The sequence below is a fragment of the Meles meles genome, chromosome 4 (assembly GCF_922984935.1).
Source record: "Meles meles chromosome 4, mMelMel3.1 paternal haplotype, whole genome shotgun sequence".
NCBI lineage: Eukaryota > Metazoa > Chordata > Mammalia > Carnivora > Mustelidae > Meles > Meles meles.
Window position 1 is genome coordinate 90,199,119 of NC_060069.1, and position 137,709 is coordinate 90,336,827.

Consider the following 137,709-nt stretch of genomic DNA (forward strand, 5'->3'; position numbering starts at 1 on the left):
CCACCCACACACAAACCTCCACCACCACCACCACCACCACCATTTTCTTTATCCATTCATCAGTCAATGGACATTTGGGCTTTTTGCATTATTTGGCTATTGTTGATAATGATGCTGTAACCATCAGAGTGCATGTATCCCTTCAAATCAGTATTTTTGTATTCTTAGGGTAAATACTTAGTGGTGCAATTGCTGGGTCATAGGGTGTTCTATTTTTAACTTTTTGAGGACCTCCATACTGTTTTTCGGAGTGGTTGTACCAGTTTGCATTCCCACCAATAGCATAAAAGTGTTCCCCTTTCTCTGCATCCTCACCAACATCTTTTGTTTCCTGTGTTAATTTTAGTCATTCTTATAGGTGTGAGGTGATATCTCATTGTAGTTTTGGTTTGTATTTCCCTGATGACCAGTAATGTTGAGCATCTTTTCATGTCTGTCAGCCATCTGGATGTCTTTTTGGGGAAAATGTCTATTTATGTGTTCTGCCCATTTCTTAACTGGATTATTTGTTTTTGGGTGCTGAGTTTGGTAAGTTCTTTATAAATTTTGAATACTAAGATATGTCATTTGCAAATGTCTTCTGCCATTCCAAAGGTTGCCTTTTAGTTTCATTGATTGCTTCCTTTGCTGTTCAGAAGCTTTTTATCTTTTTTTTTTTTAAGATTTTATTTATTTATTTGACAGACAGAGATCACAAATAGGCAGAGAGGCAGGCAGAGAGAGAGGAGGAAGCAGGCTCCCCGCTGAGCAGAGAGCCCGATGCGGGGCTCGATCCCAGGACCCCAGGATCATGACCTGAGCCGAAGGCAGAGGCTTTAACCCACTGAGCCACCCAGGCGCCCCAGAAGCTTTTTATCTTGATGAAGTCCTGGTAGTTCATTTTTGCTTTTATTTTCCTTGCTTCAGAAGATGTATCTAGTAAGAAGTTGCTGCAGCCAATGTCGAAAAGGTTACTGCTTCTTGATGTTTTCCTAACTCACACTTGGGTCTTTCATGTATTTTGAATTTATTTTTGTGTATGATGTAAAGAAGTGGGTCAGTTTCATTCTTTTGCATGTGGCTGTCCTCCTTTCCCAACATTGTTTCTTGAAGAGGCATTCTTTTTCCCACTGGATATTCTTTCCTGCTTTGTTGGAGATTAGTTGACCATAGAGTTGAGGGTTCATTTGTGGGTTCTCTATTCTGTTTCATTGGTCTATGTGTCTCTTTTTGTTCCAGTACCATACTGTCTTGATCCATACAGCTTTGTAATAGAATTTGAAGTCTGGAATTGTGATGTCTCCAGCTTTGCTTTTCTTTTTCAAGACTGCTTTGGCTATACAGAGTCTTCTCTGGCTCCAAACAAATTTTAGGATTTTATGTTCCAGCTCTGTGAAAAATACTGTTGGTATTTTAATAGGAATTACATTAAGTGTGTAGATTGTTTTGGGTAGTATAGACATTTTAACAATATTTATTCTAATCTATGAGCATGGGACTTTTTCCATTTCTTTATGTCATCTTCAATTGCTTTCATAAGTATTCTTTAGTTTTCAGAGTGCAGCTTTTTTATCTGTGTGGTTAGGTTTATTCCTAGGTATCTTGTGGGTTTTGGTGCAATTGTAAATGGGATTGATTCCTTGATTTTTCTTTCTACTGCTTCATTATTGTTGTTTAGAAATGTAAGAAATTTCTTTATGTTGATTTTGTATCCTGTGACTTTACTGATTTTGTGGGTTGCCTCTAGCAATTTTTTGTTAGAGTCTTTTGGGTTTTCTACATAGAATATCATGTCATCTGTGAAGAGTGGAAGTTTGAGTTCTTCCTTGCTGATTCGGATGCCTTTTATTTCTTTTTGTTGTTTGATTGCTGAGGCTAGGACTTCCCCTACTATGTTAAATAACAGTGGTGAGTGTGGACTTCCCTGTTTTGTTCCTGACCGTAGAGTACAAGCTCTCAATTTTTCCCCATTGAGGATGATATTAGCTGTGGGTCTTTCATATCTGGCCTTTATGATGTTGAGGTATATTCCCTCTATACCTACTTTGTTGAGGGTTGTTCCCTCTATACCTGCTTTGTTGGTTTTAACAAATTGATGCCATACTTTGTCAAGTGCTTTTTCTGCATCTATTAAGAGGATCATATAGTTCTTATCCTTTCTTTTATTAATGTGATTGCTGTTGATTGATTTATAAATATTGAACCATCCTTGCAACCCAGGAATAAATCCTAGTTGATCATGGTGAGTGATTTTTTTAATGTACTCTTGGATTTATTTGCTAGTATTTTGTTGAGAATTTTTGCATCCATGTTCATCAGGGGTTTTGGTCCATAATTCTTTTTTTGGGAGGGGAGGGGTTGTTTGGTTTTGGAATCAAGGTAATGCTGATCTCATGGAATGAATTTAGAAGCTCTCCTTCCATTTCTATTTTTTGGAACTGTTTCAGAAGAATAGATATTAACTAATCTTTAACTGTTTGGTAGAATTCTGCTGAGAAACCATCTGGCCCTGGACAGTTTTAATTACTGATTCAATTTCTTTGCTGATTCAAGTTTTCTATTTCTTCTTATTTCAATTTTGGTAGTTTTATATGTTTCTAGGAATTTATCCATTTCTTTCAGACTGCCTAGATCATTGTGAAACCATCTTCCTGATTGTTGGCATGTAGTTTTTCATAATATTCCCTTATAATTGTTTGTATTTCTATGGTGTTGGTTGTGATCTCCCCTTTGCCATGATTTTATTTATTTGGGTCATTTCTCTTTTCTTTTGGATAAGTCTGGCTAAGGGCTTATCAATTTTATTAATTTTTTCAAAGAACTAGCTCCTGGTTTCATTGATCTGTTCTACTGGGTTGTTTGTTTTTATATAATTTATTTCTGCCCTAATGTTTATTATTTCCCTTTGGCTGGCTTTAGGCTTCATTTGTTATTCTTTTTTTTTTACTCCTTTAGGTGTAAGATTAGGTTGCATATTTGAAAATTTTGTTGCTTTTTAAGGTAGGCCTGTATTGCTATATACTTCCCTCTTTTGACTGCTTTTGCTGCATCCCAAAGGTTTTGGACTGCCATGTTTTCATTTTCATTTATTTCCATGTATTTTTTTTTTATTTCTTCTTTAATTTCCTGGGTGATCCATTCATTCTTTACTAGGATGTATGGTGCTTTTTATTTCTTCTTTAATATCCTGGGTGATCCATTCATTCTTTACTAAGATGTTTGGTGCTACCTAGTCCCTGGAGACTGGAAAGGAGAGTTCCCACCTGCTACTGTCTGGCAAGCCCTCCCAGAAAAGTGAACAATCTCCCCCTCATGTTTCTAGGGGACTCTCAAATCACTACATTCACCATGTCAGTGTCTGGGCTGTGTACCCACCCAACAGTGTAGTGCACCTATGTTCTATCCCAAGCAGGCTGGCTGAGTTTTAAAACTCCAAACTTTGGGGACCTGTGTTGGTTCTCTGAGACAGGGTCTCCCCATGTTGGGACTGATGCATGTTGTCCCAGAAGGGCAATCACACCAAAGGACAGTAAAGAGTAGTTTGGAGTAAAGCACAGTAAAGAGCAGGTGTCCACATTATCCACCCTCGGCAAGGTTCTCTGTGCCAATGCTGAGGTGTGGGAGAGGGATATGGTGCCTGGCAGCAATTTTGTTCCAGGAGAGGCAATACCATCTTTCTCAGATGCCCTCCAAGGAGGAGGACCATCTTGTCTCTCCCAGTGCATTCCCAGGAGTTATTTGTCTCTGGGCTATCTGCCCTCCTTCTCCATAGAAGCACTATAGTGCCCTCAGGGATCCATACCAGCAGACCTCTAAAAATCCAGTCTTTGAACCCTTCTGGTTGCAAATCCTTGTAAAAGTCAGCCCCTCTCAGTTTCCCAGTCACTGGCTTTAGGATTCCCTGTGCACTTCTCTCTCTGTCTCTCTCTCTCTCTCTCTCTCTGATCAAGGCTCCCTCCCATCCACTGCACACACAATCTTTTCTTTCCCCCAGACCATGTCTCTGTGCCTCCTCCCTTCCACAGTGTGACCTCTTCTCTCCCTCTAGTTGGCAGTTTGTTCTGTTAGTCCTCATATTGATTTCTTGGGTATTCAGAGTGATTTGTTATTTATCTAGCTGTGCTTGAGGGATGAGGCAGGCCTAAGGTCCTTCTGCTACTCCACCATCTTAGCTCCTCCACCTCTTTTCAACCTATGGTACTTTTTATGCTTGCTAAATAACAGGGAAATCAGAAAACAATCCACTGAATGTTAAGGAACAATTATGTTAACAATATCCGTACTTATACCAACTGGAAATTATTCTGCCTCATAATGCTTGCTAACTAAGCAGAGACATGTTGTTATAATTAGAGAAATTTGCAAACTCCTAGATTGTAAAGGAAAATAATATTGTAAAGAAAGAATGGAGGATAACTAGGTGGTAGGGAAAAAATGAGCATCTCAAAGGAGAGGGAAGTTAAACAAACTAAGAACATTTGCAGCATATGAGGCAGTGTGCAGGTGTATTTTACTTGGTTTAAATTCATTGATACTAACTGCTTTTTAAAACATCTTTATAGATTGATTTTTCATTTGAATCAGATTTAAATTCTAATTTCTGACTGATAGAATTGAGAACTGTTAATTTATGAGAACTAATTTTCTTTATCACTCTCAAACATGCCTGATTATAAGATTCACATGGGTTGCTTATTAAAAACACACATTTCTGGGCTTTTCCCTAGAGATGCTACTTAAGCGTTAGAGACCAAAATTCTGCATTTTTTCTTAATATTTATTTTGAGAAAATTTCAAATATGTACTTTTATCTAGATTCACCAGTCATTAAAATAATGGTGAGTTACTGGATGTATGGATGGATAGATAGATAGAAATAGGCCCTAATAAATTGTTCTAATAAATTTCATTGAGTCCTTAACAGTTTGAGATTCCTAGACTTAATCTAGAAAGTAACAACAAACCTTTAGTCAGTAAAACATAACTCTCAGCATGTAGCTGTCAAAAGGTCTTGTTCAATGTAAAGTAATGTCATACATCTGAAAACATGAGTTTAAACATATACATATCATTTAAAGAATAAAAACCCATCTTCCCTATCCTTAGTTATTAGAATGTTAGCAGGAAATTAGAGTCCCTTTTTCCTCATCACTCCTCCACATGTAACCACTGACTAGATATTGTGTTATTAATTCCCTAGTTTTTCTTTAGAGTTTTATTTTCATGTATATATCTGAGAGAAAGTATTTAGTTTTCCTGCCTTTGAACATAAAAATAAAATCATACCATATTCTCCAATGACTCTTTTTTAAAATTTACATATTTATTTTAGAGAAAGCATGCAAGCATGAGTGGGGGAAAGGGGAGAAGGAGAGAATCTTTAAGCAGAAGAGTCACTGCTGAGTGAGGAGCCCAACATGGGGCTCGACCTCAGGACCTATGAGATCATGACATGAGCTGAAACCAAGAGTCAGATGCTCAACCGACTGAACTACCCAGGTGCCCCCAGTGACTTACTTTTTTTGCTCAAATTGTATTTTTGAGATTCATCTCTGGTGATGGATGTGGTTCTGATTTGTTTCCACTACAGTATACTGTTATATGATTATACCAAGATTTATTTTATCTACCACTGATGGATAATAAAAAATGTTTTCAGTTTCTCGTCATATGAACAGTGGTGTCAAGAACATTCTTGTGTATGTCCTCTGTGTACATGTACAAGAGGTGCTCAAAAGATGTACCTATGGTTGTCCAGGATTGAAGGTTCTAGAAAGGTACCCGTGTTTTTCTAAATACCAGGGATTTTTATTCTTGGAGGGTAGGACCAGTTTTCTGAACTCCTTTGGCTGGCCAACAGTTGCACATACCAGTTTTTTGTTGGGCTCTAGAATATTTTTATACCTCTTGAGACATTGTACTAGTAACTCAGGCTTAAGGAACATCGTGGAGATGATCCGAGCCTAGAACTGTAGTTTGTCTCTTTGCCCCATACTTACTAGGCAAACATTTGGGCTGGGAATCTGTGTACTGGCTTATCTTATGACAATATTCTTGGGTCAGCTCAATATTCATAATGGTCACTCACATTCTCTGCTAATGCTCCCTTCACCTACTCTGCATGAGTACTTTCTACTCCACTTGAACAACACAAAATGACCACACTCTAGATTCTGATCAATGGGATGGCATAGTGGGAAGAACATGGGCTTTGGATTTTGAAGTGAAAGACTTTTATGGGCTTGATCATTTAATAAGCATATAGTTAAGTTGCTTTATTTCTCTAAGCCTGTTTTCTCATCTATAAAGTTAGGATGATAGTTTATATCTTAGAGACATGTTATTATAATTAGTGATAATATGCAAATTTCTTGGCCCTTTACCTGATCCTTGATGTCCATTCATTAAATTATAGTCTTGGTTGATACTATCCTCATTATTTGTCGTCACCCTCAGAAATCTGGAAATAATATAATTCCTTTTTTTAATTGATAACCTCATTTTTCCCTACTTAATTGTATCAATTAAATCCAAAGACCTTAAAAATTTCATCTCTCAACTTCTAGTTTCCTACCCTGAGTTATTCTCATAATGTTCACATATAAATATGTTTTGTGCTTTGGTCTTAAATTTTTTTTTGAAGAACAGGATCGTATATAGACATACTTCATTTTATTGTGCTTTACAGATACTGCTTTTTTTTTTTTGATAAATTGAAGATTTTTGGCAGTCCTATGTTGAGCAAGTTACTTTTGCTGTTTTTCAGTATTTGCTCACTTTATATCTCTGTGCCATATTTTAGTAATTCTCATAATATTTAAACTTTTTTATTATTATATTTGAATTGCTGCAATCTCATGATAAAATTTTAACAAACGAGGAGTTCCTTCTTACCGATAAGCAAAGAAACTTGTTCATTAAGATAAAATCTCCTCCTGGTAAAGATACTATGAAGACTGCTGAAATGACAAAGGATTTAAAATATCATATAGGGTACCTGACTGGCTCAGTTGGTAGAACATACAACTCTTGATCTCAGGGTCATGAGTTCAAGCCCCACGTTGGGTGTAGAGATTACTAAAAATAAATGAACTTAAAAATATATATATATATAACTTAGTTAATAAAGCAGTGGCAGGATTTGAGAGAATTGACTCTAATTTTGAAAGAAATTCTACTGTGTGTAAAATGCTACCAAACAGCATCATATGATATAGAGAAATCATTTGTGAAAAGAAGAGTCAATCGATGCGTCAAACTTCATTATCTTAAGAAATTGCCACAGCCACTCCAACCTTCAGCAATAGGCACCCTAATCAGTCAGCAGCAATCAACAGCAAGGCAGGACCCTCCACCAGCAAAAGGTTGATGCCAGTCTTAATTTATAAAGATGACTGACAACATGGAAAGATTAATTCCTTTGAAAGGAAAGCAGTGATGCAGTTCCTCTAGAAATGAGAGGTATGGCACACAACACAGGGCCACTGGAGGAATACCACATTTTGATCTGGAAGAAACAGAAGTTAAAAGAGTTCTTAGATCATGGCCTTTATTGAGGTTTGGGACGGGCATGGTGGAGGGATGAAGGCAGGGCAGGGCAAACCACTGAGGATTGGCTGGTTTGAACATAGGAATAGCTCCTGGTTACCTGGTACCTGGCCAGGGGAAGATTAAGGCAAAGAAAATTATCTCCTGGGGTGTAGAGCCCAGACAAAGGAAGAAGTAGGGCTCCGGAGCAGCTAGTTTGCATATCAAAGGCATGCTCCTGTCAGAGCTCTCTGCTATTTCTAAGAATTAGCTAGGCCTGAGAGGTAGTCTTTCCCAGCCAGAAAAGTTTATGTTTGGTTTTTTTTTTTTTGGTTTTTTTTTTTAAAGATTGTATTTATTTGACAGAGAGAGAGAGAGAGATCACAAGTAGGCAGAGAGGCAGGCAGAAAGAGAGAGAGAGAGAGAAGCAGGCTCCCTGCTGAGCAGAGAGCCTGATGCGGGGCTCGATCCCAGGACACTGAGATCTTGACCTGAGCCAGCCAGGTGCCCCAAAGTCTATGTTTTTAAGATGAAAAACATCTTTCATAATAGAAAATTAATAAATACACACAAAAACAATACATTCTCTGTTCCTTCTTTTGGTCTCTTCTTGAACAAAACACGCCAGTTTTGAGCTTTTGAATCCCACCCTCCCCAGTCGCTACCATTTCCCCAGCATCTTCCTCTCTAGCACTGTCATCGGCTCCAGTACACTGGCCTGAAAACCCACATTCATCCTTGACTCCTCTTTCCCTTCGTCCATCCCCCGCTCCTGTAGCTTCTGCTCCTGACCACACCCGGACCCCTCCAGGGTGACCTCCCCGGTCTGAGCCAGCTTGGGTCTCACCTGGATTACAGCTGCCATCCCATCCTCACTGTGTACTTCCACTTGTGCCCCCTCAAGAGAAAGTGTAACTCAGCTCTCACCGCCCAACTGATTCAAGTCCTCCAAAGACTGCCCACCTGCAGTTACAGCAAATCCCACACCTTTTGCCTCCGTCTTCAGGTATGATCAACTTGTCTCCATCTCTTCCCTCTCTTCTCTTCGGTCCTTGGGTCCCAGTCACATCTGACCTCTTCCTCACCCTTGAGTACCCCAAGCTCAGTGCCATCTCAGCGCCTTTGCACATATTGCCTGTTTGCCTAGAACTCCCTTCCTACTTCTGTAGTATAGTGCCTCTGCTCCTGGTTCAAAGAGCTCAAAGTTTATGCCCGAGAGAGGCTTTCCCTGAACCTCCTGGGACCCCATCCATGTCTTTCCTCAACTTTTTACTTTGTTTTCTTTATAACTGTAGAATGTAGATATAATCTTAAATATTTGTTAATGTGTTTTTAATCTCATGCCTCTAAAATAAAATCTCCAGCTTGATGGGCACCTGATTTTCTGGTTTATTACTATATTTTCAACATCCATGTTAGTGCCTGATATATAAAAAATGCTCAGTAAGTATTTGTTGACTTAATAAAAATATGAATGAAATGTAACTGGAGACCAAAAAATCATAAAACTTATTACATATATCACTATTAATAATATGTATTACATATATAAATATGTATAAATATATTAGAGCATTAAAACATTGTATTTTTTAGTATTCATTAGAATTCTTCAAAAAAGTTAGCAGTCTTTTATGAACAAATTTTATTATGCTTCATTTTAAATGTGAATTATATGACTGTTTTCCTTAATAATAGTTTGAGTTTATTTCACTTGAAAATTGTTTTTGTTGTTGTTTACCATTTGGCATAGAAAGGACTAAAGGAGACTTACATTGGTTGCATCTAGACAAAAATACTTAAAATACATAAGAAAAATGAAGTAAAGAAAGGTAAGAGTAGGAAAATTAAGTCTACAAAAGAGGTGATAGCAATGAAAAGCTTTCCTTGATAGAGGAGGTCTGAAAAGTGGGTCCTGAGTTTTCCTGCAACTGATTCAAGGAGAGAAATATCACATTTAAGGGACTTGTGTTTTCTATGAGATAAAAGCAACCAGTTTTTTCTGGAGCATTGAACTGTTCCTCATAGTGAGGTCAGGGAAAATGTCTCCAATCTCAGTGAAGGGGCAGGGTATAACATGAAACGTGATCTCAACACCTTCCTTTCAGTAATTGTAGTGACCTGGGTTGTTTTAGGAAGAATAAGTCAACACAGGAGTCACTGGTCAGCACACTAAACCACCTCTAAGTGAGTCATGTATGGCACACTGCTTTTTAAACCATTAAGTATTTATGTTGTTTTGAATATACTTTGACACAACCACTTTTCAAAAAAGTATGTGGGGGGGAAATCAGAGTCACTCCATATATGCCAGTTTCTCCATATTACATCGTGGGACAAAGAATTTCTACTATCTTGAAAGGAACTTATCTATGTAAATAAGAGTCAGTATCAGGTCCACTGAACCACCAGCCTGGGGGCTCATTGCTTTAATCCCAAGCACAGTTTAATTAGTCAGCTTTAGTTTTTTACTCTATGTTCAGCCTAACAATTTATCATATGCATGAATTAATGTCTAATATATACGTGTATTATGGGTGTCATAAGAAATACAGTAGTGTATTTCATAATGATTACACACACTGATGTTGCAGCAAACTAATAAGGAAAAAATTAGTGTCTTCAGTAATAAATCATTCCATTTCTCAGTTGTGCGCCTCCGTTTCCTCCACGGCTCGTCCCCGCAAGTGCCAGTCCACCTGTGGATGACATTGAAAATAAAACAAAGTCCTTGGATCCAATACCTGATGCTCCTCCTGACTACACTGCCGTTTAAGTTCAGCACATCCGAAACCTGATGACCCTCCAGAGCATAATCCCCATTTTATATCCGGTAAATTAAATCTGCAGAATCTTTTCACCACTGCAGAAAATGACACTAAGGGTTAAGTTGCTAGTTTAACTAATTACTTTATTTTTCAGTAAGTAAATATTGAGTACCTACTGGATGCCAAGTGGTTTACTGAATGTCAAGTAGAACACTCCTATCCTCAAAGAATTTACTGTCTCCTGGAGTAGGAAGTTCTATGGAAATATGAAAAGAATGTGGTAGGGACACAGAGGGCAGAGTTACTGACTGTGGGATTAAAGGGAAGGCCTGAGGAAGTCAGGTTTTGTGGGCATGATAAGGAGTTTCTCAATCAAACAATGGGTGGGGAAGGGAGAATGTCTGGGGGAAAGAAAACAGGTCCAAAAACAGGAGGTCATGAAGGCCTGGTGGTGTAACTGGGACTTGATAAAGTCCTGCTTGGATCAAAAGACAGAAGGGCAGAGCATGGGAGAGAACAACTGAGTCTTCTGCTGATGAAGGAGTTTGCATCTTATCCTGGAGCCTGTGTGGGCTGTAGAAGCTTTTTGACAGGACATCAACACTTCAAAGCAGATACTTGAATTTGTCTTTCATCACTTTCTTCCCAGCTTCGGGCACAGGGTCTGGTACCTAACAGGTGCTCAGTAAATGTCCAGTGAGTAACTGATTGGATGTCTAAAAGATAGCTCTTGTGAGGAGAGGAGGTAGCACCTGGGTGGCTCAGTCCGCTGAGCATCTGCCTTCAGCTCAGGTTATGATCTTGGGGTCCTGGGATTAAGTCCTGCATTGTGCTCCCTGCTAAGCAAGGAGTCTGCTTCTCCCATTCCCTCTGCCCCTCCTCCTGCTCATGCTTGTGCTCTCTCTCTTTCTCAAACGAATAAATAAAATCTTAAAAAAAAAAAGGAAAGATAGCTCTTGGAGCCAGTGTGAAGGACTCACTGGAACAGAGAGAAAGCTAGTTAAGAAGTTACTGCAGTCGTCCCATCTGGATGATGCTTAGTAAGAGTGAGTGTAAAGAAGAGGCAAAAAGTTCACAGTTTGGAAAAAAATCATCAATGAGATGATTACAGAGATGTTATTTCATTCTAGAAATAAGATCAGTGGAGCTCAGGTAGTCTCTGCCCCTGCAGTGTTTTCTGAAAACAGTAGAGTTTCCTTTTCCTTTTTCCTTTGTGTATATATTGTATGGCTGTAATCCAGTATAACCACTCAGTACTGGCTCAGTGCCTGCTAAATCCAGGATCTTGACAATCCTGTATTATGGCCAAGTTCCATCTGGCCCTTTCTCAGTATTTTACTTCATTCTGTGTCTTATTTCTATGTCTTTCAGGTGATTTATCTTCCTTTTTTTTAAATGGAGGTATAACTCACATACATAAAATTCACCACTTGAAAGTGTATAATTCAGTGGTTTTTAGTATATCCACAGGGTTGCCATCATACTATTTCCCCCCACCCCAGGACCACTTTATTTTTCAATTAAAAAATTATAATACAGATATTTCAAAACCAAATGGTACAAAAGGACCTTAGAAATTCTCCAGTCCTTGTGAGCAATGTTACTAGATGACAATCTTGTGTATCCTTTGGGGCAATATTAAACTTAATTCCTGATCTGAGATTCTTCAGAAAAATCCTAATTTTTTTTTTTTTTTTAGATTTTTTATTTATTCATTTGCGAGAGACACAGAGACAGAGATTTCACAAGCAGGGGGAGAGGCAGAGGGAAATGGAGAGGGACAAGTATACTCCCTCCCTGAGCTGGGAGCCCAACGTGGGGCTGGATCCCAGGAGCTGGAGGTCATGACCCTTGCCAAAGGCAGATAGATGCTCAACCATCTGAGCCACCCAGGCACTCCAGAAAATCCCAATTTAAAGTTTGCTGCAAACCCATATCATCACTACTATTTAATCCGGATTATTTTCATCATGTCCTAGATAAGTCATATCCATTATCACTCACTCCACATTTTGTTTTTTCCCTAGCCCTGGCAACCACTAATCTATTTATAGCTGTATAGTTTTGCCTATTCTGATATTTCATATAAGTGGAATCATAACATGTATAGCCTTTTACATCTGGCTTTTTTCACTCAGAATATTGTCAAGATTTATCCATGTTGTAGCAGGTGTGCTGAATTGTATTTCATTGTATAAACACCTTGTTTATGCATTTATCACTTCATGGATATTTGAATTCTTTCTACTTTTTGACCGTTATGAGTAATGTTGCTACATACATTGACTTTTGATGGCAGATTATATCTTAAGTTTTAGAAAAAATTCTAACCTGTTGTTTCTTAAAGTGTAGCTTAATATACTGGGTCCATCAAAATAATGTGAATTTCTTTTGCTAATATAAAAATGCAGGTCCTGGCCATCTATTGAATCAGAATCTCCAAGACAGATCCTGAAAAAGAAAAATATCCTATTTGGTTGGTTGGTTGGTTCTTATCAACAGCTAAGTTTGAGAAACACTTTTAATAATGTATTTTCCAAACTGCAGATCCATCAGTAGGCTATAAAATTAAGCTAGTGATTCACAATAAGTTCCTGAAACAAAAATGATAAGAATATTCAAAATAAGAAGACACAAATATAATCAAGGCTTCAGCCAGTTTACATCAGGTCTCAGCTGAACTCTTCTGCTAACATAGAGTTGGTTTTATTTCATTTTAGCTAAAATCAATCTGTAATGAAATCTGAAAAATAAATTATTGGCCTTATCTCATTTATTTAGTTTTTCAACCACAGTACTTTTTTTAAAAAAACTCTCTTTTTTCTGGGATCAGGAAGAGAGCATCTTTTTTGCTGTAGGCTTGGCTTTTCTTTACTTTTTGTTCTGGCCTTTCCTAGAAGTTCATAGAAAGGCAACTGGGGTTCTCTCCCTCAAATGGTTTCAGTAAAGGCTTTCCAATGCTAGGGATAACTTAGGAAATTATTAGGTACCCAGTTGTAATCAACCAGAGCCCAGTTACTTATGTAAATAAAATAATTAATTACTTTAAATCCAAGAAAGTAAAACAAAACACACCAAATCTGGTGGTAAAAGTATCCAGATTTTACTTTTTTAACACTATAGCTACATCTCAGCAGTATGGACACTCTCATATCTAAATGCTGTTAATTCTCCACATTGTTAGCAATCCATGTAAAATCCTTGTGAAATCCCTGCTTCCCCAGTGGATGGCAGGAGACCAGGCTTCCTTTCACAGAAAAGGGGATGAAGTGCTCCTTGTTACTGCTGGGCAGGAGTTCAAGCTCCTTACTAAGCCTGCTCTGATCCATCCTGGCTGATTCTAAGCATGCTTCTTTTGAGACATTTGACATTTGATAAAAGAAGCAAAATCTGAAGTCATACATTAGTGGTACCCTCATACTAATTCATGATTTGAGTGCTTCTCTTCTTAAATATTGTGATTCTTAAAAGAAATCTGATTTTCTTGACTGTGGTCTTATTTACATTGACCAAGCTGAAATTAAACTGACCCCTGGTTGAAAGAGAACAGTGTGGAAACAGATGAGGATGAAGAAGTGATGGGGCTAGCAACAATATAGCAGTCTTCAAGTCACCATTTTGAAGGTGAGATGTGAATTCGAATTCCAGTGTTACCACTTGCCATCTATATAAACTTAACAATAGTATAAAGAATATAAAAATAGAAATTTGCATACCTGAAACTAACGTAATATTGTATGTTAATTATATTTCAATAAAAAATTTTTTTTAAGATTTTATTTATTTATTTGACAGACAGAGATCACAAGTAGGCAGAGAGGCAGGCAGAGTGGTGGGGTGTGGGGAAGCAGGCTCCCTACTGAGCAGAGAGCCCGATGCAGGGCTCGATCCCAGGAGCCTGGGATCATGACCTGAGCCGAAGGCAGAGGCTTTAACCCACTGAGCCACCCAGGCGCCCCCTTCAATAAAAATATTTTTAATGTGAAAAAAAAAAATAGAAATTTACAAAGTGCTTTATTTATTTCAGTCCCTGGGCTAACCCTGCAGCAACCTTATGAGATTGGCATAGAGAGGCTCTCAAATTACACTTCATCTCTTCAACCTTAGTTTTTGCATTTGTGAGGTGAGCATAACTATTTCACAAGGTTTAAGAGGATTAAATGAGTTAATAATCTGGAAGACCCTCTACTACATTTTTGGTACCTGGCATGTCCTTCCCTCAGAAAATGAAATCTCTTACCATTTTCAAGAAGCTGTCATGTGACCCATGTAATTTCCATGTAAAAATTTGTGCTAAGTTTCAATACAATGTAGTTTCAACCATGTGTAATTTTTGCATTTGATTTTGGACACAGAGTCCCCAGTAGCTACTGCCCCTTCACTTGCATACTACCCAGGAAGCTTGCTTATGGGATACTACAGTCCACATCAGCTCAGTACCTTCCCCTCATACCAGCCCTCATGGTGGCCCTCATCTTATATAGTACTGGCCTGGCAGATGTCCATTGTTCAATCAATCTGCTCCAACAGCATGGATGCCAGAGTCAATTCCTGTGCCAAACTGCCCTCATGGTCTGGAATACTTATTAGCTCAGGTACTCTATACAACTGCAAAGTATTTTCTTAAGAAATATGACCTTGGGGACCCAACAAAAAGAGACGCAGGCTGGATACAGTGGGTAAAGGTGGTAGGTCAGTGATGACAGAGGTCCACTTGTGAGACTATAGTAGCAGTGATACTGATTTCAGATATGTGAAGGGGGAGCAAAAGTATAAGAATATTTTTAGTAGGAAGAGTATGACTTTCATAAAGGATTCAGACTGAGTTGTAAGATATTCAAGATGTCCTCCTGAAGGAAATTAGAAAAATAGGGTTAGGAAAAAAAGCTATCATAGATGCCAACTGGAGTGTCATTTACTTGGAAGTAAGTGTAAACATCAAGAAAGACAACATAAGGTGCCTGGGTGGCTCAGTCTGTCAGGCTTTGGTCATGATCTCAGGGTCATGAGATGAAGCCTTGCATGGGGCTCTGCACTCAGCGTGGAGTTTGCTTGCCTCTGTCCTTCTGCTGCTCCTCCTGCTCTCTCCCTCCCTCATGAATAAATAAAACCGTTTTTAAAAAAGGCAACATGAAGGAACAGAACACTCAGTGACAAACTCATCAGGTGACTTGGCCCCTTGCTTTCCCCTGCCATAATTTCACCAGCTACTCTAGCCTATATAAAAACCTATTATCAGGTAAACATAAGGTGCCTACCAAGCACACATAGCTTCAAGCCAAGTCTGTGAGGCCTCTTCCCACAAAGTGGTGGTCCCTTAAATCCCTTCTGTATAAAAATTATGCAATTACTCTGAAACCTAGGTCATACAGTTGAGGGATAAGCAGATTTGGTTGTAAATTCAAATGGTGTAAACTCAAAAAATTTACCTAGTGAAACTGAGATATAGCTAGCATTAGATTCTTCTGTCTTGGAAGACCCTCTTTGTCTTGGAAACAGGAGGTATTTAAGTTCATTATAAACAAGGGACTCTGATTCAATACTTCACTCCCCACATAATCAATAAAATATTCCTTGAAGTTGACAAATTCCTTTTGCAATTCAATATATTAACCTTGTACATTGAAAACTATCAATACACCACTGTCAAAACGATGTGTGAAAGGCAGTACAATTGGATGAAGAAACTGGAATTTGTAGCCAAAAATTTTACTAAACTGTCCCTTTGTAAAATAACTATAAAATACACATGAAGTCATTGAAGTGCTAGAGTAAGCCCCTTTGTTATTTTAGAAGCTTACAGGATGCTTATAGTTAATAAATTTTAGGAAATCTTTTTATACTTGCACAATAATAATAATTTCTCCTTGTAAGTCTGGAGTCTCCTAGACCATTTCCCCATCTTTTTAAAACTGTACAGCTTTAAAATTGTTTATTAAAATAAAAAATAAAATTGCTCCACTTCTTCCATTATCCTGACAGAGGTTAAATGATAGATATGAGGGATTCAGTTTTCCCTTTTGAAAATGGATGAATTAAGAAACAAAACCAGAAACAGGTAAAAAACAAAACCGGGTTTAGAGCTAGATAATGTAGTTTTTAATTCTGTCTTTATTCCCTACTAGTTCTGTAACCTTGAACAAATTTCTTAAATATTCGATGTTTCAATTTCTTCATCTATAAAATAGTATTAACTATCTCTATCCTACTGGGCAGTTCTGAGAATTATCAATGTCTGATACAATTGCTGGCACCCAGGACCCACTGCATGGATGAGATACTGTAATGAGGCTATTTAGTTGAAATGCCTGCTTAGGTGTGAGTGGAAGGCACATACCCAGTCGCTTTCCTCTAGCTTCTCCAGACTTTTGAGATCCCATTTGAAGGATATCACGACTCCTCAGAGGAGTTCTGTCCAACACAGCAGGATTTCATGGTTTCTGAACTTTGACTTTGCCAGCAACTTCACTAGCTTCTTAAAGAATTGCTCCTCAGTGGCCACTGTGTCTTATTAGGTAAACTTCTCCCATTTTTTTAAAGATTTTATTTATTTATTTGACAAAGATCACAAGTGGGCAGAGAGGCAGCAGGGAGAGAGAGGGGGAATCAGACTCCCTGCTGAGCAGAGAGCCCAATGTGGGGCTTGATCCCAGGACCCCGCAATCATGACCCGACAATGGCAGAGGCTTTAACCCACTGAGCCACCCAGGCACCCCAAACTTCTCCCATGTTTAAGGGCTTCATTTCTTTGGGCTGTTTTGCCTAGCGGTGGACACTTTATGAAACAGTGAATTTTTTTGTCTTCTAGTCCTAGAGTTTAAAATCCTGGAATTTTTTAAATAGGACTGTAAGCCATTTTGGGGGGCACTTTTGAAAAGTTATAAGAGATGTGTAGACCCCTTCACCTGGCTGTGTTTTCATACAAGAAAAAGTCTTGAATTAAACATGGACTGTGTTCTCCACTCTCTCATTGTGGGAATTCACAGTACCTGGACAGACAAAATCTGACTTGTATCTGCCTCCCTGGATGGGACTAATAGAAAAGTAAAGGAGGATGCCCCGAACGTTGGGCCTTTTTGGAAGTTTCTTGGCTGAAAGCAGCTAGATTCTTACTGCTGCTCGAGGTTCTCATCTAGGGAGAAATTTTGAAGAAAAACAGGCACCTTTGGTGATCACGAACTTCACAAACTCCTTGCCTCCTCGCCCTTATCATATGCTGCCCCATATATTATTATCCTGACCCTTAAAGTTAGTTACACTTTCCTCCTAGCTTTGCACTTACACCTGGTGCATTGATAAGACCCCAATAAAAGTGTAGACAAAGCTTGGCTTGAGGCCTTTTGCAACTAGAGCGTCAGGCCCCAGGCCTCTCCTTTCTCCTACTAAGGTGTCTGGAGTAATCTTTTCATTCACCATCTCGGGGTTTGCTGGCCAAACCTGACATCTTATAATTAAGCACATGATTAAACATTCATGTCCAGTTAAGTCACTTTCAATTTTATTCATTTCAAAATCTATTCATTAACTTATTCAACAAATATTTAAGGAAATATGACATTTCAGCCAATGTTCCAAGCTCAGAAATTAGGAATGACAGGAAATTGTGTAAGACAGGATCAGTCTGTCCTGGAGGAGTTTTTTTCCTCCACTAGAAAGATTCAAGCATCTTGGGAGTAATCCCAAAATAAAACTAAGATAAAAATCATATCTAATGGTACTTCCAATTTCCCTTTTCAAGGGGTCATATCCCAGAATGTTTCCTGTCCTTTGCCCTAATCCTGTTTATGAGCTTCCTGCCCTCTTGGACCCTCCTTTAATTAAAAGTGAACACCTAGGGGCGCCTGGGTGGCTCAGTGGGTTAAGCCGCTGCCTTGGGCTCAGGTTATGGTCTCAGGGTCCTGGGATCAAGCCCCACATCGGGCTTTCTGCTCAGCAGGGAGCCTGCTTCCCTCTCTCTCTCTGCCTGCCTCTCTGCCTGCCTCTCTGCCTACTTGTGATCTCTCTCTCTGTCAAATAAATAAATAAAATCTTAAAAAAAAAAAAGTGAACACCTAGGGAAGAGCATGGTGCTTAGTAAACCAAGTGAATGGAATCAGTATATTAATCTGTCAGAGGTACCCGTGAAATAATATAAAATTGGACACTTCTGTGCGAGGGTCACCCTGGCTGACTCCCTCTCCCTAAGCCACTGAGATGATTGTCTTCTCTGTGGCTGGTCCATGTTAAACCATCCTGAACTCCTGAGCAACACCAGTCTGTAGGTCATTGAGGCCAGTTAATAGGGACTAAGCTAGAAACAATCTATGTCAACACAGCTTCTTCTATATTCTGTTACTATAGCTGAAGGTGATTTTCTGATAGTTTATCAAAAACATTATTTAATTTTTTAGTCTTCTAGAGTATAACTGGAGGAAAGTGTTTTTCCTAATTAGACAGTTCTCCTTATATATGATCAGGTACAGACAGGTTAATTTCACTTGATAAAATGTATTTGTAATTAATTAATTTACATTAAAGATATTTTTAGGGGCACCTGGGTGGCTCAGTGGGTTGGGCCGCTGCCTTCGGCTCGGGTCATGATCTCGGGGTCCTGGGATCGAGTCCCGCATTGGGCTCTCTGCTCGGCGGGGAGCCTGCTTCCCTCTCTCTCTCTCTCTGCCTGCCTCTCTGTCTACTTGTGATCTCTCTCTATCAAATAAATAAATAATCTTAAAAAAAAAAAAAAAAAAAAAAAGATATTTTTAAAATCAATTGATACATGGCAATAAGTTCTGTCAATTTCTTTTCTAGTGCGAACTTGTTTTAATTCTGTTATTCTATCTTCCCTAATTACTTCTTTCTATCCCAGGAGTTGGACAACATACACATTCTTCAGCATTTTGAACCCCTGGAAAATATGTGTACTTCAGTGGTGATCAGCAATTTTAGAATCAATATTATTTGATACCCAGTTCTTTATTCATACTGATCATTTTTAGTGGTTCAAAGAGGAAAAACTGTCCTAGAAACTTAAAGAGGGGATTTTTTGTACAATTTTATTAATTTATAAATCATAAAATATTGGATCTTAGATTGAAAAAGATCTTCTCTATTATCTGGTCAACACCATTACACTTATTCCCTCTTTCTACCCCCATTATTCACATTTTATAAATGAGGGGGAAAAAAGAGCAGAGAAAATAAAAGACTTAGTGAGGGACCAGCAGGATCTAGATTTGCTGGAAGGAGGAAGAAATGAGCACAGTAAACACGAAGCTTGTCCTCTGTTCATAGGAAATTATTCCTGACCCGTAAAGCAACAATTTTACACATTCCTTTGGCTGTATGTAAGGCCTCCAGCTCTTCTTGGTTCCTTTTTCTGTTTGCAGTTTGTAATGACCTTGGTCATCTTACCATATTTCATGAGCTGACTCACTTGTGATGCAATGTGTAATTTCATTAAAATATTTTTTAAAACTAAAGTTCTCTGAATACAGGTGTTATATAAGACATGATCATCTTAGATGTTTTCAATCTTTCCTGTTACATGAATAAACATTTTAAAATCATCTTGCTCTGAGCTTAAAATAAATGTTTTAAATCCCAATGCTTATAAGGATTATAAAATATTTTCATGTTCCAAGCAATTGCATATGCTTCAGTGAAATTTTGAAATAGCTTTTTTTCTTTACATACTAAGAAATGCTATACAAATACTCGAGGCCCATTTTAACTGCTTCTAATTTGAAGTGTCTTTCTCATTTTATTTTTTTAGTGATGACATCTTTTGAAACTAATAATAGATATGATATTATCTATCTGGACCTAATGGTTTACTTTGTAACTGAAGACACAGACGACTTTACCAGAAATGCTTATCGGACTCTAAGGCCCTTCGTCCTCCGGGTCACCGACTGTATGGGCCGAGAAATCATGACAATGCAGAGACCTTTCAGATGCACCTGCTGTTGCCTCTGTTGTCCCTCCGCCAGGCAAGAGGTCAGAGAATGCAGGTCTTATCTCTGGTTTCTTCCTGATCCAAGTCTTCCCAGCACGCTTGTGCTCCTTCCAGAATGACACAGGAGGGGATTTTCACTGGCTCTGATGATCAGAATGAAAGAAGAGAGTGGGGGGTGGGGGGGAGGCCACATTGTCTCACGCAAGGAAAAGCGCAGAGGGCTTTTTCTTGTGGATTCTTGCCTTCCAGTGCTAGTCGGGGGGTCAGGCACAAATTCGGGTTATTTATTCAGCGACCATAATTCTGTCAGTTGTGTCTAGTGAATTGGAAATGTATTGATGACCTAAAACAGAAGTCCCACACATTTGTCTAAATGTAGCTACGTATCCCCAGATAAGATGTCGCTGGACATCATCGAATACTTTTAGAATTGGAAGAGACCTTGGATGACTTTACGCTCCCCATCCCAGTCCACACTTGCCACAGATAAAGAAGGGGTGGCTCAGAAAGATGAAGTGCCTGGTGAGGTTACAGTCCCCTGAGGGCGGGACCTACAGAGCAGGCGTTCTGAGTTACAGTTGGGTTCCTTGTCTACAACCCATGTGGCTCTAGGAAGGCTGTTTGCTGCAGGGAAAGAAGCAGCTTTAGTGAGAGGTCCACGAGAATTTCGAATCCCGGATATGTCACCTACTTAAATGGTGCAATTTACTTAACTTCTTTGGGCCTCAGTGTGCTGGTGCATAAATATGCACAACAATACCCCATAGGATTCCTGGGATATTTAAAAGACATAGTAAGTGCCAGCACACATTATATGTTAATTTATTTACAACCATCACTGTGTTTTGATTTCCTATAAGATGGAAATAATAATAGTATCTGTACACAGGATTGCTTTGAAGATTAAGTAGTAAATAAATGTTAACTGTTCATTACAGTACCTGGCAGATAGTACAGTGCTCAGAGAACGTTGTTCCCAGGTATCTTCCTCCATCATTACTGTTTCTGTAATTATGGCCTGATATTTGAGATGAATCTTCACCTTTAATCCTTAATCCTTTTAGATTCATACTCATGAGTTGGGTTTTCTTCTCAAATTGTATAAATTTAGCCTTCCATGATTAAAGTAAGCCATGATGTAGTAAAGCTAATCAAAATTTTAAATGTACTCAATTTATAGAACATTTATTTCATGATAGATTTTTTTCTCATTTTTCCAGTTTTACTTGTATTCTTGTGTGTGTGTGTGTGTGTGTGTGTGTATTCAGTTCTCTGAGGTTTGATCACCTGTGTTGATTCCTGTGTGCACCACACAATGCAGATACCTGACAATTTCATCACCACAAAAATCCCTTTCATAACCATGCCCACCACAGACTTAGAGAAGGAACTGGCTGTTCCAGAGCAAGTGACAATCAAGTCTCCCTTGTGTCCTGAAGAAAAATGTGACTTCATCCCTCAAGGTTGCTCCCTCCAATGACAACCCCAAGAAATGGCCAAGGGAAAGAGCAGTCAGGGCCTTGCTTTGCTTCCACACACAGCGAGAACTTTAGAAGTATGAGTGGCCTGTGGAAGACTCTCTCTCTCTCAACAATTTCCTTAGTCCTTAAAAGTTTTCAGAGCACATCTAGGTGGTGTGTCCACGTATACATCGTGCCCAGCTTCCTCCCCTCTCTCACTTCCTCATTTGCAGCTGGAGGTACAGTGTCCTCCCGGTGACACCATTGGTTTTGTGGCAGAACACTGGAACCTGTGCAGGGCAGTTTACAGCATCCAGAATGAGAAGAAAGAAAATGTGATGAGAGTGCGTGGGCCATGTTCAACCTACGGCTGTGGTTCAGATTCAGTTTTTGAGGTAAACTAATGGTAAAATAATGTTTTTAGAGCTTTTTTTCTCCATGAACTGACCAACTGCAGAATGATCCTGTTACAGTGTACTTTTCCATGTAATTGAAATGAGGTTTACAACATCACTTATAAAATAAATAGAGCAAGTATGATGAAATAATTGTAAGCTACTGTGCTAGGTATTAAGGAAATGCAAAGATGTGCAGAATAGTCCTCTGTCCCTCAGCAAGTGTAAAACAAGTCAGTATATAACTATAGTATGAAGCTCAACAAGATTTCTTGGTGTAAAATGAATGCAGTTTGTCAGTTTGCACGTACGTATCACATGGTTCTCACTACCACACCATGAGCTAAGTGTCAGTCTTATTGTTCAGAGACAAAGCTGAAATTCATCAGGAGTTAATAGTAAGGAGACAGGGTGCTGAGGAACTTCTTCCCTCTGGTGTAATTGTAATGAAAGGAGCTGGAAAGAAAGGGAGAGACATGAGAGCTCCTGGAGGAGGGGAAGCAGAACAGGTGGAATTAGCTGACATGAGCACTTGAAGAGCTGATGGGTCTCAAAGGCCCAGCAGAAGCCTGGGGTCCTAACCCTGTTCTCCCAGGTTCTGGAGGAGGCTGGTGGTCAGTGTCCACTTGTGTATGTGGTGGCAAGGGGAGGGTGCTGGGGCTGGGATGACCATGACACATCCACTCTTTTTTCTTTTTTTAAATTTTATTTATTAGAGAGAGAATGAGAAAGAGAGAGCACAAGCAAGGGGAGAGGGAGAAGTAGGCTCTCTGCTGAGCAGGGAGCCCAATGCAGGGCTTGATCGCAGGACCCTGACCCTGGCATCATGACCTGAGTTGAAGGCAGATGCTCAACCGATTGAGCCACCCAGGCACCCCTGGCACATCCACTCTTGAGGTAAAAGCCATCTTCAGTGTACTCAACCATGTGTGTGTCTTAGAGGAGTTTTATGTGTAAAATTTTCTGGAGTCTGAAGAACCAAAATATGTGTATGTTAACATAACATTTAAAGTTAATTTATAGTTAAGTGTAGTTAACACAACATTTATAAATCACAAAAATTATTTACACTGGAAATCTACAAAAAAGTATAGTTTTAAACAGAAACAAAAAATAAATAGCAAGTTTTAAACACATGTTCTGTAATTATGTAGCATAATGGTTGCCCATTAAATTTTCTTTCAGTTCTTAGTTCTGCTGCCTCTCAACCAGGAAGCCTGTCATGTGAAATCATATAATTTTGTTACATATGGTTTCTAGCTTTACCTCAAGATTTAATTCTAGGCCAGAAGGATAGGCATCTGGGTAAATTTGGAGAAGAATCAGTCTAACCGTGGAAGAGCTGGGATACTCTACAATCAGTGACCCCCAATTGCAGTGACGCTAATGATGCTAAGAGCTGCTGTCCTTTTCAGGGCTCCCTGTCCTCAGGCGTGGTTCTGGTCCTATCTGCTTCCTACATATGAACTCATTTAATTCTTATAAACAATCTGTAAGACAGATGCTACGATAATTTGTCTTTCAGAAAACTGAGGTTAGAGATCTTGTGCAAAGTTAGTCACAAAGCCATTATTTGAAAGTAGTTCCAGAGCCTATGCCCTAAACCACTACGCCTCGTGCCTCTTTCATCTCTGTGATGTTTCATCTCTTTATGTGTGAATATAGGAGAACAGAAATAGAGTGAAATGGTGGTGGGTTACTTCACGTGCTCTCAAGTTTAGGATCATGGCTGAGAAGCCAAGAAGGCTCCAAGGATGTCTTCCCGGAGGGTGTGCTCTCCTGAGAGGCTTGATTTTGCTTCTGTTGGGTCCCAGTGATGTAACAAACAGAAGACCATTTTTTAATGTTATTCTGTCAGTTTGGTGTTTCCCAAGTCATGTGTATATTTTTAAATATTGAGTACAAATCTTGATCATGGACAAAATTTTCCCTACCTCTAGTACAGGCCAAAAGAGTTAAGCTTGCTTGCTTGCTTTTTTTTTTTTTTTTTTTTTTTTGGAGTCTATATTTTTAAATTTTTTTATTAGTATGTTTAATTAGCCAACATATAGTACATCATTATTTTTTTATCTAGTATTCAACAATACATTAGTTGCGTATAACACCCAGTGCTCAAGCTTTCTTTTAGTCCTTGCTGTGTAGTCTACCCTTATACTGGGTTGTCTTCCTTTGAGAGTTCCCACCTTATTGAGCATCTATAATATAGGACATTCATTGCTCAGGCCCAAGGCCCCACGACTGCCTTGCCTGATTGGGGAAATCAAATCCCCTTGCCAAGGAAGATTGGGACCCCAGCGAAGCCAAAGAAAGTGTCAGCCTCTGCGTAACACTCAGGATTTTCAGACTTTTCCCTTTTGCTCCACAGATTTCTCTCTCTTAGGAGCTTGGCTTTGCATGTAAATAGGCTTTAATATATACTTTAGTCAGCACTTTTAGGTTTTCACATTATGCACTTTGCAACATTGCCAAAAATGAAAGGGACAAAATTGCTAAAAGGTTCACAGATTTTAGGGTCAAAGGCATAAGAATGTTCAAACATCAGTATAACAATTAAAATAATTTTTCTTGTGATTAGTGGTTGGCAATAACTAAAAAGATACTTCTTTGTTTTCTATTTAAGATGACAGATATGATGTTTTTGCCATATGGAACTCATATGGAATTTGAGATCCTCTGAAAATGTTTGTTTTATGAGGTAAAACATCATTCGATTAATATTATAGCAACTGTTTTATAATCCAAGGGACAGGAAAATTTATCTTGGAAAAAATGCTGAAACCACGTTTTTCATGACAGTTTCAAGAGCATGTTTGCTCAGTTGTCTTAGGTAATAGTATTTGAATGGTGTTTGTTCTCTTTTGTTAAAAATAAAACAGATTTAGAATATAAACAATTTTAGAAACTCTTGTTTATGCAAGGACAGGGAGATATGAGGAATGTTGTAGAGAATAATTAAAATGACAAAATACTTATCTAGTTTTTTAAATTAATTGCTGCTGGCTGCCTTTTGCCCTCCTCACCATAAAACTGAGGAAAACAAGTCTTAAGGGGGGGGGCAGTACTAGCTTATAGCTTTCTTTATTAAAATATGCTCATTTCTTAGCCAAATTTATTACATCACTAATCAGTACATTTTAATGAATAGAACCAAAAGATTTCAGAGCTAGAAGGAACATGAAGGACTCTCTGCTCTATATTCTAATATAAGATGAGAAAACTGTAAAGACCTAGTTCATGTATGCAGAGTTATACAAGAAATCCAGAACTATCATTTCAAATCTCCCTTTTTTGTCCAGTATTCTTGCAACCACTTCTCAAATTTAAGAGATTTAAAACATTTCAATGTACTATCTTTTCTTTTTTTTTTAATTTTTAAAATTTACTTATTTGAGAGAGAGACAGTGAGAGAGAGCATGAGAAGGGAGGTCAGAGGGAGAAGCAGACTCCCCATGGAGCTGGGAGCCTGATGTGGGACTCGATCCCAGGACTCTGGAATCATAACCTGAGCTGAAGGCAGTCGCTTAACCAACTAAGCCACCCAAGTGCCCCTGTACTATCTTTTCTAATAATAACCTTTTAACTGAAAAAAAATTTAAACTGTCTCAAATTTTTCTAATGCTCTCAATTATTTTTAAGCACATGCTAACAGAGTTCATCTCAAAACTTCCGACTGATACCATCACAATCTTCTAACCATGAAGGAAGAACTAAATTACCATGTTACAAAAATGAAAACATTTAAAATGTCTAAATCGTGGATGACATAAAGGTTTATTTTATTTCAAACACTGATACACTTAGATTGTTCTTTTCATAGCTGTCATTCACATTAAGTTTAAGTTCTCTTATTGTATCTGTTCTTAGATTTTTTTGGTTAAAATGTATTTAGCATTTGATACATTCACTTGCCTTGAGGAAATGTAATTGCTGGTAACACAAGGAATGTCAAATGAGCAGAGATAGAAGCCAGTCATTACCTTCATTTAGGGAAAGGCAATATGTCTAATGGGCAGTTGGATACAATTCTTCCCAGATACAGCCTGGCCTGACTGTTGACCTGGGAGAAGTCATGGCTAAAATGGAATATTTTACTCAGGGATCTGGCACATTCACAGCCAACTATGAAAATTCTTCTGGGTACTGTTCCTTAATTTCCTCCTTCCTTGAGTTCATTTTTTATTTTTCCATCAAATATAACATTTCCACTCTTCTCTGTGTTTTCTATTATCTGTATATTTCTTTCTGTTCTGTATTTGGTCGTATATTTCTGTCTACATGTAATTTGTGCCCCTTGTTGAAGATACGGCCGTGGGACCTGCCCGAACAGGGAAATCAAGGGGAGACTGTGCTCTTTTCTTCACTGATAGCTTTTTCACTTTCTAAGAAAAAAAAATGTGTTCATGGTTTTGGCGTTTTGAGAGACCACTTTATAATACTGCTGCTCTTTGGCTGTGAGTGAAATCCCTGAGAGATAGACACAGGAATGAGAAACACATCATTTTTGTACTGACAGAGCTGTTTAGAGGACATGGCTACACTCTCTGGCAACCATAGCTTTGCAGAAAAGGTACAGATTGAGAGTTACTTCCCAGTCTCAGGCAGAGGCAAACAACCCTAATCCTTTCTTGTGGAGGCCTGACACTGCAAACTGTTCTGTGGAGGGGCTAGGAATGTGTGCTCTCTGCAGAGAGGCTGCCTCTCCGAAAGGAGTCAAAGATAAAGAGGGCTGAACTACTCAGATCCAGTGTCTTCTTCCCAACCCACCAGGCCAGCAGTTCATCCCTGATCTGAGGCAAGCAAATAAGGAGACAGAAAAAGGTCAAGTGTGTTTTCTAAAGCCAGTGTTTCTATCTGGACATTTCAGGAGTGGAGAGGAATTGTGGTAGAAGTGAGCTAGTCCCTTAAGTCTCTCCTCTTCTTCCATAATATTATAACCTGTGTTTTCACTCATTTCACATGAAACCTGGAATGAAGAGAATATTTGCTACCCTCCCATGCAGCCAGGTGTGTTCAGGTAGCAAAGTTTTGGCCTCTTAGAAGTGAACTGTAGGAACTACTGTAAAAGCGAAGTGGTACACACTATTTGCCTCTCCTTAATTTTCTCCTCATTCCAAGTAGAGATATCTCAAGAGAGGTGATACAAACTGATCTGGGGAATGAAAACTATGAACAGTAGAGCAAAATATAGGAAAAGTCTGGGTTCTTGAGGTCTCCTTAGAGCTAATAGAGCTAGCAGAGAGATATCTATGATTTCTAGGCTGCCCAACCGCAGACTTTTATGTAAGAAAGAAATAAAAGGTCTTATTTCAGGTCCCTGTTCCTTGCACCTAAACATAACGTGAAAAGATGTATCTCTTAACACACTTTTTAAAAAAATACATAAATCATGGGCCAAACTATTATTTGAGTTGATGAACTTAACTGAGCAATTTATTTAAAATAGAATGACCTAATTGATTTTTTTGAGCCTTTCTCTCTAGGGGTGATTCTTCTCAGAGAATAAGCAGACTAGGTTACTTGTAAATGGCTTCCTATAATGTAGCAGGTTGTTATACTTGACTATAAATAGGAAGGGCTGTCTTTACACTGGTAGTTCCTAACCTTCCATTTCTCTCCCTGTCTCGACCCTTAAACAAAACAAGTATTTTACCCAAAATATAAGAAAATTTCCTAAGCACTATGATCAAACTTAATAAATTAAAAGGTGTGGAATGTTTTTAACTGGCTTGAAAGACATTGATGAAAAGACTGCAGAACTTTTAAGTTCATTTATCTGAATCTACCAGGATTTTCAGTTTTTCATATGTTCCCAACAAAATACAATTATCCTGAGAACATATTGTCACATCTAAACTAAAAATTTTATAGAGTCAGGAAGAAGGCAAGATGTCCCTTCTCATCACTGCTTTTCAGCATTATCATGGAAGGCCTAGCTAATGCAATAAGACAGGAAATAAAAATAATACAGATTGGGAAAGGAAAAAGTAAAGCTCTCTTTATTCACAAGTGACATGATCACCTATGTAGAAAACTTGAAAGAATCAACAACAAAAACAAAAAGTCTTGGAACTAATATGCAATTATAGCAAAGTTGTAGGATACAAGGTTAATATGCAAAAATCAATCACTTTTCAATAAACAAGTAGAATTTTAAATTAAAAGCACATTACCATTTACATTAACATCCCCCAACATGAAATAATTAGGTATCAATCTTACCAAATATGTCTAAGAGCTATATGGGGAAAACTATAAAACTAACAAAAGAAATAAAAAATAATTAAACAAACCTATTCCAAAGTATATGGATAGGAAGACTCAATATCGTCAAGATGTCAGTTTTTCCCAGCTTGTCTGTGGAGTCAGTGCAGTCCCAGTCAAAATCCCAGCAAGTGTTCTTTGTAGATACAGACAAGCTGATTCTAAAGTTTATATGGAGAGGCAAAAGACCCAGAATACCCAACAGAATACTGAAGGAGAAGAACAAAGCTGGAAGGATGACACTACCCAATTCAAGGCTATCACAAAACTACAGTAGTCAAGACAGCATGGTATCAGTGAAAGACTAGGCAGAGTGATCAGAGGAATGGAACAGAGAGCCTGGAAATAGACAAACATGAATATACCAGGGACTGCTGCAAACAGGAGACTGCAGAGGGCATCTAAAGAGGCAACCTGACATTTAGCATCAACAGACTGAGTCACTGGAGTGAGATTTACACGGACAGACTGCTAGGCAGGGTACGCTAGGTTATGCCGTGGTGACAGCTCCAAAGTCTTAGTGGCTTATAAGAAAAAAATGTTTTCCTTACTTACCCTATGTGTCCAATGCCAGTTATCAGAACATCTCTGCTCATCACAGTCTCTCAAGAACCCATGCTAGCAAGGACCATCTTAAATCCAATCTTACGTAAGTGTTAGGATATAGGAAAGTGCACAGGGCAACTCACAGACTGGTTCTTAAATTTTCTGCCCAGAAGTGGAACATCTTACTTATAGTCACAATTCCTTGGTCAGTGCAAGCCATATAGACACAACCAACTTCAAATGAGCAGAAAAATGCAATCTTACCAGATTTTTAAAAATCTCTAAAGAGGGAAAGAAAAGAGTTTGTAAATAGCACTAATAACTACCTCCCAAGTGTTCTGTTTTTTGTTTTTGTTTTCTTTTTCTTCCAAATAGCCTGCAATATAGAGTAGTATGTGAAATTGACTGGTATGTACATGTGGGCAACTAGTTACATTTTTATAACAGAATCTGCAGGTTGATGATGCTTGCTGGCTTCTAGTTTATCATTTCATTTTTATCAGCTAACATCTTAGTAGGAATTAGGGTAAATCTGGCAGTTTAGTAAAGGCAGTTAAAGGCCCTAAGAAAAAAGGAAATGGAAGACATACAGAGGAGTTGCTTGATTGGACATAGGCAGGAATATCAAAGATACACTTTTACCTGCCTCACAGTTTGCCTGCCCAACTGGTTAAAATTTAAAAGTCTGACAAAAACAAGTGTTGGTGAGAACGTGGAGCAAATGGAACTCTCATAAATTGTTTCAACCACTTTGGAAAGCCATTTGTAAGAATCTAATAAAACTAGACATATAATCATTCTGTGATTCAGCTCTCTAACTTTAGGTATGATAAAAGTTAAGTACAAATGTTTACCAAAGGTCAGGTACAACAGTGTTTCTAGTGGCTATATTCGAAACCCCAAATGCAAAGATCCCAAGATGTACATCAGTAGGAGAATAGATAAAGTGTTATATTCACACAATGGAATGCCACACAGTGATAAAAAGGAGAAACTACTGATGCACAGCTCAGTAGGAATGATGAATAAATCTCAGAAATTATCTGTATTTGGACTCTACAGAGAAACTATTTATATTTATATTCATATTCATATATTTATACACAGTTGTGGGCACTAAGGAGTCCCATAGTCTGCAGTTGGCAAACTAGAGACCCAGAAGAGCTAATGGTGTAGTCCAGTCCATTTCCAAGTCTGAATGCAGCAGAAGACTAATGTCCCAGCTCAGGGAGACAGAGAGAAAAATTTCCCCCTTACCCTACCTTTCTGTTCTGTTCAGCTGATTGGATGAGGACCAACCACATTAGGAGGGCAATGTTCTTCACTCAGTCAACCAATTCAAATATTAATCTCATCCAGAAACACCTCACAGACATACTCAGAATGTTTAACTAAGTATCTGGGCATCCCTTGGGCCAGTCAAGTTGACACACAAATTAACCATCACAAGTCCACTCCTTGTCAACTTGGCACCCATACACATCTCTTTAAACCATACTTAATCTCCAAATGTAAATAACAAGGTCATAATGTCATATAACCTCATACAACTACACTAATTACCATTAAAAATGCAACCCATTTGATTGTTTATTCCAGTTCTGTGAAAAATGCTTTTGCTATTTTGATAGGACTTGCTTTAAATGTGTAGATCGCTTCGGGTAGTAGTAAATTTTTAACAATATTTGTTCTTCCAACCCATGAACACAGAATGTCTATTTCTTTGTATCATCAATTTCTTTCATCCATGTTTTGTAGTTTTCAGAGTACAGCTCTTTTCCCTCTTTGGTTAAATTTATTCGTAAGTATTATTTTGGTGTAATTGTGAATGGATTATTTTCTTTTTCTGCTGCTTCGTTATCAGTGTATAGAAATGCAACAGATTTCGGTGCATTAATTTTGTATCCTGCAACTTTACTAAATTCATTTTTCGGTGCTGGTAGTTTTTTGGTGGAGTCTTTAGGGTTTCTATATACAGTATCCTATCACCTGCAAATAGCAAAAGTTTCCCTTCCTCCTTACCAATTTGGATGCCTTTTATTCCTTTCTCTGCCTGATTGCTGTGGCAAGATTCCGGTGCTATGTTGAATAACAGTGGTGAGAGTGGATAGCCTCGTCTTACTCCTGACTGTAGGGAGAAACAATTTCAGTTCTTCCCCATTGAGTGTGATGTTAGCCGTGGGTTTTTCATATAAGTCCTTTATTATGTTGAGGTATGTTCCCTCTAAATCTACTTTATTTTTACATGAATGAATGTTGTACTTTGTCAGACACTTTCTTTGGATATACTGAAATGATCCTCTGGTTTTTGTCCTTTCTCTTATTGATGTGATGTATCATGTTGATTGATTTGCAAATGTTGAACCCCCGGTGCATCCCAGGAATAAATCTCACTCGATCATGATGAAAAAAAAAAAAAATGCAACCCATTTTTGACCACTGGCCTTCAGGGATATCTCAGGAAGGGATAGTGCTGTGGCTGTCTGCTTTCAAAGGGTGCAGGCATATAGTGCGGAACCATCTGTAACCCAAGCCTGAGTCTTTTCTTCCTCTGTCAGCTGTTGGAAGGGAACTCCTTATGAGTCCACAAGTGCATGATGAAAGGGAAGGAAGTGTGGCAGGAGAGGGGCCTGTGGACATTGGGGCCACTTTTTCATGTAACTCATGCCTTCACGGCCTGCTCCGGCCCAACTGCATGTATACTACTTCCATTTGATGACAGTGCACATCCAGCTTGACGACTTGGAGGGTCAGATGTCATCTAGTTCATGATGGGTAATTTAGGTTCCATGGTGACCAGGTGCCCCTGCTCAGGTGTTTGGTCTCTACTAAAGCCCATTGCTAGCCAAGAGATATTTCTCAAAGGAGAATGGTTTTCTGCAATGGATGGTAGGATTTTATTCTGAAATTCTAAGGGTCTGCATTTAAAATTCACCTATAGGGACTTGCCAAAGATTCCAAACAGCACCCCTATCTGCCCCTGACTAGTCAGGTTCCACTGGATATGCTGGATCATAGGACCCAAGGGGCAGAGTAGCTTTTACAGCAACCTGGACCCATTGCAGGGTGTTCTCTTGTGCTGGGCCCTGCTCAAAACCAGCAGCATTTCAGGTCACTTGGTAAATGGGCTGGAATAATAGACCCAAGTAAGGGATATGTAGCCTCTAAAATGCAGAGTCCCTTTAGACATTGTGTACCTTTTTGTTGTTGTTGTAGGAGGGCCAGATGCAACAAGTTATCTTTCCCTTTTGAGGGGATATCCCAATATGCCCTATGCCACCGAACCACTAGAAATTTCACTGAAGTAAAAGACCCCTGAATTTTTGTTGGATTTATTTCGTATCCTCTGATAAGCAAATGTCTTCCCAATAAGTCTAGAATAGTTTCTACTTCTAGCTCACTAGGTCCAACGAGCATGATGTCATCAATGTAATAGACCAGCATGATGTCTTACAGAAAGAAACAGTGATAAAGGTCCCCATGAACTAAAATATGATACAGGGCTAGAAAGCTGATATGCCCCTGAGGTAGTACAGTGAAGGTATATCACTGGACTGACCAAATGAAAGCAAACTGCTTCTGGTGGACCATATGGACAGGGATAGAGAAGAAGACATTTGCCACATCAATAGCTGCATCCCAGGTACACAAAGCTAGATTGATTTGCTCAAGCAGTGAAACCACATCTGGTACAGCAGCTGCAGTTGGAGTCACCAGCCGGTAAAGCTTATGATAATCCACTGTCATTCTCCAAGATTCATCTGTCTTCTGCACAGGCCAAATATATACAATTGAATGAGGATATGGTGAGAATCACCACTCTTGGTGGCACTAATCTCTGTGATACCCCCAGGAATGCAGTATTGCTTTTGGTTTACTATTTTGCTAGATGGAGGAGGCCATAGCAGCTTCAACTTGGCCTTTTCCACCACAGTAGCCTTCATTCCACAGGTCAGGGAACCAATGTGGAAACTGTACTGGCAGCTGAATATACCTTCCAATTGTGCATTTTGCAGCTGGGGAATAATCACAGGATGGGCTCCAGGACCCACTGGTCCCATTGTGAGACAGATCCAAGTTGCAACTTCATTGATCACCTGAGCTTTTTAAGCCTCTGCTCTGACTGGTGGTCCCAGTGATATTTTGGTTCTCTTGGAATTAGTTCAGAGGCAGTAATCCCAGAAAGGTCTGAATATTTCATTTTCCTCAATGCACAGTTACACTGGTAAAAGGCCATAGATCCCTTTGGGGAAGGCTGTGAGAAATAGTAATAGTAACAATTTTTGGTAATGTCTCAGGGTTCTTCCTCAAGGGGACCTGGTCCCCGCTTCGTTCATGGGGTTTTGAGTGTATAAATGGCTTAAATCCAGGAATTGATTGAGGGGCTGTGACCCCTCTATTTTTATGATTCAGATATGACTTTTGTTTTCCTGATCCAGAACTTTAGTGCTACAAGTACAAGACATCAGAGAATGAGGGAAGGGAGTGCCACTCCATCTACTCTCTCTAAATGAAATATCAATAGACAAATAAATAAGCAAGCTACTCTGCTGGCCAAATCATAACATGTGGATTGGTCTGATGAAGCCCAAAGGTCTCTGTTTTCACCTGTCTACAAATAGTGTCTTTATACCAATGCACTGCTTTTCAGAAATAAACAAATGGTCTATTAATAAAAAATTAAGTTCTTAATTTATTATAGGATTGTAGTAAACTTACTTATAAGAAATTTCCTCATAATTAAGATCAGGTGCTACAGAAACATCCAATTAGAATTAGCATCCCAGCTCTGCCATTCACTACTCTGTGTTTCACTTTCCTCTTACCAGCTCCATGCTTTGGGCAAGTCATATTTAACCTCTCCGTGCCTTAGTTTCCGTATCTGTAAAATGAGCAGAATAATAATACTTACCTTTATGAGTTGTTTTGACGATTGTCTTATTTTGTATAAAGTGCTATGACCATGCCTGGCACCCAGATAGAAGCACTGCAAGGCATTAGCTATTATTTCCTTACTAACTTTTACTTTTTATTTTTATTTATTTATTTATTTATTTATTTATTTATTTTTAAAGATTTTATTTATTTGACAGAGAGAGTAGGCAGAGAGGCAGGCAGAGAGAGAGGAGGAAGCAGGCTCCTGCTGAGCGGAGAGCCTGATGCGGGGCTAGATCCCAGGACCTCGGGATCATGACTTCAGCCGAAGGCAGAGTCTTTAATCCACTGAGCCACCCAGGCACCCCTAACTTTTACTTTTTAAAGAAAATTTTCTTATTAGCTTGATAGCTGACATTTCTATACCACCTGTATAGCTCAGGTTTTTAGAAGTATTTAATTGCTTTCCCTTTTAAAAAATACTTAAAAAAATTTTTTTCTCTTCAGTTTTGGATGAACAGCATTAGAAAAAGTGCATTCATTACAACTAACCCTTAAACTAAGGATTTCTTAGAGCAGGAGTTCTCAAACTTCAGAATCCCCTCGAGGCCTTATTAAATTGCAGATTGCTGGGCCTGTCTCCACAGCTTCTCCTTTAGTAGGTTTGGGGTAGAGTCTGAGGTTTTACATATTTTAATAGTTTCAATATAATGCTGCTGGTCTAGGGACCACACTTGAGAACTGTTGTCTTAGTGAACAAAATCTAATGTTTTCTGGAGAAAGAATTTGGAAATATATAAGGAAGTTTATTCTCTTTCTTTGTGTATATATACATCTATGTGTGTATATAGTAACTATGTAAAAGATATATGAAATTATTAATATAACATTTTCCATATAGTTAAATAGGTAAATCTTGCCAAATAAAAATCACATAAAAACAAATATTTAGGAAATTTATGTAACATTTCTAATTCAGTTGCCATTATTTGGAAAATTTTGTTTCAGAACTGTGGCATTTTTCTTGCTAAGAATTCATTTTTTCAAAACAACTAGTTACTCATCCTTTTATTGTCTGCGAGATTTCTACATGATTACCGCTTATTTAAGGCAAGAAGACTTCTCATGGGGCACATGGGTAGCAAAGTCAGTTGAGCAACTGACTCTTACTTTTAACTCAGGCCATGATCTCAGGGTCCTGGGCTCAAGCCCCCCAGGCTCCACACTCAGCAGAGAGTCTGCTGAAGACTCTTCCTCCCTCTCCCTCTGCCCCCCCCTTCAAATAAATAAATGAAATCTGAAAAAAAAAAAGACTTCTCACATGTTCTTTATGCCACCAAACTCAAGGTAAAACTCTGCTAAAAACTAAGCAAACAAATCTTTTCTTGCATCTGATTTTGTGTGTTTGTAATCATTTGGCAAGGTATAATTATGAAGTTCTTTAAAAGCTATGTGGTGTTGTATTTGTCATAAGTATTAGTTGCACAGTAATGGTGAATAAAGATAAGGAAGGCCAGTCAAAACAGTAGTGAGCTTGGGAGAGCCTGAGTGGCTCAGTCGGTTGAGTGGCTGACTCTTGATTTCAGCTCAGGTAGTGATTTCAGAGTTGTAAGATTGAGCCCTACCTCTGGCTCTGAGCTCAGAGTGTGGAGTCTGCTTGAGCTCTTCTCCCTCTGCCTGCCCTCCTGTTCCCCTGCCTCTCAAAATAAATAAACAAAATAAGTCTTAAAAAAAAAAAAAACAAAACCCAGTATTGAGCTTGTATCTCCTATTTTAAATTTTCTAAGTTGTGTATAAATGAAAATGCAGGACAATATAGACAAGACTCTTTTGTTCTTCCCTCTGTTATAAAATCGTTATATAGAGACTCACTCTCCAGTTTTATCATACGTGGTATTTTTATGAGCAATATGTAACACACTGTTTAAGAACGTAAGAAGGAAATAACGATTGGCAGAATGAAAAAATGGGAGCTTCATGCAATAGAAACACAGATTTGAACCAGTAATAATTTATTACATTTTTTCTTATCTTACTGAAAATGTGGATGTGACTTAGTTAAGCAGGCACTTACTTCCTTAAGAGAAAGATTTCACTTTTCTTACTCTTCATCAATGTATATAATGTCCCAGAGTTTCTCATTTCATCAACTTGTGGAAAAAATCTTGTAGAATTCTGCCAAGTGATGAGGTAGATAGTATTCCGGATCCTGGGGGCTGGAGAAGGGAGGGGACTAGACTATTGAGGCCATGTGAGACCATGGGGTCTCTGGCACAAAGGACCACATGTCTGTGAAGCCGGTTTAACTAAAGGGTGGCTTCATTTTTGTTCTTGTCTTGGTTTCTAGCGCCATCCTGCTTTACTGCACAGCTCACAAACTGCCGCACGTGCAGTGTGGAACTGATGGAGCTTTTTCAATAAGCGCCATGTTTACGTTCATGACCCTAAGTTTTATGGGAGTCAGTGTTTTGAGAATTATTAGCAAAACCTCCCTTCTAGTAGTGGTTTGATTTTAATCCATTCTTTGGGAATTAGGAATAAGTAAATAATTAAATCCAATAATATTATTGGATGTAAGAAATGTGTAAAACGATACCACTTTTGCTTCAGAAATCCAAATATAACCTGGATTTGATTGCTTGGCTCTCTCCTTTTTGTACAAAAACCTTAATGAAACCTCCCTAACCATTGGTAAGTAATTGTTTGTTTGTTTTGTTTTTGTTTTTAAATTGATCCCAAATATTCTTTTTTTAAGGTTTTATTTTTTTTAATTTATTATTTATTTGACAGAGATCACAAGTAGGCAGAGAGGCAGGCAGAGGGAGAGGAAGGGAAGCAGGCTCCCTGCTGAGCAGAGAGCCCGACCTGGGGCTCGATCCCAGGAGCCTGAGATCATGACCTGAGCCGGAGGCAGAGGCTTAACCAGGCACCCCTGGTAAGTAATTGTAAGGGAGTTATTATTCCTCTCTTTAGGGTTTTTTCATTATTAAATATGTTTTACTATTATTATTGTTATTTATATTATTAATGCATCCCTGTTCTCAACTCTACTTAGATGACAGTGTACTGTAAACATTGTTTACAGCTTTCAGATGATGCGTAACTGCTCTAAGTGGGAAATAAATGTCTTAGAAGAATAATGAGAAAGTAAAGTTTTATTACTTCTGAGTGTTGGATATATCTAATTTAGCATTTTCCACACAGAGCAAATACGTGCTCTCCTATACTTCTGGTGTATATTTGTGACATATTTCTAGTTGTTGGTACTTGATTCAAATAATAACTAATTCTTTGTGTGTGCATTTATGTAAACAAGCCACATATTCTCCAGCTTTGTCTTCCAACATTATTTTCCTCAATATTAGTTTTCTTGAAGACTTGTTCTAAGTTGAAAATCCACAATTCAGTTAAGTTCTACATTTTAAAATATGTGACAGACTTGTTTCAGAGCATATTAAGAATATTTGGGAACATTTATACAATCAGAGTTTTATAATTAGAAGACATGTCAGTATTATTTTATAGATAAGATGTTGTTTTACAAATAGTATTTTTTTAAGAATTTATGTATGTATTTGACAGAGAGAGACATGGAGAGAGAGGGAACACAATTAGGGGGAATGGGAGAGGGAGAGGCAGGCTTCCTTCTGAGCAAGGAGCCCAATGCAGGGGTTAATCCCAGGATCCTGGGATCATGACATGAGTGGAAGGCAGACGCTTAATGACTGAGCCACCCACATGCCCCACAAATAGTATTATTTCATATTATTTATTTTATTGATAAGAAAACTGAGGTTCCAAGTATCAGTTAATTAATGTTCATTGACATCATGGACAGGTATAACATTCTCCTTATACCCACAGTCTTTCACAGATGCCCTGGTCCTTTCCCTCACTCAAGGGGACTTAAAACATTCCAGAATGTTGCATTATTCATAGGTCTGTGCAGGAACTTGGCGGAGGGGCTTATGCACCAGGGTAGCTCATCCATGGAATCCCTACCACCTGTGTAGTCATGGTCTCTCTATATCTCTTCTATTTTCATATCATTTTCACTTCTGTTTTGAACCGCTGTGGTCTTCCTTTTTCTTTTACCCAGAGCTGGCACAAAAGAGGATGTTCTGATTCACATTCCAGGTACTCTGTCTCTCTCTCTCTCATATATATGTGCTTGAGGCCGCTACTTCTCAATAACTTGCCCTCACACAAAGTGCAAAAAAGTGAACCAGTACAACAGACAAGAGCATGCAATGCTCTTAAACCATTTTATGTGCCATCACGGGATTCTTTATTGTCTCGTGTATAATCTTATCATTAACCACGGTAATTATATAATTTTACTGAATAATTTCTAGCACATTAAAATTACATGAGTTAATGACAACACTTATCATAGCTTGAAGATAGGCAGGACCCCTGACTTGCTTCTAAAACAATAGGATATGAAAATGAGATAGGACGTCTCCCCCTTAGTTAAGTCACATTATATTATAACAAAGTTTATGGGATGTCACTTTTACCTTAGCTGAACGGAGAAAGATTTTTTCTCTATTGCTGACTTGACAAAGTAAGCTGCCACATCGTAAGTGAACGTAGGAAGAGGTCCAGGTGGCAGAGAACAACAGATAGACTTCAGCTGACAGCAAGCAGTAAGACAGACACTTTAATCATACAGCAGCAAGAAAGTAAATTATGCCAACAAGCTGATAAAGCTTGGAAACAGATACACCCACAGTCAAGCCTCCAGAGGATACCTTACCTACAGCCTTGTAGGATAAGACACTTATGGGGAAAAAAAGAAAAAAAGAGGTAGAAATCTCTCTACCTAATATTAAGGCCTAATACACTGCTACAATAATGAGGACTGTGTGGTATTGGTAGAGGCATAGTCACATAGATCAATGGAACAGAATACGAAGTCCAAAAATAGATCCACACAAGTTTGTTCAACTGATTTTTTTTTTTTTTTTTACAAATGTCAAAAAAAAATCAATAGAGAAAGTATAGCTTTTCAACAAATGGTGCTGGGGCAATTGGACATACACAGGTAAAAATATAAATCTCAAGCTAAACCTCATATGTTACACAAAATACCTCAAAATGCCTCAGATATTTTAAATGTAAAATATAGAACTATAAAATTTTTAGGAAAACAGGGATAAAATATTTAGGATCTAAGACTAGGCAAAGAGTTCTTAAACTTCACAATAATATCACAATCCATAAGAGAAAACAATGATAAACTGGACCTCAGCGAAACTGAAAACTATTGGTCTGCAAAAGATGTGAAGAGAGTAAAAAGACAAACTACAGATTGGGAAAAAAATTTGCTAATTATATATGCCCAAATGGGCAAATATCTAGAATATATTAAGAATTCTCAAAACTCAGAAGTGAAAGATAAACTGTTGACCTAGAATTCTCTGTCAAATGAAAATATGCTTCAAAAATGAAGGTGGAATTAAGATATTTTAAGGTAAAGTAAAATCTGTCACCACCACACCTGAACTATAAGAAATGCTAAGGAAAGTTTTTCAGGCTAACGGGAAATTACACCAGCTGAAAACTTGTATGTTGATGAGGAATGAAGTTCATGGAATGGGCAAATGAAAAGACTCTGTTCTCTTAATTCCTTTAGATACTTAGGAATGATTTAGCCAAAAATTATAGCCCCTAAGGAGTTTATATCATATAGAAGAGGTACTACATGTGACAACTGTAGCAATAAGGATGAGAGTAGAGTAAATGGACCCACATGTTTTCAGTGTTTCTACATTAATATAAAGTGGTATAATATTAGCTCTACTATGTTGTAAAAAGTTAAGAATATGTACTGTAATCCAGAGGGGAAAAACCCACTAAAAGTTATGTAAGTGATTATAACTAAACATTCAATAGATTTTTTTAAAAGCCAGAAATTTTCAGTATAGATAAAAAAATAAGACCTGATTATATACTACATATAGATATTACACTTTAAAGTAAAGATACAGGGCGCCTGGGTGGCTCAGTGGGTTAAAGCCTCTGCCTTCGGCTCAGGTCATGATCCCAGGGTCCTGGGATCGAGCCCCACATCAGGCTCTCTGCTCGGCGGGGAGCCTGCTTCCTTCTATCTCTCTGCCTGCCTCTCTGCCTACTTGTGATCTCTCTCTGTCAAATAAATAAATAATATCTTTAAAGTAAAGATACAGAGGGATGCCTGTGTGGCACAGTCAGTTAAGCATCCAACTTGTAGTTTCAGCTCAGGTCATGATCTTAGGATCAGGAGATCAAACCCCATGCCAGAACACTAGACATGGAGCCTGCTTAAGCTTCTCTCTCCCTCTCCCTCTGCCTTGCCCCACCTCAAATAAATAAATAAATCTTTTAAAAAATGAATTAATTAAATAAAGATACAGATACCACAGATGATCCTGAATAGCCAAAGCAACTCTGAAAAAGAAAAACAAAGGTGGAGGTATCACAATTCCAGACTTAAGTTATAATACAAAGCTGTAGTGACCAAAGCAGTATGATACTAGCACAGAAACAGACACATAGATCAATGGAACAAAATGAAAAACACAGAAATGAACCTACAACTATATGGTCCACTAATCTTCAATAAAGCGGGAAAGAACATCCAATGAGAAAAAGAATGCCTTTTCAACAAATGGTGTTGAGGGGCTCCTGGGTGGTTCAGTGGGTTAAAGCCTCTGTCTTCAGTTCAGGTCATGATCCCAGAGTCCTGGGATCGAGCCCCGCATCAGACTCTCTGCTCAGCAGGGAGCCTGCTTCTCCCTCTCTCTCTGCCTGCCTCTCCGCCTAATTGTGATCTCTGCCTGTCAAATAAATAAATAAAATCTTAAAAAAAAATGGTGTTGAGAAACCTGGACAGCAACCTGCAGAAAAATAAAACTGGACCACTTTCTTGCACCATACACAAAAATACATTCAAAATAGATGACAGATCTAACTGTGAGACCTGAAACCATAAAAATTATAGAAGAGAACATAGGCAGTAACTTCTTTGACATCAATTACAGCAGCTTCTTTCTAGATAGGTCTCCTGAGGCAAGAGAAACAAAAGCAAAAATGAACTATTGGGGCTACATCAATATAAAAAGCTTCAGCACACCAAAGGAAACAATCAACAAAAGTAAAAGGCAACTTACAGAATGGGAGATGATATTTGCAAATGACATAGCTGATGAAGATTTAGTATCCAAAATCTCTAAAGAACTTATGAAACTCAATACCCCAAAAAACAACTAATCCAACTAAAAAATGGGCAGAAGACATAAACAGATATTTCTCCAAAGAAGAGATACAGATGGCCAATAGACACATGAAAAGATGCTCAACATCACTCATCATCAGAGAAATGCAAATCAAAACTACAATGATATATCACCTCATACCTGGTAGAATGGCTAAAACCAACAACACAAGAAACAACAGGTGTTGGCAAGGATGGGAAGAAAGGGGAACCTTCTTACACTGTTGGTGGGAATGCAAACTAGGGCAGCTGCTCTGGAAAAGAGTATGGAGGTTCCTCAAAAGTTAAAAATAGAACTACTCTATGATCCAGTAATAGCACTACTAGATGTTTATTCAAAGAATACAAATATACTAATTCAAATGGGTACATGCATGTCAATGTTTATAGCACTGTTATCTACAATAGCCAAATTATTAGTCAGTCAGAGAAAGACAAATATATGATTTCACTCATATGTGAAATTTAAGAAACAAAAAAAATGAACAAAGGAATAAAAAAGAGAGAGGGAGGTAAATCAAGAAATATACTCTCAACTGCAGAAAACATGCTGATGGTTACCAGAAGGGAGGTTAGAGAGGGATGGGTTAAATAGGTGATGAATATTAAGGACTGCACTTGTCATGAGTACTAGGTGATGTATGGAAGTGTTGTATCACTTTAGTGTACACCTGAAACTATTATTACACTCGGTGTTATCTAACAATAATTTTAAAAAAACTTAAAGATACAGAAAGACTGAAATTAATGGATGAAAATATATACCAAGCAAACAGTAAGCGTAAGAAGGCTGGAGAGGTAATATCAATACCACATAAAGCTGTTTTCAAGAAAAAGATATTATCAAAAATAAATAAGGACATATTATAATAAAATATTTCACTTTATCTTGAATAAGAATATAAATATAAAAAGGTACACCGGTCTTCAAAAACAGAACTCCACATTCAAGAAAAGACTTGAAAGAATTAAAAGGAGAAATTGACAATTCCACAATCACAGTTGAAGATTAAAGAAGCCTCTCAGAAATTGATAGAACACTAGGAAAATAAATAGAGAGATGATAGACAGATAGCCAAGATCTGAACAATACTATTAACTAATTTAGCCTAATTGATATTTATAGAACATTATACCCAAGAACTATAAGATCCATGCTCTTTTTTATTACAAATGATACTCACTAAGATATATCATATGCCAGCAATAGAACAAATCTCAATAAATTTAAAAGAATTGAAATCGTACAGAGTATACCCTCTAACCATTGTTGGATTAACTTATAAATTAGTAATAAAATATTCTTATCCTGGCAATATTTGAAAATTTAAATAACACATTTCTAAATAATCTGTGGATAAAAGAAGACATCAAAAAGGAAAGTATAATGAATGATAACAATACAACATACCAAAATTTATGCAGTGCATCTAAAGTACTACTTTCAGGAAAATTTATATTTTCAACTATTTATATTAGCAACATTTCTTTAGAGAGAATCATTTAAGACCCCATCTAAGGAAGTAAAAACTCAAAGTATACATAAGGAAGAAAATAAACATGTCGAAATTCAATGAAATATTAACAATGGAAACAAACCATCATCAAAATTAATAAACCTAACTAGATTTAACACAAAGAAAAAGAAAAAAATAAATTATGATTATCAGGAATTGAACAAACAAGATAAAATAGATCAATTTCTTGAAAATACAACTATATTTGAATGTCTTAAGAATACAATTTACAAAAACTAATGCAAGGGGCTCCTGGGTGGCTCAGTTGTTAAGTGTCTGCCTTCAGCTTAGGTCATGATCCCAGGGTACTTGGATAGAGCCCCCTATCTGGCTCCCGCTCAGCGGGATGCCTGCTTCTCCCTCTCACACTCCCCCTTCTTGTGTTCCCTCTCTCACTGTGTCTCTCTCTGTCAAATAATAAAATCTTCAAAAAAAAAAACAAAAACCAAACTAATGCAAGATATAATGGAAAATGTATATGATCCTGTATCTAACACAGGAATTGAATTTCTTATTGAAATCCTTCCACAAGGAAATTACCAGGTCAAGATGGTTCCCTGATTAATTCTATCAAACATTTGAGAAAGAAATCACACCACTATTATTGAGAAAATACAGAGGAAAGAAACACTTTACAATTGGTTTTATAAAGCCAATATAATTGTTATATTGAAACCTGATAAAAAAAAATATTACCAAAACCACTCTAAACCAATATTTCTCTTAAAGTCACAAAAGATTTTTAATGAGCTATTAACAAATCAACTCCAGTGATACACAGAGAAGAAGAATACATCTTGATCAAGGGATTTCATCGTAAGAATATAAGGCTGGTTTGACATTCATAAGTCAACCAGTGTAATTCACCATATTAACAATAAAAAACAAAGTCAGTATGATCATTTCAACAGATTACAAAAAAAATTTGACAAAATTCAACATGTATTCATGGCACTCTCAGCCAACTAAGAATAATAAAACTTTCTCAACCTGACAAATGGTATTGAAGAAGCTACTTAATGCTGAAATATTTAATGCTTTTCCACTATGATCTGAGAAAAGCTGGAATACCCTTTTCCACCACTTTTACTGGACCTTGTACTAAAGGTCCTAACTAATTACTGTAAGGCAGTAAGATATTTAGGAGGCCTAAAATTCAAAAATAAACAAACATCTCACTATCTCAATATGACAAAATTTTTAACATAGAAAAAAAAACTAAGGACACTATAATTAAGATACCAAAAATAATAAATGAGCTTGCAAGGTCTCAGGATACAATTAAAAATTAACTGCATTTATATACATTAATACCAAAAAATGGAAAATGAAATTATAGAAATATCTCTATTTAGAATAGGATCAAAAAACAAAATATTTGGAAATAAATTTATCAAAAGATATAAAATACATTTACCCTGGAAACTATAATATGCTGATGGAAGTTAATAAAAGAGACCTACATAAATGGAGTCCATTTAATGGAGTTCATTGATTTTGAAGGCCTAGAGCCATTAAGATATCAATTCACTTCAAACTGGTCTATAGGTTCAGTTCAATCCAACACAATCCCAGCAGGTGTTTTGGTAGAAATTGATTCTAATGCTTATATGGAAGCACAAGTGACCTAGAATATCTAAACCAATCTTTAAAAAGAACAAATTTGGAGACCTTACACTTGCTAAACTCAAGACTTATTGTAGACCTATAGTAAACAAGATGATGTGAAACTAGTATAGGAATTTTTTTTTTTAAGATTTTGTTTATTTATTAGAGAGCGAGAGCAAGTTGGGGAAGGAGCAGAGGGAAAGGGATAAGTAGGCTCTGTAGCTAGCACAGAGGCCCACACAGGGCTTAATCCCAGGACACTGAGATCATGTCCTGAGCCTGAAGCACGGAGCCACACAGGTGACCCTAGCATAGGATTAATAAACAGATCAGTCCAAAGAATGGGGAGTCCAAATATACAATCATACATGGGTGGTAAATTAAGTTTTGACAAAGATGCCAAAAGAATCCAAAGGCAATAGGAAAATCTTTTCAACAAATGGCCTGGAACAACCAGATATCCATATGGGAATAATTAACTTCAAAGACTATCTAATACTATACACAAAAATTAAGGTAGTTCATAAACTAAAATATATTAGCTAAATCTATAAAGCTTAAAACGTAAGGACAGTATAATATCTTTATAATTCAGGGCTAACGAAGGATTTTGTAGACAGAAATAAGAAGGCAATAACCATATAAGTGAAAGATGATAAATTAGACCTCATGAAAAGTAAAACGTTCTGTCTTCAAAAGATGTTTTATAAAATGAACAGGTCACTCAAAGAAATATTTACAAACATGTATCTGACAGAAGACTGCTATCCATAATATATTTTAAGACCTCTTAAAACTTAATTAAAAGACAAAAAGAAATAAATTGAAGTGAGCAAAATATTTCAATAGACGTTTGGCAAAGGAAGAGATCCAAGTGGTCAATAAGCACATAAAAAATGTTCAGTATTGCTTTGTGACAGGAACATGGCTATTAAAATCACAAAAAGATACCCACACATCTCATCAGAATGGTTAAAACAAACAAAAAATGAGTTAACAAATGACCTAACTGTTGGAGAGAACGTGGAGGAGTTGTAACGCTCATACAGTCTTGATGGGACTGCGATATGGTACAACGACACTGGAAAAAGCTTTGGCAATTTTTTATGAAACTAAGCATATGTTTATTTTTTGACACAGTAATTCAATTCCTAAGTATTTATCTAAGGGAAATGAAAGCATATGTCCACAAAAACACTTGACAAAAATGTTTATAGAGCTTTATTTGTAACAGCTAAAGCCTGGAAATAGCTTGGGGTTCCATGAGAGGACAATGGATCAAGAAATTGTACTATATCCATACAGTGGAACACTTCATACTAATGAAAAGAATGAACTATTGGTATATACAACGGCATGGACGAATCTCAAAATACCCTGCTGAATGAAAAGAGCTCCATACTTAAAGTACATAGTGTATTGTTTCCATTCATAGAATCAATAAGGAGGCAGCAATTTTTTACGGTAAGAAAATAAATCAGAACACTTGTGATGCCTATAAGGGGGGGGGGGGTAGGAATTTACTTGGAAGGGGCATGAGGAAGCTTTCAGCGCTGAGGCTAATGTTCAGTATCTTGATAATGGTCTAGATTATGCAAGTATATATTTATAAGAACTCATCACATGGTACACTTACGATTTATACATTTTACCATGTGGGAATTTTACTTTTTAACAACAACAAAAAAAGGAGCCCAATACAAATATCAGATAGTTAATCACAGGCATTCTGAAGTATCTAGTGGAAGTGTACTGGTGTTTTCAACTTACTATGAAATGCATAAAAAAATTAAGCTTTGGGGCACCTGTTGGCTCAGTGGGTTAAAGCCTCTGCCTTCGGCCCAGGTCATGGTCCCAGGGTCCTGGGATCAAGCCCCGCATCGGGCTCTCTGCTCAGCAGGGAGCCTGCTTCCCCTCCTCTCTCTCTCTCTGCCTGCTTCTCTGCCTACCTGTGATCTCTGTCTGTCAAATAAATAAATAAAATCTTTAAAAAAAATTAAGCTTTGATTGATGGGTAGAGGGATAGATGGATGGGTATATGGTGAAACAACTGTAGTAAAATGTGCTATGCCCCTCGGAACAATGTTTAAACTATAACCCCTGGAGGATTTTACCAGTTAACAAGCACATTTAGATATGGCCTTAAGAAAACACATGCTGGCAACAGGTCTTTGGGGAGAAGGACTATATATGACCGGGAAGCTGGGCAGCTGGGGACACCAGGCTCGCTCAGGGCGGACCGCTGCCCCTTCACAGAAGCCGGGCAGCCGCGAACGCCAAACGCCGGGTCAGCTCAGGGTGGAACGAAATACTGCCTGCTTTCCTCTTCCGTTATCGCTCCTTTCTCTTCCCAGAAGCGCCCGTTATTTAGATGAGTCCTTTGAATGTGCTTGGTTAACTATAAACTTTATCCTGTTCTGGCTTGTCCACAAGACGTGTGACTAATGTTTGACCTTCATCGGTTCTTCTGTTGGCTGCTGTTTCTATCTAATAAAAGTGCGACTGTGGAGTTCCTCGTGGGAGCAGTCTTTTCGACTGTTGTCTCCTGCTCCCAATCTCTTGCAGCTGACTTGTTTGTGCCTAATTCTCCCGTTCGCCGACTGGAAGCAGCAAAATGGTCATTATAAAATGTAAATAATGGATATATGGGTGTTTGCTGTAATGTATTTCATCTTTTCTGTATATTTGAAAATTTTTATAACTAAATATTGGGAAAAGTCAATGCATATCTCTCATTAGTTATTTTTACAAAACCCATTTCACTGATCAAGTTGAACACAATCTTCTAGATAAATTTAATCAAAGAGAAAATGCAAATGAGATTTCATTTTTCTTATGATTTCCAAATCTAATGTTTCACTGATAGATATATAATGATATATATATATATATATGCAACATTTGTTAACATTTATTTACTTTTATTTGTTATACAGTGGTGATTATGTGATTATGGATTTATAATCACATTCATATGGATTCGGTGATAATATATGTTAGATGCTGCTGAATGATAGTAGTTGGTGATTTTGAAGGTGTCAGTACTCCCACTGAAGCAGATTTTAAGTCACTGAATGCAGAGTTGGAAAGAGAGACTCATGGTTGGTTCCTGTGAGCCAGTGCAAGCAGGCTCCAAAATTCCTCTGTTCTGACCTCATCAAACAAGCTAGAGATTTTTATGGACCAAATTAGGCCCCTGCAAAATTCATATGTTAAAGTCCTACCTCCCACCCCCACCCCCGTGTAACTGTGCTTGGAGATAGGGCCTTTAGGAAGATAATTATGGTTAATGAAGCCAAAGGGGTGGAGCCCTAATCCAATAGGACTGGTGTGTCCTTACAAAAACAAAGAGATACCTGAGAGACCTTTCTCTCTGCACGCATGCACAGAAGAAAGCCCAGATGGGGACACAGGGAGAAGGCAGCCATCTGTAAGCCAGGAAGAGAGTTCTCACCAGAAACTGGCGCTGAGAACACCAAGAACTAGACTCCAAAACTGCAAGAAAATAAGTTTCTGTTGCTTAAACCATCCATTCTGTGGTATTTTGTTATAGCAGCCCTAGCAGAATAAAAGAGAAATCATGCTTTGTTCCCTGATAGAATGCTCTTAAAGATTGATATTACTATTTCCTCTTAAATTTTTTAAGTAGTCACAGGATTTTGACTGATGAGTTTGGATCCTGATCCTACCACTTTTGAAAATTACATACTCTCATCTAGAAAAATCTTCCTCTTCTACGAGGAAGATAGCCTTAATCACATTATCTTTCAAGAGACACTCTTATTTGATGAGTGCCATATTCCAACCGGAGTTGGAATATACCTATACCTATAACTGACTAGATAATTAGCAGTACTTTTTTGTCAGCAGTACTTTGTCAGCAGTACAAAAAGCAGTCCTTTTTGTCAAATGCTGTTGAAGAGGAATTTATGCTAATAGTGATTGACTTTGTCTTATGCTAAGACATAAATTTAATCAGTAGTTCATTTTCTCTTTAGCTAAAACATGAGCTAAATCACGTTGAGAAAATAAAACCCAGAAGCAGAAACTAATTGGAAACATTGCTTTTAGATAATGAAGCACTTACACACTCATTTTGGGGATTCATTAAGTTTTATTTGGGGTTGAGCAAAGTTTTCGCATAACTTACCTGAAAAACAAATAATTGGGATTGAAATATGTAATTGCCAAAGTCATGGAATATGGCAGGGGAGGGGACTTTGGCAATTCTTTTCATTTCACCAAACACTTCATCAAAACGTTTTTAAATATTGGAACTCCAAAGTTTTGATTTAAAAAAAACGAACAAAGTAATATTCTACTATTTAAAGAAGTCTAGTAGAGGAGAAACACATTTACACATCTTCCAGGCGATAAGGGCAGTTGAAAGGAATCCATTCAAACCCTCCATCCCCCACCCCCTGCCCAACCAAGCGTATACACAAAACTCACAGGTGTCTGCATGTCGCCCTAATGCTTCATTCTCCTAGGTTATGCGACCCTACATTCCTAGTAAATGGACCCCAATTACAAAACATGCTCTTCTTTAGGCTGACCACAACCCATATCCCAGACAGAGCTCCTCGAGAAACCTGCCACCTCCTGCTGTCCCTGGCCAAGAGTTGACCCCCACTTCATAATGCTCCCCCGCTCCCACAGGGACAAGTGCAACCTTCTCACATCCTTCAAAACCCCTCAAAAGGCCCAGCCTAATGGAAAACTTGGGGCGACATTTCTCTAGAATGTCTGGCCCCTCTCCTTCCTTGGAGAGTGAATAAACTCTGTCCTGCCTGTTGCTCCCTTCTTGGTGCAATTCTTTGTCTCCAGCATCACAGGCCACCCTAACAGCAATTAATGTTTCTATCGGGTGCTATAGGACAGCAGTGAGAGATCAATACACTCTTTCTAGGTAGAACACAGTTCAGAAACAGTGTTGTAGTTTCTCTCTCTCCCTACCTCTCAGCTTTTGTATTTTGAAGATAACTGCTAAGAAGGGTCAAACTATCCTTTCAGGTAACTAGAGGAAGTTACATTTGTCCCAAGTCCTGTGGTTTCCTCAAGGCCCAAAGAAGGCCATTCTAGGTAACTATAGAAAGAACCAGGGATGTACCTTCCTTTGGAGAACTCCAGAAGCATACTCATATAAGTGAGCACACTCAGGGTCTATGAGTAGAATTCTCCGTAAAGAGAAAACTGATGTCTGAGAGGTAAAGCTGTTTTACCAAAATGAAAAGAAATGAATCAATCCCAAAGGTATCCAGGAATAGTTTTGCTAGTTGATAAGTCTAGAGTTTATGACACCCATTATAAACATGAAGACTCTTTAAAAAGAGCTGTCCAGAACTTTTCCAGAAGCAGGACCAGTTACATAAGTCTGGGTCCAGGGAAAACCAGAAGTGCTAGGTCCCTTGTTAAAAAAGTATGAAGAATTTCAGGGAGAAAACAGCAGACTCTAAACCACGTGTGGTGTCCTGTGCATTTATACTTATTCTGGGGCTCTGGAAGCCAGTCCCAGCCAGTGTCACTTTAAATACTGAAGCAAGCTAAATAGTCCACATTTCTGTCTGGTATAGGCAATCACAGACGGTTATAAATGCAGATCTGAGTCCTGGCTCCGTTGCTCATCAGCTTTTGGATTTGGGGCAAATTTTTTTCAGTTTCCTCACTGAAATGTAGCCATGCAAATTATACTTCATTGCAAGGTCCAGCATCTCATGAATTACACATGGGAATTTTATTCTGGTGAATTTACAGTTATTTAACTGCATGTACTATTAAATAAGAATTATAAAAACTATGATTTTAAATCTTGCTATTGGTTTTAGAACAAGAATTACAGAACTGAAGCAATTTTTTGCTTTTCTTCTTTTCCCTCCCTTCTTGGCCATCAGTTTCATTCCTCATCCCAGTTGTGAGCTGCCAATCACAAGTGAAACTAACCATACAGATCATTTTAAGATCAGAAACATTTATTATTTAAACAAAAGTTATGTATTTAGAATTAAAGAACATAATATCATGGACTTCATATATTCCACGTATCATATTCTTCATAGTAATCTTTCACCATAACTTTTGGTATTCATAGACAGATGATTTTAATGTACATAGTGTTTAGCAATTCTAAACATCCTTTCGCTTACCTTTTATCTGTCACTCCCATATAGAATAACCGTACTGGTTCCTGCCTGCGGACCTCTCTCTGGGTAGGATGGCAACTTCCTAGCACTGTCTCCAGGTACTAGAAAGCTGGATTTTCTGGTACATCATTAAAAACCTGGCTCCAAGGCTCAAAGTATCTATTTCCTGAGCAAGATCACTGTTACGTTCACTCCATTAAATAGAGAGCAGCAGAGGGCAGGGTACCTCTGCCGGTACCCAGCCCCACTGTTCAAGCCCACCTCTCTAGGAAACTGCAAAAACGGAAGACTCGTGCTGCTGCTGACACTGTGTAAATTCCCAGATGCATTATGTGATGCTTGCTACTGTGTGCCCTCAGTCTTTACAACATAACCCTTAAGTCATTGTTGGATAAGAGGGGCATGAATTATTCACCTCATTTTACCAATGAAAAACACAGAGCAATTGTTTCTATCAAGTTGACAATCATGAGCTCTCCTTAAACACCCCCACCTATTTCCAGTATGAACACTGAGATGTGGTTCATTCTGTATGTATCTATGCAAAGTCTTGAAGGATAATCTAGAATTAGGACCCACAGACAATTCATCTGTGTCTCACTTGGGTGTACCTCATATCTTTATGTGCTTGGTTTGGAAGCAATTCCCAGTTTCCAAAGTCATTGCTCTAGATTTCTCCTAATCAAGGTCCTTATTTTTTTCCCCTCACTTCTTGATTCACAAGCCATGTATGAGAGATCTGAGCTTATTCATGTTGCTATAGCTTCATCAAGGACTGAAGTCCACAAAAACAAAACTTGGAAGCAAAATGTTTCAATGACCCTCTAATGGGAAACAGTTAACTGACTGGAATGGTTCGGGTGCGTTGTATGCATGGATAAATTTTTAAGGAACAGCTAAGGCTGCAGAACTCCCAGGAGTAACCTGCGAGAGAGAGCTGGTAAGCAATTCTAAGTTGAAGTCTTTAATGACTGTCAGAAATCAGAGACTAAATACAAATGCCAAGTCCCCAGGGCAGAAGCAAGTGTTCAATGAGAGAAAGGATCAAAGGTCAAGAAACAGATGGAGATGGAATTTAAGAGTTAGCAAGCCAGGAACGAGAATAGGGATGGTCTGAGATGACAACCAAAGTGTGTGTTTGGGGCTTATTATTACCTCTTAGTGGTGATGGTTTCACAACTCTCTGAATATACCAAAAACTGCTGAACAGGATGCTTTGGAAGAGTGACTTTTATGGTATGTAAAATCTACCTAAATAAGTCTGTTTTTTAAAAAGTGTATGTTGGGATACATTAAAAAAATCAAGGAGAAAGTATGTGACAGGAACCGGTATACCTAGTAATCGTAAGCTCCTTAGATGTTAACACAAAATTTTTGTGGATATAGAGAACTGAAAATGAAATTGCATCTCCCAGCCATGGCTTCCAGCATAATCACAAATGATTATATTATTAAGACACCGTAGACCCAAGGGAGCACAAGGGAGCAGCGGGGGGATTATGTAGTTTTCTCTATCTGAAAAGTATGATGTTAGCACCCGCTGGTATGAGAAAGTGAGTTTATTTTCTAGTCTGAGGAATTCAGAGTTATCAGGAATATCAAAGACATATTCCAAAAAAAAGTATTTTTCTGAAGTTAATGATAAGATTCACATGGAGTGCTTTCTTTAAATCATCTAAAATGGTTTTGTTCTACAGCTGTTTTTAAAGACATGTGAGATGTAGTTGACAATACATTCTGATTTTTTTTTCCTTACCAGTATGAAGTTCAGTCATGACTCAGTTAACTCAAGGCAATCATTTAAGCAAATTATTAAGGACTTGGCTCAGGTCTAGCAGAGCACAGATATATATTAAAATATAAAATAAACATGTAGTGGATATTACTAGACCATGTCCAGCTCATAGCTAATTTTGTGGTAGATTGTATCATAGTTGTATGTCCAAGAACATTCTAAGTTTGTTGAAAATCTCTGCAAGGTAAAGGAACAGGAATGTGTAAATATGGTTAAATAAAACAATGGTTTTAACTTCTTTTTTGGATTTGTACCAAAGTAATGGAGGAAAAAATTACCATACTAGCAGACATACAAACATTTAACTTAACAAATATGTCTTCAGTGTATTGTTAATTTGTTTTCAGTGTATCGTTAATCTGTTCTCAGAACATTTTCAAATGTTCTTGGATCTTAATATAATTGAAAAGAGGTGAAAATCAGAAAAATGGAACAGTATGTCCTTGACCACAATGCCTATGCTACTTTCCATTCAAGAAATCTAGTAAAAGATACCAGCATTTGTCCATTCAAGATATGCATTGAATCCAACCATGTGCCAGCCACCGTGCTGAGAACGAGGATTCTATGGATACCAATTTGGACACAGTCTGCCTGTGAGCCTACAAACCTAATTGTACATACTGTTTGGAGGAGGATGATAAGGAGAGGCACTGGAGAATCCGTAAAAAGTATTTAAACCAATGAGATGAAGGAAGACTAGCAAAGAGAAGGGTTAGAAAGGCTTTTGGAATAAGGCCTGAACCAAGTCTTATATGGGAGTTACCGAGGCCAACAAAAGAAATAGAAGATGGATGAGTAGAAGAAGAGCCAGAAAAAGGAGATGATGTGAAAAGAGGAAGAGGAATGACAAATAGCACAGTATATGAGGAGTTTGCTAGCAATGGGTTCTGATGAACACAGCAGTGAAAGTGATGGGAGAAGGGATGACAGAGGCCTTCTAAGAGGAGGTTGGCCATTATTCTGGATGTATGAGTGAGGCACTGAAGGATTTAAACAGGGGACTAATGTGGTTTGAAATGTATTTTATATAATTAGGACTATGTATACAGTGGAGATAGTTTGAATACCTTTGTGGCATTAAAGAGGAAAAAGAAAAAAGTCACTTGAAAGGCAAGGTCTACACACATAGAGCAACTGCTGAGAAATGAGTTAGTGGGGGTGCCTGGGTGGCTCAGTGGGTTAAAGTCTCTGCCTTCCGCTCCGGCCATGATCCCAGGGTTCTAGGATTGAGCGCCGCATCGGGCTCTCTGCTCAGCAGAGAGCCTGCTTCCCCCTCACTCTCTGCCTGCCTCTCTGCCTACTTGTGATCGCTGTCTGTCAAATAAATAAATAAAATCTTTGAAAAAAAAAAAGAAATGAGTTAGTGGGGGTACCCAGGTGGCTCAGTCAGTTGAGCATTCAACTCCGGATTTTGGCTTAGGTCATGACCTCAGGGTCATGGGATTGAGCTCCACATCAGGCTCCATGCTCAGCATGGAGTCTGCTGGACATTCTCTATCCCTCTGCCCCTCCCCTCACTTGCTCTCTTGAAATAAATTTAAATAAATAAATAAGTAAGTAAGTAAATAAAATCTAAAAAAAAAAAAAGTGAGTTCATGGAAGATAAAGATGTTTCAAGGAAAACTGATTTTTCGCTAAGTGCATTATAGTACCACCAGTCAAAAAAGGGAATGTACAAAAAACATGCCTGGAGTAATATTGATTTTATTTTGAAGCTGTTGAGTTTGAGATACCATTTTCAGGCCCAGATGGATATGTTCAGGAAGCAACAGGATATGCGAATCCATAGCTGAGGACAGAATTCTCTGTGGGATCAAGAGGTTTGGGAATTTCAATACATGGGTAGTCATCGAAAACAATTAAAAAGTGAGATTATCAATAAGGATTTGTCCAGTAACATATCCTAGTAACATATCCAGTAACATGGACATTTAGGGGTTATGTGGGAAAAAAAGTTGTGAAAGAGGTAAAGAACTGCAGAAGTATGAGAACCAGGAGGGTGTGATGTCAGGGAGCAGAGAGCCATGAAAGGTCAGTAAATAAAGACTTAATTGTTTCCATTGAATTTGGAAATCAGAGGTCATTAGTGAACTGTGCCAGAATCATTTCCATGGAGAATTAAGAAAGTAAGCCAGATTGCAAGCAGTTGAGAAATAAGTGGAAAATAAGATAGAAATGCTTTTCCGTTGAGGAGAGAAGACTCTCCATGGTGTATGGGAGAAATGGAAAAAAGAGATTACTTTTTTTGGATCAAGGGGATATGCCCAAACTGTGGCTAAGCAGAAATAAAAATAAAGAAGTTAAAGATACCAGCGTGGTCATTTCAAAAGGATGGGAGCAGACAGAAGAGAAAGGAGGGAAAAGGAAGATAGATGGTATCTGGTGCATGTTCCAAAAAGGAAATATGTATAGGCCTGGAGTCCAGACGTTGACACAGTATATCGGCACAGGTTGGTTAATTGAAATGCAGCCAGACCAGGCTGTCACATCTGAATTTCACATATTTCCAGCCTGGACTTGTTTGTTTTGTGTGTAGTAAATACATCCTTGAAATTAAGAATGACTTGAATTGCTCCCCTGTCCTTCATTTGTATGTGTTTTTTAAGTGTGTGTTTTCATGTGCCAGACCAGTTCCCTCTCTTCTCTGTTGTTTCTATCTTTATAATATATGTGGATCATTTTCACAATCAGAAAAACATTGAAAATATTTCCATTATGAGCCTAACAAGAATCAATGGACTGGAGACATAGAAAATAAAAAAAAAAAAAATCTAAGTTCAGTGGGTTGGAATGGGAATGGACAGTTTCTCTCTTGTAATATTGGAAGGCATTAAATCCACAGATAACATACACTTAAACAGAAATATATATACAAACATTGAAAGCAAACAAGTTCTACATATTCACTGGAAGTAACCAGACATTTTTAAATGCTCTATTATTTTGTATTATTTATTTTTAGCGGCTATAAACAAGTCCATTTTTGGTAGTCTTATGTCCCCCAGGTTTAAAACTCATCACAGTATAATTATGATAGGAAGAAACATATTATGAAGACTGAACAGCAGCAGAGTAGAAAATAGATTAACAAACTTTTAATAGTTGTCATATCTTTATGAGTACATACGAGTGAGTTGCACAAAGAACTTTGATTCTGAAAACTAAGAGACATGGTCTACAAAATCATTTTTCATTGAGTCATGTAAAAAGATATTCAATAGCTTATAGCTATAAACTATTAAATGACATATCCAACATGTTCCCTGGCTATTCTTGAACATTTAGTTTTTTTCTCATATAATTGAAGATCATTTTAGCCTGTTTTTTTTTTTTTCAAATTTAGGACTCTTGTATTTAATTAATGTCTGAATCGTGAATGTATTGATTTTTAAAATCTTGAGTCCTTCCACTCCGAAGCATTGTTTACTCATGTCCTTTATTTTACAACAACCACTGAAATTACAACTTCAGTGCGAAGTCACTGAAGAAGATTCAATCTTCTTCATGAAGGCTCCATCCATTTCTTGTTAAATTTATCCTTAAATTCCCAAAGTTGTCTCTATTGTGCGTAGAATTTCATTTTTTTTAACTCCTTCCTTCCCTAGGACTGATAAAGATAATATGGCTTGGGAGAGGCAGAAAATAAATTTAATAAATGCGTTCATAAATACAATAATTTAAAATAAGTATATTGAATAGTATTGGAGAAAGACAGAGGGTATAATAATTGCAAAGATCCTGGAGCAGGAGTGTGACTCTGATATTTAAAGGTCAGAAAGAGGCTAGTGTGACTGGAGTGAAAGCAAGTGAGAGAGAGGAACGGGAGATGAGAACAGAGTTGCTGGATCATACGGGTCACGTGAGGTCTATGGCTTCTGCTTTGAGAAGACTGCTAGAATAAAAGCAAGCAGGTCAACCTCTCTTTACTGAAGCACCTCAAGCAAACCTCTTGATGACCCATTCCCTTCCTATTTTCCTCCACACGAAGCAGGAGGGATCTGTGCATGATCAGTTTCTTCTTGGCTTTACTATATGAACCCTGGCTTCAGGGACTCATGCAGTGCAAGAGTTATGATTGTGCATTAGCTGTCCACACCGTGGCCACCATGGAACACAGTGCCTCACTGGCACACAGACTCCCCCAGACATTAGCATCCACTGGACTCAGAAGGAATAGACCCAGAGGATTTGGTGGTAGAGGAAAGAGAGCTCTTTGCCAGTCATCACCCTCCCAGAGTCTCCTGCTTCAGAATCCAAAACTAGATTCATCTTGGTCCAATTTCACATTGCCTCTTCATTCTCATCTTCCCATATTTTAAGGAAAATAATAAAATTTAAAAAGTCACAAGTTAACGTGAAGTTATATCTGTATCCCAATACATACCATTTATTATAAGTATTTATTTGATTTCTCACAATGACTTTTGTGTAACAGATGATATTGTTCACCAAACCATACTTTATGGTAAGCAACAGATAGAAAGTCTGAGCCGTACAACAGGACTGTAGTTGGATTCTCCACGGAACTATCTACGACTGTGGAATCATTCTTGCTTGAAACAACAAGTATGAATATAATTAAAACAACTAATATCTTTTCAGCTCCTATTATTTGTTATAGATTATGCTAAATCCTTTATGCATATGATTACCTCAGTCCTCCAAACAAGCCAGTGTGGGAAGCATTACTGATATGTCCCTATTTATAAAGCCAATCTAACTTAAAGGACACACAGCATTTGCAAAGACCTAAAGCTGTATTACAAAATCCTCAGTTCCACTTAACCTGTTGAGACAGGGAAGCAGAGCAGTTCAGGACTTGTTTCAGCGAGCGTCACACAGCTTTCAACAGAGAGCAGGGTGCACGCACAGCTGTCTGCTCTAATCTCTGCCAGGATGCCACAGGCCAAGAATTACACATGTAGCTCAAGGGCACTCCGTCTTGGAGATGCAGTTCTAAATTGAGCGCATTAACTGAGCCTCTGCTTTTCAGTCTGTCTCCTGAACCTGGAAGGGTATTATTTTGGGGGGAAAAAAATGATAAAGAGCAAGAGAGTAAACATGCTGTACTCAGCTTCTCAAATGTGAAAAAACATGATTGGTGTAATATACTGTCATCTTATATAATCATCATTATAAGTATTTGTAGACAAACACTTCCCATGGTCAAAGTGTTGGGTATGCTCTCTTGCACTAAAAAGTGAACCTCTCTAGTCTTTCCTTCTTGGGTTAAACTGCTTGGGGCTGGGTAGGAGCCATGCAGTCTGGAATCTTCTGTACAATGTGCTGCCCAGGTTCCCTTTGTAAAGTGTTCAAGCTTCTGGAGAGCTGTAATGACTAGAAAGTGATACATTAAATGAAAATCGTTTGTCCCCCTCTGAAAATTCTATTCCTTGTTTTTAGCTCTAACACACTGAGATGCAAAATTACTTCTACATCGTTCAAATACTTCAAAACAACCAGCCCACGCTTCCCTTTTCCTAAATCCTTATTTTTCTGGACTAAATCTTTCCAGTTTTAGTTGCTTTTCAAATGAAGCTATAACCAGGTGAACTCTCACTCTTCTTTAAGATACCTTCAGTTCTGCAACTCTAAATTTGACACGAGGCCCCAAGCAGTACATGATATTTCAGATGTGTTCCCGGCATTGCAGAGGACGGTAAAACTCTGTGTGACCTTCCTTGTTTGGACACTGGACATCTGCTAATGTAGATTAAATTCCCATCCACCTACTTGAGATGACTGAATCATACTGAGCACAGAGTCTATCGAATCATTTAGATTTTTGCTTATTTTGCATAAATGTTGGTGGCTTACTAATTGGGTTTTGTTTGTTTGTTTCTAAATGGATGTCACATGATATAGTAAAAAGGGCATTGGACTTGAAGTCAGAGTATTTGGACTGAATCCCTACAACAACATTCATGAACTCATTCAATGACATACAATAAACTCATAAATTTACTTTTTTACCTCTCAATTTGTTTTCTCATATATATATCGAGCTTGATAAATATTGAAGATAAAGTATACAAAAGGAGTTTGTGAAGACCTGTGTGGGGGCACCTGGGTGGCTCAGTTGTTTAAGCATCTGCCTTTGGCTCAGGTTCTGATCCTGGAATCCTGGGATCGAGTCCTGCAAGGTTGGGCTCCCTGATCAGTGGGGAGCCCCCTTCTCTCTTTCCTTCTGCCACTCCCTCTGCTTGTGCACATGTGCTCTCTCTCTCTCTCCAGTAAATAAATAAAACCTTTTTTTAAAAAAGGCCTTGTGGTTATTACTGCTTTTTAAAAACTTAATATGAGAGGCTTTTCATTCATTCCTTTTCATTCCTTCATGTGATTTTTGCCCAACTGTTTTATTGCTGACTTTTGACAAGAGATGCAATTATATTACAGATACACAAAACAAAATAGTACAAAATAGTAACTGGTATTTTGCTTATAAAGAAGTAAATTTTTTTTTTTTTTTGTAAACTGTAATGATGTTTATTTCAACCTCAGTTGGGGAAGAGAACAATTTTTCTGATTTGGGGTAAGATGAGTGGCTGACTTTTTAAACAGAAATGCTTCAAAGTCAGTTAATGCTTAAGCAAAGATGGGGAGAAGGAAGAAGGGGTGATGCTCTTAGTTTGTGACAGTTGCTTCAAGTCAGGATAATTAGACTCCCTTAAGGTCTTAGCACACTGTAGTTGTCTTCAAAGGGCTGCCGTTCTTCTTACCAGTGCATTTTGTTCATCATAGCAAAACCAAGTTGTTTTAAGAACAACTCCCAGGTAGGGACTTGTTGGGGGTGCTAACTCCCTGTGACATGATGGCTACCACTATGATTGGTACGGACCAAAATGAGTGCTTTTCTAATGTTCATGGAAGGCTGTGATTGTATCAAGGACACTGCCAACCCCCCTCCCTGCATTGCCATAAGCCCATCAGCAGAGCAATGAAAGCAGGTGTGTAGGCTAAAGTGCCCAAGGTAGTAAAGAAAACCAGATTGTTTTTATCTAACTGGACACATTGTAGTTTCTGGAGTCTGAAAATCCAAACTTGAATGCTCTTCTGATGATGGATTATAAAGAAAGGAAGGACTAGTTTCAAGAACAGAATGTGGAAAGAGATTGTGTTGTAGCCTGAGAAGTATCAAACAATAACAAAGATGAAAAAACTCTTACTTAAAGATTAGCAGATCTACTCTTAGACCTTAGAAAAGCTTTGTGTTTACATCTACTAGGTAGTCAAAAAAAGAAAATTCATGTCCCTTCATTATAACCTAACATTTTCACATTCTTAATTCCCCATTCCTCTACCCTCTCACCACTGCCTGGGTAAAGCTAACAAGCAAACTGAAATCCACGAACAGGATGGCTGCCACTGAGTGTAGTTTGTATCTGCACAGCATAAGAAACAAGTCTATTCATGAAGACTAATAAAGAGAATTTCACTGGGGCTCCTGGGTGGCTCAGTCGGTGAAGGCTCTGACTTCAGCTCAGGTCATGATCCTACCATTGAGCCCAGCCCCTCCCCCTGTTCATGTGCACTAGTGCACGCTCTCTCTCTCTCTCACAAAAATAAATCTTTTTTTAAGATTTTATCCATTTTATTTATTTGACAGAGAGAGATCACAAGCAGACAGAGAGGCAGGCGGGGGGGCGGGGGCAGGCTCCCTGCCAAGCAGAGAGCCTGATGCGGGGCTCGATCCCAGGACCCTGAGACTATGACCTGAGCCTAAGGCAGAGGCTTTAACACACTGAGCCACCCAGGCGCCCCTAAATAAATCTTTTTTAAAAAGAATTTCACTTAAAGGAAACATAATTACTTTATTAGTAAAAATTCAGCTTAGGCTTTTTAAAATAAAGTTGGTCATCCTACCATACTCTGCATCTTTATACTTACTGGAAAAGCACCTATACTTTCGTAAAATGACACCCTTTCTATCACAGATGATTGATTCAAGGACCATTTCCAGTCATGTAAACTCTGAATCAGAGAAGGCCAGCCCTCAATTTAAAAAATAAATAAATAATGTAACAGAGAGAGGCAAGAGATGGAGAGTTTACTTGTTTTCCCCAAAATATTACAGCTAGAACTTGTTCTTAGTTTCTGTGCTGTACACCGTAACAATCCAATCAAAGTCTTTATGGGAAGAGAGCCCAAACACTGACTGGTATTTTTACTAATCTTGCCAGATTAGTCTATGGGGCAGCCAGGTTTGAGAACTATGGTTCTAGATGGTTTGGCTGAGACTGAAATGCATGTACAGTGTGGGGAGTGAAAGATACCCCAGTATCTGTTCAATAAATAATTCTTAGTTAATACACTTGGCCAGAATTTTAAAATACATCATTGGTGTCATATTTCATTAAAATGTATTCTAATGTTATGTTACATTTTGGTCAGTAGGCTTTCAGAGAAATTTATAGCACATTTCTGAATTGTCATTCTTTTGACGAGAGGTCAAAAAAAAAAAAAAGTAAAGGTCTGCAGTTTCAGTGTTAAAAACAAAATATATGTAATTGTATTGGTTTAGTAGGAGTCTCACCTTCATGCTCTTCAACACCAAGTGTAAGAACCGCAGTATTTCCCAGATTCTTTCATCCAAAGATAAATGCCTACAGTTTACTCCCTAAGTGTTAACAGCTTTTGCAGATGTTCATGAAAATGTTTCATCATCTCTACCTACCTTTTAAGTAGGAAACGTGTTAAGTTTTTCTGTAGAAAAGTGGACCCAAAATTAATGAAATTTTTATCTTTTTTATATAAAAAGTAAAATCTTCAAAGTGTTGATCTTGTGAGATTTTCTTAAAAACTTCTTTTGGTCCCTTATTTTCCCCCTTTCAGACCTTAGGCCAAATTTTTATTGCTTTTCGATGAGTTTTTTACATATTTCTTCTGGTTTTTGTTCTAGATTTTTGATATGCACTTCATGTACCAGAAGATTCAATCTGATTGGGACATATTTTCTTTTTTTTTTTTCAGTACTTACCAATATGGGACATATTTTCTTTTTTAATTTCTATAAACCCCTTCTCTTTAACTTGGTACCTAATTCTCTACATCCAAATTAAGAAGAAGCAATGTTTGCATCACTTAGTTTTGTTCTTAATGTCTCCTAATCTATCCCTGAGGGAGATAAAGATTTATATTCATAAAGGGTGTCTTCACATAATTTAGATTCTGCCTATTAATGTCCAGCAATTTTTTGTCATAAAGTAAACATAAGTATTGTGAATACAAATATTTCCCTTAATGAAAACAATAAAAAAAATCACCATGTGTTCATTCTAGGATGATGGTGTTCATTTTTCTTGTGTTCACACGCAGAGGCCACTCACCTTACTTCCTTCAAGGCCTGCTGTGACTGTGTATCTGACCATCTTCATGACTTACCAACATTTCCTAAACATCAGAGTGGTTTAGTGGTTCTGTGTCCCTAGACATCAGAGTGGTTTAGATCGCGGTTAGTGGTTCCCTGCCTGAAACACTGTTTTTGTACGTCATATTTGTTTGGTCAGTTGTTTTTGTACAGGATATTCCATTCTCTGGATCTGCCCTAAAATAGAGCAATCAAAATTTGTTCACTAAGTTCTTAAGATTTTTTTTAGAATTCAACAAGTGGGATCATAACAAATTTTCCTTCTTTTACCAAGATGTTCTTTTAGCATAACTGCCTTTTAGTTGTTCTATCATTGTGTTTAATTGACACATCCTAATTATTCATACCTCAGAATTAATCTCATTTTCTCTTACCTCTCTCTTCACTGTGTCCTACTTTCCATTGGCTGAAATTTCTCTTGGTACTACTCAATGAGTCAAAAATTTATGGTTATCTGCAAACTTTTCATTTTTGTTTTTGTTTCCTAGGAGATAGAGAACTCTTTGATAAAAAGGTAGAGAATTCTTTCATTTTCTTATAGGTGGACAGATACACTGTTTCCAAACAGCCTAGGAGAGGAACATATCCAAAGTATATAGCAAGGAATGTTTTAATGTCCTGTCCCACTGGGAGGAAATACTGTTTTGCAAATTTGGCAGACATGTTTTATCCTATCAGTTCAGAAATGATGGCCAGGGAATCTGAAAAAGTAAAACAAAGAATTAATCAAACCAGCAAGCTAGGAAGATCCAAAAGAGAAGTGTTCTTCTCAGTGTTGCTAGAAAGTCTCATTTGAATTGCTATTAAACTGTGAAATGTTCAGCAAGTACTTATTAACTGGCTACTGTGCTGGGACTGTACTGATTCTTGGAGATTCAGAAGTAAAGAAACTGTACTGATGGACTTGCACTCTTATCTCTTTAAATCATCGAAAGATTCTTTGATATAGGAGGGTTGACATTAACATGTTAATAACAAGAACAAAGATTTAATGGCTTGTCATAGATCAAACTGAAACTTATATACCTGTATCCCTTTTTTTTGGTGCCCCCCCCAAACTATAATAATGTAATTTGTGGTAATTTTTAAAAATGTATTGTCAAGATAGTAAATGAAATTTAAAGCAGGAAAAAAACATTTTCAACTGATGCAATTCAGATTCTGTTCTTTTTAGCTTGAATAATTTACAGTTTGAATTAATACAACTTGGTTGCTTATTTCATAAACTCTTCCCAAGCAAGAAACTCAGACATTTTAGCAATGGGTGACCCTCCTTACTTCCTTACTTGGATTCATTCCTTTGTTCTGCAAATAATTTAGTGCTATTTATGTGTCAAGCACTACACTTGGCTCTGCTCAGACTTCTTCCAAATTAATGAAAGAATCAGCACAGATGTTCTGCAGCCCAGCTGCATATTCTTTCCACTAAAACTTCTGCACTTGTTTTCATCTTCTGGTACATCTGACAGGTACACTCTGTACGAATTAAACTGAAAGTCACGAAATCTTTTGGCCCTACATTTGTGAAGCTATAGTGTTCCTCCTTCTGTGGCGTTGTTCGATCTACTTCTCATGCATTAAAAAAATCTTAATTCTTTGGCCTAACATGCATGTATTATCTCCACTCCACCGTAATATAACAGACTACTCTTTCCAAAGTTTTTCATATGCAATCCAATGAACACATCAATGTACTAACTTAGTGAGACTTGCTTCTTCAAATTGTATTGTAGATTTTCATTTATATTGAAACATGGGTCGTGTAGACACTTTACAACTATATACTCCTGGACAAACATTATTTAGGCTACCTTGCTTCACATTGCTTCTCAGTTCCCTGCCCTTCTTCTGCCCTTCTCTACCAGAAAGTGTATTGAGGTACTGTTAGAGAATGAAAGATAACAGTAATCTCAATTCTTTAATTTTTTTTCTTTTACAGGTCAAGGATTTCTCTTTTTTTTTATTTGTAGATATGGTATATTTACCTAATCCCTGAAGCTTTGTAGAGAGGTGAAAAAGTATTAATATGGAAGACATGTGAAACTAGGAACTGATAATGAGAGTGAATAGCATCCCACAATACAGAGGTGTGGTGGGAGCAAGTGGTGGCTAGTTAGGAAGCAGGCAGTAATGATTGCATTATTGGGATCACAAAGCAAATTTCTATCACCTGTACCCAACCCAGAGTCTCTTTTGCCCGTGCTTTTCTAAGTGTAAGGCAGAGATCACGTTTCTGAATCAGTTTTGTTATTCCTTTTTTTTTTTTTAAACATTCATAAAATGGGGGTGCCGGGGCACCTGGGTGGAAGCCTCTGCCCTCTGCTCAGGTCGTGATCCTGTGGTCCTGGGATCCAGCCCCGCTTAGGGCTCTCTGCCCAGCGGGGAGCTGCTCCCTCCTCTCTCCCTCTCTCTGCCTGCCTCTCTGCCTACTTGTGATCTCTGTCAAATAAATAAATAAAATCTTAAAAAAAAAAAATGGGAATGCCTGGGTGGCTCAGAGGGTAAGTCTCTGCCTTCGGCTCAGGTCATGATCTCGGGATTCTGGGATCGAGCCCCGCATCTGGCTCTCTGCTCAGCGGGGAAGCGAGCCTGCTTCCCTCGCTCTCTCTGCCTGCCTCTCTGCCTACTTGTGATCTCTCTCTCTCTGTCAAATAAATATAAATAAAATCCTTTAAACATTCAAAAAATGTTTCTTTTTTAAATTTAAGTTTTGCTTAAATTTATGCTTTCAATGGAAGCATTATTCCACTATTTGTCCCTTACCTTGATTCCCAAGGAACCCATACAGATTGTTCAGGATAGATATCTGTTGAATGAAATGATAACACAGTAACAATTTGATGTGTGCTTCTTTTGTTTCATTAGAGTGCTAAAGGCTGAATTTATTAGCTTTCCAAATTATGTACAAATATGGGCTTATTTTCTTCACTGTATAAATTTGACTTCAAAACTTATGCAACGTTTTTAGTTTTCTGGTTCTAGATTCTACCTTCTTGCAAAACACTCTGCAAAGCCAGTTGAAATTATGGCATCTCTTATAGTTGTATCATGTGCATGGCTATGTATAACCATGATAACATTTCAGAATACAGCTGGTTGAAATATGTATCAAATTTAAAACATCACATATTCACACCATAGACCATAATCACAAAAGAAATCTGCAGGATATAATATCACTGTGAGGATTTCAATGCTGATAATTTGTTTTATGTTAAGCAGGAATCACAGACCTAACTGTAAATGGAAAAGAACATAAAACTCCTTGAATAAAACCTAGGGAGAAACCTACATGACTTAGGGTATGGTGATGTCCTTCTAGATACAAGATCAAAAACATTCCATAAAGAAATCATTGATAAGCCAAGTTTCCTTCAATTAAAAACTTCTGCTCTGTGAAAGACATTGTCAAGAGAATGAGAAGGCAAGCAAAAGATGGGGAGAAAATACTTGAAAAAGACATTTGATAAAGAATTGTTATGTAAAGTATACAAAGAACTCTTAAAACAACAATACAAAAAATAACCGAATTTTAAAATGGGCCAAAGACCTTAACAGACACCTCACCTGAAAAAGAGACAGATGGCAAATAAGCACATGAAAAGATGTTCCACATTATACGCCATCAGAGAAATACAAATTAAAACAATAAGATACCACCACATTCTGGAATGGCCAGAACCCAGGACACAAACAACAATTTTTTTTTTTTAAGATTTTATCTATTTATTTGACAGACAGAGATCACAAGTAGGCAGAGAAGCAGGCAGAGAGAGAGGAAGGGAAGCAGGCTCCCCTCTAAGCAGAGGGCCCGATGCGGGGCTCAATCCCAGGACCCCGAGATCATGACCTGAGCCGAAGGCAGAGGCTTTAACCCATTGAGCCACCCAGGTGCACCCTCCCCCTTTTTTTTAAAACAAACAACAAATTCTTGGCAAAGATGAAGAGCAACAAGAACTGTCATACATTGTTGATGGGAATGGAAACAAGTACAGACAATTTGGAAGACAGTTTGTTGGTTTCTTATGAAACTAGACATAGTCTTAGAACCCAGTACATGGGCTCCTTGGTATTTACACAAAAGAGTCAAAAAATTATGTTCTTACAACAAACTGCACCTGGATGTTAATAGCAGTTTTATTCAGAACTGCCAAAACTTGGAAGCAACCAAGATGCCCTTCAGTAGGTAAATAAACAAACTGTGATGTATGGAGACAATGAAATTATTCGATGATGAAAAGAGTTGTCAAGCCATAAAAAGACATGGAGGAATCCTAAATGCCTACTAGTAAGTGAAAGAAGCCAATCTGAAAAAGCGACATACTACATGATTTTAACTCTAACATTCTAGAAAAGGCAAAACTATGGGGACAGTAAAAACATGAGTCATTGCCTGGACAGGGTAGGGGGCAAAGGAGGATAAGAGTAAGCACGGTAGAGAGGATTCTTAGAGCAGTAAAAATATATCATAATGATAGACACATGTCAATATATATTTATCCAAACTCAACAGTGTACACCAAGAGTGACCCTAAAGTAAACCATGAATTTGGGACATTATAATGTGCAAGTGTAGGTTTATCCTTGGTTAAAAAAAAAAAAATGTAAAATCATTCTGGTGAGTGATATTGAAAGTGGGAAACCTAAGCATGTGTGGCTTCAGAGAAAATACAAGGAATATCTATACCTCCCTCTCAATCTTGTTATAAACCCAAAACTGCTCTTTAAAAAAAAAAAAAAGTCTTATTTTTCAAAAGAGGTATGCAGCTTACCCTAAGAATTCACCTTTCTGAATATATTTATAAAATATCAGTAGCTCTGATTCAGCCAAAAACTTTTAAATCAGTAAATAATTCACCTTGCATATAAATACTTTACAAAAAGATGCTCTCTTAATAAGTTAATGAATTACTTGTCTATATTTAAGGACAAAGGCCAATTCTTTGGTCTTTAGTCACAACATAAACACTCATTTCATTGAGTTTGAAAGCCTTATGTCATAATAATTGTGAAATTGTGGCATTTGGGACCGCCATGTGTAAAAAATTGAATTTGAAATATCCTTGTCATCCACATATAGTTAAATATTTTTCTGAGTTTAAGAAGTATGTCCTTTTCTCCTTTTTGCTTTTGGGAGTGCTGACCTCTAAAGTTTCCTAATACTTTAAATTTTTATTGAAGTGCTTTGGGCATTTTGGAATTTTGCAAACATGCACAGATATATGATGATCACATGACCTAGTTGATAGTATCTAAGAAATATACTTTCATTAAAAAATATATTTATACCTTTCATAGACACACATATACATAAGAATCAGTCTGAAGTGGACCTAACATTTAAAAGAAGCGTTAGATTAAAAAAGAGTAAGTTCTAAATATACCTATATGAATGGACAGAAAAATTTATTTAATATGTTCTATGAAAGGTAAAATAACAAAATTTAATAAAATTAGATTTCAAGAACAGAACACACTTTTTTTAAAAAAGATTATTCCAATGTTCCTTTCTACATTGAAGTGAATGTCATAACATTTAGAACAAAGCTTATGACAATAGTCTTAAGATTCAAGACAGATTTTTTTTTTAAGATTTTATTTATTTACTTGAGAGAGAGAGAATGTGAGAGAGCATGAGAGGAGAAAGGTCAGCAGGAGAAGCAGACTCCCTGCCAAGCAGGGAGCCCGATGTGGGACTTGATCCTGGGACCCCAGGATCGTGACCCAAGCCTAAGGCAGTTGCTTAACCAACTGAGCCACCCAGGCGCCCTCAAAATAGGTTTTGATTCAGGTCTCAATCCCATTGCCTGCTGGGCCAGTTACTTTATCGTTTCTAAGCCACAGTTTTCTCATTCCTTCCATCTTTCCACAACTCCACATTCTCAGAGAGCCCAAGTTTATAACAGTGTGTTGTTCTTCTATTTTTTCTTCATGCTCATAAATCATACATGAGCATATCTAGTATATGCATACATCTATGTATGGTGTATATACATATGTCCATATATACACATCATTTTAGCAAAGATATCTTTTTAGCAAAGATATCTTTTTAGCAAAGAATCACCCCATGTTTTTTAGTATAATTTTACCTCAGAAAGAATCATGTTCTCTTTTTTCCTCTTGATCAACCATACCTATTTGCACCTCCTTGAGATGATATTGAAATCATTTTGATTAGGGTTCTGTGTGTCCCCAAACACTCAGTTACTCTTTTCAATTTTTTATTGCCATATTCTTGGAGATAGAACTCACTTTCTACTTTGTGTATCAAAGGCAATTTGATTCAAATGGTATAAATGAATTTAAGCTTTTAAAATAATATAAACTCCATCCATGGGCACAAAATAACATGAAAATGTACGTTTGAAACCACTGTCAATTATATTTTCAACATCATAGAATATGTGAAGACCCAGAAAACTAGTTAATGGCAAACTCTTCCAATTCTGGAAATCCAATTTTCCAGGGGGAAAAAAAAAAAGAAAAAAAATTGACTTGTAGAAATCACACGCGCACGCGCGCACACGCACACTCACATATTCTATTTTAATTTTCTATGGTTGCTTTAACAAATTACCACCAGCTAGATCACATTAGATAACAGAATTCTATTCTGTCACAGTTCTGGGGGCTAGAAATCTGAAGAAAAGATGTGATTAAGGTTGATTCGTTCTTGAGGACTCAGGAAGAATCATTTCTATGCTGCTCTCCTACCTTCTGGTAGTTGTTAGTAATCTTTGGTGCTCCTTGGCTTTATACATACCTCATTCAAATCTCTGCCTGCATTGTCACATGGTACTTCCCTTTGTCTGCCTCTGTGTTCCAATTTCCCTGTTCTTATAAGACACTAGTCATTGGATTAGGAACACCCCAATTTAATATGGTTTCATTCTAATTTAATTACATCTGTAAAGGCCCTGTGTCCAAATAAGACCAATCACATGCACAGGTACCAAGGGTGAGGGTAGTGGGTGATCTTTTAGGGTACTTAATTCAACCCACAATATACTGCAATGTCAATTTCAGGCAGATTTATAGTACTTTTTTTTAATAGTGGTATGCAAGCACTTAGCAAAAGGAGTGGTGAACCACATTAACCATTTTGTGTTCTCAAATGTCAAAACTCATAAAATGGACACATTTCCCTTTCCTGCTCATTACTATAAAGAGATCATGAGAACACCATGATCAACATTGTTTTTAAATACATGTAGCAGAAATTTTCATTTTAATTGCTTTGGGCAAGGAAAAAAAAGTGATTACATAACAGGACAGTCCAAGTGGATTTTTAGCTGATTGAACAATTATAGAATTCAGTAATTAATACTGAATTTCTGCATTCCTGAGATTAGCTTCTAGTAATGACTACCAGATTCTTTATCTCAGCATTTGTATCAATGATATGAATGTAGACATAAAAGAGCAAACATAAAAAGTCAAATTTTAATGACAAAATCTAAGAAAAATCTAACATGATAGGTTAACAGAATACAAATTCAAATTAACCTTGATAGGCTACATCTAATCTTAGTCATAAGGCTGAGGAACCAAATGGGTTTAATGAAGGAGATGAAATTATATAAGCAAAATATGAGTTTGTTTCTAAAATAAAAAGTCAGTTGCCTATACAGACACTATATCTATAGCTTTAAAGAGTTGGTTTGATGATATCACCTATAAATGGCTAACCAGATTGTGTTCTTAAATTGTCATTAAATGATGGGGCACCTGGGTGGCTCACTTGGTTAAGCTCAGGGTCCTGGGACAGAGCGCTGCACAGGCTCCCTGTTTCCTGCTCAGTGAGGAGTCTGCTTCTCCCTCTCCACTTTTGTTCTTGCTCTCTTTTTCTCTCTCTCAAATAAATAAATAAATTCTTCTTCTTTTTTTTTTTTAATGAGTTTCTGGGTGAGACCTCCCTAAATTAGCCCTAAGTGAGCTGGTAAGATTCCCAAAACTTCCATTACATGTGGTCTTGAGAGGAACAATTTCATTACAAGGATTTCTGTTTTTACTGACATTTCCTGGTTAATGTGCCAGAGAAATTAGTTTGAAACACAACATTTATGTCAAGTCTGTCCATAAGAAGAAAGCTGACAATGAGGAACTTTACCCTGAAACATACTGTTGCTGGCGTCCTGTTCATATCTAATGCTGCACGCAAATAGAAATACTTCCCATTGTTGAAAATACACTGAGTAGTTAGAAGAAAAGTTTATTTTCTGGGTCAATGTTATATGAAGACTGTGAGAGCCATGGAATACTTTGACTCCAAAAATTTTGCAAGTAGCCAGGGTTATTGTTGAAAACTGGGCAGTTCACCTTATATTGTTTGCTGGCAAAACCACGAAGCTATTACTCGAGTTGCTGGGAAGAGCTGCTCTCCCATACTCGTCTCCCTCCACCCCCAGCTTCTGCATACTCTCATTTCTTGTTATCTTTGTTGACTTTTTTGTTAAAATTCTTTGGGCTCCATTTCCCTTATCTCTTATATACAGACCTTACCAAAGAACTGAGGTGATCTACAAAATACTAATAAATAAAATTTCTCTAGTATCCATGAAAAGACAGACTAACTGCAGAGTAACTAATGTTGGGGTTTACTCACCACAAATATACTAGCAATGGTTAATATACTGATAAAGCTAATGTAACTGGGCTCATTAATAAAGCCCTATTGATAATTCATTGTGTTACATAAGTATCAGACCAACTATTAGAAAGCAATTAATAACTCTAAGGAAAGTTATCTCAATGTAGGGAATCTGTAATCATGACAAATAGAAAGAAGGTGTTCAATCTCAGGAAGAAAATATTTAAGGAAAAGTGGATAGCAACTTATGAAAACTTAAAAGTTATTAAAGTTAGAAATATATTCTTTTTTGGAACAAACTAGAGACTCAAGAAAAAACAAAGATTATAGATTTTGTTTAATAAAAAGAGCTTTCTAACAGTTTGGTTTATCTAGTAATGAACTGCTTAAAAATGTTGAGTTTGTGAGAGTTAAAGTTTCAATAATGATAAGTTAGCTTGTACTGGGATAACTCTTCCATTGATAAGAATAATAAACCTGAAAAAAAAAAAAAACCCTCACAACTATTTGAAGATATTGGAGAGATGTCAAAAGCTGACCAAAACTAGGGGATTTGACCAGCAACAGAAGAGAATTACAGTAACTTAGTGAGATGCATGTTTATACAGCCTTTTCCCTGTGGACATTCCCCAGTCCTAGGTGCAGACCAGCTAGAATTCAAGTAGAATGCTTTAGTTTTACTGATTTGTGATGTCAGTGAAGAGATTTCAGGCAGCATATTGAGGGTAAGAAGAGAGAGTAGGTAACACAGAGAGGAGAACATTAATACCTGCCTATAAAAGCCCTAAAATCCTTGACTGACCATTGAGCTACGCATGGGCTGGAGAAACTCCAGTGATGCCAGCAGAAACTAGCAGCTGAAAGGACTACACAGAGATTTCAGTTGCTGTTCACGGCAAGGAAATAGAATTTGGAATATGAGTACTGCCAAGGATAGAAGGGCTTGGTAAAACCTTCAGGCATTTGACAGACTGGTCTTAAAGTATAAACCAAAGGCTCCAGAAGTTAAAGATGATTTGCCTTTAATTACATGTCAGAGAATGATTAATTCTTGTCAGAGGAAGAAGACAAAAATCAGAAACTCAGAAATATATTATCCTTAACATCTTATACACAATACAAAATTAATATATATCCTAAGAAACAAAATTGTGGATGTCTGTGCTCTGTCAAAACAAAACAAAACAAAAGAACCTACAGAAACAGATCCCAAGGTGAATCACATATTGGAATAGGGTAGTAAGCAGGTATTATACATATGATTAATAATGTAAAGAAAATGATGGTCAACATGAATGAACAGGTATGCAATCTCAACAGGTAAACAGAAGCTGTGAAAAAGAACCAAACAGAAATACTAGAGTTGCAAGTGTAATATTGGTAATGGGTCTAACAGCAGATTGAAATCAGGCCAGTATATTATGAAGAGCAATCCACAGAAATTATTCAACTTAAAGAGAAAAAAATTAGAAAAAAGTAAGCAAAGTCTTGGTGATCTATGAGGCAACATTAAGTAGTCTAACAAACATTTAACTGGATTCACAGAAGGAAAGGAAAGAGCAAGAATGGGCTAGGGAAGTAATTTAAAAATAGTGGTTGAAAGTTTACTATGATCAACATACATATCTATGACACTCAGAGGACTCTAAGTAGGAGAAATACAAAGAAAACCACACATCATAAACTAACCGCAGAAAACCAAAGCTAAAAAATTTTATCTCAAAATCAATAATATGAATCCCATCAGATAAAAATAGAAGTTAAAACTATAGGGAAAGAAAAAAAAAAATCTGTGCACCCAAAATTCTATATCCAGTGAAGTTACCATTAAAATGCATATAAAATAAAAATATTTTTAGATTTAAAAAACTAAGAGAATTTATCTGTAGCTGTTCTGGACTACAAGAAATACTAAAGGAAATTCTCCAGCCTGAAGTGAAGTGAGATAGGTATCTACAAGAAAAAATGAAGAGCAACAATTACGTATATGGGGGTAAATATAAAAGTTACCTTTTTTCTTCTTAATATCTGTAAAAGACAACCAACTGCTTTATCAAAACAGCATTTTACTACGTAGTTTATAATTTGTGTGCATGTAAATCATGAGAGCAATGGCGCATAGTACTAAGGAACCAAAAAGTTCTGTTGCAAATCTTTTCATTTTATATGAAGAAATATAGTATTAACTCTAAGCAGACTGTGGTAATGTAAGCACACCCAGTAAAAACAAAATACAAAGAGATGTAGCTAAGAAGCAGAGCAACTAAAATAGGACTAGTACAAAGAAATAATGAGTTTGTCATCCCTTGAATTATTCAAGTAGAAATGTCTTCAGATCAGGAGTCTCAGAAAGACATGGGTTTGAATCATTTTTATTCCCCTCAAAACTGATTTGGGCACAAGAGGCACTGTCATTAATGTCTTTTCCCGTCCCCCTCAAAGCAGTATGTTTCACAAGACATGTTTTGCTTTTGAATTTTTTGCCATCTTTCATGTGGCCATTGTGAATGTTTGCATTCATAAACCCAATCTCTTGATCACTCATGAATTCAGAACAAAGCTAATAAAGAGTATTATTTTGCTGCAGTTTTGGCACCAACTTGTTTTATGCTTTCCATATAACTTTCTGTATGTATGTATGTAATGCAATTATTACTGAGAAATACAATATGAATTTTTAAAACCTATTCTTACATGCATACTAACAATAGCATACATACAAAGAAAAATGGAAAATTCCAGAACTCCATTCCCATATGCCTTCCCCTATCCAAACTTCTCCCATAGTGGAGCACTGCCAAGTACTCTTCAGAGCTTCATCTAATTTATTTCTGCCCAGCTCCGACTTTTTTTTTTTTTTTTTTATAACGTCAGGGGCCTTTTTAGACTCCCCCAGCTCCAGTCAGTGGTCTGTGCTTCTCCCCATGGAACACTCTAGCTGAACCCCAGGAGTTTGAAAAAAAAGCATTTGTGCTCAACAATGGTATTAACAAATGACAGTTTTCTACCAAGGTCAAAAAACTAGGCAACACTTCTCCCCTTCTCTTTTTCCTGGACTCCCTCCCTCCAACATCAAATCGGCCTCCTCCAGCCCTGTGGAAAAGCAAACAGAATGCCTGGGCCCGCGCCTGAGTGTTTCCAGGAGCATTGCATTGCCAAGGCCAATTCTCCAAGCCAAGGGTCTGAGGGGTGGGAGCAGATGCAAATTAACCAGGCTCTTGCGAAACGGTGGTTTTTTCTCCTCCTTTCCGCGCACAGTAATCTCTGTCACAGGCTGTGGAACCTGCCTCCCTGATTAGAGGCAAACGTCGACAGGCCCTTACCTCTCTCTCCTCCTCACACTAGAGCTCTGACAACTTTTCTCTTCGTGTCCCCCTCTCCATCCTTCTCATTTGGACGCCCACATCGGTGGCGCCCCTCACCTCCCGCACAACCGACTGAGGGCCAAGCGCGGGGGGCGGGGTCCGAGGCCCGCGCGGCCTCTCGCCCCGGGGGAGGGTCCGGGCGAGCCGGGACCACGCCCCTGAGCCCCGCGCCGCCCCCTCCCCTCGGGGCTCTCGTTTGTTTTTCATTTGAAAAGTCCTCCTCTTCCTCCTTTCCTTCCTCCCCCGCCTCTCCTCTCTCCTCCGCTCCACGGGAAAGTTAGACCCCGGGCCTGGCGTCGCGGGTGCGGAGAGGACCTCGGGCCCGCGGTGAGTGGAGCCGGGGGCGGGCGAGGAACGGGGTCCGGGAGGCTCGAGCGCCGCCTGCGTGGTGGGGGGAGACCGGAGCTGGCGGACGCGGGGGCGCGCGGCGTCCTGGGCTGGCACTCGCCCACCCCTGTGCGCTGCGTCCTCAGGTAGTGCGGGAGTTTCGGGGCTCCAGGCGCGCGTCTGCCGGGAGACGCGGCAGGACAGACAGAGCCTCCTTCCAGCCGTGGGTTGGGGGTCGGGGCCCCCTGGACGTGAGCGGCTGCGGCCCCGGAATGAAAGCTGTTGGAGAGATCGTTCTGCAAAAGCAAAAATGCGCTCTGGGAGAGTTGGCTGCGCTTCCTAGCCCTCCCCGTCTCCTTTCTAGCGCGTTGCTGGGGGCTGCCCTCACCACCCGAGGGTCTCTGTCCCGCAGGCCGGGTCCTGCCTGATCCGACTCCCCTTGCGTCTCTCGCAGACATTCCCTCGGCGCTGCGCTCAGGTACTCGCGCCAGGCGGATTCGCAGGTGAGAGCGTCTGCGGTTACTTTACGAATTTGGCGGGCGGAGGAGCGGGGGTTACAGGAGAGAACCCTGCTCTCATTTTAAAAATGCAGACAAACTGGTGTAATTTATTCTGGGGTGTACTTATGATGTTTCTGTAAAAATCAAACGTTTGTGTTTCAAGACTTGGATTTTTCTTTCATTTATTTTCCGGTATTATCTTAGGATCTACAGTTCGGTTGAGTTCTTTATTCTATACTGCATATTTAAAAATGTAGCGACCAAAACGAGTACAGGTGAAGCTGTTAGGCATTAAGATTGATTTACACATATATAAAAGATTGATTTCCCACCTACTTAAGAGTATGAATTTGGGGCGCCTGGGTGGTTCAGTGGGTTAAGCCTCTGCCTTCAGCTCAGGTCATGATCTTAGGGTCCTGGGTTCGAGCCACGCTCCGGGTCTCTGCTCAACAGGGAGACTACTTCCCTTCCTCTCTCTCTGCCTGCCTCTCTGCTACTTGTAATCTCCCTCTCTCTCAAATAAATAAAAATATAAAAAATGTTTTTTAAAAAGTATGAATTTAAAATTTTACTCCATGGTCTTGGTTATTTTAGAAATAGTAGCGTCATTTCCATTAGATTGGAAAAGCCAAGAATGCCCCTCATGACATTCTGTGATGTTGTTAATTGTATAGACCAGTGGCCTGTACAGGCAAGGGGACACATTAACATTCTGACTAGGAAAAAAGGAAACGAAATTACCTCTTTTTACACATAATGTAAATGTCTATAGAATGTCTATAGAAAGCAATTAAAAATATTCTAGAAAAAGAATTCAATGAAGTGCCCAGTTGCATCTCACAGATACCAATAAATGTTACATAAAAAAATACAATTGAACAAAATAAAACATTGAATTTATCCTGAAACAACACGAAATTGAAAACTTATTTAAAAAAAGGTCAAACTAGATGGTGAAAATACAATGAATGTATAAGTAAAAATGCAATAAAATGTATTTTTCTAAAGATATAATTCTTTAAGAGAATATATGTTAAATAGATTCCTAACTGAATTTTTTTTTGTTTCTAAGTCAACTGGTTAGCCCATGTGGAAAAACAGTAGTATGTTTTACTACGTAATAAAAGGTATTATCAAGGTATAGTGATTAAAAGACAATGGAATAAGGAATAAAACAGACAAGACAATGAAACTGAAGAGATAGATTTAAGAATAAAGGAATGCTGTCATTTTATAAACATACATTTTATTTTATTTTTTTAAATTATTTTTATTAACATATAATGTGTTATTTGCCCCAGGGGTACAGGTCTGTGAATCATCAGTCTTACACATTTCACAGCACTCACATTGCACATCCTCTTCCCAGTGTCCATCACCCAACCACCTTATCCCTCTCCACCACTTCCCAGCAACACTCAGTTGGTTTCCTGAGATTAAGAGTCTCTGATGGTTTGTCTCCCTCCCAATCCCATCTTGTATAAACATACATTTTAAATCATGTGGTGGGGAAGAAATGACATGTAATTGATCGTGCTTAAATAATCAGGTATTTATTTGAGAAAACTTAATAATAGAACTGGAACTTTCTTACTCTTAGCACACAGATGTAATCTAGATGACTTACTAATTTTAATCTAAAGGTATGAAACCTGAAAGTAAAAGAGGAAAACCTAAATGAGTATTTGTGAACATGGCATGTGGGTAACGAGGTTGATAAAAAACCTACAGCCTATTTAGGGACATGATTCTTACTAACAATTCTTATTCAGAAAACATACAAATAGAGGAATTGTTAACAGAAAAAGAGCTAATTATATTAGTATGCCTAGAACTCTAATCAAGATTTTAAAAATCAACAGTCAATTTGAGGACATAAAGAGTCAGTTCAAAGCAAGAGAAATGCAAATGGGAAGCAGTAGCCAGGTTAATTATCCTAAAAGTGCAATTAAAGTAAGAGTTTTTGCATATGTTACTGATTTTGAAAGTCTGATAATGTTCAGTATTGTTGATAATGTGATAAGAGAAATACACTCTAACAAACTCCCAGTGGAAATGTATTGATAAAGCTTTTTTATGGTGATAACTATTAAACTTTTCAAATACTCAGTTATTGGAATTTATCAATCTCTTAAGCATGCAAGTAAAAATCTGTGTAAAAGATGTTCACAGTAGGGGCGCCTGGGTGGCTCAGTGGGTTGAGCCGCTGCCTTCAGCTCAGGTCGTGATCTCAGGGTCCTGGGATCGAGTCCCGCGTCTGTCTCTCTGCTCAGCGGAGAGCCTGCTTCCCTTCCTCTCTCTCTGCCTGCCTCTCTTGTGATTTCTCTCTGTCAAATAAATAAATAAAATCTTAAAAAAAAAAAAAAAGATGTTCACAGTAGTATTGTTAGTAATGCAGAGAACTTGGAAACAGTTTCATAACCATTGGTTGGGATTTGGTTACATAATTTATGGTACATCCAAAGGTGGGATAATGTATAGTTTAAAACATTTGATAACTCTAAATGTTCTAAAGTGGAAATATGTCCAAATTTTAATATAAATTGGAATACAAAAAACAAGTTGAAACAATATATATAAAAATAGAGTATATACAGTAACAACATTTTTGTAAATAATAATGTAGAACTAGACTGAATTATATTATGTGTTTTCATGTTCTTCTACAATATATATGTGTCTAAGAAAACAGTGATGTTATTATAATAGGAAAAATAATAAAAAAATAATGAAGATCCTGGAAGTGAACAGTAATTTATGTAGAATAATTCCTTTCTGGATATATCAGTTGTCATTCAATGTAGAAAAAATATATTTTCTTTCATAAAGCTTTCCATATTGTTCTCTTTATTTATTTTTGAATGTCCTCTTTCAGCTTCTGCCTTTGAAAATCCCTTCCTTCATCTCCTTCCTTAATATTGAGTGCTATGATGTTTCTTAGAGACACACAACTGAAAACTTTTGCCTGAGGGATTTCACAGCCTGTTAACTTTCTTACAAACAAAAAATGCAGGAGTGTTCATGTTCGTTATGTATTTCAGCAGCATTGTACTAAAATTAAAATCAACCTTTACAGTACTTCAGGATGAGAGAGAGATGCTTAAAAGGAAAAATAAAATTGGACTCCAAGAAGTAAATGCCTCTGTAGTAGCTTTTTGAGTAGAATAGTTTCTTAACTCTAGCTGTGTGACAGCAACCTATTAAGTTGCCATGGTGTGGAACAGAAAGTGACTAAATTCTTCACAGTCATTGGACTTTAATTCATTCATATTGAGCCCACTCAAATGTCCAGTTCCATAGTAACCAAGAAACCTCCAAAATTAATCAACACAATTATACATACTTAGAAGAGCCAAGATTTTGGCTTAAAGTCTATAAAGACTTGGAAATGTGTGTAAAACATTTCAATTTGGGTGAACTTGAGATCTAAATAGTTACAGATACATTACAAGAGAGTATGTTGTCAGTTTTATTTTTACTCTTTTTCAGTTCAGATTATAAAATCTATGAGATTATATTCCTTATACAAGAAGTAGAATGTATCACTTAAAATTTTTACAGTGTATTTTGGATTTCTTTTGAACTTCAGAAGAGATTTACTTGGGTTTACCAATGAGGTTTGAGAAAAAATTTAGATAGGTATTGCATTAGTAAATTGAAGATTTAATTGAGTTTATTAAGCTATGATTCCTTTCGAAGATAGATTTTTACTTGGGAAAGAGAGGACATAGATCTGTAGTTATAGATGGGTGGAAGTGTGGTGAGGGATATATCAGAATCACTTGGGAAATGGTTTCAAACTTCATACACTTAGAGAAAGAAGTCCCCTAGCTTTTTGGTTCTCAGAGTGTGATACTAAATTAGCAATGTCAGCATCACCTGGTCTGATATGCTATATGGCATATTTGGAATGGTTCCAAATTTCTTTTATACACCTGCTGCTTCCACCTTTTTTTCTTTTTAAAGATTTTATTTATTTATTTGAGAGAAAGAAAGAGAGGGAGCGTACAGAGAGAGAAGCAGACTCCCCACTGAGCAGAGAGCCCAATGCAGGGCTCCTCCCCAGGACCCTTAGATCATGACTTGAGCCAAAGGCAGATGCTTAACCCTCTAAGCCACACAGGCACCACCCCTCCTTCCTCCTTGACAATATTGTACTTGATTGCTAAGCTACGGATTTTTGTGTGAGAAGGAACTTTGGAAATCAGTTTGCTCAAACCTTCATGCTTGTATACCTAGCACATTTTTATTTGCATGTGTTCTATGTGACTAAAGTTCTCTTTACAAAATATTTACATAGTTTTTTCAGTTGATGAAAATTTTGTAATATTTACATTCATGAGAACAAACTGGACCATATTATTTAATAATATATTTAACAAATTTGACCTTCTTAAATATTGTTAATATTGGATTAAGAAGGCAGAGAAATTCTATGTTAATTTTGGAAATGTTAACATCAAATGATGACTTGGTATTTGGAAAATTTTTGTAGGAAAATTGCATATCATATAATCTTAATTTCTACTATGTCAAGTAACTTTGAGTAGCATTTTAGCAAAAGTTAAATAAACCTTTATTTAATGTCATAATCTAGGATATTTACTTTAAAAATATCCTTAGCAACTCAATCCAGCTAAAAAATCTGCACAAAACACCTCTATTGTATTCAGCTGTAGAAAGTGTTAATTTTATTTCAATTTTATTATCTCAGTTGTTTTTGTACTGTTTTAATGTTGGAGGTTTATATGCTCATAAAAGTTTTGAAAGTTTTCCCAGTAGAAAAGAAATTAAAAATCTGCAAATTTTATTATGTTCCAGATTTTTGGAATCATTTTCTTAGTTGTTTGTAATATGTGCATATGCATACTATGTTTCTATATTTGAATAATTAAATATTCCCAGTAGAAATGTATTTTATCCCTTAATTTTTTTTTTCTTTCTGATGGCAGTGTTGGGCCTTTATCTAAGGAAGGATAATAAGATATATTTAAACAGGTGATGACTTTATTGAGGCATGATGAGGCGGATTTTGCTGGATTCAGGATACTGTTTGCATTATGATACATGTGGAAAGTCCTTAACCTAAACTATGTATGCAGTGTTTTTACAGAATATTTCATTATTGTGAGAAGAATTGACCCCACACAGAATCTAATGTATGATCATTGCAATAGCTAAATCCCAGAAAGCTATTGACTTTGATAAATTTATCATGGGACAATCACATTTTTAAGGGGAGAAGGAAATTGTTAATATTGTGAAGTGGTTCTCCAAATGTAAGTGTAAATCAATTAGTTTGCAAGTAGGTAATAAAATATGTTATCAGTAGTATTTCAGCCTCCTGAGGAAGTTGTATTAACTGTAGTTGAAACCCACACATGAGGTCGTTCTTCGGGGAAATTGCTATATAAATAACTCTCAGTTTATAAAATCCTTGGAAAATATATATACTTCTGGGAGTTCACCACATTCATGACCTATTGTTATCATTCAGTTCAAAATATTTTATTTCCCTTGAGATGTCTTTTCTTAGTATGGATTGTTTAGAAGTGTATTGTTTTTATTTCTAAGTGGTTGGAAATTTTCCCGTTACTCTTCAGTTAGTGATTTCCAGCTACATTACAGTTTTGTCAGAAAACACACTCTGATTGATTTTAATCTTTTGTAATTTTTTTTAAAGATTTAATTCATTTGAGAGAGAGTGAGTGAGCATGCGCTGCAGAGTGAAGGAAGGGGCAGAGGATGAGGGAGAAGCAGACTCCCTGCTGAGCGCAGAGCCCACAGTGGGTCTTGATCCCAGGACCCTGAGATCATGACCTGAGCCGAAAGCAATCACTTAACCAACTGAGCCACCCAGGTGCCTTGTAATTTTTTTTTTTTTTTTAGATTTTATTTATTTATTTTATTTTTAAGATTTTATTTATTTATTTGACAGAGAGAGATCACAAGTAGGCAGAGAGGCAGGCAGAAGGAGAAAGGAAATCAGGTTCCGGGCTAAGCAGAGAGCCTGATGCGGGGCTCGATCCACCCTGACATCATGACCTGAGCCAAAGGCAGAGGCTTAACCCACAGAGCCGCCCAAGTGCCCCCACCTTGTAATTTTTTAAAAAATTCTTTGTAATTTTTAAAGGTTTGTTTTCTGACCCAGAATATAGTCTGTCTGGGTGAAGTTTCCATGTGTTGAAGAAAACAGGTATTCTGATGTGGTTGAGTGGAGTGTTCTATCAATATTGCTGTTGGTTGATGTTTTAGTTCTTCAGTATCATTGCTGATTATCTCTCCACTGATGCTATAGATTACTGAAGAAGGAAGGAAGGAAGTGTTCAAGTCTCCTGCTACAACTGGGGACTTGTCTTTCTCCTTTCAGCGCTGTCAGTGTTAGCTTCATGGATTTTGAAGCCGTATTTTCAGGTGCAGTGATGTTTAGGATTGCTGTATCTTGTTGGTTTGACTCCTACTTTTAAACACTGGTCCTCTGATAATTTTATTTGCTCTGAAATCTACTTGTAGGATAGTAATCAGCTTTTTTTCTTTTATTAACTTTACTGAGATACAGTTTACATACCATACAATTCACTTACCTGAAGTTTATTGCTTTTTACTGTACTCATGGAGTTTCGCAGCCCTTACCACAATCTAATATTAGAAGATTTTCATAATTCCAGAAATAGCAATCACTCTGCATTCCTGTCTCTATTCCTCCAGCCCCTTGGAACGACTAATCTCCTTTCTGTCTTTATAGACTTGCTATTCTGGACAGTTCATGTAAAAGGAATCAGACGGTATGTGGTGTTTTGTGACGGACTTCTTTTACTCAGTTAATGTTTTTAAGGTTCATTCAAATTGTATGTATTAGACTTCATTACCATTTACGGCTGAACAATATCCCGTTGTCAGGATATACCACTTCTCAAAGTTTATCCCTTCAACAGTTTACGGACATTTGGGTTATTTCCATTTTGGGGCTATTTCTTTTTTTTTTTTTTTTTTTTTTATTTATTTGACAGAGAGAAATCACAACTAGGCAGAGAGGCAGGCAGAGAGAGAGGAGGAAGCAGGCTCCCTGCAGAGCAGAGAGCCTGATGTGGGGCTCGATCCCAGGACTCTGGGATCATGACCTGAGCTGAAGGCAGAGGCTTTAACCCACTGAGCCACCCAGGCGCCCCGGGGCTATTTCAAATAATGCTGCTATGTGCACATTTTGTGAAAATGTTTATTTTTATTTCTCTTCAATATGTACCTAGGAATAGAATTGCTGTCATATGTTTAACTGTATTAACCATATTAAACTCGATGTTTAATCTTTCAAGGAACTGCCAGACTGTTTTCTGGAGCAACTGCACCATTTTGCATTTCCCCCATCACTGAATGAGGGTTTTCCAGTATCTCCCCATATTTGCTGACACTTGTTATTGTCTGTCTTTTTGATTATAGCTATCATAGTAGATGTGAAAAGGTGATGGTTGTTTTGATTTGCATGCCTTTGATGGCTAATGATGTTGAGGATCTTCTTATGTCCTTATTGGCATTCTTGTATCTTCCCTGGAAAAGTGTCCAAATCCTATTTTTAGTTGGGTTATTTGTCTTTATTAATTGAGTTCTGAGTGTTCTCCCTATATTCTAGATAAAAGTCCCTTATCAGATATACAAATATTTTATCTCATTCTGTGAATTCTTATTTTTTATTTTCCTGATGGTATTCTTTGAACCATAAACTTCTAAATTTTGTTGAATTCCAATTTACTTATTTCTTTTTTGCTGTTGCCTGTGCTGTTGGTGTCATATCTGTGAAACCATTGCCTAACCCAAAGTGATGATGATGTGCTCCCATTTTTCTTCTAAAATTTCTTAGTTTTACCTTTTACACTTAGGTTTATGGTCCATTTGACTTAATTATTTTGTATGGGATGTTGTAGGGTTCCAAATCCATTCTTCCTATATAGATACACAGTTTTCCCAGCAGTTTGTTGAAAAGACTGTTCCTTCCTCATTGAATAGTCTTGGCACGCAATTCTGTTTCACTGTTGTCTATGTCTAACATAGGCCAGTACCACACTATTTGGATTACTATAGCTTTGTAGTAAGTTTTATTTATTTATTTGTTTATTTGTTTGTTTTTAATAATTTTTTTCAGATTTTTATTTAAATTCTATTTCATTAACATGCAGTGTAATATTGGTTTCAGGAGTAGAATTTAGTGATTCTTCACTTACATATAACACACAGTGCTCAACACAAGTGCCCTCCTTAATACTCATCACCCATTTAGCCCATTCCCTGCCTACCTCCCGTCCATCAGCCCTCAGTTTGTTCTCTGTAGTTAAGAGTCTCTTATGATTTGCTTCCTTCTCTTTTTCCCCCCTTCCTCTCTATTCCTCTGTTTTATTTCTTAAATTCTACATATGAGTGAAATCATACGATATTTGTCTTTCTCTGACTGACTTATTTTGCTTAGTGTGATACAGTCTAGCTCCATCCACAACATTGTAAATGCAAGATTTCATTTTTTGATGGCTGAGTAATTATACACACACACACAGGCGTGCGCATGCATACATACATACCACACCTTCTTTATCCACTCATCAGTCAATGGATATTTGGGTTCTTTCCATAATTCAGCCATTGTTGATAATGCTGCTATAAACATCAGGGTGCATCTGGTGCCCCTTCGAATCAGTATTTTTGTATCCTTTGGGTAAATAGTAGTGCAATTGCTGGGTCATAGGGTAGCTTTATTTTTAACTTTTTGAGGATCCTCCACACTGTCCAGAGTGGCTGCACCAGTTCATATTCCCACCAACAGTGTAAGAGGGTTCCCCTTTCTCTACATCCTCATCAGCATCTTTTGCTTCTTGTGCTAATTTCAGCCATTCTGACAGGAGTGAGGTGGTATCTGTTGAGGTTTCGATTTGTATTTCCTTGATGATGAGTGATGTTGAGCATCTTTTCATGTGTCTTGACCATCTGGATGTCTCTTTGGAAAAACTGTAGTAAGTTTTAAAATCAAAAAAGTGTGAATCCTCCATCTTTGTTCTTTGCTTTTAAGATTATTTTGGCTTGTTATAGTTGTCTTTTGTTTTCATATGAATTTTATGTTTAGCTTGTCAGTTCCTTAAAAAAGGCAACTTTGATTTTGATAGAGATTATGTTAAATGTATAGTTGAATTTGTGGAGTCTTGCTATCTCAACTATGTACTTTTATTTAAATCTTATTTGATTTATTTCAACATTTTTTAGTTTTCAATACACAGATTTTATACTTTTTCATTGAATTTATTCCTGCATATGTTATTTTTTGATACTTTTTTAATGGAATTGGTTTATTTGTTTGATTTATTGCCAGTGTATAGAAGACATCTGATTTTTGCATATTGGTTTTATGTTCTGCCACATTGTTGTTTATTTGTTCTAATAATTTTTAACAGTTCCTTGCGAATGTCTGTGTGTAAGATCTGTCACTTTCTTCATTCCCAATCTCAATACCTTTTGTTATTATTTTATTCTAACCTAACTGGCTAGAAGTTCTAGTACAGGGGCACTTGGGTACCTCAGTCAGTTAAGTCAGTTAAGCATCTGCCTTCCACCCAGGTCATGATCCCGTGGTTTGGGGTTGGAGCCCTGTGTCCAGGCTCCCTGCTCTGTGAGAAGTCTACTTCTCCCTCTCTCTCTGCACCCCCTACCCTACTTGTGCGCTCTCTCTCTCTCTCTTTTTCCCAAGTAAATAAAATCTTTAAAAAAAATAGAAGTTTGGTCCAGTTGAATTAAAGAGGTGATAGTGGACGTTCTAGTCTTGTTCTTTGGTCTTAGGGGGAGCACATTCAGTCTTTCTCCATGGAGTATAATCTTAATCATGAGGCACTTAATAGATGCTTTTTATCAGATTAAAGAAGGTTCATTCCATTTCTAGGTTGTCCACTGGTGGTGTTTGTTTAGTAATGAAAAGTTACTGATTCTGTCAAATACTTTTCTGCATCTATTGAGCTGATTGTGTTGGTTTTTATATTTTATTATTTAAGCATTTCTTGATTTTTGTATGTTAAACCAGTGTCTTATTACTGTTACAACTCCCACTTGGTCACGGTATAGAAATCTTTTTTTTTTTTTTTAATTTTATTTATTTATTTGACACAGAGAGAGAGATCACAAGTAGGCAGAGAGAGGGGGAAGCAGGCTCCCCGCTGAGCAGAGAGCCCGATGTGGGGCTCCATCCCAGGACCCTGAGATCATGACCTGAGCTGAAGGCAGAGGCTTAACCCGCAGAGCACCCAGGCGCCCCTAGAAATATTTTTATATGTTGCTGTATTCAGTTTCCTAGTGTTGAGAATTTTTGTATCTATAGTCATAAGGGATTTTAGTGTAGATTTCTTGTGAGATCTTTGACTTTGATATCATGGTCATAGTGACTTATAGAATGAGGTGGGATAGGTTCACTTTTATTTTTTAGGAGAGTTTATGAAGGATTAATATTTATTATTAAGCACTTGGTAGAATTCACCAAAGTGAATCTGTGCCTGAGATCTCTGTGGGAATTTGATTACTAAATTCAATCTCTTGTTATAATTCTATTCAGGTTTTCTTTTTCTTCTTCAGTTAGTTTTGGTAGATTATATCTTTCTAATAATTTGTTCATTTTATCTAGTGTATTTAAGTTTTTGATATATGGTAGTTCATATTATTTCTTTTTTTTAGCAGTTTTTTTTTAAGATTTTATTCATTTATTTATTTGACAGATGAGAGGCAGGCAGAGAGAGGGACACAGGCTCCCCGCTGAGCAGAGAGCCCAATGTGGGGCTTGATCCCAGGACCCTAAGATGATGACCTGAGCTGAAGGCAGAGGCTTAACCCACTGAGCCACCCAGGCACCCCATATTATTTCTTTTTTTTTTTTTTTCAAGATTTTATTTATTTATTTGACAGACAGAGATCACAAGCAGGCAGAGAGGCAGAGAGAGAGAGAGAGAGGAGGAAGCAGGCTCCCTGCCAAGCAGAGAGCCCGATGCGGGGCTCGATCCCAGGATCCTGGGATCATGACCTGAGCTGAAGGCAGAGGCTTTAACCCACTGAGCCACCCAGGTGCCCCATATTATTTCTTTATAATTCCTTTTTTCACTGTACAGTTGACAGCAATATGCCCCCTTTTGTTTATGATTTTAGTAATTTGAGTCTTCTCTCTTTTTTTATTCATTAGTTCAGGTAAAAGTTTGTCAGTGTTGTTGATCTTCTCAAAGCAAAAATGGTTTTTGTTCACTTTTATTCTATTTTCTATGTTTTTCTTTCTTCTTGAATTTTTACTATTTCTTTTCCTTCTGCTTGTTTTGGTTTTAATCTGTTAATTGTTTTTTATTTTCTTAAAGTGGAAGATTGGGTTATTGATTTGAGAGCCATTGTTTTAAAAACATGTGCATTAACTAACATAAATTTGGGTCTAAGCATGGAGCTAGCGGCATTTTATAAGTTTTTGGCATTTGTATTTTCATTTTCATTGATCTCAAGGCATTTTCTAATTTTCCTTGTGAATTTTTTGTTAATTTGTTGCTTATTGAGAAGCGTATTGTTTAATTTCCATGTATTATGACCCTGCCAAATTTTGTTCTGTTTTTGATTTCTAAATTTAATGTCATTGTTTTCAGAGAAGATTTTATATGATTTCAGTCTTTTAAGGTTTATTGATGTTTGCTTCATGGAGTGATGCATGATCTTTCTTGGAGAATGATCCATGTACACTTGAGAAGTATGTAGTCTGGTATTGTTGGATGCAGTGTTCTATCAATGAGTGTTAGGTTTAGTTCATAAAAATGTTCAAGTCTTCTGTTTCCTTATTGATTTTCTGCCCAGTTGGTCCACTCATTATTGAAAATGGGATATTGAAGTCTCAAACTATTACCATTGAATTGCCTGTTTCTTCCTTCACTTCTGCCCAGTTTTGCTTGTGTATTTTGTGCCCTCTTGTTATGTACACATGTATATATAATTGTTCCATTTTCCTGGTGAATTGATCTTTTTTTTATTATGAGATATCTTCTTTGTCTCCTGTAATAGTTTTTGTCTTCAAGTCTATAGCCACTGTACTTTTGGGTTAGCACTTGCTCGCATGGTATTTACCTTTTGATTCTTTTACTTTCAACCTGTTTTGTTTTGTTTTGTTTTTTTTAATCTAAACTTTGTCTCTTATATGCTACATATAGTTGGGCCATTTTTTTTTTCTTTTATACCCATTCTGCCAATATTTGCCTTTGATTGAATTGTTTAACCCATGCCTATTAGGGTAGAATTTATGTCAGACATTTTCTTTAAATTTTTTAATTTGAGTATAATTAACACACGGTGTTACACTAGTTTTGGGTGTACAGCACAGTGATTCCACATCTCTATGAGTTATGTTATGCTCACCAAAAATGTAGCAACAGTCTGTCACCGTACACCTCTATTGCAGTATCACTGGCTATATATCCTTGTGCTGTGCCTTTTATTCCTGTGACCTATGCATTCCATGCCTGGAAGCCTGTATTTCCCACTCCAACACACCCATTTCTGCCCATTTCCCAACCCCCTTCCCTCTGGCAGCCATCAGTTCTCTGTATTTATAGGTATGATTTTGCTTTTTGTTGATTTGTTTTTTAGATTTTACATATGAGCGAAATCATATGGTTTTCATTTTTCTCAGTCTGACATATTTCACTTAGCATCATACCTTCCAGGTTCATCCATGTTGTTGCAAATGGCAAGAGCTCATCCTTTTTTATGGCTGCATAATCTGGTACCACTCGTGTGTGCGCGTGCACATATCACATCTTCTCCATCCATTCATCTACTGATGGAAACTCAGCTGCTACTTGTTTTCAGTTTGTCTTAACATTCCGTCTTTCTTCTGCATGTTTGCTTGGTATGTCTTTTCTTTTTCCTTTTAGTCTACTTTATCATTACATTTGAATAAATTTCTTTTAGAGAGCATGTTACTGGATCATTTAAAAAATCCATTTATCGGGGCACCTGGGTGGCTCAGTGGGTTGAGCCACTGCCTTCAGCTCAGGTCATGATCTCAGGGTCCTGGGATCGAGCCCCACATCGGGCTCTCTCTCAGCAGAGAGCCTGCTTCCTTTCCTCTCTCTCTGCCTGCCTCTCTTGTGATTTCTCTCTGTCAAATAAATAAATAAAAAAAAAATCCATTTATCGATTTTGATAATATATGTCTCTTTTTCAATATGTTTAGTACATTATATTTAATGTAACTATTGCTGTATTTGAATTTATACTTGCTTGTTTTCTTTTTCATTCTTCTGTGTCTCATTTCCTATCTTTTTTTTTAGCAATTCAATCTTTTTATAGTATTTAATCTGTTACTATGTTCTGGATTATATCTTTTGAGTAGTGCTTTTAGTGGTGGCTCTCAACACATGAGTTGAGACCTTTCTGGTCTTTTGTACATACGTACTGTATCCTGGATATTGTGTTTTGAATATTATGTTGAAAGATTCAGAGTCTTATTTAGAAGCTATGCAGGAAATTGATTTTCTGATTGTTTTGGCAGGTAGTTGACTCCTTTGGGTTCAGGTCATAGGTTCTGCCAGACTTCTGTATGTTGTGATTTGAATGTCAGTTTTCATTTTTATGAAACATTGGTCATGCTATTTAGATCTCTTTTGCAGTCCAGCAGCCAATCTGACATCTGGACTGTGGTCTCCCTTCAGTTCTCAAAGTTTTTGTTAAGATCAGATCCATGCATGCATCACTTAGGGATGAACCCAGAAGTTTATAAATAACTTTACTAGGACACTTTCTGAAGCTGCTTCTTCACTCCAATCTCCTTATTAGCTTTCTGGGGCTCTCCTTTTCAATTCTTGGGCCAGAAAAAAACATTTTATTTACTTTTTTGTTGCTGTGTACTTTCCACAAATTAATTTGTATACGAGACCCAGTTATAGGAGGACAGAGAGAAAAAAGAAACAAAGGAAAGAGTTTCTCCCCATCCTTTTGGGACCACAGCTCCTTGTATCCAGAGGAAAATTCCCCTCGGCCTCTGTGAGCCTCCTTGGATACAACACTCCTTTCTCCACAGTGGAATTGCCGGGATCTGGGACATGAGAAAGTGAGAAAAAGAAAAAATGTTGAGAAACTCTTTTTCTGAGCTTTAGGAATTCCCCTACCCGCTGCTTCCTCTGGAGTTTTCTCTGCCCCTGGTGCCTACCGTACCGTGTTTTAGACTGCCTTAAAACCTGTCAGGGCAGGGATACCAGAAGATTAGGAACCTGATTTTGGTTTATGGTTCTTCCATTTCTGGCCTTCTCCCATGCTCTTGCATGGCATTTCTAGAGTCTTCAAATAGCTGCCTAATCCTTCTGTCTGGGCTAATTCATGGCATTCATTGGGAGAGACAGGGTGCTATAGGTTTACTAGATCTTACCCAGAACTGAAACAGGTGATCTGTTATGAATTTTTTTCTCTGGGTTCAGAATTTCTTTCTAAACTATACATATATTCCCCAAACCTTACAAAATGGGAGGTGAAAGGGAGCTCAGTAGAAGGGCCTATTTTCATATTATAGAGTGTAGTAGTAGTAGGAGAATTGGGCAATTTGAAAGCAATGTGAGGGTGGTGGGATAGGAGAGACAGCACAGCAAGAATACAGAAGGCAATTTTCAGTGGGATTTAGAAAAGTAATCTGGCCTCTGATAAGGGTATTTGAAACCATAATTTCCCCAGGTCATAAAACTGACCTTGAACAGGTTATTTAAACTCTTGAGATTCTCTTTCCTTACCTGTGTAATGAAAGTCATAATATCCACTCAAAATATACAAAGTTCCTGGCACCTCCTAGATAATTAGTAAGTGTTATCTAAAATTGTAACCTAGTGAAACTGTTTTAAATATATTATATTGGTTTATTTGGGGACTTAATTAATCAGTGGTAACTTCACAGTTCTCTACAGCTAACTGCTTCTTTAAATAGTACCTTAAATTTCCTTTAAAAAGTATAAAATTTTTCAGTTAAAAAGAATCATGTTTTCTGTTTGGCCTCATTCCAGTTTGTTTTACATTGGAATGTAATGATGGCTTATCTGTTTGAGAATTTGGAAACATGACTGATTTGCTTATTTCCAGCTCTGTGGTTTAGTATTATGATATGTTTAAGTATATAACATATAAATAGATGTAAGTATACAATATATATACAGTGTAGGTAAGTAGTATGAAAACTTACCATTTCAGTTGTTTTTATGTAGCAGGGTTGTGGAAGTAGTATGTGGTCAAGAGAATTACATTTTATAATTTATGAGAACAGTATAATAATATAGACTAATGCAAAAGTGACAAAAATGTGCAAATTAAGAGAACTATCTTCATATGGATCAACTAACATTCAAAAAGCCCTTACATAAAGAAATTTAATTTAATTCTAAATTTATTTAGAATACACAACAGCCTTTTCTTTTTAATCCAGGGGAACTGATGCATGTAAAGTATGTTATCCTGTGATCTGTCATGATCCAGAATATGTAGGGAATTACATAAGCAAAAATCTCTTCCTTTAGGAAACTTACCTTCGAGTTAGGGCTTCCACTAAAATTTTTTTTTTAATATTTTATTTATTTATTTGACAGAGAGAGATCACAGTAGGCAGAGAGGCAGGCAGAGAGAGAGGGAGAAACAGTCTCCCCACCGAGCAGAGAGCCGGACGCGGGGCTCGATCCCAGGACCCTGAGATCATGACCTGAGCAGAAGGCAGAGGCTTAAACCGCTGAGCCACCCCGGCGCCCCTTCCACTAAAATTTAATCCTCTTTGAAGCCCTTATCTTTCCAAAACTGTTTATGCTTGTGATTCTTGCTAACTCTCTCCATGTTCTCTCTAAGCTTCCTTACCAGGAGGCTCACTCTCAACTAGCCTACCTGCTTGTCACCACTCTCCACCACATGGCACCACCTCCAAGATAGAAAGTCTTTTCTTTTTGGTCCATCAAGTCTCTTGGGCCACAGGAGAATAGCTGAGACCCCAGTACTTCCTTTTAGAAACATGATCTCCCCTTAGGCCAGTTTTGCAGGGAGCATTATCTTCCTGAGCTTCATTTATGTCATGAGAAATCTTACTGACGAATTTTTTGTGCGAAATGAATTATTCACTTGTATTCAGTTAAGTAAGTAAACTGAGTTTCACATTTATAGCTAACATTATCCTTGGTAATCGCACATATGAATTAGTGTATTTATAATCCACAAAACTTTAGCTGAGCCAAAATAGATGGATTAATACAAATGTATCACCATTACTGTAAGAACATTTCAAAGACCACACCCACCCACTTATGAAATGAATTTCATATTCAAAAAGAAGCCTATTTGAACTAGTTGTTTCTGCCTGTTAATTCTACTGTCTGTCACCAGAAACGGAAAAGTAGCTCATTAGATTGTATTTATTTTTTTCTTGTTTCTCCACTCCACCCTACTGTAGAGGTTAGGGTTCACTAGAAGAATTGTGGTGTAGCTGCAGTTATGGATAAGAGGAAGGCACAGGTGTAGTAGCAACGTGCTATAGCCTGGGAGCAACCGGCTAGTTGCTGACAGTACTTCTTAATAGCTGTGCAACCTCAGGGAAGATACTTTAAATAGCTTTTCCGTGCCTCAGTTTCCACCTCTGTTATAGTACCTCTCTTATAAAGCTTTTTATAAAATTACTATCTGTATACTGCCTGTGAAGATACCTTTAAAGTGTTTTCATTAAATATAATTTAAAGTGTTTTCATTAAATACAATTTAAAGAAAAAGATCATCAATAATAGATCAGATTTTGATTTGGTATATTAGCCATAAAAATAATAATCAGTTCTTGGACATCCCAGCCTTTTTCATCCATTAGTGGGAGATTTAATAATGTAAAAAAAAAAAACAAAGGAATACTTAATAAGTTTAGTGAATTAACTGCAAAAAATATAATTAAACTCTAAATGTGTAAGATTTAGGGAGACTTAGCAGCCATATTTTTGGATAGTCCAGTCAAATCTGATTTGAATTAGTCTGTTCACCAGCAGTGATTTCCCAGAGGCGACCCCTGAACATGTGTGTTAATTAGGATTTTCTTTCAGAAGGGTAGAGCTATTTTAATTTTCAATCCAGACTCCATAAGCAAGCGAAATTAGAAACAAAATGCACCTGTTGCCTTTAAACCTCCAATCTTGGGGGCTCTTTCTCTGGGCATTCCTCAAATTTCCATTTGTCTTTGTCTTGCCTCATTCAAAGAAGTGAATAAAAGGTTTATGTTTTAATTACCAAGAGATATTTTTTTTTAAAGATTTTATTTATTTATTTGACAGAGAGAGATCACAAGTAGGCAGAGAGGCAGGCAGAGAGAGAGGGAAGCAGGCTCGCTGCTGAGCAGAGAGCCCGATGCGGGACTCGATCTCAGGACCCCGAGATCATGACCTGAGCCGAAGGCAGCGGCCCAACCCACTGAGCCACCCAGGCGCCCTACCAAGAGATATTTAAAGGGTCACTTAAAAAAGGAAGAATCAACAATCCTTTTGAATGTATAAATAAAAATTCCTTCCATACAGGTGTGAGTACACATGAGACAGTCTCATAAGTGATTCTCTAAAATCTGTGAGGCACCATATCAGTTAAAAATTCTCTTTGAGGAAACACAGTATTTTTAATATTTATTGAATTAAGAATTATGTTTAATGGCATGGTAATACAAAAGAAGTTTTTCACTTAGCAAATTGGCAAAGTTTTAAGGGAGGTAATATGTATTAACACTGACATGGTCACTCACATGATTTGGGTTTAAACTGAAGGAGCCTTGCTAGAAAGAAAATAATTTGGCAGACTGTTCCCTAAGTTGTAAAAACATTCACCTATAGAACACAAATCCTTCTTAAATTATTTAATTACAGATGTGTGTACTGTTGGGGTCCATTATTAAAGGAACGAGACTGAGACAAAGTGAAAGTTATGCAAAGCCTATGCTTTGCCAAGCATTAGAAGTTAGACTGACCGGCCAGAGGAACGAGACTGAGACAAAGTGAAAGTTATGTAAAGCTTTATTCTGTGCCAAGCATTAGAAGTCAGACTGACCGGCCAGGGCTGCCTCCAAAGAGAGTGACCCCCTCCCAATCTCATAGGCTGGTGTTATAGGGCATAACCACAGACCCAAGGTACCTGACTTCTGTTGTTAAGGCGTTTACTCCCGAAATCGATACCCGGAACCATACCAGGAACTACAGGAGTGTTTATTCCCGGAATGAAGTCCCTGGATGTAAACAACAATATGGCTACCTAGGCAATATGGAGTCGCTCTGGCTAAGCAGGCCCTAATAGTTAAACAGGTTTTAACATTAAATTGGCCCTAACATGTACCAACATTTATGTAAATGGAAATTTTATAATATTAGTCACAGTACTAGAAAGGTGTGAACAATAAAAATGGAATAGTTTGAATAAGTGAAGATAGTCTTTGATACCTTGCATTTAAACACATACATTTGTTAGTTCACAGTATTTCTAATATTTATTATAACCCCCCCCATGCATACATGCAGAAACATAAAGTCATGTACACATATACACACACAGGACACCAATATTTTAAGAATAGTTACTTTTGGAAGTTGGTTTAAGAGTTATGTTCATTTCTTTTTGCTCACTGATGTTTTACAAATGATGATGTTTTACTGTTGTGATGAGAAATATATATCTGTACCACTATTTGTAATAGTTTAGCAACTCTCTCAAAAATCTAAGCACTAACCACCCAAAATTAGCACAGACTCCACAAGTTTAAAGGTTCAGTCCCCAGTAGGATTGCCACCACTGAAGATACCAGCCATAAGTTTCAGAGATCCCCAGGTCACCCACACTTCTGATAACTGGCTACAAATGTGGGGGTTCTCATCATGCTCTCAGGTTTGATCATTCACTAGAATGACTCAAAGAATTCTAAGTACTACATTTGCAGTGCAGGTTTTATTATGTTAAAGTCAGGACCAGCCAAAGAAAGACATGTTGGGTGAGATCTGTTAGGGTTTCAGATTTGAAACTTTCATGTGTCTTTTCTGTGGAGTCAGAAGACTTCCCTTCCCAACATACTGATGTGTTGACCATCTAGAAGCACACTCAAGCTACACTGGCCAGAGTTTTTACTGGGGTTTCACTACATAGACATGGTTACTTGACTCAAACCAAGTGGGTGAACTAAGACTCCAGCCTCTCTCATCTCCCAAGAGGTTAAGAGATAAGTAAAATATAACATAGCTCAAAATATCACCCTCTTTTTTTTTTTTTAAAGATTTTAATTATTTATTTGACAGAGATCACAAGTAGGCAGAGAGACAGGCAGAGAGAGAGAGCAGGGAAAGCAGGCTACCTGCTGAGCAGAGAGCCCAATCCGGGGCTTGATCCCAGGACTCTAAGGATCCTGACTTGAGCTGAAGGCAGAGACTTTAACCCACTGAGCCACCCAGGTGCCCCAAAATATCACCCTCTTAATTCACATGGTGATCTTTTGGCGTGATCAGCCCCCAGCCTGTGACATCTCCTTAGCATAGATTGAGGGGTGATCCAAGGGCCCACTATGATTAACAAAGACACTCCCATCACTTGGAAAATTCCAAGGGTTCAGAAGTTTCTCCCCAGAGCCTGGGACAAAGGCTAGACAAAATCTTCCATATACAATAACATTAAGCTACTTAGTAACTAAGTTACTTGTAACTGAAATTGAGTAGCCATCGCTTCCTGTGGAAATGGAAGAAATGATTAATACATGAGAGATTAATAAAATCCTACCTAATAATTATTTTTTAAGCAAGGCATGTATACAGTCTTAGGACTATTAGCACATTAACTTATATTTACCCAGCATGGATTCTTGTGAAATAAGAGGTTTATAAAGTGTGCTTGAAAAATACCAACATTTATATTTATTAAGAGTTTCATCAAGGGGCACCTGGGTGGCTCAGTGGGCTTAGGGCTCTGCCTTCAGCTCAGGTCATGATCTCAGGGTCCTGGGATCAAGCGCCGCATTGGGCTCTCTGCTCAGTAGAGAGCCTGCTTCCCCCTTTCTCTCTGCCTACCTCTCTGCCTACTTGTGATCTTTCTCTTTCTGTGTCAAATAAATAAAATCTTAAAAAAAAAAGTTTCATCAAGTATTTCAAATAAACCAAATGTAATATTGCCTATATATTATCTCATTTGAATATATGCCATGAAGTACTATACTAATATAAATACTCAGTGTTTCATAATGCAGAATAATTAAAAAAAATAACCCTAATATTTATATCTTGGAGAAGTAATGAATATTGTAATTTTTAGGAGGTATCTTTAATGTAGCTATAATTGTCTGCAGTTTTTAAAGTCCATTACTAGATAAATCCATTCATCTGAATAACATAATATCACTCCTACTAGAATCTAAAAGCAGATCCTGTAGACATGTAAGAAGTGCTCTAACTCATGTGTCTTTCATTTAGCTATGAATAGGAAAAAGCCCTCCAGCAATGCCTCCATTTTCTTTCTCCTAGTTCTTTCCAGTTTGAAACTCATTACCAACAGCACTTCTAAAATCATGTCTGCTAGAATGATACTCACTGCTGGTAGACAATGAGGAGTTATTGATGTCAGCTTGAAACCCAAGATGAAATCTTCACAGGGATGCTTAGTGATGCCTGTTAAATGGCTGAATGGCAAACAGCTCTTTTTTATACGACACTTGAAGACACACATTTATTCTTCTCTTCACCAGCTGGTTTATTTTACCTAGTGAAATTATAGTAATAGTGCGTGCTTGTTCAGGTTTTGCTGTGTGCCAGGCACTGTTTTAAAAGTGCTGTGGGGGAGTTGGGGACGCCTGGGTGGCTCAGTCAGTTAAGCGTCTGCCTTTGGCTCAGGTCATGTCATGATCCTGGAGTCTTGGGATCAAGCCCCACTTTGGGCTCTGTGCTCAAAGAGAAGCAGTGAGTCTGCTTCTCCCTCTGCCTCTGCCTGCCGCTCTGCCTGCTTGTGCTCTCTCTCTCTCTCTGTCAAATAAATAAAATAAATTCTTTAAAATAAAATTAAATTAAAATTAAAAAAAAAAATGAAAGTGCAAATCTGAGTGTAGCATGTCAGTCTTTACAACAGTTCTGTGAAGTATGTAAAGTATGTTATCCTGTGGTCTGTCATGATCCAGAATATGTATTATGCTGCCCATGACACAACAGATAACCCAGTAGCAGAACAGTCACTCCCAAGTCACACAGGCATTAGGGATACCTGGGATCTGTGGATCTGAGCCACTGTTCGTACTACCTGAAGTGTGCTGGCATACATCACCTACCAGCCACCAAGTCTGCCCTCCTTCTGTACAAAGGATATCATCTCCTAGCAGTTCCATGTTAAATCCAAATGGCCAGTTGTGGTAGATGGACTAGGACTTCGCAGGACCTAGCTGTTTTTCCTGCCCTTGGTCAGGGAATAACAATAACCTCCTGCTTTCTTTTCGCTCCCCTCACTGTTGGAAGGCACTGGAAACAGGCAAAGCCCAAGGTTTTAGTTTGCATATGCAGATCTCCAAGACTTCTGCCTAGAGAATTTCAAGATTATCACATGTCCAAAGGCCCCTTACCAAGAGGCCAGAACACATTCCAGTAAATACTCAACTGCAAAAAATGGACCATTCTCAGTTTTGTGATTGAAGTTTCAAATATCCATGGTGTGGCTCTAGAGTCTGGTTTCACTGAGCTTTGCTAGCACATCACTGTTCACAGGAGTGGAATTGAAGAGCAAGACACAGCACAGCTGCAAGGTTGGAAGCAGCCAAGGGTGTCCCATGTAAATGCTCTCTTGCTGTGGAATGCAATTTACGGTGTTGGGGCTGCCTTGCAAAGCCGCAGACCACAGCTTCACCAACCTCATCCTCTCCAGCCCATGTCTCCTTTCCCTCTTTATTAGGTTCCAGTTGGCTTAGATTCACCTGTATGCAGCTTAAGCCCTAAAAATGCAGAAGACTTTTGGAATTAAGAGCTCTTGGAACCATACCATGCTGACTTGATGTGGAGACTCAGTTCAGTTTTCTAATCTGAATTCCATCTGTTGTAAAGCCAAAACCCAGTCCTTTTCAACCTAGGGCACTTTCTGTCCTTGCTGAGTGATTGGGAAATCTGAAAACAATCTACTGGATGTTAAGGGAGGATTAAGTTACAACATTCATGCTTGTACCAGCTGGAAATTATCCTGCCTTATGTAACGTTTTGGATAAAACTATATGGTAAAATTTTATAGCCAAGGGAAGAGAATTTGAGGTGGGAAAGGAAAAGAAGCCATTACCGCAAAGGAGAGGGGGAGGGAAACAAATCCTGCGAACACCTGCAACCTGTGTGGCAATGTGTAGGTGTATTTTACTTTGATGTTAATTGCTTTTTAAAACATTTTATAATTTTTTTTAATTTAAAGTTTGGTATATTTTTTCAAGTTGTTACTCAGTCACTTAAGTCAGATTTGAATTCTAAGCTTTGCCTGCGTGGTTGAGGACTGTTGTTTGTCTCTACACGAGATCAGCCTCAAACATGCCTGAACACAAGGGTTATATTGAAAGTACAGATTTCCAGGCCTGGACCGCAGATGTACTACCTCACATTTGGGGTTCAGAAATCTGTACTTCTTCAGGTGTTTACCTTGAACATAAAAATATTCAAATCTCTATCTTTCCCTAAATTCAGCAGTTGTTCATATGTGCCACTATTGCATTATACTCTACCATTTGCCACTGTAGTTAGTTGAGTAGACAATGGGTGCATGGGTAGAAAATTCCCTCTAGAAAATTCCCTCTTCACAAAGGCACTGAATCATCTGTTCTAACACGGTTTCTTCATTATTCCAGGATTAATGTAGAGAACAACAGATATTTATTAGTTAGAAAGTTATATGTAACATGGAACTGTCAAACATTTCTTTTGTATCATGAAATCATGTCAGACACATAAAAATGCATCTTTAACATATATGTACCTTTTAAAGACTAGTGAGAACCCACTATCCTGTAAACTATACATTAGGAAAAACTTCAAGCTCTTGTGGGCCATGACAAAACACTTGGCTCACACCCTATCTCTCCACATGTACCAGTTTTCCGGAATTTTGTGTTATTCCCTAATTTTTTGAAAAGTTGCCCCCATGTATATATCAGAAAAAAATGTTCTGTTTCATTTTCCTGCATTTGGTATATTAAAGGATAATATGTGTTCTCCAATGACTTCTTTTTACCTTTTTGTTTAGTGTTGTAATTTTGAGATTATCTCTCTTGATGTGCATGGCTATAATTTGTTTTCGCTACGGCATTCACTTGCATCATAGGAATGTACCAGAATTTATTTGTTCAATATACCATTGCTGGACATTGGGAATATTTTTTAGTTTCTTTTTTTAAAAATTTTTAAAAATGTTTTAAATTATGTTCAGTTAGCCAGCATATAATACATCATAAGTTTTTGCCGTAGTGTCCAATGATTCGTTAGTGGCGTGTAACACCCAGTGCTCATCACAACATGTGCCCTCCTTAATACCCATCACCCATTTACCCCAACCCTTCCCCATCCCCCTCCCTTCTGTAACCTTCAGTTTGTTTCCTGGAGTCTTAATACGAACAGTGTGTCGGCGTTTTTGTGTGTATCTTCTGTATACATGTACAGAGTCACTTGAGGGTGTATTCCTAAGAGTGTCCAGGATTTAAGGTTCTAGAAACATTCATTTCTAAACACCAGAGATTACCATCATTGAAGGAGTAAGGTCCATTCCTTGTACTGCTTTGATTGACTTGAAGTTTGATCCGACTTTCTGATGTGCTCCAGAATACTTTTTTGGTTTTTTTTTAAGATTTTATTTATTCATTTCAGAGAGAGAGCACAAACAGAGGGAGAGGGAGAAGCAGACTCCCCTCTGAGCAGGGAGCCCGACATGGGGCTCCATCTCAAACCTGGAGATCATGACCTGAGCTGAAGGCAGAGGGTTAACCATCCGAGCCACCCAGGAGCGCCACCCCCCCACCCCGCCAGTATACTTTCTTAACCTTTAAGACACATAGGACTTTGTACAACTAGCTCTAGTTCCAGAAGTGAGTGGAAATGTTGCGAGACTGGTGGGGTTCTGATCGGTGCTTGGCAAGACAGTCATTTTAGCTGGAAGTCTACATACTGGCTTATGTCGTGGTGGTGGACATTGAGTCAACTCAGTATCCATATTGACTGTATCTTATATGGTAGTCTGAAGTCTCTTTAACACACCTCATCTGTATTGGTGACTTTCTACTCAGCTCAGACTACACAAGTGACCCTGTTATGTAATCGGACAAGCAGGATGACACAGTGGAAAGAAAATCCAAAAGAAACTTTGAATTTAGAATTACTTGATTTTAGTAAGGTTGACTATTTATATATGAGAGAGAGAATGTAATTTAAGGTATGGAAAATATTCAACCCGTTGCCTGACAGTAGATAAGCTTTCACTAAATTATAGCCTTTGTTGATGTTGCTCATTGTTATCATACAGAACTCAGAAATCCTAAAATTCCTTTCTCTGATAATAACTTTTTTTTTTCAGTCCTGAATGAATTCATGAAATCTCTCCCCCACCCCTTGTTTCAAATCTCATCTCAACCTCTGGTTTACTTCTCTTGAGTTAACTTAACGCTGGTAATGTTTACATGTACATATTGTCTATTTAAATAAAATAAAATATACTTCTTCTGGCCTCTTCTTGAACAAAACATGCCTGTTTTGAGCTTTTGATTCCCACCCTCCCCAGTCGCTACCATTTCCCCAGCATCTTCCTCTCTAGCACTGTCATCGGCTCCAGTACACTGGCCTGAACCCACACTCATCCTTGACTTCTCTCTTTCCCTTGGTCCATCCCCAGCTCCTGTAGCTTCTGCTCCTGACCACACCCGGACCCCTCCAGGGTGACCTCCCCGGTCTGAGCCAGCTTGGGTCTCACCTGGATTACAGCTGCCATCCCATCCTCACTGTGTACTTCCACTTGTGCCCCCTCAAGAGAAAGTGTAACTCAGCTCTCTCCGCCCCACTGATTCAAGTCCTCTGAAGATTGCCCAGCTGCAGTTACAGCAAATCCCACACCTTTTGCCTCGGTCTTCAGGTATGATCAACTTGTCTCCATCTCTTCCCTCTCTTCTCTTCGGTCCTTGGGTCCCAGTCACATCTGACCTCTTCCTCACCCTTGAGTACCCCAAGCTCAGTGCCATCTCAGCGCCTTTGCACATATTGCCTGTTTTCCTAAAACTCGCTTCCTACATCTGTAGTATAGTGCCTCCGCTCCTGGTTCAAAGAGCTCAAAGTTTATCCCCGAGAGAGGCTTTCCCTGAACCTCCTGGGACCCCATCCATGTCTTTCCTCTACTTTTTACTTTGTTTTCTTTATAACTGTAGAATGTAGTTATAATCTTAAATATTTGTTAATGTATTTTTAATCTCATGCCTCTAAATTAAAATCTCCAGCTTGATGGGCACCTGTTTTTCTGGTTTATTACTATATTTTCAACACGTGTGTTGGTGCCTGATACATAATAAGTGCTCAGTAAGTATTTGTTGACATAACGAAGGAATGAATGAAAGGTAACTAGCAGCTTAAAAAATTACAGAATCTTACATGTATCACTAAGTAATGATAGTAACTATATATATCTATCTCAAGGTATTAAAATGTTTTATTTTTCAGGACTAGGTGGAATTCTCCAAAATGTCAGGTAAGATTTTATGAATAAATTTCAGTAGGCTTTATTTATGAATTTTGTGATATTTTCTGTAAAAATTGGAGTTTTATTTCCTTTTGAAGTTATTTTTTATTGTTTAGCATTTGGAGAAACCATATTATGTATTTATTTATATATATGAACATTTCTATCTTCAACGGAAAAGGATTAAAAGGGAATTATATTGGCACCTATGTACTAAAAGATCTCTATGTGGGGAGAATTAAGTAAAGGAAAAGGTAAGAAAGTAAGTCTGCAAAGAGGGACAGGAGTAGTAAGAAGCCTGTGATGACAGCTTGCTCGCTGAGAGAAGGGCTCAGAATCAGGTCTTGCATTTTCAAGCAGTGCAAGAGATGATAGGCGAGAAACACCACATTTGTGGGATCTGTGTTTTTCAGAGATAAAAATCAGTTAAGAGAATCAAAATTTTTCCTTATAGTGAGTACATGGAGACATGTCTCTTATCTCAACAAGGGGACAAGATAGCATCATGGAAAGTGAGTTCAGTTCCTTTCTTGCAGCAATTACAGTGACCGAGATCACTTTCACTGGAGAGGTAGATTAAACTGCCTCTTACTGAGTTGTATGTGGCACCACTGTGTTTTTTCTTTGCTTGTTTGTTTGTTTTTAAATATTTTATTTATTTATTTGACAGAGACTCAGCAAGAGAGGGAACACAAGCAGGAGGAGTGGGAGAGGGAGAAGCAGGCTTCTTACTGAGCAGGCAGCCTGATGTGGGGCTTGATCCCAGGACCCTGGGATCATGACCTGAGCTGAAGGCAGACACTTAACGACTGAGCCACCCAGGTGCCCCAGCACCACTGTGTTTTAAGCCATTACATATTTATCGTGTGGTGTTTTGAATTTATTTAAAGACAGTCATTTTCCAAAAAGGATTAGGGAAAAAATAAGATTCACTCTACATATGACTGTGTTCTCCATATTATATACTGGGGAAAATAATTTTTGCGAATGTGTCGGGAGTTTAGGTAGGTAGGAATCAGCATGAAGTCATCTGAACCACTGGCATGAAAGTGTGTTGCTTTGATCATAGCACAATATAAATAATTGCTTAGTTTTTTTTTAATCTATATTTAGCTTGAAAATTCATCAATATATAATAGGTTAATACCTAATATACATGATGAATTATGTCTTTTAAAAATACGTGTATTTCATATTATTTGTATTCCTTGATAAGAAAAAAATGAATATATTCTCTTATCACATTATCACTTCCATTGTGAATCATGTCCCCTCTACCTGTCCTCCCAAGTTGTGGTCCCCACAGCCCCGGAACAACCTACAGATGAAACGGAGAATCAAATAAAATCTCCCGATCCAAGGCCTGATGCTCCTCCTGACTACAATTCCCATTTTATACCAGGTGGGTTAAATAATCAGAAAGATGATTTCTCCCCTCCAGAAAACCATACTAATAGTTAAGATTGCTTTTAAAAGTTAGTGTAATTTAATGATTCAGTAAATAAATATTGAATGCCTCCAGGATGCCAAGTAGTTTATTAGAAATCCATTAGAATATATTTGTAGGCTACTGAGGAAGGAAGTTAAACAAACACTGATGGTATTCTCTTCGCTGTAATAAAAATATGAAGGGAATGTTGTTGGGCCAAGATGACAGTAACTAACTCCACCAGGGATTTGAGAGAAGATACAACTGAGGAAGTCAGATTTTTCTGGCTTGATAAGGAGTTTCTCACTCAAAGAAAAGGAGGAAGGGACTTTCTGGCAGAAGGAATTGTATTTTTTTTAATTACTTTTATTAACATATAATGTATTATTTGTCCCAGGGGTACAGGTCTGTGAATCATCAGGCTTACACACCTCACAGTACTAACCATAGCACATACCCTCCCCAATGTCCATAACCCCACCACCCTCTTCCCACCCCCCCTCCCCCCAGCAATCCCCAGTTTGTTTTGTGAGATTAAGAGTCTCTTTTGGTTTGTTTCCCTCCCAATCCCATCTTGTTTCATGTTTTTCCTTCCCTACCCCTCAAGCCCCCCCACCCTGCCCCTTCCCTCCAACAACCGCTCCCCACCCCTGGCAGAAGGAGTTGTATACACAAAACCACAGGTTTGGTGGGGGAATGGGGGGTAACTCATTGATGGACATTGGGGAGGGCACGTGATTTTTGAGCAGTGGGTATGAATCACTGACCTCTACCTCTGAAACTAATAATATGCTATATGTTAAATAATTGAATTGAATTTAAAAAAAAAAAAAAGAAAAAAAAAAGCCCAAGGTCATGAAAGTCTGGTAGGAGACATTCATGGGAGAAATGGAGGTGAATGGCCTTGAGTGCTGATTAAGGAGTTATACAAATATTTTTATAAGTCTGAATGCACTATTGGTGGTGATGCAGTGAAATGGATACTCATAAAGGTAGTGGAAATTTGAGTTATTATTGTCTTTTTATTTTTATTTTTTATTTTTCAAAGATTTTATTTATTTGACAGACAGAGATCACAAGTAGGCAGAGAGAGGAGGAAGCAGGCTCCCCGCTGAGCAGGGAGCCCGATGCGGGGCTTCATCCCAGGACCCTGGGATCATGACCTGAGCTGAAGGCAGAGGCTTTAACCCACCGAGCCACCCAGGCACCCCTATCGTCTTTTTAAAAAGTAACTAGGCAATGTGTAAAATTTTTAAAATTAGAAATACACTGACTTTTGAAGTAAGAAAGGAAATAATTGGGGTTGTATGCAAATACATTTAGTGGCCTAGAAAATGATAGATAAGGTGTAGCAACATTTCTCTAAATAGATAGTTAAGTGTATATTTAGAGGTGGAAACCATTGAGTTAGTCTGTGAAAGAGGAGAAAAAGCCCCACTACCCACAGGATAATAGTAAAAATGTTGTTTTGGCTCCAGACATAAGATCCACAGAACTCAGTTAACCTCGGCCCTTGCAGTGTTTTCTGAAAACAGCAGGGCTTCCTTTCCCCCTTTTCCCCATACAAATGCATATCTGGTCCAATATAACTCCTTATTATTGGCTCAACTCCTGCTAAATCCAAGGTCTTTACAGTCCTAAATTACAAACAGTCCTAAGTTACAAACACACTGTATTTGACCATTTCTCTAAATTTACTTCAGTGACTGTCAATATGATCCACATAATCTATCTTATATTCATGGATCACTCTATATACAAGAATCTAGATTCCACTAGAACAAATTTTTTTAAGAGTCTATTTATTTATTTGATAGAGAGAGCGCGCACGCACAAATAAGCAGAGCAGCAGGCAGGGGGAGGGGGTAAGCAGGCTCTCCACTGAGCAGGGAGCCCAATGTGGGGCTCGATCCCAGGACTCTGGAATCATGACCTGAGCCAGAGGCAGCCACTTTGCTTAACCAACTGAGCCATCCACTTAGCTTAACCAACTGAGCCATCCAGGTGCCCCAGAACAGAGGTTTCTGAGTAACATTGGTTATAAGTCATGTTCTGTTTGTCTGGGAAAGTGTCTATTCCTCTCATTTCAAAAAATTAGCAAGAGCATAGGATGTATCATTCAAATCAAATGACTATATAAGTTGAAAAACATCATGGTGCAGAGCATAGAACTGAATTTTCAGTTAGAAATATCTTTAACAGGGGCACCTGAGTGACTCAGGCATTAAGCGTCTGCCTTCAGCCCAGGTCATGATCCTGGGGTCCTGGGATCGAGTCCCGCATAGGGCGCCTTGCTCGGCGGGGAGCCTGCTTCTCCCACTCCTACTCACCCTACTTGTGTTCCCTCTCGTTCTATTTCTCTCTCTCTCTCTCAAATAAATAAATAAAATCTTTTTTTTTTTTTTTTTAAAAAAAGCCCTTTAACAAAAAATTCACTACGATCGCCACCTAGTGGCTGAAATATATATTATTTATGTGGCCCTGTAATGCAAAGAAGGAAATTGAAATCATTTGATTACATAAATATATATATATATAATTTTTCTTAGAAATATAATCTATACTGAATAACCCCATAATCTAAGTTGTAATTTTCTAATTTATGGTCCTCAAATTTTATTACATGAGGTACTTTCATGTTTAAAATCACATGGCTAATATTTTAAGAATTAAGCAACTCACTGAAGTGATAAAACAGTATTCTTAAGGTTATTTATATGACTTTTAGTTGCATTGTTTTTAATAGTTCAGAAAAGGGGGGCAGGGATACCTGATTTCCAGTCTAATTTGCGTGCTCTTAAACACAGTTCTTATATATTTTATTTATTTGACACAGAGAAATCACAACTAGGCAGAGAGGCAGGCAGAGAGAGAGGAGGAAGCAGGTTCCCTGTGGAGAAGAGAGCCCGATGCGGGGCTTGATCCCAGGACACCGGGACCATGACCTGAGCTGAAGGCAGAGGCTTTAACCCACTGAGCCACCCAGGCGCCCCTAAACACAGTTCTTAAAGGAACTGAAGTATATTCTTCATGACAAACTGAAACATGTAATTTCTTCCATTTGTTCTAAAGACATTAGGGTTTTTGTTTTTTCTCATGTAGCTCTAATTTGACATTGTTTCTAGTTACTATTCTGTTTCCTTTAGTTTCTCCTGACTCTCAGTCTCTGTCAAGATCTGTATGTCCCCTGTCCTCAGGAACTGGTATTCCCCCTGGTTGGGTCACTCCCCTGCCCTGCCTTGTCTCCCTGTTCCACCTATTCCACTCATCTACCCTTTCACACACTCTGCTGAGTGATCTTCGTAAGATCACTTACCACTTTTAACCAGTTAAGGATCTATTAGCACTCACCCATATCAGTTTCCTGTGCTCTGAACTTGCATTTCCAACTGCCTATAGATCACTTCTCCCGGAATCCTGGATCTCAAATTCATTGGTCTGCAATTCAACTTTGACCTGTTGCACCAGAACACATACCCTCTACTCTTTCCCTCCTCTGGAGGTTTCAGGGATCCATCTCAGAACTTGAGAATTTTTCCTCATATCCAGTCTGTTACTGAGACATCAATATTCCTTCTTATTGCTCCACTTACTACTCCTTACGTTACGGAATAGCTTGTCTTCCATCTCTACTCCTGTAATTAACTTGCCTAATTGAACCTCATTCATAAAGGGTCTAAGTGTAAGTCCAGTTACTTCACTTTCTGTTTTACTGGCATACAGTTTACTCTTCGCACAGAGTATAGATCTTTCCTAACCTTCACTCCCTCCCCATCTTCCTTTCTGGCCTGTCTGCTAAATCTCAGTACATAGCCTTGCCCCTTGCAATACTGAGCACCTGCTCTCCCCGTAAAAACCTTTGCCCATTGTGGGGGCACTGGCTGGGTCTAACATGTTAGCACTAACATCCTCCTCTGCCTGGGTTGGAGACCCTTCCTCTCTAATCTCTTCATACATTAGGAATCTACCTCTGATCTCACGAGTTACTTGCTGCATGATAACCATTCACTTAAAAAAAAATCTGTGTATTTTCTGCAGAACTGAATGTCCTCAGACATGTCTTTCTACATCTTTCTGTGTCTAGCATCAAACACAGCAGCTGGTCCTTGAAATGGCATTGTGGAATGTTTTCCAAATAGACAAATGTTTGATTTATTTCATGTCCTTGTTCTCAGACAGTATTAGAAGAAAGGGTTCCACAATTCATATGCCCCTGAGTGGAATTTTGATGAGTAACCAAAATGTCCCAGACTTCATGAGCATCAAAAGCCACTCTTCCCTTTAATGCCCAAATCACTGGAATCTGACCCTCTGTCCAATTTGCCTTAAAGGAAGTGCTGTCTGTCTTTATTTTTCTGGAAGTCTTGGGGAATATCCCTTCCTGGTAGTGGCTGGTTTCCTCAGCATTGGCCGACCCCAGACCACTGCTTTACCTGTATGCTGGTGACTGCTTTCTCTTTCCAAAGCCAGCTTTCTACCTGCTGAGCCATTTTTTCTGTACTGTGAAATCCTATAGGAGGCGTGTGCATGCGTGCGCGTGTGTGTGCGTGCACGTGTGTGCATGCAAAACTTAACGCCTTACAAAAACAGCTGCCAGCTAGAGTTGCTCTTCAAGTCTATAGTTTCAAGACCATCCACAGAGTCCTATTTTGGATGTTCTAGCCTCTGATCTAAAGGCAGTATTGGCATAATTTAATTAAAGGTGCCCCCACAGTCAGAATGCTTGAGTTTTAATTGTGACTCTGTCACATATTGATACTATTGATTCTTTAGCAAGTTACTTATCCTCCTATGCCTCCGTTTCTTCCACTGTAAGGATAATAATGATAATAGTCTCTACCACATGAGGCTGATACTTAGTTAACAAGATTTAATACATGTAAAGTAGTTACAACAGTGCCTAAAACATATTAACAGCTCAGCAAGTATTAACTCTCACCTTTTTTGTCATATATAGTAAACCTAGCTTTCTCTAATAGGAGCTCCTTCCTGCTCTGCACGGTGTCCGGGATCCAGTTCTTTGGGTTTTCCAAGAGAGAGCATTGTCTCCACCTTACCCCCTCTCTCCGGTCTTTTTTCATTCTGCAGGAGTGACATTTTCACATTTGGACTGTTCACATTTGTCAGGAAGTGTCAGTCCCCACCCTACACAGCTGTGTGGCATTGCTTTGCGATTATGAAAAGAGACCAGATTCCCAGTCTGTAGAGCCGCGGGCCCAGAGCCTGGATTGCTTGGGGAGATAGGACCCCTCCTGTGGAGCTTCAGTATCACAGCCTATGCTACAGCCATCCCGTGCTCCCTTCCGCGCACTGAACTTAGACAGGAGGTGAATCTCGGCTTCTGACACCACTTGCTGTCTTCTAGACCAATAGCCCAGTATAAGAAAACATAGAAACATGCACATATGCACATTATAAACAGTAATTTTATAAACAAATAGCAATTTTCAGAAGGAAACTCAGTTTAACCTATATTTAGGTAAGATTTGTTTCCAGCCATGGTGAAAACAAACTCCTGTGTGATTATGCATCACAGTTTTGTGACCTTGTCTCCATCTTTTCCATTTTAAAATAGGACCTTTTCTTTTTTACATTGGCTAAACAAAAGATTCTTTAAATCCCTGACTTTCAGACTTCTTTTTTTTATTTAATTTTTTTCTTTTTCTTTTTCTTTTTTTTTAAAGTAAACTCTACACCCAGTGTAGGGCTCAAACTCACAACCCCAAGATCAAGATTCATGTGCTGTATTGACTAAAGCAGCCAGGTGACCCCCCTAAACATTCTTGATGACAATCTGCTATGACCCACAGTAAACAATATATATATATGTATGTATGTATATAAAACAATATTCATCTATATTTATGATATATATGCTAAATGTAATATTTCATCAAGTAATAGTGTAGTGAGTATACAAGCATATGGGCAATACAGTTTGATTTTTTTCTGTTTCATTCTAGTGTAGTAAATTTTAAGAAATTTTAATTGAGTCATTAAATTGATTTCACAGACCACTAATGTATATACAGATTGTAAAACATTATATTAGAATAATGTTTCTCAAACTTTGTTGTTGATAAGAATTAGTGAAATAGCTATGCTTATATCAGACAAAATATACCTTAAGGCAAAAATTGTTATTAGAGATGAAGAACATTTTACAATAATAGAAGTGTCAATTCATCAAGAAGACATAATAACTATATATAATACCGAATTCAGTGGTTAAATAGATAATTCAGTAAATAAGAATTGGAAATTGCATTATTCCACTGACAGTAATGGGTAGAACAACTAAGCAGAAGGTTGAAAGGGAAATAGAAGCCGTAAGCAACACCATACTCCAAACACCAAACTGAACATAGACACGCACAGATCACTCTGCCCAACAATAGCAGAATAAATTTAAAACAAATAAAATCATACACATTTCACAATGGAATACAATTAGTAATCAATAAAAATAGAAGAAAAGTTGGGAAATCTGAGGAAATTAACCCACCCTTAAATAACCAAAAGGGCAGAAAAAAATCACAACAGAAAAATTGGAAAATACTTTTGAGGTAAATAAAAATCTCAGTATAGCAAAGCTTATGGGATACAGCTAAAACAGAGCATAGAGAGGGGCATCTGGGTGACTCAGTTGGCTCTGAGCTCCACTCAGGCTCTGCTCTCACCAGGGAGTCTGCTTAAGATTCTCTCTCTTCCCCCACGCCACCTCTCCCCTTGCTCTCACAAATAAATAAAATAAAGCACAAAGAGAAATTTATAGCTATCAACACCTACATTAAAAAGAAGACTGCAAATCAGTAACCCAGCTTTCCACCTTAGAAGTCAAATCCTAAGCAAGTAGGAGGAAATAACAGAATTTAAAGTAGAAGTAAATGAAATAGAGAAAAGAAAAGCAATAAGCCAAACGGACAAAACCAAAAGTTGGTTTTTGAAAATATCAACAAAATTGAGAACCTTAAGCCAGACTGACCAAGAAAAAAATAGACTCAATGTATTAAAATCATGAGTGAAAATGGAAACATTACTAACAAGCTTACAGAAATTAAAATGTGTCACAAGAGAATAAAATGAACAGTTGTATACCAACAAACTGTTTCACTAGGTGAAACAGACAAATTCCTAGAAAAACACAAACAGCTGAAATTGAAACAGCTGAAACTGACTCCAAGAAGAAATTCTGAATAGAGCTATATAGCAAGTAAAGAGATTGAATTAGTCTTTTAAAAATTTCTGACAAAGTAAAGCCCAGGTCTGGATGGCTTCATTAGTGAATTCTGCCAAGTACTTAATGAAGCTTTTAATACCAGCCCTTTATAAGAAATCCAAGAACAGTGAACACTTAACTTCCCAACCCATTCTGTGAGGCCAGTATTACCCTACTAGTAAAATCAGACAAAGACATCACAAGAAATGAAAATTATAAAGCAATATTCCTTATAAATACAGAGACAGAAATGCTCACAAAATACTAGCAATGTAGTAACCAAATCCAGGAACATATAACAGGAATTACACACCATGACCAAGTACAGTTTGTCCCAAGTGTGAGAGGTCAGTTTATCATGAAAATCAGTCACTGTATGTACCATATTAATGGGATTCATACAAAAATCATATGATCATATTATTGGGTAGAGAAAAAATATTTGACCAAGTGAAACATCCCACATGATTAAGAACACTTAAACTATTAGGAGGGAACTTCCTCAAGCTACTCAAAGGCATCTATGAAAAACATCATTCTCAATAGCAAAAGCCAAAAGCATTCCCCCTAAAGTCAAGAATAACACAGGATATCTCTTCATGCCACTTCTATTCAACATTGTGCTAGAGGTTTTAGCCAGGAAAATTTGGCAAGGAAAAGTAGTAAAAGTCATCCAGATTGGAAAGGAAGAAGCAAAGCTATCTCTGTTTGCAGATGACATTATCTTGTATGTAGAAAACCTTAAGGAATACGCACACAGATGTACAAACAACTAGCCCTCATAAATGAGTTCAGCAGTAGGAGTGTAAAACAGGGAAGCCACTCTGGAAAACAATTTGGCATTCCCTTATAAAACATTAAGGCTAATTCCATTCCTAAGTATGTACTCGAGAGTTGAAAACTTATGTTCACACCAAAACTGGTACACTAATTTCACAGCAGTGTTACTATAAATAATAGCAAAAAGGTAGAAACAACCCAAATGCCCATCAACTGATAAATGGATACATAAAATGTGATACGATATGTCCATGCAATGAAATATTACTCAGCCATAAAAAGGAATGAGACACTAGTACCTGCTACAACACGGACGAACCTTGAAAATATTATGCTAAAAGAAAGAAACCAGGCACAAAGGCTATATGTTACATGATTCCATTTATAGGAAATGTCCAGGTTAGGGAACTCTGGAGTGACAGTGGTTTCCAGGTACCAGGGAAGAAGATAGGAAATGACTGCTAATGGGTGTGGGCTTTCTTTCTGGAGTGATAAAACTGTTCTGGAATTTCATAGCCATCATTAAAAACGTCCCTTTGAAGTTACTGTCTTTGTGACCTTAAACAATAATAACAATAAACAGGGGCACCTGGGTGGCTCAGTGGGTTAAAGCCTCTGCCTTTGGCTCAGGTATGATCCCAGGGTCCTGGGATGGAGCCCCACATCGGGCTCTCTGCTCAGCAGGGAGCCTGCTTCCTCCTCTCTCTGCCTGCCTCTCTGCCTACTTGTGATCTCTGTCTATAAAATAAGTAAATAAAATCTTTAAAAAAATAATAATAACTAAGAATATAATGACATCAGTGTGCATTGCTAATTGTTTGCTAAGTCTTGTGCTGATCCCACTACAACCTAGTGCAGTGGGTGGGTATACCTAAGGGAGAAACCTAATACAGAGAAGCCAACATGTTACTCGATGTTTCAAACCTGCAGAAATAAGGTTTCAGAGGATTAAATGAGTTAATACGTAAAGCCCCTTCCTTAGTATGTTGTTGGGGCATGGTACACATTCAGAAAATGGATCATGTTGTAGTGGATGTTGTGTGACATACATTTTTCATGTAAAAGGTCATTCTAACTTCCAATGTGTTGTAGTGTTAATAGTGCCTAACACTTTCATTGTTCTTGGATACAGGACCTCCTGGACCAGCTATCCCTGTACCTGCAGGCTACCCAGGAGGCTTGCCTGTGGGATACTACAGCCCGCAGCAGCCCTGTGCCTTCCCCTCATACCAGCTACCAGCTGGTATCCATCCTATCCAGTACCAGCCTGGCAAATATCATATGCCAAATCAGCCTGTTCCGATCACATGGATGCCAGGCCCTGCTCTTATGCCGAACTGTCCTCCTGGTCTGGAATACTTAACCCAGGTACTCCACACAAGTCCACATAATTTTCTGATGAAGTATGACAGGGAATCTGACAGAAGAGATCCACAGCTGGACAGACTGGATGAAGGTGACGGGTCGGTGATGACAGAGGTCCTGTTTGTGAGACCGTAGGAGTCTAGAAATGTGAGGGGAAAATGAGTGCAGGGATCGGTACGGCTGTCTAAAGGATATATGTTGAATTTTAAGATATGCAAGGTGTCTTGTGGAAGGCAGTTTAAAGAACAGGAACAGAGGAGAAACTATCAAAGATGCTCGGTGAGGTGTCGTTTGCATAGAAGTAAAGAGTTAACACCAAGGACAACACGAAGAACAGAAGAACAGAGCAGTAGACCGTGAGTCACTGAGTGCCTCTGCCCATCTCTTTTTCCCATTACGCACTTTTCATTAACCACTCCTGCCACCCTGCGGCATAAAATGTAAATAAAAAGAGGAGAACTAACAAGGGCTTTGCTTCAGGCCAATTTCCAGGGACCCCCTCTTCCCACAACACGCTGGATTCTTACTTTCCATTTATATAGACATTGTGAAGGCACCAGGAAATCTGGGTCAGAAACTGAAGCAGTATGTCAGATCCATGTACCAAATGGTATCACTAAAAACCACAAGTCAGAGACTCCGAAGGATTGCTTAATGAAAATAAGATGAAGCTAGTACTGGAAGTCCCTTAGAACCTGAATCATGTTCGGTAGGAGATGTTGAAATACATGATAAGCAAGGGACTTGTCAGTTTTCTTAATTCGCCTAGTTTTTAAATTTCTTCTCTTACTCTTGATGGGAGTTAAATGAAGATATTTTATGAATTCTATTTTCTCTTTCAGGGATGTTTTGAATTTAAAAAAAAAAAAAAAAGTGAAAAACGAAACAAAGCCAATAGGTGTGGAGCCAGACAAACTTGGTTTTAAATTCTAGCTGTACTCCCTCCTCACTCGGCAGCCTTCAGTAACTTTCATAAAATGTTGGTGTTTCAGTTTCCTCATCAATAAAGTAGTACTAGCGATACATGTCTTACTGGGTTGTTAGGAGAAGTTTTCAAGAGTTAAGGTTTATTATAGTGTGCCTACTATTTTTGGCACACAGGGTCCATCCGATGGGTGGTAGCTTGTGGATGTTATAGGTGAAACACGTTGTATGCAAACAGAAGACAGAGAACCAGTCATTTGCTTTATCATTTCCCTTATCCTAGCCTTTTTGCAATCTCCGGTGTAGATTCCGTACATCATCAGGACTGTCAAGATCCTGGAGCATTCAAAGTAGCAGGATTCTGTTATTTCTAGAGTATTGGCTTGGCCAGTGACTCTATCAGTTTGTTTGTCATAGTAGCCATAGTGTCTGATTGGATGAACTTCTTTTGCATTAACAGGTCTTTTTTCATTAGAATATTTTGCTCAGCAGTGGATGCTTTTATCAGCATATTTTTTTTAATATTTTTGAATATTTTTGCCTTGAGTTCTAGATTTTAACATTCTGGATTTTTAAAGGAACTATAAACCACCTTAGTGGCCAGTTTTGGAATTTTATAAGACATGTTTAGACCTCCCCACCTGACTGTGTTTTCATGTAAGAAAACGTTTTTAATGAAGGAAGGATTGTATCTTCCCCATACCCTCTTGTAGTCAGTTATACCGCAAAATATTTATGTCTAGCTATTTTTGACTTTCTTTATTACCACATTCACGTACTTTTTAAGTTAATGTATTCAATGAATATTTGGTGAAATGTGACATTTCAGGCAATATTCTGGGCTCAGGGATTATGAATGATCTATATCATCTAAAATTACATAGGTATAATTACTCTGTCCTCAAAGAGGCTTATTCTTATCTGCTAGAATATTCTCAAGAATGTCAGGTAATGAGCCCATCAAATTCTCTTTAGAGTGATTATTAAGTGAAGGTAAGATAGAAGGTATCTTGTGGTGTTCCCGACACCCTTTTTAAGAGATCCCATCCCAGAATGTTTCCTCTCCTTTATCCTAATCACATGCTTCCAGCATTATGGACCCGCTCCTTATTAAAGTACGCACCTAGGGAAGACCCTGGCATTAGTAGCTCAAATGAATGGAAATCAGAGTTTGAACATCTCCAGAGGTACCTGTGAAAATAATAAAACTGGATACTCCTGTGTGAGGTCCCTGGCTGGCGAATTTGCTCTCTGTAAGACAGGCAACCTTATCTTTTTTGGGGGGCGGGCAACTGTTTACATTATAAAATACAACTTGAGAAAAGTGGTATTCCTATCTGGACAGCTCTGCTGACCAGGTACAGATAGACTAATTTCACTCCATAACTTTTTTTATTCCATTCAATTTTGAAAAGATATCTTGGTATCAATTAATACATTTTTGTACATATCTCATCAGCTTCTTTTCTAACACTGATTTGATTTAATTCTGTTATTTCTATTTTTCGTAACTGCTTTGTTCTATCCCAACAGTTGGACAACATACACGTCCTTCAGCATTTTGAGCCTCTGGAAAGTACGTATAATTTCGTAATGTTCAGCAGTATTTGAATCAGGTGGACACTCCATATCTAGTTCCTTATTAATATGGATCATTTCTTAATGTTCAAAAAGAAAAGACTGTCTTCTTGTACTCTTTCTTCAAGAAAGTATAAAGGGAATTATTTTGTATAATTGTATCTATTTATGTATCATACCTAATAAGTTCTTGGACTTGAAAAAGACATTTTATCTGGTCACATCCCCCTGCCCGCCCCCCCAACACCCTGTTCTGCATATTCATCTTTCATGGAAAAGGAAAAGAAGAAGCCAAGAGACTAAATGAGTTAGCCAGGGGCACAACAGTCAGCTAATCAGTGGTAGAGCTGGAAATAGAATCTAAATTTGCTAAGTTCTGGTCCACTGCCCTTGGTTTAGAAGTAAAAAGAAATCACAGTGAACATAATGCTTGATCTCAGTTCGTCCTTACTGGATTCCTGACCTTCACTTTGCGATCTGCACATTCATTTGACCACCACACAGAGCCTCGGAGCTTCCTTGGTTCATTTTCTTATTTGCAATTAGGAATGACCCTGACCGTCTCAGTGTATTTCTTGAGCTGACTACTTGATGGTAAAATGTATAATTTCATTTAAATGGTTTTATAATTAAAGTTTTCTAAATTCAGGTACTCCAGGAATATAGTTTTAGTCTTTGCATGTGGAAAAGTTGAAAACTCATTTTATACTACCTCCTTAAAAGAAATGTTTTAGATTTTCAAAATTACTAAATATGTATTGGGTGTCTGAATTATTTTGGTGACCTAATCAGTTGTAATATTTCACTTCAAATTTTTAAAAAGCTGTTTTGCTTTAATCCCCTAAGAAATACTACAGAAGGACTTCTTGAGGCCCATTTTAACTGCTTCTAGAAGAAGTGTCTTTCTCATTTTATTTTTTTCAGTGATGACATCCTTTGAAACTAATAATAGATATGATATTAAAAACAATCTGGACCAAATGGTTTACATTGTAACTGAAGACACAGACGACTTTACCAGAAATGCTTATCGGACTCTAAGGCCCTTCGTCCTCCGGGTCACCGACTGTATGGGCCGAGAAATCATGACAATGCAGAGACCTTTCAGATGCACCTGCTGTTGCCTCTGTTGTCCCTCCGCCAGGCAAGAGGTCAGAGAATGCAAGTCTTAACTCTGGTTTCTTCCTGATCCAAGTCTTCCCAGCACACTTGTGCTCCTTCCAGAATGACACAGGAGGGGATTTTCACTGGCTCTGATGATCAGAATGAAAGAAGAGAGTGAGGGGTGGGGGGAGGCCACATTGTCTCACGCAAGGAAAAGCGCAGAGGGCTTTTTCTTGTGGATTCTTGCCTTCCAGTGCTAGTCGGGGGGTCAGGCACAAATTCGGGTTATTTATTCAGCGACCATAATTCTGTCAGTTGTGTCTAGTGAATTGGAAATGTATTGATGACCTAAAACAGAAGTCCCACACATTTGTCTAAATGTAGCTACGTATCCCCAGATAAGATGTCGCTGGACATCATCGAATACTTTTAGAATTGGAAGAGACCTTGGATGACTTTACGCTCCCCATCCCAGTCCACACTTGCCACAGATAAAGAAGGGGTGGCTCAGAAAGATGAAGTGCCTGGTGAGGTTACAGTCCCCTGAGGGCGGGACCTACAGAGCAGGCGTTCTGAGTTACAGTTGGGTTCCTTGTCTACAACCCATGTGGCTCTAGGAAGGCTGTTTGCTGCAGGGAAAGAAGCAGCTTTAGTGAGAGGTCCACCAGAATTTCGAATTCCGGATATGTCACCTACTTAAATGGTGCAATTTACTTAACTTCTTTGGGCCTCAGTGCGCTGGTGCATAAATATGCACAACAATACCCCATAGGATTCCTGGGATATTTAAAAGACATAGTAAGTGCCAGCATGTACTAAATGTTAATTAAATTATTTACAACCTTTTCTGTGTTTTGATTTCCTATAAGATGGAGGTAATAATAGTGCCTGTATACAGGATTGCTTTGAAGATTAAGTAGTAAATAAATGTTAACTGTTCATTACAGTACCTGGCAGATAGTACAGTGCTCAGAGAACGTTGTTCCCAGGTATCTTTCTCCATCATTAACTGTTTCTGTAATTATGGCCTGAGAGTTGAGATGAATCTTTGCCTTTAATTCTTAGTCCTTTGGGATATACTAGGAATTCTTCATATTCATGAGTTGGGTTTTCTTCTCAAATGAATTTTTTTTTAAGATTTTATTTATTTATTTAACAGAGAGAGAGACAGTGAGAGAGGGAATGCAAGTGGGAGAGTGAGAGAGGGAGAAGCAGGCTTACCGTGGAGCCAGAGCCTGACGCAGGGCTCCATCCTGGGACCCTGGGATCATGACCTGAGTCAAAGGGAGATGCTTAATAGACTGAGTCACCCAAGCGCTCTTGAATCTTTTAAGTAATTTACTTTAGTACACAGTTTTTTGGTTTTTGTTTTTTTTTAAGCTCTTAGGTCTATACTTGTATAAGATCTTAATGCTAGGCAGCTATCAAATGTGTATGCTTATGTATATGTGTGAATGTATATATATGAACAGTTGCATCTTTTTAAAAACATTATATCTTCACTTGACAGTTCATGGAGCTATGTAGTCCTGCCCCATGCTGAGACCTAGTGGAATCAAAACTCTTAGAAAACTATATATGACACCAGAAAAGCTACCAATAGAACTTTAACTCTGGGCTTTTACTAAATAATTTAATTTTGTGACTCTTGTTATTAATAAATACAAAAATCTTAGTTCTTCACAAAGGACTATTATAAAGATGTTTAGCTAAAACAGGGCCATGGACAATTTTGAAACTCTTTTTAAAATGGCTTTATAGGGGCTCCTGGGTGGCTCAGTCGGTTAGATGTCTGCATTCAGCTCAGGTCATGATCCTGGGGTCCTGGGATCCAGTCCCATATCAGGCTCCCTGCTCAGCGAGGAGCCTGCTTCTCCCTCTTGCTCTGCTGTGCTGTCTGTCTGTCTGTCAGATAAATAAACTAATAAAATGGCTTTAAATATTCACTCACACATTCTGTGGTTTTCATATTATTCAGTTTTCAGAGTGCCTCTTTTTCTGTTTTCTCTTACCATTGTCTTGTCTGAGATTCAAATCTAAGACGTTACCTTGCTACTTTGTCATGAACTGTGCCAGAAGACATGAGACACCTAGAGCAGAGATAAAGAACATTACTACAGCACAGTAAGAGGCATGAGTGCCATGAACAGTATGTTGGGGTCCGTCCCCTTGCCCCCAAGGTCTGTAGGGCTGAATCAGAGAAGCCCAAGAAGGTGCTGCCTACAGCTGAGTAATACTGAGCTTGGAGAGCTGTCCTTCACAGCAAGCAGTCCTTTTGTTCCCGTGGGAAAGGTGACCTCAGCTCTCAACGCTGTTCTCACCTACAACCATAATAAGAGCAAGGCTGGGTGAAATGGAAGACATTGTTTCTAGTCCTTGAAAGACTTCAGAGCACATCCAGGTGGTGTGTCCACGTATACATCGTGCCCAGCTTCCTCCCCTCTCTCACTTCCTCATTTGCAGCTGGAGGTACAGTGTCCTCCCGGTGTCACCATTGGTTTTGTGGCGGAACACTGGAACCTGTGCAGGGCAGTTTACAGCATCCAGAATGAGAAGAAAGAAAATGTGATGAGAGTGCGTGGGCCATGTTCAACCTATGGCTGTGGTTCAGATTCGGTTTTTGAGGTAAACAAGTATAAAAATGACATTTTTGCTATTTTTCTACATGTACTAACAGACCTTGGAATGAGTTGGTTTCAGATTATGTTTTCATGTGAATGAATAAAACAGAATGAGGAAAGGGTTACCGGTTGACATCAAATCATTTTCAAAGTATTGTTAGTGGATTGCTTACAGTTTTCCAAAGTGTGAGCTACTTTTTTTATGATTTCAGTGTTTGATAAAGATAAGAAGAAACCATTTAAAACACTAAACCTGACAGTCAATAGCCCAACTGAATCCATTTATTTATTCTTGGTCATATTTAATTAACCATTTTTACCAATGATTTGCAGGATTGGGAAGTAGGTCCTGAGTAATGAAAGTACCCCACATATCACAGGACATTTGGAGTACCCCGAGATTGTACACATTGTTTATTTGCATGGTAGAAATTGTCCGTGTTCTTATGAGATAGGAGAATACTGATAACAAGGATAAAACTCATAATAGGTTATATTTTCTCAGAAAAATGAAAAATCCTCTTGTTTTGCCTCTATCTTAGTGACTTCAAAATGAGTGCTTATTATCCTACAAAACTGACAAAGGAGATTCCTAGAAATATTTACTGAGCTTCTTAGAGAATCCTTCTTGAATGCCTTGCAATTTCAGCAAGCCTCATTATCTAAATTTGCTCATTCATATATTTCCTATGACACCCAATAAACTTTTTTTTAGTTCTTCAATATTGCTTATTTATTAAAAGACCATTGTAGAGAAACAGAAAATGTAGATGAGCCAAATTTTAGGGATAGGTGTATAGGGTCATTTTGATCACCCAAAGTTAGTTTTTGGGTATTTTCCCTCTGGCAAGTGCCAGAATCCCCCTTTTGGAAGCTGAAGCCCCTCAGAATTCTTACATGCTTTGAGAAGACAAGGTGAATTTGGTGCACAAAAACTTGAATGATCATTTGAAGTTTGTGAAGTACATAGAACTATGCTTCCTTCCTTTTGCTCATGTGTTTCCCTAGACTGTAAAGACTCCTTCCCAGTTCCCACCCTTTACTGTATGAAAAAGAACTTCAGAATCAATTCAAATCATGCCTCATTTGACGATGAAGATCACCAGCCCCAAAACTGTCTGATATACCCCAGCTCAGTTAATTAACCAGTTGCAAGGTATTTAAGCCTTCTTGGCCATGATTCCCTATTATTCTACAGTAATTTATTACCTCCTGTCCGGTCTTTATGCTGTGGCAGTGCAAGCTGCTTCTAAGTAGAAGAATGAAATACGTATTATAATATTTTTCAATCATCCTAAAGTCACATTCTTATCTTTCTAGGTCAAATCCCTTGATGGCACGTCCAGCATTGGCAGTATTATTAGGAAGTGGAACGGTCTCTTATCAGCAATGGGGGATGCTGACCACTTTGAAATTCACTTCCCATTAGACCTGGATGTGAAGATGAAAGCCATGATTTTTGGAGCTTGCTTCCTCATTGTAAGTCTTGCTTTTGAGTTGTCTTGAGAGAATCACTCTTTATGATGAGATGCAGTGTAGTGTAAGAGAAAGGCAGTAAACTTCGAAACTAGGACAGTGTCTGTCTCTACCATTAACTAGTTGTGTGTTTTGCAAAGTGCTTAGCACTTTCAGGCCTCATTTGCCTTACCTATAAAATGGAGATAAAAATACTTACGTTGTTCAGGGCACTGAACATGAGCTATCATAGGAGTAGAGGGGCCAGAACAGTACTTGGAGAATATGGGGCATCCAGTGGGTATACTTATCCTCATTGCATGTTGTTTGTCTTTTCCATTACTTAAAGATGCCTAGCCTATGACTTCTTTTTTTTTTTTAAGATTTTATTTATTTATTTGACAGACAGAGATCACAAGTAGGCAGAGAGAGAGAGAGAGAGGGAAGCAGGCTCCCTGCTGAGCAGAGAGCCCGATGCGGAACTCGATTCCAGGACCCTGAGATCATGACCTGAGCCGAAGGCAGCGGCTTAACCCACTGAGCCACCCAGGCGCCCCTAGCCTATGACTTCTTAATGAAATAAATAACCCAAAGCTGATGTCCTTTCCCCCCACCCCCCGCCACCTCTCTGTCAGTAGGCTCCTTGGTATTGTATCTTCCTTCGCTTTATATAGGTACAGTTCCCTTGCTGTAACCCTGATCAGTGGTTACGTGGAAGTAAAATGGATATTCTTACCTTCAAAATGTAGCTAACATATTGCAGTTGGTATATTTAACGTATTTAATATTGATTGTCCAGTTTTTCTTCCTTTTAACTATGAAGATTTCATTAATCAGAATCCCCAAATGGAGATGTTATTGGCTACCAACAGTTCCAAGTGTGTAATTGCTTCGTATTAGGTCCTTTTCATAAAGGTTTTACTAGATTTATTTATTCTTAATTAGAATCAGGGTCACCTGATAAATTATGAGGATAATACTTCATGCTTTGCATCTAATTATGTATGTATCTATATACATACAGTTATCTTTCTATATATATTATATATATATGTATCTATAATTATTTTTCTAATTTCAGGACTTCATGTATTTTGAAAGGTCTCCACCACAACATTCATCAAGATAGATGGACACAGCAAATCAGCGATTATGGCTAATAAAAAAAGTAGAAAATTGGATCGGGCTTATAATCCCCTGAATTATTTTCAGATATATGTGTCTGCTTCTGCAGGTTTTTTTCACTGGGTATTAGCTCTTAACAGGCTAAGAGTGTAAATCTAAACATGTTTCAATTGATTTTATCTGTCCATTTGTCCTCTTGGTAGACTAGCGTTCACCTTGAAAAAGCTATGATTTCAATAACCAGGTAAACACATTACTGTAAGCTTGAAAATACTTTACCATGACATAAGGGAAAACGAATCCCAGAACTCTCACATTAATAGGTCATGAAATGATGAGCTTTTTAGAGCAATCCTTGAGATAGAGTAACATAGCTTTTATCTCTAACCCTATCCTCCCTCTCCTACCTCTTGTCCTGTTACTGAAGACAAATTTTGATTCCAGGTGAAAAGAATGATACTCTTGATCTTTACAAGCAAAAAGGAAGACAGTCAGAAACACTATATATTTATTGTACAAGGAAACATTTACTTGTGCATATGTATCAAAATTTTCATTTTTTTACCAAATAAAACATTTTTTTTTTTTTTTTTAAATCATAAGGTTTGTATTTTCCATGCATACTCCCTCATTCATCAGCATGGTCAGTCAGGACCTGCCTGTATATGGAGTCAGGGTCAGACTCTCAGGAAAAGAGGTGACAAGGGCTACAGCCAGTCTAGATCTCTGAGCATCTTAGAGATACCAGTGCCGAGGTTGCATTTAATCTGTTTCATCTCTCTTGGTCACAAATGCCTTATATATAAAATATGTTTGGCCAGATCTCTAAGATTGCCTTTTGGACCTTTGTTTCTCATTTGATGTGACACAGAGAAGATAATTGGGTTGTTTTTTTTTTAACCTTCCAAGAAGATCCCTGATAACCACTCCTGTTTTTTTAATAGCAAGAGTTAGGGTTTTGTTCCTAAATTTTGAAATGTGACATTCTGTGTAGCACTTTGTAAAAGCAAAACCTCTAAATCTTGACGTTGTTTAATATTTCTTAGCCGCTTTTTATTTAGATGATAAATCTGTACCTATGCAAAGAAAAGAATAAAACACGTGCTGCTTCTCTGTGAACTGTAGCTTACCAGTAAAATTATGTAGGATCACCATAGTTAAAGTACGTACTTGTTTTTATTATCTAGTTAAAAGCATAGTGTATTAGTGAATAAACTCTGATGAGTCAGCCTGCCTCTTTTGCATTCTACCTTCCTATCTGGACATGGACTGTGTTCTTTCAACACAGCCAGTATATTGAATGAAATGTATTCTTCTTGTTAAGTAAAACAAGCCTGAGTGTTCTCCAGTGGGATTATTCAGAGATGAGAGCCTTTGCCCATAGTTCCTCTTGAAGTCAAAGAAAGGTGCTTCATTTTTAAATTATATTTATCTTTTCATAGTAAAGTTGTTTTACTCAGTTTCTGGTAATCTTTATTTTTAGGTGCTGTTACTAGCTTTTTTTTAAAAAAAAAAGTAAAACTGCTGCTTTCTAAAAAAAAATTTATATTTGAAAGTATAATTGCAGTCTTAGACATATATATTATTTCTTATAATAATGTTTGACATTTTATGTATGAAATCAGACAAATAGTACTGAGAAAGTTTATCTCTATAAACCTTCTTTTTATTTGCCCATATTCCTGCATCCCAAGACCTGCTGCATAATACTAAAAAAAAAAATTATTTTTAACATATGACATTTTAAATTTCTGCTTAAAGTTTTTGTGGTATTAAGTTGTCTTTTACAGTTATAATTCCACTTTCTTTAAAAGTAGTAGTGTGCGTCTTGGGGTGCCCGGGTGGCTTAGCTGGTTAAGCATCTGCCTTTGGCTCAGGTCATGATTCTGAGGGTCCTAGGATCGAGCCCTGCGTGAGTTTCCCTACTCACCAGGGAGCCTACTTCCCCCTTTCCCTCTGCTGCTCCCCCTGCTTGTGGTCACTCATTCTCCCAAATAGATAAAATCTTAAAAAAAAAAAAAAAAAGTTATACAATGTGTCTTATATTTTTATACTATGGTTTCTATATATGTCTTAATGGTATTTCATTGTGTAAAATTGATCAGATTGACTAAAAACAAAAACTGCTCTGAAATTTGTGTGTTCGTGCTTCATATTGTTTTTGGCTTTTAAATAAATATAATCTGGTTTATAGTAAAATAGTGTTCTATTTTTTGACTTGGGATTGAGTCTTTGTTGTAGACTGAATGCTTGTATCCCTCCCCACACCCCAAACTTAAGACTTTACCCCAGTGTATGGTGTTGGGTCATGCAGGAGGGTGGGTGTCCTTATAACCTGCCAGCACCTTGATCTTAGATTTCCCAGCTTCCAGAACGGTGAGGGAGAAATACTTGTTGTTTAAGCCACCAGTCCACAGTATTTCCATACAGTTACCCAAATGTATTCAGACAAATTGGAGGTGCTGCCGTCACAAATACCTAAAAATGTGGAAGCAGCACTGAACTGGGTCACGGGGAGAAGCTGGAAGCATTTCGAGTCACGTTCTAAAAAAAATCCTAGATATTTTAACAGAACTTTAAAGGTGATTCTGGTGAGAGCTCCGGTAGAAAAGAGAGCTGTAGAGGAAGCCTCATGTTCTTACAGCTAAGTAATCCTGAGCAGGACGTTGGTAGAAATGCGAGCGGTGAAGGCCATCCTGATGAGGCCTCAGATGGAAATGAGGAACTTGTTCCTGAGGAGAGGTCCTCTTTACTATTAAGTGGCAAAGAGCTTGGCTGAGTTATGTTCATGTTCTCATGTTTTGTGGAACACGGAACTGGCAAGTGATGAAACTGGATGTTTAGCTGAAGCGAGTTCTAAGCAGGGTGTTGAAGGTGCAGTTAGTTCCTCTGACTTAGAGTAAAATGCAAGCAGTGAGAAATGACTTATAGGCAGAATTGTTAAGCAAAAGGAAGCAGAATGTAAAGACTTGGAAAATTTTCAGCCTATCCGTATAGCAAAAAATGAGAACACTGAGGGTATGGCCAGAGTACTGATAAGATCAGTGTGAGTGAGCCTTCTGAACGGAAGCCAGGAAACTCTTCTCCAGGACAGTGGAAGAATGACCCTGATGGCACATCAGTGGTCAACAGAGCCACCTCTCCCATGACAGGCCTGTAATGCAAGGGCTTAGGGGACTGAGTGGTTCAAAGGAAGGGCCTTCAATACCAATGGGAACTTTCTGCCCCCTACCTGGCACTACCTCACATGGGGGGCCCGTGCTCTCTTCACTCTCTTCTGCCACCCCAGCTGTGCCCCCTGGTATGGCATGGACTTCATGGGCCACCATCCAGAGGGTACGGGTCCATGTGGCCTTATCTCATAGTGCATAGGTCAAGGGGGTATGGCTGCCTTCACCTTGATTTCAAAAGGGGCCATCTGGGCAAAACTTGGGCTTTGAACCCCAGTCCTGGAGATCCACAGAGCCCAGGTAGAGAGTCTCTGCAGGGAAGACCATTCTGCTGAGCCCTGTGGGTGCAAGGCCATCCCAATGGGCCCAGAAGACAGAGCATTGAGACAAAGATTATTCTTAAGCCCTAAGATTTAATGTTGTTCGTGCTGTGTGGTCTTGGACTTAACCTGGGACTGTCACTCCTTTCTTCTTTCCTATTTCTCCTTTTAGGAATGGGAATGTCTGTCCTGTGCCTGTCCCACCATTTTATCTTGGAAACACATAATTGGTTTGGTTTTGCAGGTTCCTAGATGGAGAGGACTTTGCCTCAGGATGACTCATAGCTTGATTCTTACCCCTATCTGATTTAGATGCAACTTTGGACTTTCAGACTTTTGAGGTTGGAACAAGTTTAGACTTTTTGGCTGTTAGGATGAAATGAATGAATGTTGTCCTGACCAGGGGTGGAATGCCATCGACTGAATGTCTGTGTCCCCTAAAATTAGTATGTTGGAATCTAATCCCCTAATGTGATGTATTTAGAGGTGAGACTTGGGGGATGATCAGAATGTGAGGGTGGAGCCCTTAGGAATGGATTAGTATCTTTATGAAGGAGAAGCCTTGCCCCTTCGGCCAGGTGAGGACGCAGTGAGAAGATAGCCATCTGTGAACCAAGAAGTTGGCTTAACCAGACACCGGATCTGCTGGGGCCTTGATCTTGGACTTTTTTAGAACTGCAATAAATAAATTTGCTGTTTATAAGCCACCCAGTCTATGATAATATTGTTATAGCAGCCAAAATGGACGAAATTATTTTTTTAACACTTTCCTTCAAAGGGATTTTTTAAGGAATTTCTTATTATCAATCAGTTTCCTTCAGGATCCTTGTTTTCTTATGTGTTTAATTCCAATGAAGTCATTTTTGTAGTGTTTTATAGTAGTGACTAGCTTTCTGATATAGCCAAGTTATTTATAAATGCTTATTCCTAATCCACTTACTTAGGATACATTAAAATTGTTTCAGCAGTAGTGTATCATGCAGGAAAGCTGCCGGAATTTATAACTGTCAGTAAAGGATGCATTTTAAAACAATTTTAATGACAAGATTTCCCAAAAAGTGTACAAAAATCTGGTTACCAGTCTAATTTTTCAACCAGCTGGATGTTAAATTAAGTTCAAGTATAGAATGAGCAGTGATTCCAGGGATAGCAGCCTGTTCTGCTGGGACAGCTGGCTGCTTTTTAGGACATGCTGCCCTCTGCCCCAGTGTTTAAGGTTTAATTTAACTTATATTGGAAGATGCAAACTTGGAAAATCCATATGTATGGATTTAATAAACTAAACCAAATACAGTTTTCTGGCTAGTGATAACTAACATTGAAAGTGAATCTTTCCCTGCTTTGAGGTTTGATTGGTGAGAACAAAATGTATTAGGGTATCCCATTAAAAATCAGTATTTTTTATTATATCTAGAAAGAAAGATGGTTGCACACGGTTAGCAGCAAGAGTGCCAAAACTGTCCTTATGCTTTTAATTTATGTTCATACTATTGAAAGGGTTCTGAAACAGGATTTTGTGTAAGACAGGGGGCCTATAGGGAAGAAATGTGATTCCTAAAGATTTTGTTTAACAGTATGAATGTGGAGTATTGAGCAATTACGTACATGTAAACACTTATTTTCTGCTTATTCTGCCTTGTTTATAATCATGTAAATCATCCCAATATTTTACCCTAAAGGGATACAATGTTCTTCTGAAAGTTAACAATCTAACTTTCTTATTATTCATGTAAATAAATTCCCTTATTCTATAAAAAAAAAGAAAGTGAATCTTTCCCATAATTTGGTTGACCTTCACAAAACCTGTTTCCCATTTATTTGCCTCTAGATGTCTTAGAAACCCCAGAAAAGAGAAAAACAGAATAATACATTCCAATGTAGTATGTATCAGTGAGATAGCATAGTATTATCCATGATAACACTAACCATGGTTAAGAATAGTACCTTAGGGGCGCTTGGGTGGCTCAGTGGGTTAAAGCCTCTGCCTTTGGCTCAGGTCATGATCCCAGGGTCGTGGGATCAAGCCCCACATCGGGCTCTTTGCTCCGCAGGGATCCTGCTTCCTCCTCTCTCTCTGCCTGCCTCTCTGCCTAGTTGTGATTTCTCTCTGTCAAATAAATAAAATATTAAAAAAAAGAAAAAAGAATAGTACCTTAGTAGAATAGTAGGCATTCACTCAGTATCTGCCCAATGAATAACAATGCAATCAGTGGCTATATTTTTGAAATATTTATTATAGTAACCAGTAAAAAGCTTTACTGTTTAAAAAATATATCCTCTCTCCACTATTTCATTCTGTTTATAATTACTCTATTGAGCACCTACTAAATTCAGGCATTGAACTATTTCTGAAGGCAGAGGGTAAGGCAAAGTTAAAAAATACACAAATACTACCCTTAGTGGTTCACAGACTAATGGATGAGACAGACTTAAAGAAAATACCCATCTTTGAGGATCACGTGGACATGTGTTCAATGGGATGTTGGCACATTAAGTAGAGACCATGTCCCTCGCACCATCTCAGGTGCCATCTAACGTATTTCTGTCCCATTCAGTCAGAAGGTTTAGGCTGGCTACTTGTGTCGTTTGCCGAGGTACACTTCCTGGCGCTGCTGGAGATGAATAAGATGCATTTTACAGTCTTGTCTGCAAGCTGAATACATGGTCAATACAACGGAAAGGTCAATTTAGCAAATTTTCATCAAGCAAAGCAGGAATTGATTGTTTATTACAGTTAAACACAGAACCCAAGAGAGTGGTGCATCCGAGATCTTCAACAAATACTTGTCGAATGCGTGAAAATAGTTTAACGCATGTATGACACTGTGCTAGGTGTTAAAGGAGACAGAAATGATGAGGTAGTCCTCTATCCCTCAGCAAGGATAAAGCCGGTAAATACGCAGTTGCAGCACAGATTTAAAGAATTATTACATAAGATAAAAATTATTCTGTTTGAAAATATATTTTACTTGATTCTCACACCTGCGTCATGCGATAAACATCAATACCATTTTTCAGAGGAAGAAACTTCATCAAGAGGTAATGGCAAAAGATGGGAAGCTAAGGAATTTCCCCCTCCCTGTTGTAATCGCAATAAAGGAAAATTGAAATGTTGGATAAAAGGTGAGAAACGTGACAGCTCCTGGAAGACAGCACAGCTCATGCAAGAGCATGGAGAGTTGCCCAGTCTCAAAGTCCCGCTAGAAATCTGACCAGGCTGTCTAATCTCACTCCATTTTCCAATGGTCCAGAATGGCTTGGTGGTGCATCTTCACTGGAGGGTATGGCAGAGATGGGGTGGGTGCTAAGGTTGGGTGGTGGTGGTGGTGCCTCTTCACATAATATCTAAACAAAAAGGAAGCAGCAGATTCTAAAGTATTCTGTAAGTACCTCGCTTAGTGGTTGCCCATTAAACTTTCTTACAGGTCTTCCTTCTGCTGCTTCTCCACAACGGAGCCAGTCATATGAACTCATACAACTTTGAGATGTGTAGTTGCTGGGTTTACCTCAAGATTCAATTCCAGCATTGACGAATATGCATCCGGGCACCTGTGGAGGAAAAAGAGCCTAATCATGAGACAGGTGGTGTAATGTGATCAACTGCCGAACTATGATGATGATGGTGGTGGTGGTGGGGTGGTAGCAGTGAGCTCTTTCTAGTGCTCCTATGCTCCAGCCACCATTCTGATTGCATGCACTTCCTATGTACTGACTCATTCAATTCTCATGATCCTGTGAGATAGATTACTATATTAACCCCGATTTTACAGATGATATTTTTAAAAAGGGGAGATTTAAGTATCTTACACCAAGGAACCCAACTAGCTATGTCCACAAAACCATTATTTGACATGGCTCCAGAGGCTACATTCTAAACCACTATGCCTTGTGCTTCTTTCATCTCTGTGTGATATGTGGTTTGTCATTGTGTGTTATTGTGTGTTAACTCAGAAATACAGGAAACAAAGGAAGATGGTGGTATGTTACCTCATGTGTTCTCTCAAGTTGAGGTTTATGATGGGACGCCCATGCGGCTTGGAGGGGTTTTGTCTCAGGGTATGCTCTCTCTCAGAGATGTGCTTTTGCTTCTGCTAGTATCCCAGTGGTGTTTCCAACCGAAGACCACTTTTATGCTGTTCTGTCAGTTTGCTGCTTCCCGGTGGGTGTATGCATTTTAAATAGGAAAACCAAAACAATGAGGATAAGTCTTAGTTACAAATTCTCAGAGAGCAATTTTTTTTTCTTTACGTGTAGCACAAGCCTGAACAGTCAGACTTTCTCTTGAGCTCTATTTGCCAGTGATGAATTTTTTTCTAGCTCACACTTCACACTGAAGTGTGTCTCTTTTGAAAGTTCCCATTTTATTGGTAGTCTCTGTTCCAGGACTACATCTTTGCTTCAGCCCATGGCTCATCTCCTGTCTCGTCTTAGCAGCTGAAATCTAAGCCGTGGCCAATAAAGTCTAGTAACTCTTCTCTGGGATGCCACAGCAAGTGTCAGTCTGTGTTTAATAGTCAGAAATTTCAGATTGTGCCTGATTTTTTACTCTCTTAGGAACTACACTTTCCATTTACATAGCTTTTGGTTATACTTTAGCTAGATTTTGTAAGTATGCTAGGTTTTAAGATGATCTTACAATATTGCCAGCAATGGAACTGATCTATTCTTTTTTAGAGCACATAATTTTATTATAAAATAAAATATTCAGGGGATAATGCTTTAAATACAAAATTTAAAGCAATTTGAACTTCATATTATTACCATTTGTGTAGACCTAATCTACAACTAAATGTTTGTTTTCTATTTGAAATGATGTATATTAAATTATTTTTCTATCATATTGAATTCCAGATTCTCTTAAAATATGTTTAATGTTTCTAATACTGTTGTTAGATAAAAGAGATTCACCTAAAATGATGCCATCTCTCCTGCAATCCAGGCTCAGATAAATTTATTTTGGAAAATTATAGAAACAATCCTCACCTTGAGTAGTTTTAACATGTTTGCTCAAATTGTCTTAGCTAATAGTTATTCAACATAATTTATTTGAGTTTTAATTATCTTCATTATAACTGTTAGAAACAAACAAATTGTTTTTGGGGGGGGGTTTGTTTTTGTTTGGTTTTGTTTTAGAATTCTTTTTTTTTTTTTTTAAGATTTTATTTATTTATTTGACAGAGAGAGAGATCACAAGCAGGCAGAGAGGCAGGCAGAGAGAGAGGAGGAAGCAGGCTCCCTGTGGAGCAGAGAGCCTGATGCGGGGCTCGATCCCAGGACTCTGGGATCATGACCTGAGCCGAAGGCAGAGACTTTAACCCACTGAGCCACCCAGGCGCCCCTTGTTTTAGAATTCTTGACTATGAAGGAATAGGCCCATAGAAAGAGACTGAGAGAAGCAATTTGAATGACAAAATATTTCTCTGGTTTTGCCCCCCCAACCCTTGTCAGTCTACTATAGGGGGCAGCACCAGCTCATGGGCTCTTCAGTAAGCTCTGCTCATTGTTTTTTTCTTCAGCCAACAATATATTGGTACTAATCTAGAACTTTTAATAAATAGGATCAAGGGATTTGGGAGTTAAAGGGGCACTAAGGACTGTCTACTCTACACTCTATGGTATAAATGAAGAAACTGAGAGGGGCCCAGATAGTGCCCAAAGTTACACCATGAATTCGTACTTAGAACCAAAAGTAAAAGTACAGATCTCCACTTATATTCCAGTTTCCTTCCGCCACACCAAAAATTTAGCAGTGATTTAAAAACTCTGTGATGCAACATCTTTCATAACATTGGAATCTTAGCAATAAAAAAAAAAACTGTTTCAAATTGTTCTAATGTTCTACATCATTTTTTAAAGTTAAAGTTGATTTTATTAATATGTTCTCTCTCCCCCAAATAAATATCGCCTCATTTGAAGGGGGGCGTGTCTTAGGGCCAGCCCCCCAGCTGTAGGAACCGGTCCTAACCCCTCAGGCTGAGGGACTGGGGTGGAATTTGGGTGCATCTGAGAGGGTGGGGCCTGGCGGTGTGCGCGTCCCTGTGTCAACTTGGCCCTCAAGCCTTGGGCGTGGTGTTGGAGGCGGAGGCCTTGTGCAAATATAGAGGTTTCTTAGTGTCAACTGTGTGGTGTGAGCCAGCGCAGGTCTCCTTTTCTATGCTGGAACCAGGGACAGGGTAGTCGCAGACCCTCGAAGGCTCCTCTGAAGCAGAGACTCAGGCCTCGCAAAGATCATACCCGCCCCCATCCTTCCACACCGCTTTTTAGTAGAGTCTGGCTTTGGCTGTCTGGAGGGCAGACTGAGGGGCAGGGGCTGGCTCCTGATGAAAGAATGAATGGATGGATGATGAATGGGTGGGGCCTCCTGCTGGCTGGAGCGCGGGACTGCCCGTCTGTCCTTTCAGGAAGGCACTCCCGCCGGCCTCCTGGTTGGGGGTAGTAAACTTCACTTTCCTGCAGCGCCAGCTCCAGGCCAGGAAGCCGGACAGCAGTCCCAGCCGGAGGGCTAGGCTTACCTCCCACCCCACCCCCTCCCGCCACAAGATGGGCCACAGCAGCGGGAGGGAAGTGTCGTCGCGCACTGAAAGTTCTCCGACACCAATCCGAGTGGTCGTGCAACGCTGCTTCTGCGAGCGAGGGCAGCAGCAGCTGAATCCTGCACATAGCTCTGTGTGTGTGTGTGTGTGTGTGTGTGTGTGTGTGTGTGTGTGTGTGTGTGTGTCAGAAAAGCAAGGACAGATGCCTCAAAGCCCGGCAGCAGCCCCTGAATCCTGCACATAGCTCTCTCTCTCTGTGTGTGTGTGTGTGTGTGTGTGTGTGTGTGTGTGTGTGTATCAGAAAAGCAAGGACAGATGCCTCAAAGCCCGGCAAAGGAGTACAAAGGACGGCAAATATCTTAAAGAAGGTTTGCATTCTCCCCTACGCGTAGGAACGCAGGGAGTTAGTCTTGGGATAAGGGAGGAGCAGGATGTTTGGGCTAGCAGTCTCCAGGTGCAGAACGGAGGGACCGAGGGTCACATCCTTTTTTAGCTCCTAGCTTATGCCCCGCCCCTGGGCGTCGTGTGCCACGGAGATGGTGGGATTCTGCTCCAACCGGCCATTGCGTTCAATAGCCCGAGAACAGGAATGCGGCTTACGTTTCAGCTGCTTACACAGTTACTCCTTAGGGCTTGCAATATATTTTCTTAAGAATAACTCCACAGGAAGCTGGAGGGGCTGCGGAGAATCCCAGTCAGAAGTCACTGTGAAGTTGCCGGCGGAGCTTGACGTGCAGTCCGTGAACTTGCGTAGGTCTGCACTCCAGGAGCTGTCCCGAGGGCTGGGGTGGTGCCTGGCACCTGGTCCTGGGCCCAGGCGCCCAGGAACGCCCGCTCCACTCCCAGCACCAGGAGCTGCAGAGGCAGCGGGAGCCTCGGGCTTGGAACCATGGTGCGGATCTGGCGGCCGCTGCCCTCTGTGTTCTAATGTTCCAGCGCGGTTTTAAGCACATACTTATAGTCTACCTCAATAAACCAGAGTAATTTCACAGTCTAACTATAAAGAGGAAACTAAATTACCGTCTTACAACAGCAACAGAAATACTTAAATTGTTTACGTCATGGGGAACATAGAAGTTTATATATTCATCCATTCATCCATTGACACAATGATGGACATCTGTATATGCATACTTATTTGTGTGTATATGTACTTGTAAAAGGCTATTATTTGTTTGCTAGATTTTCCTGCTTTGAAGAACTGTTATTGTCAGTTCAAAAGGAGTGTCAGTCTAGCAAAGACAATGAGGCCATTACCCTAAGTAGGGAAACCTAATACAGTCAATGGGAAATTGAGCACAACTCTTGCCTAAATGGGAACTAATGTAGCTTCCTGTTGGCCTGATAGGTGGCATAAAGATGACGTGGTTTGATGGGGAATATTTTATTCAGGAATCAGGCATACAAGTTGACAATCAGCTATATTCCTGGCAGATTTCAGTGTCTATTTTATTCCCTTCAATTGCTTTGCTCTTATTTTCGCTACTAGTAAAAATTTTCTATTTTTCTCTGCATTTCATATGTTTGCATATCTCTTCCCATTCTATTTGGTTTTGTGATTTTCTGTTTATGACATGTTCATGCCACTGATTTGAGATGTGGTCATGGGACCTGCCTCGACATGAAAATCAGGGAGAACTTACACTGTTTTCTTTACTGATAGCTCTGTAACTTTCAAAGGGAAACTACACATTGCTGGTGTTTTGAGAGATTACTTTGTGAATGAAACCACTTGCGAGATAGACACAGAAAGGAAATACAAAGTATTTTTATTCTGATAAGGCAATTTTAAGAACATGTGGTGTTCTCTGCAGCAAAAGGTTTGCAGAATGGTGTAGAATCAGAATTACCCTCTCTGTCTCAGGCAGAGTTAGAAAACCAGAGTGATCCTTGGTAGAGGCTTGCCCCTATAAAATATACCCCATAGAGGAGCTAGGAATTAAAATATACCCCATAGAGGAGCTAGGAATGTGTGCCTTCTGCAAGATAAGCTGCCTCCCCAAAGAGACACAAAAAGAGTGGACTGAGACACTTAGGCTCAGTTCCTTCTTCCAACTCAGTGGCTGGGTTAGTCATTCCTACTCTCTGAGGCCAGTGCATGAGAGGATGGAACAGCCAGGAGTGCTAAGGCCACTGCCGTTACATGGGGGATGTCCAGACGGGAATATAATTGTGGTAGAGGTTGTCTGGTCCTCTCCCATCTCTCTTCCCCTTCTCCCCTTATGTTATATAGCTCCCAGTTTCAGTGATTCACAGGGAAGCCTGGAAGAAACATAGCATTTCCCTGAAGTGGTGACATGACAAAGTTCTAGTCCATTAAAAGTGAAGTAATTGACACATATCATTTGTTTCTCATTGATCCTCTCCTCCTCCCTTTATGCTTGGCCTAAGAAAACCAGATCAAGGCTTTGACAGTGGATACCTCTGGAAAGTAGAATTGGGTGAGTCATCTTTACTTTACATGCTTCTTTATTGCTTGAATTTATTATAATAAATATTAATTTCATAATGTAAAATATTAAACATAAACTTTTTAAGTGTTTCCTATAGTTGCACTCTCTCGCATGCCATATTTTATTCTCTAATTTAGGACTTTCTGACTTTTGAAGGAACAGCATTCATTGGGAGATTTTCCTAAATCGCAACGTAGGGGACCCATCCCTCTTCCCTGCACCCCCCCTCCCCCGCCCACTGACTTATTTGCTCTGGGGTCGGTTCTGGGTATGGGTACTTTCCAAAAGTCTCTTAGGTCTTTGTTGTGTGTCGTGCAGGATGAGAACCATTGGACATCAGTCACCAACTCCTCACTGGGGCACATTAGTGTCACCTGGAATGCTTTGAAAAATCTCATGCCCTGATTGTACTTCAGAGCAAAACCACCAGAATCTGGAGTTCCTCAGATGGTTGCAAGGTGCAGGTAAGTTTGGAAACAGCTGTTACTGCCCAAAAAACTCCTGGAAACTTCTTCCCAATTTGTAAACAAGCTGATAAAATAAACTTTGTTGTTTTATCTATGTCTTAGCGAAATGAATCGGGTTGTTAGGTGAAATACAGGATGCCTGGTTAAATTCAAATTGCAAATATTAATTTTTAGTAGAAGACCATCCCATGCAATGTTTGACTTGCACCCATAAAAAAATATTCATTGCTTATAAGAAAATCACATTTAATTGGGCTACCTGTATTTTTTACTTGTGAAATCTGGCAACCGTACAAGCAAAGTAAAAACAGTACTCCAAAAATCACTGAAGGATACTATAGACTTCTCTGTATGTAAAGGAGCTTTAAGAAGATTGAATACTTGGGGTCCCTGGGTGGCTCTGTCAGTTAAGTGGCTGCCTTGGGCCTGGGTCCAAGGGATCCAGAGTCCCTCACTGGGCTCCTTGCTTAGCAGGGAGTCTGCTTCTCCCTCTGTCATGCTCTCTCTCTCTCTCTCAAATAAATAAATAAATTCTTTAAAAAAAAAAAAAAAGAAGGAGAAGAAGAAGACTGAATATTTAAGGAAGATGCGAAGAGAGATCACCTTGCAAATGCCCAGGAAAACAATCTACAAGTTGTCATTCCTTCTCTCTCTTCCCCAGTATTCCTAGATTTTATAACTGGCTCAATTCCTTTGCCAATTTCCCCTGCCCAGCTCAATGAGTAAGCAAGTAACTCCCCAACCCCGCTCTTATCTCTCCCATTCCACCCTTAATCTTTCCTTCCAGCCAACTAAAGCAACCTACTTTAAGATTTTGATCATCTTTTTTTCTGAACCAGACAGAGAAGATTCTAAACCAAGGGAATGTAGAGTTGGATTGCCTTGTGTGTGGGTGAGTGTGTGTGTGTGTGTGTGCTCTTAAGACCTTCTTTTTTCTTAAAGGTATCATCCTGCTTTTATTCATGTGGGAATGTAACCTTTGGGGTATATCCTGCCAGTGTCAAACTAGGAATTTAGGTAAATGTATCTTCTAACTGCTGCTTTCAGTGTCAGTTTCAAACATAAACCACAGACTCTCCTTCAGTAAATGGTCTATTGAAAAAGGTCAAGAAGTACTATTTTCTGAACCAACTTGAAAACTCTATTGCCTAGAATTGGTTATTAACCACACAAATCACCACTATAGATAACAAGTATACAGGAACAATGAAGATTTAACACTGTATCCGTGTCCAATATTCATTTGGGGGAGGGGAAGCATGTCTCCAGCAAGTATTAGATGTTTTCTGGAGAGACGTGTTTCAGAAAGAGTGTGCAAGACGTTCTGGGGCCCAGACTTTGCTTTGAGCTTAGCAGCTGCCCTTGATAATTAAGTGACCTGAGGCTTGAAATGAAGCTCTTGTGCTTCTCCACTTTTCCATCTGTAAAATTAAAACCACAGTGCCTGACTTGTTTCGATAAGTGTTTTTTTTGTTTTGTTTTTTTGATAAGTGTTTTTGTGAAAATTCCAGTGAGATAATTATGTGGCTAGGACTGGACTACTCCAAACATTAGCAATTTTACTAGGGAAAAGAAAAGAAGGAAGAGGAGGAACAGGGTTTGTTTTGCTCTGCACAAAGAAATCTAGCTGGGCTCTTCTATAGTCTTTTATACACTATCAAAGCATACTGACCCAGAAATACCCTCAAGGGATAAAAGAAATGCCAGTTAGCAGGCCAACTGTAAGCACTGATTTTCTAAGGAAAAAGAAAAGATGAAAAGTGCCAAGCCACAAGATTAGCCCCCATAGAGGCTCCTGGCATCCTGAGTGGGGATGGTGGATTTCTTAAATAATCATGTTCCCTTCTTTTGGTTAGATGGAAGCATTAAGTCATCTGACGCAAGGATGAATCATAGACAACTTACGGGAAGATTCCCAAAGTCTGAGTGGTAAAGTAAGTGAAATGGAAAAAAAATGTGTATGGATGTCATGTTTCCATATATCTAGAGAGATTAGCTATTTAATATAAGTTCCCCTTATGAACCAGACCAAATTCTGTTTTTAGGGTTCAAGGAGACTGCATTATGTTAGGCTCTTCTAATTTTGAATATGTGTTTATTTAGACAAGCTCTAGATTCAAGTGTATTATGACAGTTTTCATGAAAAATTTTTAAAAAATTAAACAGCGTAGGGGGCCTTGGTGGCTCAGTCGGTTGAGCATCTGACTCTTGGTTTTAGCTTAGGTCATGATCTCACGGTTGTGAGATCAAGCCCCTAGTAGCTCTCTGTGCTCAGTGGGGAGTCAGCTGGAGCTTCTCTCCCTCTGCCCCTCCCCCTGCTTGCGGGTGTGCTCTCTTGAAATAAATGAAATCTTTAAAGAAAAAAAAATCAAACAGCACATTTAACCCTCCTAAAAAAAAACAAACAAAAAAAAAACCAAAAACTTAAGTAGCTCTATTATCTATCTTTATATAATTCATATGTTCAATTCTTAGACACATTCTTTACAAACTTAACTGCCCTTACATACATATTCATTGTTAACAAGATATTTATTCTTCATAAGGACTTAGGGTGGGGTTAGTGAGGAGAATCTTCTAAGGTCTCCCTCTGTTGCTAACAACAGTTTTGGAAATCGGATTTTAAAAATGACTCCCCAGCTACAAAATTCAGTCTGTACCATAAATTCTATGACTCAGTTGAATGGCTCACCACACTCACCCACTTATCTCAAATCCATTTTCAAAGATTAACCAAATTAAGTTACGCCCTTCTGAAAATCCTCCAGTAGTTTTCCATTTATCCATATGCTACGAAGCAATCTCAGTTTTCTCTCAGGGCCCTAGATCATTCTTCCCAGATCCTAAGGAAGCTTATTCCTTTTCTTCACGTTTCACCTGCTCGGAAAGGCATGCCTTGACCCCTCTGTCTAAAATATTTCCAGTCTCCCAAATCACTCTCTCCTTTATTTTATTTTATTTATTTTATTAACATATAATATATTATTTGCCCCAGGGGTACAGGTCTATGGATCATCAGGCTTACACATTTCACAGCACTCACCATAGCACATACCCTCCTCAATGTCCATGACCCAGCCACCCTGTCCCTACATCCCCACCCCCAGCAACCCTCAGTTTGTTTTGTGAGATTGAGTCTCTTATGCTTTGTCTCCCTCGCAATCCCATTTTGTTTCTTTTTCTCCTTCCCTACTCCCCACAACCCCCTGCTCTGCCTCTCAAATTCCTCATATCAGTGAGATCATATGATAATTGCCTTTCTCTGATTGACTTATTTCGCTCAGCATAATACCCTCTAGTTCCATCCACATCATTGCAAATGGCAAGATTTCATTTCTTTTGATGGCTGGATAGTATTCCATATATATATATTTATATATATACGTATATATATATTTATACACACATATACATATACCGTATCTTCTTTATCCATTCATCTGTTGATGGACATCTAGGTTCTTTCCATAGTTTGGCTATTATGGACATTGCTGCTATAAACATTCGGGTGTACATGCCCCTTTGGATCACTACATTTGTTATCTTTAGGGTAAACACCCAGTAGTGCAATTGCTGTGTCATAGGGTAGCTCTATTTTCAACTTTTGAGGAACCTCCATGCTGTTTTCCAGAGTGGTTGCACCAGCTTGCATTCCCACCCACAGTGTAGGAGGGTTCCCCTTGCTCTGCATCCTCATCAACATCTGGCATTTCCTGACTTGTTAATTTTAGCCATTCTGACTGGTGTGAGGTGGTATGTCATTGTGGTTTTGATTTGTATTTCCCTGATGCTAAGTGATGTTGAGCACTTTTCCATGTATCTGTTGGCCATCTAGGTGTCTTCTTTGCAGAAATGTCTGTTCATGTCTTCTGCCCATTTCTTGATTGGATTATTTGTTCTTTGGGTGTTGAGTTTGATAAGTTCTTTAGAGATTTTGGATACCAGCCCTTTATTTGATACGTCATTTGCAAATATCTTCTCCCATTCCATTAGTGGTCTTTTGGTTTTGTTGACTCTTTCTTTTGCTATGAAAAAGCTTTTGATCTTGGTGAAGTCACAATAGTTCATTTTTGCCTTGCTTCCCTTGCCTTTGGCGATGTTTCTAGGAAGAAGTTGCTGCTGCTGAAGTCGAAGAGATTGCTGCCTGTGTTCTCCTCAAGGATTTTAATGGGTTCCTCTCTCACATTGATGTCTTTCATCCACTGTGAGGCTATTTTTGTGTGTGGTGTAAGGAAATGGTCCAGTTTCATTCTTCTGCATGTGGCTGTCCAATTTTCCCAACACCCTTTGTTAAAGAGACTTTTTTCTTGGACATTCTTTCCTGCTTTGTCAAAGATTAGTTGATCACAGTGTTGAGGGTCTATTTCTGGACTCTCTATTCTGTTCCATTGATCTGTGTGTCTGTTTTTGTGCCAGTACCATGCTGTCTTGATGATGACAGCTTTGTAATAGAGCCGGAAGTCTGGAATTGTGATGCCACCAATTTTGCTTTCTTTTTTAACGTTCCTTTGGCTATTCAGGGTCTTTTCTGGTTCCATATAAATTTTAAGATTATTTGTTCCATTTCTTTGAAAAAAAAATTCGTAGTATTTTGATAAGGATTGTGTTAATTGTGTAGATTGCTTTAGGTAGTATAGACATTTGCACAGTATTTGTTCTTCCAGTACATAAGCATGGAAGGTTTTTCCATTTCTTTTTGTCTTCCTCAATTTTTTTCATGAGTAATTTATAGTTTTCTGAGTACAGATTCTTTGCCTCTTTGGTTAGGTTTATTCCTAGGTATCTTGTGCTTTGGGGTGCAATTATAAACGGGATCAACTCCTTAATTTCTCTTTCTTCTGTCTTGCTGTTGGTGTATAGAAATGCACCTGATTTCTGTGCACTGATTTTATATCCTGACACTTTTCTGAACTCCTGTATGAGTTCTAGCAGTTTTGGAGAGGAGTCTTTTGGGTTTTCCATATAAAGTATCATATCATCTGCCAAGAGTGAGAGTTTGACTTCTTTGCTGATTCGGATGCCTTTTATTTCTTTTTGATTTTTTATTTATTTCTGATTGCTGAGGCTAGGACTCTAGTACTATGTTGAATAGCAGTGATGATAGTGGACATCCCTGCCATGTTCCTGACCTTAGGGAAAAAGCTCTCAGTTTTTCCCCATTAAGAATGATATTCGCTGTGGGTTTTTCATAGATGGCTTTGATGATAGGTTCACTTTCTCCTTCTTGTCAGC

The 137,709-nt window shown here is 38.3% G+C and overlaps 2 protein-coding genes across 4 annotated transcripts; both read left to right on the forward strand.

Annotated features, from left to right (window-relative positions):
• Positions 1 to 13,784: 13,784 nt before the first annotated feature.
• On the forward strand, positions 13,785 to 22,843 carry LOC123940324 (phospholipid scramblase 4-like). Its single transcript, XM_046003013.1, has 4 exons — positions 13,785 to 13,898; positions 20,029 to 20,252; positions 21,905 to 22,066; positions 22,787 to 22,843. Exons 2-4 carry the CDS (start codon positions 20,031 to 20,033, stop codon positions 22,829 to 22,831), a joined length of 429 nt encoding a protein of 142 aa, XP_045858969.1. The 5' UTR covers positions 13,785 to 13,898; positions 20,029 to 20,030; the 3' UTR covers positions 22,832 to 22,843.
• Positions 22,844 to 73,347: 50,504 nt separating this feature from the next.
• On the forward strand, positions 73,348 to 121,487 carry PLSCR4 (phospholipid scramblase 4). 3 transcript variants are annotated; one of them, XM_046003606.1, is made up of 11 exons: positions 73,348 to 73,721; positions 74,176 to 74,224; positions 99,101 to 99,337; positions 99,916 to 99,943; positions 101,226 to 101,336; positions 110,495 to 110,730; positions 113,185 to 113,227; positions 114,154 to 114,380; positions 116,797 to 116,958; positions 118,275 to 118,433; positions 119,491 to 121,487. In XM_046003606.1, the coding sequence occupies exons 4-11, from the start codon at positions 99,937 to 99,939 to the stop codon at positions 119,536 to 119,538; spliced, it is 993 nt and encodes a 330-aa protein (XP_045859562.1). In that variant the 5' UTR covers positions 73,348 to 73,721; positions 74,176 to 74,224; positions 99,101 to 99,337; positions 99,916 to 99,936; the 3' UTR covers positions 119,539 to 121,487. The 3 variants fall into 3 exon arrangements, with proteins under 3 accessions (XP_045859562.1, XP_045859561.1, XP_045859563.1); XM_046003605.1 differs by lacking the exon at positions 74,176 to 74,224; XM_046003607.1 differs by lacking the exons at positions 74,176 to 74,224; positions 101,226 to 101,336.
• The last annotated feature ends 16,222 nt before the right edge of the window (positions 121,488 to 137,709 follow it).

Bases quoted from the DNA above. Each gene is read 5' to 3' on its own strand.
- PLSCR4 (XM_046003606.1), top strand. The intron at 114,381-116,796 runs GTCAGAGAATGC...CCTCATTTGCAG, and splicing joins GTCCCTCCGCCAGGCAAGAG to CTGGAGGTACAGTGTCCTCC. The intron at 116,959-118,274 runs GTAAACAAGTAT...TTATCTTTCTAG, and splicing joins GTTCAGATTCGGTTTTTGAG to GTCAAATCCCTTGATGGCAC.
- LOC123940324 (XM_046003013.1), top strand. From the start codon at position 20,031: ATGACATCTTTTGAAACTAATAATAGATATGATATTATCTATCTGGAC. The intron at 20,253-21,904 runs GTCAGAGAATGC...CCTCATTTGCAG, and splicing joins GTCCCTCCGCCAGGCAAGAG to CTGGAGGTACAGTGTCCTCC. The intron at 22,067-22,786 runs GTAAACTAATGG...TTTATTAGAGAG, and splicing joins GTTCAGATTCAGTTTTTGAG to AGAATGAGAAAGAGAGAGCA.